We start from the raw sequence: 144,179 nt of genomic DNA, 5'->3' as shown, positions 1-144,179 counted from the left end.
TCAATTCCTTCTCCCCACGGTCCCATCTTCTAGGACGGCTCAGCTTGTTCCTACTCGCTGGAGTTCTCACAGCGCCTGGGTGGTGCCGTGCCGGCATGCTGGGCTGCTAACCTGCTAGCAGCAAGGTCACCAGCTGCACCTAGGGAGAAAGGCTTTCTGCCGCATCAAGAGTGACAGCCTGGGAAAGCACAGGGCCAGTTGTGCTCTGTCCTCTAGGTAAGCCCTAAGGCTGCGAGGAATCTGAGTCGGACCCGGACCGCAGGGCAGCCAGGGATAAAGCTCCGAAGGCAGACCCAGATAAGGAAGAGGAAAAGGGAAAGGGAAATTCAGCAAGGAAGCTGGAAGAGTGCTGTCACGTGTCCAAATGTGCATGACTTGTTGAATGGAAAACTCATCTGCTCTGTGACCTTCCCCTCGCATCACAATAAAACGTCAGTGGGGGAGGGGCTGCTTAAAAACACAACCCAAATGCAATCTGAAAAGAACTTGTCATGTAGTTGAAACAGCGCCAAGGTACGGAAGTGAATATTCTCTGGCGTTACGTTGGTACCATTTCCGGGGGCAGTTTTTATTGAAACCGTAAGGCATTGGTTGTGACCAGAGACTTGTTTGACAACGTTGGAGGGAAATGTGACCCCTCATCCTAGTAGTGAGCTCACAAATGGAGCTATACAGTGACGAGTTAGCATATTCAAACTATAATCTACTGTCTGGCAGTTAAGTGGATTTCTTAATCCATCTCACTCTGGACACATTTCTCAACGTTAAATTATCCTTGAAACTCTGTGACGTGTTAAGCAGCGGGAACTAGAACAGCACAACACTGACAGGAGACCTGGAGCCAAGCTGTGCCTCGGTCACAGCCTTCAGTCTCCTTCGACAAAGGCGGAGACACATCCCGTGCTCTTCAGGGCTGCTGTGAGAATTTGGAATCTAACTTACTCTGCAACCAAATATGATCTGTACTGAAGCAGCTGTTTTGAGTGTTGGAATGCACCATCATGACTCGGGTCGATATGCCCGTCTCTGGGAAATGGCTAATGACCCTCCTGCTACTAATTGGGTATTTACACTGTGATCCTGGGACAGCATAACCTCTCTGGGCCCATGTTTAACCTTCAAACAGTGAGCTGCCTAAAGGACACTTTAGTGGCCCTCCATTAATATTTCAGGATTCCACTTGTTTAGACAGAGCACCTAGGTATCTCTCCTCAATCATCGTAAGGCAATCTGCTGTTTGAAACACACACCAAAAACATAATGATGATAATAAAATGCAAAAATGGATCAATGTTACATATAATACATAGAGGGTGGCAATGCACAAAATGAGAGCGTAGTCCACTTACCAAACCCTCATTGCGCTTTGTACAGCAGAAAGGCCAGAAGCTGTACACTAATTGGTCAGGGAGATGGAACTGGCTGCTGCTGCTGTTGTTGTACTGTTTGGTAATATACTTTAGATTGGGCAATATCAAAATAAAGTCAATGCCATCCAGACTATAACAACAATGGCAAAACGGCCTCCAAAGCGCCGGTGTTTTGTGAATTAATGGCCTGTTTTTACCTAGGAGTATACAAGTGCGTGCTTGGGAGCAAGAGCCGCCTCTCTCCCTTCGCTACCAGCTGTAGTTCACTGAGAGACAAAAAGGGTATTTCTTACGTCATGCAAACACTGAGCAGACGATGTGTCTGCATATGTGCAGGTGCTAAAGACAAACATTTGTCCAAGGGCTACTAGAGCGCTCACACGTTATTTATAACCTGGCCATGACATAAATAATTTATGGACTCGGCAAACAGATATGAAATGATAAAGCTATATATTGTCTATTGTCTCTTAACAGGGATCCCCAACTCATCATGAGATGACTGATAATTTCATGTAGACAGGAAATTATACAGATTTCTCTTTCATACAATGGCTAGTCCCACCCCGATCCCAACAACTTACAAAAAGAAAAAGCCCCTAACACGGAAGGAGGAGCTTGAAAGAGAAGTACAACGCTGGTCACTGCATGTTCTTTCCCAGCTACCAGCACCAACGACCTTATTCACAAGATGAGATGATTGCCAAGCAGTGTCCCACTGGGAAAAGGTGGGGCCTCTGTCCCAGCAGGTGTGGCCTATACCTTTTCATCAGACTAAATGATCCCGGGGCTTTAAGTCTCTGATTGTACTTGTTGAGGTTGGCTGGCACTGAGTCGACAGCATGCGCCGTGGGGACCTGCTGTCCACTGGGTCTTCAGCTCGGGACCCTGCGGAAGCAGATGGCCAGTCTGAAGTGCCATCCTTTCAGTGCATGGCAGGGGCTTAAGCATCTGCATCACCTAGGAGCAATTCTGATTGCACTGGTCACAGCAGAAAGCAAAGCTAAAATGGCATTAAAACCTCCCAACCTCGTCAAATTTCTTTTGTAAAATCAACGAGAAAATGCTAATGAATGCTCAGAAGTATGCGAGTGTGTTTACAACTCTATTTTAAAGAAACATGTTAAAGACAAGGAAAAAGCCTTTTTAAAGCCCTGCCCTGGGCTGCTTGCAGGAAGGCTGAATCAAGGCTGTAGCTAAACTCAGATGCCAGCTACTGAATGAAGCTCAAAATGGGAAATCTCCGTTTGCTGTGCTTTGCTGTTTTCCCCTTGACCTCAAAAAAACCGAAGAACATGACCAACCTAAAAATGGCTTAAATTTAAGTATTCTCACTTGCGTCTTAAAATGAATGAGGAAGATATTGATACCGTGACAGTCCTGTGTATCTTAACCAATCCGACATTCTTGGGACAAATTAAAAGATCTCATAACACTATAAACCCACGTGCTGGACTTTCTACAGTGTATTGATCAGTCAAAACGAAAGTAGGAAAAGTTGACTTTACAAACAACCTTAATGACAAACTCTTAAAGAAAACAAAGCACACTGCTACAACTAGCAGCAACCACATCCAAACCCTGCACTGAAACCTTGGGAGTGGCTTGTAGCTCTGCTCCAGACACTAGGGAGAGATGCGGAAGCTTCAGTGTCAACCAAAAAACATTCCCAGTCTGCTCTGAAACTTATCATCAGCACTGCTCCAAGACCTGTTCCGGGAACATTCGTTAGCTCACACATGACTGGCATAACAGAGCTGGTATTGTTTCCAAAGGGACTGCTCATAAACTCAGGTCAGTGGGGATCGAATTATAACCTTCATGGGAAACAGGCCTCAGCTCGGATGCGGCACAAGCAGGAGTTCTTTTAGTACTATTTTAAGAAAACTAGAAGTTAGCATTTGCACTCAGGATCCCTCTCCAGAGAGTCACCCCTCCAGCTGAGCACCTCTCCCCGCCTGCGGCAGACAGGTGCCAGCATTTCTATAATACTTTGTGCCTTTTTTTAATGTCCCCTGGGGCGGCCTCCATTCACACTGAGCTAGCTGCTGCATTTCCAGGCCATCCAACTTCTTCCCCGAGATGACAATGTAGTTTTTAGTCAGTGCTTGCCTACCAAATGGCATCTTTTGAGTAGCCAACTGTGATTGGCAACTGCCTGAACCCCACCAGCTTCTCTCCTCAGGGGAAAAAACAGGGCTTTCTACTCTGTAAAGAGTGATAGCCTTGGAAACTCACCGGGGCAGTTGTACCCTGTCCCTGGGGGTCACTATGCGTCTGCATGGCAGTGAGTTTGGTTTTCTTGCCCTAATAACATTCTGCATTGTTATTTTGTAATTTTCAGGAAGGTATATAGCATGGGAAAGCCAACATTCCTGGACTTCAGGAAAACATCAGAAAAGGTGGTTTTAGTTTGTTGGAGCAGCTAAAGGTTTGCTTCTCATAGCCACTAATCACCGACACTGGTGCTCTTCCTGAATCCGCTTCTTAGACAATCCAGCTTTATGAACTCACACATACTCTATTGTTTAAAGTCTGGGACACATGGCATTGTTGAGGCAGCTAAGGCTTTGAGGCGGGGTTGCTTTTGAAATCTACACTGTCTTTGGTCTGAGGTCTTAGATAGAGGCATGAAGACCCTTGAAGTCGGAGGTCCTGTAACTTCTTAGAGTGAGGCGGCCATTGGTCTAACAGGCCGAGACAATGAAGGATTTCTACAAGTGATCCGTCCCCACTGCCCATTGGGTCTTTCCTGCCTTCCCTGACACAGACCACGAAACATGAATGGCTTTCTTCATCTTCCACCTCCCCGGAAACTCAGGACAGGTAGCCTAAGTAGTACAGGTAAGAGACAGTCTATCCCTCTCAGTGAAACAGCCAAATACCAAGAGAGTGAGAATAAGTTAGAGCAGTTGTTTCCAGGCTGAACACAAGACTCCTAGAGATGTGAAAAGACTTCCAGTCTATGCACGGAGGTATCAGATGACTCTGCGGGCAGGTCTACAGCTTCCACTGCATCCCTCAAACAGAGAGCTGTGCAAGTGAGCTACAATTCCCACCCCCCTCACACAACTTCACTCCCCCACTTCACTCCTTCCTTAAGCCTTACCAGTTGTTCATTCCGACTGGGTATAAAACAGCCTCAAGGACACAACACAAAGGGATAACTAACTACCTCAACTGTACTTTATTCCATTCAAGTAACAAGCTCATCCATCTATCTTGCATGTAATAATTGGAATTCTGGAGCAAGATGCAAAAGAAGGGGACTGTAGCCACATAACTATTAGAACAGAAAATCTACACCAAACATACACCAAAAAAATCCTACGTGCATTTTGTTCAAAACACATTTTGTAAGTGGCCATGGAAATGGGAGGGAGGAGATTTAGTAATACAATGCTGTGGTGAGAGACTAATATGAGGTTGTCTTTTTAATTAATAAAACAAAGCTAAAATAACTTTTAGGAATTAAAATATTTTAACACATTATTTTGAATTTTTACACCTCCCCTTAATACACTCACTAGTTACAATGTTATTCAATGAGGCCTTCCAGGGAGTGCCTGGGCTTTGCACTTCCCACTACCATTGATTGGCAAGAGTGGAAAGGGTTTTGAACACATTTGAATCCTCACCACTGTAGACAGAGATCGCTGGTCCTCAGCCTCCAGGGGGTCTTACACTGTCTCACAGGGGGTTTCAAAAAGCTCCTGTGGGGGGAAAATTCCTTTATCTTTCATCTCCAGGTTTCCACGAACTTTTTTGAAGGCCCTTGGTATTTCTTGTAATACAACTTAGGATAGACGGACTCTTTATTGCTACCTTCAGTTTCAACTCAAGTGTCACGTCCCCATGTCTTTATAAATGGAAACCATGTCTGTGCGTGAAAGCAGTTCACACGCTGGGTGGACACGTCAAAAGGTAATGCACCAGTTCACATATGGTACCAGAAAAACCGACAAGAGTAGAAATTCAGGATAGAGGCCCAACTGTGGAGAACGTACAGAACTAATTTACAAAGCTTCCTCTTTCAGGAATTAATTCACAATGTGTCTGACTTTTTAAAATAGATCCATTTCCTTAAGGACCTATGTGGGATTGGACCTTCACCTAATTTGTAGCTATTTGACTTAGGAAGAAACAGAGTAACAAATAATTGCTACATGAACATTCAGAGGATCCGATCGCCTAGAAGTGTGCACAATGGTTACAAAAAGGCCAGCTGAGCTGCAACTCTTATGCTCTCCCCGTCCAGAGCAAGGGAGAAAGGTGAGATTTTCTATTGAAATTAAAAAAAAAAATCTTAGAAACCCACAGGGCCAGTTCTACTGTCCTTTAGGGTATCTGTGAGTCAGAATCAACTCGATGGCAGGTAGTTTGGTTTGGTTTGAAGAGTAAAGAAACCTGAGGAAACAGTCTGTCTAAATGAAAGATGGATCACATAAACCCCGGCCTCCCAAACTCTAAGACCAGAAGAACTCCATGGTGCCCCGCTACACTGTCGGTTGCTCTGAAAGGCATCCCATTAGGCAGCCCTGGACTGAATGGGAGAATAATGTAAAACAAGACTCAAAATTCTAAAAAAGACAAGACTTACTGGTCAGAGAGAGGCTGGTGAACCCACAACTCTGGTCCTTTTTCACCTTTCAGCCCTAGAATTAAATTCACTCCCTGTGCTTAATTTTCAGCCAAGCAATAGACAAGTTTATAAGGGACTATGTACTCCTTAGGAACCCTATGGCATTATGGGTTACGTGCTGCGCTGCTAACCACAAGGTTATTGGCTTGAAACCACCAGCTGCTTCAAGAATGGTAAAGCTTTCTACTCTGGTTAGATGTACAGTCCTGGAAACCCACAGGGACAATTCTACTCCCTTATAAGGTCACTATGAGTCCGAATAGACTCTAGGGCAGGGACTTTAGAGTTTTGGTTTTTTAAGTACTCCTTAGAACAAGCAACCACAGAGACCCAAAACCCATCTGTAGACAACAGGACATTCCCTCACAGAAGGGTCACAAGGAAGGGATGAGTCGACCAGGGCCCAGAATAGCACTGATGAAACACATAATATTCCTCTGGTTCTTTGAGGCTTCCTCACCCCCATGATCATCACCCAGTTCTGCCTTTCAGCTCTGGCTAGAGATAAGGTACAGACAAGAGCTCACAACACAGGGAATACAGGTCAGATAAAGCCCTCAGGTGATCCCAGGAGGGTAAGGAGGAGGTGGGGGGCAAGGGGGAACCGATTGATCATCGCAATGATTGACACAACACCACCACCACCCCCAGGGGGATGAACAGAGACATGGGTGAAGGGGGATAGCAGTAGGTGTAAGATATGAATACGGTAATAATTTATAATTTATCAAGGGGTCACAAGGGTGGGAGCAAGGAGGGAGGGGAAAAAAGAGAAGCTGCTATCAAGGGCTCAAATAGAAAATAAATGTTTAGAAAATGACATGGCAACATACGTACAAATATGCTTGATACAATTGATGTTGGAATGTTATAAGAGCTGTAAGAGTCCCAATAGAATGATTTATTAAAATTTAAAATAAAAAGGTAGCATTTGCCCAAGGGCAAAATTTTTAAAGCAGAAAGGAATGAAAAAGGAATAAAAAATGAGAAACACAGAAGTACAATGAATGTTACCTTGTGGGGGTTACAACCAATGACATCAAACAAAATGCGTATGAAATCGTAAGTGGAAAACTGATTTGCTCCGTTCACAATGAAAAGATTTTTTTTAAACTATGAGTTTTCCATGAAACAGCAACTTTAAGTTATTAAAGGACTTAAGTGTATAAAAAGGATTTTTAAGAAATTAAAGGTTAACCCAGTTTTCCTCTGTCCTGGTGACTCATGAAAATTTCTCTTACACCGAATTTTAGGTCTCTAGAAAACTTAATTATTTTCTATTTGAATTTTAAGTTACAAAATTTATATCTCATTCCAAAACCATAGGACTGGTCACAAAAGTAGTTTTCATGTTTCCGGCTACTTCATAGTTATTTTGAATCCTGTTAAGTAAGGGAAAACAGTTCTCCTACCCAGTTCTTTCTCCCAAACTAGGACAAAGATTCAATCACAAACTGATATAAAGTCCACTAATCCACCAGATAATTACTTGCCTGGCTTTAAATATCTCTTAGGTTAGAAGTTGAGATGGAATAATATCAGTACAATATTTCACAGCTATTTACGGGTGGCTTATGTCAAAGGAAGGAGCCACAGTGGCTTAAGAATTGGACTAACTACGAGGCTGGTGGTGCAAACCCACTCAGCACTGTACAGGAGAAAGATGAGGTGCTCTGCTCTTAGGAACATTACGGTCTCAGAAACCCAGAGGAGAGTTGACTGCCTGGTTGGGTCACTGAGTTGGCAACAATTCAAAGGCACTGAGTTTGATTTGGTTTTAGGTCAAAGAAGGAAACAACTGGCACAATGGTTAACTTCTGGCTGCTAACCAAAAGAATCAGTGCTTAAAGCCCACCAGCTGCTTCACTGCAGGAGGTGGCAGTTAACCTATTATGTAAAGATTACTCCTAGAAACCTTAGGGGTCTGGCTGTTCTCTGCCTACAGGGCTGTTGGGAGTTAGTCAGCTTGAATGCAAGCTGGTTTGTGGGTTCATTACTGCACTGAGTTAATTCAATAATGGAAACTTTCTAGTAAGGTTACTTTTAAGATTTAGCTTTAAAAACCTTAGGATTTTACACTAGTAACAGGTGCCACTGGGTCAAATAACCCAATGAGAAGTCCAAAATAAAGAGCAAAAATCTACAAAGGTACTACATTTCAGCTCCTATGTTATTTCTATACCGCACCCCACCCCACCCCACCCCCAAAAGTCATAACCTAGTCATGTAGGTTATTATTCCAACATAAAACAGGGGGTTATTTATACATAAACCAACAAGAGCATTTAAATGTAAACTCTATATTGGACTCCAAGAATGGGTTCTACAGTCAATTTCTGACTTTCAATATAGTCCAATAGTGCTTAAATTCATTTTAAGACAATTTTGGGTGAGGTAATAGGTGTATGATTCTATTGAGAAATTGCAATTAAATATGTACATGATGTTGCGCAACAACAAAGCACTTTCTGGTGAGCGCTAATCCACAGAACTAAGAGCCAGACTGAACACAACTCCAGACAAATGGTGGGCCCCATACTGGAGCCCGGAGGAGGCCAGGCCCACAGGTACATTCAGAACTGCAAGCTAAAACATGCATTCTTGTTCTAAGAAATGTCTGTGTCAATAAAGAAATAAATTGCCTAATCAGCAGCCAACAGTCCTCATAAGTGTTAAAATAAAGATTCAGCTTGACGCATAACCTTAATGCTTTCACAGAACAGACTAGATAGGACTAGAGATAAAATTACCCCCATCCCTCCATTGAAATGCAACAAAGCATTTCCCAAACTCTTCTTAAGTAGGGTTACTCCCAACTGAAAAGACCCTGTCTGAAGTAAATACAATCTGAAATATCAGTTTCATATTGGTTTCTTTCTTTTTTTCTTTTAAGTTACAGCTCATCCTTATTCTTCAAGATTAATATCGTCAAAGGATGTCGATTTAGGCAGCTGAGACTCAAACCCTCAGACTTGAGGGAGCCGCTGGCCCAATCCAGCTACTCACTGGAGTTCTCGGCAAGGTTAGATAGCTTAAAATAAATGCCAAGTACTTAGCCCAGTTGCTCAGCTCACAGTAAGCACCCCGTAGTTACTAACAAGTACTTTTTAACTCATTAATCCACACCGCTGCAAATCCTAAACTACGACTAACCACAACTTCTTTTTCAGGAACGACTTGAATGGAGGATGCAAACAGGGAAATAACTTCATTTCACAAAACAGACTTTTCATGCTACCCACCCCTGACGACCAAAAGCCACAATAGCTTACCATTGCTTTCAAAAACTGTACTGGGGTTGCCGTGCCACAAATTTCCAACACAGTTTTAAAAGCTGGCCGACTGGTTCGAGTTTTCATTAGGGCCAAAAGCCAGCTAAACCAGGAAAGGTTAAATTCTCAAGCAGCCCAGCCGGGAGCCATCTGCCCGCGCGCGAGGCCTCCCACCGGCGCACCCGGGGCTGGGCGCTAACAAGGACGCGCCCGCCAGACCCCACCCCGGGAATTCCTCCAGATAAGAAGACGGCTGTCCCTGGGCCAAGTGACTCCATGCCACTCCGGAGCTCGAGTTTTACACACGCGCGCGCCTTGGCCGCGTGAGCACCCCCTCCCCACTTCCCCCCTTGCCATCTGGGGAGGGCGCGCGCCCGGGTCCCGGGGAACTTGCCCATGCCCCAGCCCCGGAGCCCGGAAGGCGGACGCCCAACCCGCCGCCACCGCCGCCCCCGCCCAACCGTGTGCGCGGCCCGGGCAGGATACTGAACAGAGTCCGCTCCCAGGGCTCCAGCATGTAGAGTGCCGTGACCAGCAGGTACTGGTAGTAGAACCAGGACATCTGTTTCCAGGCCCGCGCCAACGCCATCCCCGCCATGCGCCCGCCGCAGCCAGGCCCGCCGTCAGTCTGTCCGGCCGGCCGCCCGCCCGTCCGCGTCCTACAGCCCGGGCCTCCAGGCCCGCCTGCCCGCCCGCCGGCGCGCGCCCATTGGCCCGGTGCGCCCCGCGCGTCACCCGTGGGCACGCCCAGCCCCGCGCGCGCCCGGCAGCTGCTCGGCCCCGGGGTCCGCCCGGCCGGCGCTCATTGGCCAGGCGGTCCGCGCGCCCCTCGCGCTTCCTCCCAGCGCCCCCTCCCTCCGAGCCGCGCCCACGCGGGCCCGGGCGCGCGCGCCCCGAGAGCGCCCCCGCCGCGCGCGGCGGCCGCGCCCGGGCCGTTGGCAGGCCAGGCGTTCGTGCCCGCGGCGGAGGGCGCTCCAGAGGGTGGCCGGTCCTCGCCCAAGGACGCGGGAAGGCTTGCGGGAGAGAGCCGCGGAATTCCTGCTCTGCTTTAGGACCGGGCTTCCTGGGCGGAAGGGAAACCTACCGGCTCCTTGCTTCGTGCAGTTTACAATCAGCGGGGAGGCAGGCTTTTATCTGTCGCCGGAATGCAAGTAAAACTGTGATCAGAGCAACGGAGGGGCAGAAGGTGCTAAAAGAAGATGGGAGAAGCGAATGTAAGCGAGTGAAGGGGCCAGAAAAGGTGACCACGAAGGGATGGAGACATCAGGGATGGAGACATCGCCGCCTTCTTCCTTCCCCACTCCTATCCACACATCCGCAAACCTACCTCGGTGTCCTTTAAAGCCAACCAGAGAGACGTTTGGTTCGTCTCTCCCTGCCCTCCTCTCTCAGTGGTTGTATGTCGAGGCTCGAGGCTCGCTGCTCTGATGGGCTCTGCAGATGGCATGCTGCTCGGGGCTGGTGAGGACTCAGAAATGTGCCCCCAAATATCCAGCTCTTCCCACTGGAGAATGGGCCGGCAGCATCGTACTTGCCACTAGAAATGCCGCAAATGGGCTGTTTAAAAATTGGGAAGGAAGATTCGTTTCTAGGTTTACTGCCTAAACTTTCAAATTGTCATTGTTGGTAACTTTTCATGTATCAATTTAGACAGATCAAGTACTGTTTGTTTATGAATTAGACATTGTGGATAGACGCCAGAGACTCGAAACCGCCTTCCGAAAGCACTGAGTCCGCTGAGGGAGCTGAGCGTGATTGAAGCGCGGTGGAGGATATGCCTGAGCCGTGTGGAGAATGCCCACAGAGCCCAGGGGAAAGGCAGATTCGAGTGAGAAAGGGGCTTCTGGCAAACGATGCGTTAAGCTTGGTTTTGAAGGACAAGTAGAAATGGAAATGTGAATGGGTTGGATAGGAGAGGGCAGGACAAAGATTTCGAGCACAGGAATATGACACCCCTATTCAATACCCAACATTTTAAGGGCCCAACGCTTTTCTCCATGAGGTTCAAGGGAGAAAAAAATGTGTAGGCAATACTAAGACGTGGTTAGATAGCAAAAAACAACCATACCCCGAAGGACCTTTTTTGAGCTAAGCAAGCTTTGACTTGATGCCCAGAAAAGAGCTTCCTAGAAGACAAGGCAGTAACCTGCAGGCTCATGGGGGAAGAAGCGCAGGTTGGGAGTAGAGCGACAGACCGGCAAACGGAGTTTGCATAGCCCACAGTCACGTGGAGCCCCAATGCCTCCGAGTTACAAGAAACCTCGGCCTTCCCACATCCAAGCCTTATTATGTTGGACTGTTGCCTGTCCTTGTTCCTCCTGGGCCACATGTTTCTTTGGGGTGCCTACTGCTCGGCTCCTTTTTCCAAATCAAGATCTCTAATCACCCTCCATACTTAACCTCAAATAAGTATCCCCCACAACTATCCTTCCCTCAGGGGCTGCCTCCCTCGGCTCCATTCCTCCTGAATGGTCCTCCACATTCTCAGATAGCCCCCGAACTCACAGCTTCTCTTAGGAAGAGCCACCCTCACAAGCCAATCTGCAGTCCCTAACTTCCTTAGCACGGTAGTGGATAAAAATTTCCGCTAACTTGCTAGAGGTGATAACCAGCCAGACAGGGGGGGGGGGGGGGAAGAGGCTAGAAAAGAGGATCTTGGATGATGGCATGGCAATGTCCCTGGAGAAAGAATCCAGAAGAAAGAGTTCAGCTGAAAAGCTATGACTTCTGTTAGGATGAAACTGAGTCTGAGGCCGGTGAGGGACAGACATCAAAATGGAGAATCCAGGTGGCAGTGGAGCAGTTGAGGGTCTAGAACTCGGAAGAGTCCTGAACAGGAGCTTAAAGCATGTGAATTATTGGATAAACTCGTGGTAATTGAGGCCATGAGACTGGGTGAAGTCACCTAAGAAAGCACCAAATGTGCACACTAAAGCTCAGGGAGAGCAGGGCGAGAAACAAGAAAAGGAACAACACTGAGGAGCTGCCTGAGATGTGGGAAGAAAGGAAAGGACACAAGAGAAGCCGAGAGAGGGGAGGGGCAGGCAGAGAGTCAACTCCTCAAAGAAGAAAAGGAAACGGAGAAGCAAAGAAAGCAGCCAGGCACCTATTTGTTTGTCTGCATCCTGCTCAGTTAATCAGTCACAATGTCCCTGTGACGTGAGAGGGCAGAAGTCGGATCGTCGAGGGTTGAGGAGAGCATGGGAGGTTAGAAAATGAAGGAAACTGCCTCTATTTTTGCAGGAAGGAGGAGAGAGAGACTGAGACAATGGCAGCATGATTGGTATGATTTTCAGATGAGTTTGAGCAAGGTCATGAGCTTAGAGTAAATGATACAGGAAAAATTAGGAGAGAGTGAGGGTAGTGAATGAGATCATTTTTTATCTGTCTTTTTTAAAATTGGGATTCCATAACACATATCATTCCATATTTCATTCACATCGAGTACTACAATTGTTACCTCAATCTGTTTCCAACCATTCTTTTTCCACATGGACTCCTAGAGAGACCCATTTTTTTAACATTTTATTAGGGACTCATACAACTCTTATCACAACCCATACATATACATACATCAATTGTATAAAGCACATCTGTACATTCTTTGCCCTAATCATTTTCAAAGCATTTGCTCTCCACTTAAGCCCTTTGCATCCAGTCCTCTTTTTCCTGCTCCCCCCTCTCTCATGAGTCATTGATAATTTATAAATTATTATTTTGTCATATCTTGCCCTGTCCGGCATCTCCCTTCACCCCCTTTTCTGTTGTCCGTCCCCCAGGGAGGAAGTCACATGTAGATCCTTGTAATCGGTTCCCTCTTTCCAACCCACTCACCCTCTACTCTCCCAGTATCGCCCCTCACACCCCTGGTCCTGAAGGTATCATCCACCCTGGATTCCCTGTGCCTCCAGCTCCTATCTGCACCAGTGTACATCGAGAGACCCATTTTTAAGTGAAAAAGAAAACCTGCTTTCTAAAGTCAGGCTTTCCCTTGAAAGTGGGCCGGATTTTGAAAAAGAAAAGGGGGCATTGGAGAATCTTAGTAAAGATGCTTGGGGATTGTGAGGCAGGAGATAGGATTTCTGCCAGGCATGCAGAGGAGGAGGCCAGATGTAACTTCAAAACCAGAGTGAAGCTGAATGAAGAGGGTTTTGTTGGGTGAGCACAAGAAGAAACAACGAAGCAAGAAGGTTGATACAAGTGTATCCTTGCAACAAAGGCTGAAAGAAGTAGGTCAGAGAGGGAGGCAAAAAAATAAAAGAGAGAGAGGGAGGCAAATCCAGGGGAAAAGAAAGTGGGGGTAAAGATACAAGGTAACCAGACAGGCCTCTACAGGGAGCGCTCCTGCACACTAACAGGAAAAAGGTTGTCAGGGCTCCGCTGGGGAGGAGGACCAGGTGCAAGACCATCAGCTGGAGTTGCGGGTGGGGAGATGTTCACTCGTTGCGCAGGTTAAAGTCCAGAATGATAGCAAGAATACTTGTTGAGAAGAAAAGTCTGCGGACCAAATGTTGAAGTCTTTAAGAAAAATGCTCAAAGACAACATGGAAGGGAGAGTGGCCAATCTCCAGCCCCCAGATCCATGGTCTGCAGAGAGAGAGATCACATCCTCAGGGGATCGGGCTGGAACGTTCCACCCACAGGTTGTCAAGACTTTGCACACACTGAAAAGGGGGAGTCTGGTGGAAGCTGGAGAGGAGGAGGGGCGGGGAGGGCTCACCACAGGGACATTTCTGGAAGAAGGAAAGGCAAGAGCGGAATGGAAAAGTGCAACATTGCCGATAGGCCAGGTGGGCCGTGGAGGACTGCCTTGCCAGGAGCATCAGTACAGCCACTGGCAGACCCCAGGTGGGCTAAGGGGCAACCATCGACGGCAGTGCAGTCAGCAAGCTGGAGCCTTTGTTCATTCTCAACCCGTCTTTCAAAGACAGGGTTTATAAGAAGTGATCTTGGGGGCTTAGCAAAGCTCAGCATTCAGACAGCCAGTAATGTAGGTAATGGAAGCAACCAGAACCCAACCGGGTGCCTAACCTCGGGCCCCTTGGCCAAAGAGGGAGGATGTCAGAGTATGTCACCCCAGGGCTTCCAGCTTCTGGAAAATAGAGCCTAGGTCAAGGCTAATGACCTAATTAGGTCTGAGCCAGGGTAAAAGCGAAAAATTGCACACTGCAGCGCCTTTAAAAGAAAGCTACGTGTAGCTCATGAGACCGGTGCCTGGGGACACCTAGCATAAATAATTTATCCAGCCAGCAGGTATGAAGGCCCTCGCTCCTATACAGTTTCAGGTTTGGGCGAAAAGTTTAATAGTCCTGCGTTGAGTTGTGGCAATGAATGCTTTTATCTATAAATCTGTATGTACTTTTTGTATCACATGAATCATTACCTCAATAATAACCAAGCACTTTTTCCCAGGGTGTTCAGAACGCTTCTGAATTGCCCAGCTGCTACCCTCTGCTCGCCCCCTCTGTGCTCAGTGGATGGCCTCCTCCTGCCTCACTCCTCTCCTGCTCTGCCAGTGCCCCAGAGCCTCCGAGGGGAGCCTCTTCACAAGCCCTTCCTCGATTATTCTCACAACCATAAGGAGCTCTGGCAGGGCTGTGGGAGGGGCATTGGGCCGCTAACTGCAAGATCTGGGATCCAAACCTCCCAGCCCCGGGCAGGAGGATGCGGCTGGCTGCTCAGTAAAGATGACTGATCTCAGAACTGTAAGTCCGAATCGACCCAATCGCAGTGGATTTGGTTTAGGGTCACAGCCCTACAAGTATCCCCTTATAGCTCTTCCCTTGCCACGCCCACCAGCCAAGCTTCTTTGGTACCCTGCCTGCCACAGAGCCTTAAGAGTTTGGGTCCCCTCTTCTCTCTCCACTTCCCTTCCCCTGCCCTCTCCAAGCATTCTCAGCCAATCTCTGATGCTGTTGAACTGCACACACACCATTTTGCTACTCAGATTCTTTGTAAAAAAAAAAAAAACATCAAGCTTTCTTCGTTTTACTGTTAGGCACATAGCTGTGGAAACCCCAGAACTTCACTTCCTTGCTTCTAGTACCTTCTCACCTGGTCTCCACCGCCCTTCCAGAATGTAAGTCATCTGGGTTCTGCCTCTACCTCCTACGGAAACCGCTTGTTTGCCAAGATCTGCTTCCAATGCCATAGAGTTCAATCACTGCTCTTCTGACTCAGCCTCTCAGTATTTGACCCTGCTGAACATCTCCAGCTTCTGCACACTGTTTGCTGTCTTGGTCAAGTTCTGACAAAGATTATCACAGCACACTACAGTTTTCGAGTCCTCCCCAATTTACAAAGTGCGTTCACCTCTGTTGTCTCATTATTCTCGGAAAAAGCAAGTGCAAGTTCCCATTTCATAATTATGGAAGCTGGAGTTCAGAGGCATATCAAGTCCAAACTAATCTGGTACTCCAAACTCACTTTTTTTGTCCATTTTCTGTTCATGGCAAAAAGTGCTTCAATCTCCAGGCCAGGAACTTTGTACCAGTGTTCACTCCCTTCTCTCCTCCCACACCTGATTTCTGTCCTGAGTCATTCTTCCCAGTGCTTGAGGTTTGACTTCTTTGCTTAGGATCTGCAATTTTAAAATTTTTACCACATTTTCATTGGCATACAATTTACATATCATACAATTAAATAATCCAAGCATTAATACATATTAAGGGAAAATTGTACAATCAGAACCACATCTGTCTTAGAGCATTCTTCTCCCCCACCTCCCCTCCACACAGGGTTAAGTCGCCTTTAAAGTGAGTTGTGCAATCTCGATTCATTCATTCGAGTGCTCACTCTCCCCTCCCACCTTATTAGCATTATGCATGCACTCCCCTGTGCCGCACAGCTGGGAAACCCAACAGAAAACAAGGAAAAACAAATCGCACTAAGGTGGTCAGAATAAGATCATATTAGTATAAGGACAAAAATACAAATAATACATCGATGGGAGAAGATCCCCATCAACATTCAAGAAGCCAGGAATTTTTGTCATAGAACATCTAAGAGATATTTGCACCCAGAACACATTCAGGTCGTGTCAGATATGAGGTCAACTGGCCCAGTATCAAATTTGATCCAGCATCATCGATTACAATGGCCTCTCCTGTAAGCAAGGCTGTTGTCGGACTCTTGCCTTTGGCTAGAGAGGATCTGGCAGCAGCTCAGTCTGACCAGATATTCTGCAGATGGGTTTGGGACTCCCACTGTCCTCCAGAGCCTTCTACAAATTGTGTGTTCATAATGTATCTCTGAGACTTTTCACCATGTTCAAATTTTGTAATTGTCATCTTTGGATCACACAAGCTGGTGTTCTGTGTGGACTTAGTCAACTCCTTGCTTCAGTGGCTGCCTTTTGAATACAAGCTTTTAAGACCCCAGACACTATTCTGATTGATAGCCGGCCACCATCTACTTTCTTCACCACACTTTGCTGTAGCACCCTTAACTTCAGGGATCATTTCATGAAGGTCATTATTAAGCCAATCCTTGATGTAACAATTAATTGTTCTTAAGTTGGAGCTAGGATTCAGTGTGAACCCAGAACTCATTTCTGGATCTATGCCTTTTTTTTTTATTTGCTGGAACTTGGGAATTAATACATGTGACCTATCATTCCATAGCTCAGTTATGTCAAACATAATTGTACAATTGTTTCTGTATTCAATCTCCAAATATATGTTTCCTTCCTCAGTGGCTCTGCCATTTTATATACCCTCACACAACCTTGCTCTTACCCAGGCCATGACCTGGCTCTGGTCACCCAATTGTGCTCCCTTGCTAGTCCTATGTGCTAATTATGCGTCACCATCCACCATCAAGTCCAAGAAAACTTTCATCCTGGAAATACTTTCAGCCTAAGATAAAGGGATTACGGGTTTTCAGGAGCTATCCCCTTATGTCTCCTAAACGTTTTTATTTCCCCTTTCAGTCAACATAATCTGATAGTTTCACCAATCCATTTATTCCCTGTCCGCCAGTGTGTGCCCATAATATGCCAGCTGAGTTACAGAAAGAACCACGTCCTCAAGAAGTCTACTAAGAAGGAATGTTACACTTAAGTTTAAAACTGTATTATTAAGTCAACCTCATTGGTCAGTTAAAACTGTTTTTAAAGTTGCCATGGACTTGACTAAGACTCCTGAAGACTGCATGCATGTCAGAGTGGAATGATGCTCCAGAAGGCTTCCCAGGGCGGATTTTTCAGAAGTAGGTTGCCAGGCCTTTCATCCGAGGAACAACAGAATGGACCTGGTAGTGAGCAGCCCAGCCAGTTCACTATGTGCACCGCTCAGGGACTCCCCTTCCCATTAGGGAAATGCAACTCAAAACCACAATGCAATAGCATTTCACGTCCACTAAAATGGCTGTGATTTTTAAAAATAGAAAACAACAGATTTTGGTAAAGTTGTGGAGATATTACAACCTTCACCATGGGTGGAGAAAGAGGGAACCGATCATAATGATTGACATACAACCCCCGGGAGTGGGAGGAGACAAACAATAGAAACATGGGTGAAGGGAGACAGCGAATAGTGTAAAATATGAAAATAAAAATAATTTATAAATTATCAAGGGTTCATGAGGGAGGGAGGGTAGTAGGGGGGGGGGGAGAAAAGAGGAGCTGATACCCAGGGCTCAAGCAGAAAGAAAACGGTTTGAAAATGATGATGGCAACATATGTACAAATGTGCTTGACACAATGGATACATGTATGGATAAGAGCTGTAAGAGCCTCCAACAAAATTATTAAAATTTTAAGTTAAAAATTTGTTTTAAAAAAAGAACTTTCACCCATTGCTTGTGGGATTGAAAAGTGGTATAGCCACTAAGGAAAACAGTTTCGTGGTTTCTCGAAAAGCTAAACATAGAGTCACCATAGGATCCGGTAATGCTACTCCTAGGTATATGCCTAAAAGAACTGAAAGCAAAAAGACTACCTTCTACACAAATACTCATTGCAACCCCATACACAGTAGCCAGAAGATGGGACCCACCTGCAGGCCTAACGATCATTAAATGAATAAACACGCCTGAGTTATCGAGTCCTCTGTAACAGAAACATCACCAGTGGGTGCCTTTCACAAAGCAGAAAACTGCTTTATCACAGTTTAGGAACAAGAAGTCCCCAGTCAGGCTGCTGGCTCTAGAGGAAAGTCTTCCTTCGCTGCCAGCGCTCTAGGAAGGTGCTTGTTTCTGCAGCGTGGTTGGCTCCTTGATGATTTCGGGGGCACCACATCTCCCGTCCTCCAGCTCTGCTCGCCTCACTTGCTTGTTCAGCCTCTCTTATCTGGCAAAATAAACCCCATTCCCAAATGAGACCAGGCCTGTGGTGTCTGACAGCGCTTCAAAGCTGTGCATAAGGTTGTCAGCAGCTCATTCCTCTGAAGTGGCCAGCCAAGTCCTCCTTTGTAGTCTGTCCTTAGTCTGGAAACTCCTCTGAAACCTGTTCATTTCGGGGGACCCTGCTGGCATTTGACATGCCAATGACCTAGCATCCAGCATCAAGTCACACGCAAGCCGCCACAGTAAGACAAACTGACAAACAAGGCCAGAGCACTGCAACGATGTCAAGACTTCGTCTTGCAAGCTTCAGACACATGGTCGAGAGAGACCTGTCCCTGGAGGAGGACGTCAGACTTGGTAAAGCAGAGGGGCAGTGACAAAGAGAAAAGCCCTCCTAGAGACAGATGGACACAGCCATGGACACATGCCTCGGGAGACCTGTGAGGATGGTGCCGGACCAGGCCATGGTTGGTTCTGTTGTGCGTAAGTTCGCTATGGGTTGGAACCAACTTGGTGGTGCCTGACAATAACAAAATGAGGTGATCATCACAGGCACAGGGGTGAGGATTGACAACCTATTTGGGGGCAGCCAGTTCAGTCCATACACACAACGGGCGATTGCTCAGCCAGAAGAAGTGCAGTCTTGCTATTGGAGCAGGAACAAACCTCGAAAGCTTTACTCAAAGTGAGATCCATCAGTCACAGAAGAACCAATATTACTTGATCCCACGCACATGCTAAATATGGTGCGTCGTTTGATTCAAGATAAAGGCTCTGTAAGAAAGTTGATCTAATCACCATACTCTTACATGCATTGACCAAATCTATACTGACTTCTGACAGTTTGGAGGCCTAATTTCTAATCATCCCATTTTGTGTGGCACTGGTGATGTCTGAGAAATGCCAAAGTGTTGATGACCATGGACTAATAGGTCAGGAACCCAGATGGGGGCCGGCATGTAGTCCAGATGCCAGTCCTCTCTGAGTGTTCCTAGGGCAGGAACAGCTGGCCCAGAGGGACTCTTTCCCACCACACAGGTCTTTACTGTCCAGCGCCATCAGATCCTACACTGACCTCTTTGGGGAACTGAGCACCTGGAAGAACGTGTACACGACCTGCTTCCAGCACTCTCGACCACAGGCTTGGCACGCCAGCCCTAGCAAGAGGCATGCCTCCACAGTCCGAGATAAAAGAAGTGCCTCAAAACACAATCTTCCATAAGGACATTTCTCCACAGCACACCTGCCCGACCACCCCTGAAAAAATATTGCTTAGACAAAGTTGCTTGCTACAGACGCTTGACTTCTCTCATACACAGAGAAAGTGTGCTTATCTTAAAGCAGTGGTTCTCAACCTTCTTGATGCCACGACCCTTTCATACAGTTCCTCATGCAGTGGTGACCCCCCCGCCCAACCATAAAATTATTTTTGTCGCTACTTCATCATTGTATTTTGCTACTGTTATGAATGGGGCAACCCCTATGAAAGGGTCGTTCAACCCCCAAAGGGGTCGCGACCCACAGGTTGAGAACCATTGTCCTTTTTTTCCTGTGTATAGAAAATCCTTTTTATTCTGTGCATAGAAATTTTTCTCCAAAGGTGCTGTTTAATGCACATCAGATTTCTGTATTCCTTTTTTTCAATCATTTTATTAGGGACTCATACAACTCTTATCACAATCCATACATACATCAACTGTGTAAAGCACATTTGTACATTCATGACCCTCATCATTCTCAAAACATTTGCTCTCCACCTAAGCCCCTGGCATCAGCTCATTTTTTCCCTTCCCTCCCATTCCCCTCTAGAATCACTGGCTTAATGATTGTTTGCTCCTCTTGTCTCTTGTCTGCTCAGTACTCCCTTTGAAGACTTGTAATACTCAAGATTAACACCTGCCCACTTGTTTGATGCATCTGATTGACAGGCGCGATCTTCTCCCATTGCTGAACACACTCGCACCGGTCTTCCTCTTCTCGCTTTGCCCCTGTGCCCCCTTGTCTGTCTGCTTTGTCTTCTTTAATTGAGCAGGTCGCTCCTCGGGACCCCACGGAAAGACGCACTCCCCACACGCAGGTCCACAGACTGGCAGACTTAGAAGAGTGGCCTCGCCTGGCTCTGCTCCTGCCAGCAGTGTGAGTGATCCACCCGAGAAATCCACTCACCCAAGGGCAGAGCTGAGGGGAATTCAAGTGCTGAGGTGCGAAGGCTGAGCAGAGGCCAAGGAGCTGCAACCCTAAGCAGGCTTGAGGAGATGGGGAGCCTGGGTCTTGAAGGAATCCACGGCCGAGAAATGGAGGGAGTTAAGGAGGCAAGGAGACTGAAGAGGGTGGGAAACGTGAAGGCTGAGGAGGCTGGGAGGGAGCAGCTACTGAGGAAGGCAGGACTGAGAATGCGGTGACGCCAGGAGGCCATGAGAAGGTGATGAGGCGCTGAAGAGAAGATGGAGCCGAGGAGGCTAATGGGGAAGCAGAGAGGGCGGAGCAAAGACCACAAGTATCCATTCAAGCACCTCCAGTCCTGAACTTGCTCCATGGAAGCAGGCTTCAAGGAGCCCCAGTGACGTCGTAGTTGCCCATTGGGCTGCAATCCACAAGGTCCTCAGTTCAAACCCACCAGCCACTCTGAGGGAGACAGACCAGGCTTTCTACTCCCGCAAACAGTCAAGTCTCGGAAACTCACAGGGGCAGTTCTGCCCTGTCCCACAGGGTCGCGATGAGTCAGCATGGACTGGATGAGCAAGTACACGCACAGCAGTCACTCCATGTTCACCCTCCTTGAGGATGGTGCTCTGGATTAAGTGTGAAACTGCCACCAACAAGGACGGTGGTTCAAACCCACGAGCCACTCCACTGGAGAATGAGGCTAGATGCCGCCACACAGAATCTCTGCGCCGTCAGAACCAACTCAGTGGCAGGGGCTGTGGTTTTAGTTTTACATGGTCCAAATAAATCGAAGACCATGACCACCACCCTATTCCTTATAGTGTTTATTATAACCTCCAGAGATATAAATATGGAATAAAAACCAGTTTGCCTTGACTGTGAAAAGTGAATTCCTTTGACAAGTGGCTATCAGCTCTAGGGGATTGAATTTATGAAGCTTAAAATGCACATACAGTATGAGACCACTATTATTTTTTTTAATCAATCAAAGGTTTCCACACAAAATGAAATCGACTGTGCTGGTTACCAGGGGTGGAGACAAGGGAAAGTCAGCCGCTTAGAGGATAGACAGGTGTGAACTTGGATGAAGGGGAAGACAACATCCAACAAGAGGGAGATGGGCCAAAAAATGAAGAAAACAGGGCAAGCCAAAGGGAGGGTTGATACGTTGTTGAATTAAAAAAAAATGATGATCTGTTCTGTACCCCTCCCCTAATTCACAATAATTGTATTTTAATTTACATGCAGGAGATTTGTGTAAAGAGATGGTTGAACTGGTTTTGGAAGCTGATATCTTAGACCAAAACATCACTTGCCAATAGTCCACTTCACTACTAGTAATCTGATAAAGTAAAATTTCCCTATGATGACTCTGAAAATTACATCATTATTGGACAGTATGCTATTTGATCTGGGCACATGAATATCAACTTAAAGTCCCTGAAGAGCTTATCCAAAATTTAAGGTGGAGATGGTTTCCAACGACTTGCTGAAACTGCACATCTGTGCTCATAAATAGAATAAAGCACCTAGGGAGAACAGTGAGGTATACTTCGTACACATAACAAAAGTGCCTTGCAGGATTAGTCTCATCAGCTTGAAGGATTAGGACCATAGTCTCATGGGGCATAACAGTCAATTGGCCCAAAGTAGTTTATTGAGTTTATTCTCTACACCCAAATTTGGTGAATCATGTCTTAAAAGCATTCCGGAGGCCCTCTAAGATACAACTAGTGCTCTGTATCTAGACTCTAGAGACACAGAGAGAGGCTATCAGAGGCTTCACGAAGAAGCGAGTCGAACCTGAGACCTGAAGGACTAGCTGGTGCCCGGCTGCCACTGTAAACGGCTCTGACAAGGATCTGTGAGAAGGCCCTGGGTAGAGTGGGAGAAACTGGGCAACTGAATCTTAAATTCCTTTAGAAACCAAAACTCAGATTTACTCGACTGGCTGACACTGCAGGACTCCCAGAGACTGCTTCCCTGAGAAACTCTGAAAACACGGAACTAAAACTAGCCCCTAAGGTCATCTTTTTGCTAACTGCTATAACATCCTAGCTCACAAAAGCATGTCGCCAAGGAATATGGGCTCCTTTACACACTCATTTATAGGGGAGCCAGTGGCTAAAAATTACTTTAAAGCAAAAAGTCAAGTGGGCCGAGAAACTAGATGAATGGAAACAGCACCACTGGAAATAGGGAGAGCATTTATGCACCGTGAAGAATGCAGTCAATGTCCCTGAACAATTTACCGACATGTAGAAATTGTTGAACGGGAACCTAAACTTCTGTGTAAAACTGTACCAAAAATACAATAAAATGTATTTTTAATAGCATATCTGCTCATTAAAACTAATTCATGTTTTCTGTCCTAGATGCTAGATTGCTGAGTAACCTACTGGAATGTGCATTACATAAGCCAGGGACTTGGGAAGCACTGCTTCCACATCATTATGTTATAATGTATATCATTATAATGTTATAAATTACATACATCATAAAAACTGGGTTACCAGAAATTACCCTAACAAGTTCTAGCAATCTTTGCTGCTCTACCCCTAACACTGAAATTTAACCAGTATCAGCACATCTGGAAGTCATGTCAAACCTTTTTCAATATTTTTAGATAAGCAGAGGATGCCAACAACACAGGGCTTTTCTCCCAAACTTCAAACTCCAGAAAAGAATCACAAGAACTTCCTTTTTTTAAAATAGAAAATTTTATTTAGGCTACATCACTGTTGCATTTTATGCAAAGTATATGTTTCCTAAAGACTTCAAGTCATTTAAACATTAATTCAAGACTAAATCTGATGACAGATGGTGGCCTTCATGTTTGCTATATATCTGCTAATAAAGAATTACAATGAAGCAGTATTTAGATACAATTTACTAATCCAGCCAGTTTTAAATATGTGATTTCTTGCTAAATCTGCTGCACAAGACTTCTTTAAAGTGTTGAGAAACAAGGAGTTTACTTTAAAGCTAAGGTGTGCCTAACCAAATCCATGGTACTTTCAATGGCCTCATGTGCATGTGAAAGTTGGACACTGAATAAGGAAGACCAAAGAAGAATGGATGTGTTTGAATTATGGTGCTGACGTAGAATATTGAAATCACCATGGACTGCCAAAAGGACAAAGCAATCTGTCTGTCTTGGAAGGAATATGGCCAGAGTGCTCCTTAGAGACAAAGATGGTGAGACTGCCTCACATTACTTCGCACATGTTGTCCCTGGGGAAGAACATCAAGCCTGATGAAGTAGAAGAGGCATCAAAAAGGGGGGGGGCGGGGCGGTGATCTTCGATGAGATGAACTGACATGGTGTCTGCAACAACGGACTCAAACATAAGAACGATTCTGAGGAAGACCCAAATCCATGCTGTGTTTCTCTCTGTTGTGCAGAGCCAGAACCAGTGGAATGACAACTAACACCAGTGAGCACTTTCCATGTGTCAAACTTTAGAGAGCAAGGTGACTCAGGGAGACTACGGTCCGTATCAGATAAGAAAATAACAATCATTTATCCAAGGGCCACCAGGGGGTGGGGAAGAGGATCTGACACCAAGGGCTCAATAGAGAGTGGATGTCTAGAAAATGATGATGGCAACATATGTACAAATGTGCTTGATAGAATTGATGTGTGGATTGTTATAAGAGCTCTAAGAGCCCCCCAATAAAATGGTCTTTTAATAAAGAAAGGAAAAGGGAAGTTGACTTAACAATATCTTCATAATTCTCTATTTAAAATTTGAATAATCAAAAATACATTCGATATGATGATGCTATATAAGTAACTGGAGGAGATTACACAGAAAAGTTAAAGAAACTGGAGAATATTCATTAAAATAATCTGCCTCAATTATGAAGCATAGTTTTTCTTCTTCTTAAATGTCTGCAGCACATATGATAAAAAGAAAATACCCTGAGTGATACACAAAGAACTCTTACACATCAACAACCCTCAGAGGTACTCCATTAAAGATGAGCAAACGAACATGAAAGAAATGCAAAGTACAAACAAGGAAGAGATGCTTGCCATCAGCAATAATGAAAGTCGAGAGCAAGCAGAAGGAGAGTGTTTGGAGAAGGATGATGGCAACAAATGTACAAATGTGCTTGACACAATAGATGGATGTATGGATGGTGATAAGAGTTGTTTGAGCCCCCAATAAAATGATCTTTTTAAATAAAATTTAAAAGTCAAGACAAAGCAATTAGTTCCACTTTGTCAGATTTACAAAGGTGAAAACGTGCCATTGTCGTAGAGGTGAGGCAGCAAGGAAGCAGGACTGTGACCACTGTTCAAGTTTGGGCAGCACGCATAAGAACCAGAAATGTCACTCCCGGAGATTTGCCCTGGGGAAATGAATCCAGGTCAAACAGTCCAGGTGTACATACGCATTATTTATGGAACCCAGGAAGTGGCTGCCTATCTCCTCTACTCAGGTTCCGCCCTGTACCAACGCCCACATAGCCCTCCCACTCCTCGGTGGCTTCCACCCTCCCAGTCATTTCGCTGTTTACTTAGATGGGTAGGAATCCGGGCGGCTTAGCAATCTCTTAGGGGCAGTACACTGAAATGCCCTCCGCAGAGCTTTCCGCTTCACTTCTCACAGCCCTTGAGTCCATGCTGACTGAGGGCAGCCCCTGCAGGACAGGGTAGAACTGCCCCCGTGGGTGTCCGAGACTGGAGGTCCTGGACTGGAAAGTCTCATCTTTCTCCAATAGTCCCCTGCCTACCGCTGTAGCTCCTCCCATGCCCCATCCCTCAGTCCTCTTCAGGGAGCTGGGTGGCCGGACTTGGTAAAACCAGGCCCAGCAGCTGCAGTCTGTCCAACAGGGCACCTTCCCCACTTAGGAAGCAGGACTTCCCATACTAGCTGTCAAGAACTTAAAGTTTTCGATTTATGATGCGAAAAGCTGGCCTGTGTCAGGGTTTCAATAACCAAAGAACGGTGCAGGCACGCCATCAGCTAGACTTTGGAAAGAAGGAGCTGGATCCACTTCGACTGAAATGAGATGGTATCTAAGAAGTGCAATGAACAGGGGAAATGCTCAGAAAGGTAGGTCGGCCATGACCTTATTACGACGTAGGCACTCCAAGTGCCTAAAACAAAATAGATGCTCAATAAATATTGGTTGAGCAGATGTTTGTAAAGAGAAGGCCTAGAGCCTTCTGCACGCTCACAGGAACTGGGACGTCGTCTGCCCCTTTGCCCTGGTGGCTCTGTGGGCTAGGTGCTGGGCTGCTTACACCAAGGTGGGTGGCTCGAACCTTCAGCTGTAGCACAGGAGAAAGAAGAAGTTGCTCTCGGAAAGAAATCCTGTCAAAAACTGCTGTGGGTCGGAATCATCCCCGATGACCGTGGGGTTGGGGTTGGGAGTTTAACATATTCTTTAAATTAAAAAAAAATTTAAAACACCTCAACAGTGATCAACAACTCCAAGAGAAGTGACACTGAAGAAAGCAAAGAGCTCACTTTCCACGTTATGAAATTGTAATATTCTCTTACAAGCATATGACCCTGTGACTGCTGTGTGTGGGCTTGGACTCAGGAGCCATGTGTGGCTGAGTAGAATTGTGTTCCAGGCGGTTCAATGGCTGATTTTTCAGAAGTCGGAAGCCAGGACTTTCTTGCGAGGTGACTCCGAGTAGACTGGAACAGCTGTCATTTTTGGTTAGCAGACAAGTACTAAACAAACTTAAAAACAAACACTGCCAGTAAGTCTATTTCAACTGCGCCTACAACTGTCCTTACAGCGACTCCTACAGCCATCGTGGCAGAAAGCTTAAAGCTCTGCCCCGCATCGTCCCCACCCCATCCCCAGGGGGATGAACAAGAGAAACCTGGGTGAAGGGAGACGGCAGCCAGTGTAAGATATGAAGGCAATAATAATTTATAATTTATCTGGAGGAACCGATTACAAGGATCTACATATAACCTCCTCCCTGGGGGACGGACAACAGAAAAGTGGGTGAAGGGAGACATCAGACAGTGTAAGGTATGACAAAATAATAATTTATAAATTATCAAGAGTTCATGAGGGGGGAGTAGGGAGGGAGGGGGAAAAATAAGGAGCTGATATCAAGAGCTCAAGATGAAAGAAAATGTTTTGAGAATGATGGTGGCAACAAACATACAAATGTGCTTGACACAATGGATGTATGTGTGGATTTTAATAAGAATTGTACAATCCTTCAATAAAGTGATTAAAAAATAGTAATTTATAATTTATCAAGGCGTCACCAGGGTTGGGGGGAGGGAGGGAAAAAAGAAGAGCTGACACCAAGGGCTCAAATAGAAAGTAAATGTTTACAAAATGACGATGGCAACATATGTACAAATATGCTTGAGACAATTGATGTATGGATCGTTATATGATCTGTAAGAGCCCAAATTAAAAAATGATCTTTAAAAAAAAAGGGGGGGAACAAAATTCAAAATCAGAAAAAATGACCAGAAATGGCAACATATGGAGCCCCTGAGACTATGGCTCTGAGTCACTCGTCACACCTGGCACCAACCTCCACACCCACATGGTACAAGCTTCAGCCAAACAAGAGGTAGGTATCTAAGTGGGAGGTAGGCACAGGACATGGAAGAGGGTGTTAACAAACTCAGGGACAAGGGAACAACAAGTGATCCAAAATCAGTGGCAAAGAGGTGTAGTAGGTCTGGCAGGGCTATATCAAGGACAAGGTAACCGAGAGGAATTCCTGAAACCCAAATGACGGCTGAACATGATAGTGGGACAAGAGGGAAGAACAAAGAAATAGAGGCAAAGAGCATTTATAGACATCTAAATAGAGGCATATACAGATATAAATATATTTATATATGATGGGGGGAAATAGATCTATGTACAAATATTTATAGGCTTAGTATTAAGGAAAACAGATGGACAGTGGGCCCCTACTCAAGTACTCCCTCATCACAAGAACACTTTGTTCTAACAATTCGGCATTCTGAGATGCTCACCTTCCTGACACAATCGCTGAAGACAACTGGTGCATAAGTAAATGTGGTAAAGAAAGCTGATGATGCCTGGCTATCAAAAGATATAGAGTCTGGGGTCTTATCTGCTTGAAGATAACAAGCAGCCATCTAACTGAGAAACAACAAAGCCCACATGGAAGAAGGACACCAGCCTATGAGATCACAAGGCATCAAAGGGATCAGGTATCAGGCATCAAAGAACAAGAAAACAGAGCATTGTGAATGAGGGGGAGTGCAGAGTGGGGACCCATGGCCCATCTGTGGGCAATTGGACATCCCCTTGAAGAAGGGTCACAGGGAGGAGACGAGCCAGTCAGGGTGCAGTGCAGCAGTGATGAAACATACAACTTTCCTCTAGTTCTTGAATGCTTCCTTCCCCACTACATGATCCCAATTCTACCTTACAAATCCGGCTGGACGTGAGGATGTACACTGGTGCAGATAGGAACTGGAAACACAGGGAATCCAGGAAGATGAACCTCTCAGGACCAATGGTGAGAATGGCGATCCTGGAAGGGTGGAGGGAAGGTGGGGTAGAAAGGGGGAGCAGATTACAAGGATCTACATATGACCTCCTCTCTGGGGGACAGACAGCAGAGAAGTGGGTGAAGGCAGATGTCAGATGGTGTAAGATATGAAAAATAATAATTTATAAATTATCAAGGGTTCATGGGGGAGGGGGGACGGGGAAGGAGGGGAAAAATGAGGAGCTGCTACCAAGGGCTCAAGTAGAAAGCCAATGTTTTGAGAATGATGAGGGAAACAAATGTACAAAAGTGCTTGACACAATGGATGTATGTGTGGATTGTGCTAAGAGTTGTACAAGCCCCCAATAAAACAATTTAGCTATTGAAAAAAAGAAAGAAAGAAAACATCACCAGTCATTTGAGATCCCAAGCACATCATTTCCCCAGGACAGAGTTCAGAAAGGCTGGGCAGGCAGGACTGGAAGTGGAAACAGAGAGGGCAAAAGGCCGGTGGAAGGGGTGACGGTACATTGAGGGAGGGTGATGGTACATTGAGGGGATTGCCAACAATGAGCATGAACAAAATGTGTGCGTGTGGTTGAACATAAAACCAACCTGCTTTGGGTGCCGTTACTCAACCCACAATCAAAACCAAAACTTTGATATACAAGGTACTTAAAGCTTTTAATAAAGTGTAAATTAACATTTCGGATACTAAAATGACGCTGAGTGATATCCCGTATGGAGAGCTTACTTTTTTCCCCTTTAAATATAATACTGATCTCATGACAGCATGAAGAAGTTGGAACAGGAAAAATAATAAATTCTTGAGGGGGCTGGGGAAGGGAGTGGATAAAGGGGAGTTGATATCAAGGAGTTCAAGAAGAAAGAACACGTTTTAAAACTGATTGTAGTAGCAATTGTACAATACTGCTTGATGGGATTGCACTAAGGATTGTTAGGATATCTGTCAAGCTCCCAATAAAAGGATTAAGAATTAAAATTTTTTAAAGTTAGAACAAACTAAAGGGTCCATTCCAGTTCTTCTGCGCCAAACAGTGCCAACCCGCCCCACCAGCCTGCCCCCACCACTAGCTGTTACGACAAGTCTACAAGTTGAATTGTCCTTTTCTCTCATGGAGAACATATTAACCACAGCCCCCCCCCCTTTTTTTCCCTCAGCAGTTTTATTGGCACTTCATCCACATTTCATACAATCCAATAACACAGTCAAATCGAGAAGAGTTGTACAGTCATCACCACAAGCAATTCTAGATCATTTTCTTCTTTGTAGTCATGGTCATTCGTGTATTGTGTGTGTGTGCGTGTGTGTGTGACAAAACTATACACAACAAACATATCCAGTTCAACAACCTCTGCTCACTCTTGAATGCTGAGGTTTCCCTAAGAGGTTTTCCTTTGAGTCTCAGAGGTAATTATAGCTTAAAGCATCAGTTCTCAACCTGTGGGTCGCGGCCCCTTTGGGGGTCCAACGACCTTTTCACAGGGGTCACCTAAGACCTTCGGAAAACATATTTCTGATGGTCTTAGGAACCGAGACACCGCTCCTCTGTCTCCAGTAGAGTCTGCCCACATGCAGATACGCCCACAAACGAGTACCCTACATGAAGACTTACCCATACTACACTATGCTTCAAGAGAAAACTTTATTTGTAATTAGAAATAAATATTTCACAATATATAATTACATATTGTTTTGTGATTAATCACTATGCTTTAATTAATTTCAATTTGTAACAATGAAATACATCCTTCATATCAGATATTTACATTATGATTTATAACAGTAGCAAAATTATAGTTATGAAGTAGCAATGAAAATAATTTTGTGGTTGGGGGTCACCACAACATGATGAAGTGTATTAAAGGGTCGTGACATTAGGAAGGTTGAGAACCACTGGCTAAAAGGAAGGAACCGGGAAAACATCTGTTTTAAACTACATTCTACATTGTCATTCAGCTCCAGAAAATAGAGAGAGAGATGTATTTGTCCCAATGCACAAGTATTTTCCCCCTTGCAAGTTCCCAAGTGAATCCAGTGTCCAGGAAGATGGGAATTGTGTATCTGGGGTATCAAGTATCCCCAGTACATCTCTGAGGCTCTGTTTTCAGAATCAGGAGCACGGCCTCCCTCCTCCAGTTCACACATGATCATTGACATCTCCTGGCACTTCCAGAGCTCTAGGATGAGCCTGCAGTAACATATGCCCCGTCACAGATTGTCGTCTCTATGCTCAGGGTGTGAATGATGGCAACTCCAGCAGGGACATATGGAGCCTCTGTTTCCAGAGCTCATAGCCTCCTGAGGGACGGTCCGGAAGAGCCCAGGATTTTTTTTCCCCTGACTGGAGTGGAAGGGAATCTGGAAGGCCTGACAGGAAAGGTGACATTTGACCTGGGCCTTGAAGGATAGGTGTGTTAGTCTGGGTTGACTAGAGAAACAAATTCCTAGACACTCGTATGTATATAAGAACGAGCTTTATATATAAGAGCAATTGACTACTGAGAAAACATCCCAGTCTGGCCCAGATCAAGTCCATAAGTCAGATGTTAGCCCACATGTGCGATACGAATCTATGAATTCTTCAGACTCACGAAATACATGCAATGGAGCTGAATGCAGGAAGATCACAGGCCAGTGGGTTGGTAGTCTTGTGGATCCAGTGGCAATGTAAGCATCTCAGTGCTGGCAGGGTCTCCACGTGGCTTCTCCAGTTTCGGGGCTCTAGCATAGCTCCATGTGTCTTGACATCAGGAATAGGAAGAAGGTATATGTCTCCCTTTGAACGAGCTATTTATTTCCATAGCACCTCAAAATGAGGTCATCAAACAGTGACCTGATTGGCAAGCTAAACTCCACCCCTTCACTCTTTAATATTCTCAACTTGACACCAAATTATGTAACTACCACAATATGAGAACTCCCCGTTTGAATTTGGAATTTGTGGAGGAGATTTGTGGTGACATTTCAGACAAAGGAACAAACTGCATGAGCCAGAGCCACAACAAACACACACGACCCAGCCTCTTTGCAGTTGAACAGGAAGTTTTCAGTAAATTTTTCTAATTGTGAAATGCTTTCCCGGTTTCAGGTGAAAAAAGAAGGAAAAAATGGGAAGAAAGCAACATTTTGAAAATAAGACAGCGCTTGGGCATGTTCTTCTCCAAATCGTTTTTGGGAGCAAATCCTTTTCCTTGGAAAGCAGCTATTTGGGCGGTGGCAGCGGTAGGTAATTATCCCACAGTCAATGAGAACGTAATTGGATGATTCATGTGGGTTATCAAATGGCTCCTGCTCCATGGAGTGAGTTTTAAAAATGACAAGATAGTGAGACTGGTCTTCTTGGCTCATAAAGGAACTCTGAAAGCAATTTTTCAAGTTAGTGACCAAACCTGTAATATAGCAACTAGCCTAGATGACTCTCCCAATCCCTACCTTCACATTCAACTCCTCACCAAGATCTTTAATCATTGCTTTTACTGTGATCCTTATCATCTCACCCCTTTCTTTCATAATCTCTTTCTGGTACATCTTACCTAGATGAACCAAAGGTGAGGCTGCCGAACATGTCTTAGCTTGGGTAGCTGGTGGGGGAGAGCAGATAATCATTTCTGATTAAAAATATTTATGTTCTTAAAGAACAAATGGAAGTACAGCCTCACATTTCACAATGGACGGGTCCGATTTTGTATACTAGCTGGTTCTAGCACGCTTCTGAGAGCCACAAAAAGTTTGTAACTCCTTCTGGGAAATCTTTTGAAGGCATATCCTATGTGAGCCCCCCACCCCACCCCACCCCCCACTACAGCCCGTCACAACAAGCTACCTTACCCTCATCGCACATCTCTGTCTTCAGTCTCTTCCACTAGCCTGGTTCTTCCTCACTGCTTCCAGGGTCAGTCTACCAAACATTTCTCACTATCTTAGTAAGATCAAAGTTTCTTCAGCCCTGCCTCAACAACCAAGCTGGCACTCTGTGAGGCTCACCCTCCCAGCATGATCGCTGAAGACACAATGGGTGCATAAGCAAATGTGATGAAGTAAGCTGATGGCGCCTGGCTATCAAAAGATATAGCATCTGGGGTCTTATAGGTTTGAAGATAAACAAGCAGTCATCTAGCAGAGAAGCAAAAAGCCCACATGGAAGAAGCACATCACCCTGTGCGATCATGAGGTGTCGACAGGATCAGGTAACAGGCATCAGAAGACCCAAATCAAACAAACAAACAAAAACATATTATTAAGAATGAGGGAGTCTGAGCAGAGAGCCAAAACCCCTCTGTAGACAATGGGACATCCCCTCACAAAAAGGTCACAAGGAAGGCATATGTCAACCAGAGCACAGTATAGATCTGATGAAACACACAATATTCCTCTAGTCCATTAAGACTTCCTCACCCACCCCCACCCCCACCCCCACTATCATGACCCCAGTCCTGCCTTTCAGTTCTGGCTAGACCAGAGTATGGGCACAGGTACAGATAAGAGATAAGAGCTCATGACACACAGAAGCCAGGAACAGGAATGAGAACAGCGATACCAGGAGGGTAAGGGGAAGGTGAGGATAAGGCAGGAGGAAGGGGGAACCGATCGCAATGATCGACACATAACTACACACCCCCAGGGGGAGGAACAACAGAAACCGTGGGGGGGGGGGGGGAGAAAGGTCAGGGTAAGATATGAAAATAATAATATATAATTTTATGCTTGATACAATTGTTGTATGGATTATTATAAGAGCTGTAAGAGCCACCCCCAATAAAATGATCTTTTTTTAAATATTTTTATTGGGGCTCATAAAGCTCTTATCACACTCTGTACATACATCAATTGAGCAAAGCACCCCTATACATTCATTGCACTCGTCATTCTCATAATTCACCCTCCACTTGGGTTCCTGGAATCAGCTCGGTTTCCCTTTCCCCCCCCCTCCCTCCCTCCCCGCTCCGACTTTGGTCTCTTGATAGTTTATAAATAATTATTATATCTTATCTTACACTCCCCGGCATCTCCCCTCACCCACCCTCCCCATTGCCCATCTCCCAGAGAGGAGGTTACACATAGATCTCCGAGATCGGTTCTCGATCTTTTATTTTTTTAAGAAAACGTTTCTTCATACTTCTATTCTAGCCTCTCTTTCTTCATACAGTGAGCTGTATTCTCTGTGGGACACTCCTTCTCACCCCTCTGTTCCCACATAAAAGAATGATGACTCCCTCAGCCAAGTCTCTCCACTCCTGCTCCCCCTGGTGAACACTCTGGCTCAGCTTTCAAGGGTCAGCAATCCTGTCTCCTCCTTTATGTGGTCTTCACTATCTCCTTCAGACCTTCAGCAGACCTCCCTCTCACCACAAGGCCAGAGTGCCTACCAGCTGCCGCTGGTCACTCCCCCACCCCCACCCCCGGGCATGGCTGCCATCATTCATGAGCACCTGAGACCAAGTCTTGGGCTTTTCATTTTTAAATCCCAGTGCCTGGGGCAAAATGGGCACTCAAAACAAAGTTTGTTGGATGCACAAATAAAAGAATGAAGAGTTCTAAAAATGCTTCAGCCACAGTTTAAAAAAAAAGTCGATTCCATGAGTCACGGTAGAACTGGGCTTCAGAGGGTTTTCAAGAACGACTTTTTCAGAAGTAAATCACCAAGTCTTTTACTGAGAAGTTTCTGGAGTCCCTTAAACCACCAACTTTCATTAGCACCCATGTTTTTAACGACCTACGTCACCAAGGAGTCCCTCAGAGAGAATCCCCAAACAAACTTCAGTGCGTGGAGGCCATAACAACTCACATCACAGGTCAGGGTAGAACTGCCCCTGTGAGTTTCCATGACGGTAACAGCTGTATAAAAATAAACACACAGTTTCACTATGAAGTATAAAATTATTCTGATATATGTATTTTAAAATAGTGTCATAGTACACCTATAGCAGATGTTGCAGGGGGAGGAAAAAAACATTTCTTAAAAATATAAATGCTAGGGTGCATAAGCAAATGTGGTGAAGAAAGCTGATGGTGCCCAGCTATTAAAAGATACAGTGTCTGGGGTCTTAAAGGCTTGAAGCTAAAGAAGTGGTCATCTAGCAGAAAGCAACAAAGCCCACATGGAAGTACACTAGCCATGAGGAGCTGACGGGACAAGATATTAGGCATCAGAAGACCCAAACAAACAAATATATCAATGCATATGATGGGGGTCAGAGTGAGACGCAAAGCCCATCTGTAGATAATTGGACATCCCCTCCCAGAAGGCTCACAAGGAAAGACCAAGACAGTCAGGATACAGCGCAGCACCAGTGGAACACATAACATTCTTCTAGCTCTTTAATGCTTCCTCCACCCACTATCATGACCCCAGATCTACCTTACAAATCCGGCTAGACCAGAGCCGGCCCGGACACTGGCATAGATAAGGGCTCTAGATGCATGGAATCCAGGACACATAAACCCCTCAGGAACAGCAATCGGAGTAGGGATACCATAAGGGTAGGGAGAAGGTGGAGGAAGAAGGGGTAGAAACAGGAAACTGGCTACAACGATATACAATCCCCCCTCCTCCCCGGGGGGGATGAGCAACAATAACATGGATGAAAGGAGACAGTGGGCAGTGTAAGATATGAAAATCATAATTTATAATTTATCAGGGGTCCATGAGGGTAAGAGGGGAAAAATGAGCTGGTAGCAAGGGCTGAAACAAAAAGAAAATACTTTGAAAATTATGAATGCAACATATGTACAAAGGTGCTTGATACAATTGATGTATGGATTGTTATAAGAGCTGTAAAAGCCCCCAATAAAATGATTTATTTATAATTTTTAAAATAATAGTTATATATAAATATATATAGTACAGAAGATCTTGTAAGAAAATCTAGAGCAAAGTGTGCTTGTTTGTTTGGTTAGCACAACCGCACCTTGATCTCTATTCCTTTATGATGTCAGAGCCCTGTCCACAGCATTTTGCCCACTGCCTGACACATGTTAACTCTCAATTCAATTTTTAACAGGTTTATTGGCACACAATTTACATAGCATACAATTCAATAGCTTAATCATTCGATCATATCAAGGGGACTTGTATAATTACCACACCTTCAACCCTAGAACATTTCTCTCTCCCCTGCCCCATGGTTAAATCGCCTTTAAAATGAGTTGTGCAATTACAGTTAGGGCGCCGACAGCCTTCAGGGCTGTGTGGCCCACATGGGGCCACTGGCAGTAGACACAGAGTCTCCATGAAGTCCCCATGAGGTGGAAGGTGAAGTAGCAGAGAGAGAGGCAGTTTCCAGAATCCCTCGCTCTTATATAAAAAGTCACACCCCACCGAAAGAGGTGTTATCAAGCTACCATTTGATTGACAGGTTTGGCTCCACCCCTAGCCTGGAGTGTCCGGTTGACATAAAATCATCCAAATGCCACAACTATGTTCTGCCAGGAAAACAATGGCTCTATCTTAGAAGAAGTGTAGCCAGCATGCTCCTTAGAGGCTCGCTAGGATGGCTTCACCTTATGTACTTGGGACATTTCATCAGAGAGGCCAGGCCCTGGAGAAGGACAAGCGAAAGGCCAGTGAAAGGGGGCAAGCCTTCGATGAGATGGAGTGGCAGTGGCTGCAACAATGGGCTCAAACACAGCAAAGACTGTGAGGGCAATTGTGAGGACAGGACAGGGCCAGGCATTGTTTTGCTCTGTTTCACTCTCCATAGACCACGGACGTTGATGGTACCTTCATTTTCAAGCATCCAAAGTCAAGCTATTTTCGGAGCTACAATGTGGAAGTCAAGGCATGCCTCTTTCTCTGAAGGCAGAGTACACCCCCCACACGAATCTCCATCCCTCTGGGAAGTTCTAGTCATCATCCCTCTAAGAATATGCAGTTCAAATACTGAAACTGTGCAAGATCACTTTTTACCCTGACATGCTAATGAAGGTGTGCTGGTTACCTGCCCTAATGTGGAGTTTTCCAAAGCTTCCCTAGTGATCTGCTTTGCAAATGGGTCACCCAGAGGCCCAGAAATGACCTCCAGGTTCAAGGAGAGTTCCCTCGTCTCCCTAGTGTTTCATGTAAACACAGTCATTTTCTCTATGTCATGTTAAAGTCCCCAAGATGGCCCCTCATCATAAGGCTAAAAATGTTCGGCCAGGGGCTCAGCCCTTCTCTCTCTGTAGTCCCTTTGGGTGGTCCATCAGGCTATGGATCTACTGTCTACAGAGCAACAAACTTTTCTTGAAATTATTTGTATTTTTCTACCCAAACCAGCTCTATGGAACACCAAGTATATGTTGCCTACTCAATTGGATACCTTACTACCTTAAGATCAACTGAGCATGTCAGAAACAACATGCAATGGAACTGTAATGCTCGAAAAACTGAACTAACCTAACATGCACTAATAGAAAATGGTGGACTTAATGTGTACCATACACTCAGTGGGTCATTAGTTATCATGTTTTATTAAATCATTTTACTGGGGGCTCGTACAACTCTTATCACAATCCATTCATACATCCATTGTATGTCAAGCACATTTGTACATTTGTTGCCCTCATTATTCTCAAAACATTTGCTTTCTACTTGAGCCTTTGGTATCAGCTCCTCATTTTTCCCCTCCCTCACCACGCCCTACCCCCCTTTAGTTATCTTAAATGATGGCTAGAAAGAGTATTAGAAGCAAAGCCTTCCTAAGGAAATAAATACCAGTATATAAGAAAGTATTATTACGAATCTTATTTTTCAAAGGAGCCTATAAATAGGGAGGAAAGAAAAAAGAAACAAACAGGAAATAAGCCAGAATGCCACTAGAATATTTTAGATTTTTGTTTCCCTTTTCTCTGTTTTCTAAATGAGTTTAATGATTTTTATAATTTTTTTAATAATAAACTTTTACGATCAAAATACTCATGTAGTCATCCCTTCTCAGTCAGCCTGTCAAATTCCACAGCATCTACATCCCGCCTTCTCTGAGATCCCCTTCCCTCCACATCAGCTCTATCTGCCCCAGGCTCAAATGCCAGCAGCAGACCCCTGCCCCTCCCTCACCCTTCAATCACCTACCTGCCCCTGGCCGACACTTCCCATCTGGACTGCTGGGTCCCGGCTCCTCTCCTCTATCTAGCCCAGGAAAAGGTCCCTGCAGTCATCAGCGCCTGCTTAAATAAACAATACTTTCATTACATGGCCTTTCCCCAGCCCAAGGATTCATCGATTTCTAAATTTATGCATTCATATCTCATGTTTAAGACTCACCATCTTTGCTTTCCTTACCCAGCTTGACCAGCTTCATACCCCGGTGCTTTCTTCATATCCCGGTGCCATCTCCGAAGCCAGGCTTGCTTCGACTCATCTCAGCCCAGTGCCTCTACACATGCCCCCCCAAAGAGCTTTGCCTCCGGGCTTTTGCCCCAGAGAGTATGGGCACCACATACAGACTTTCTTGGCGGTTGCTACTGCCACCTGGTGGTGGTGGCTAGGGAGTGCTGCTCAAGGTCCTACAATCCACAGAACCCCCAGCACCGCCACAATAATCATCCTGTCCCAAAATGCCAATCACACATCCCCAGGTGGAGAAACGCTGCTTGAAGTTAACTCGGGCTTACCTGTTTGGGTTAGAAAATATTCTTGTCATAACCACACCCAGCTCTGGTCATGTCTTTGCTTGAGAAGTGTCCTCTCCATTCACGGGTATCTAAGATTCATAGGAAGTAAACAGCCATGCAGTCTAAGATTAGCTAGGAATTTTCTAGGAACCTTAAAGTACATTTATGTTACGGAGGGAAGAGCAACTCATAAATGGCTGTACAACTCAAAGAGTGAAATTAATGTGGCTAAATTTTCCACGTTAGACCAGGGATGGGGAAAGTCTGGCCCACGGACCATCTAAGGCCCATGAAGTCATCACTAGCAGCTAACGTCGCAGGCCTCACCAAAAGAAGTAGTTCATTACATTAGGGGTGAGTTCATGAAATGTGTGACCAAGCATTGTAGGCTAACTTTCAAGTTGATAATTCTATACAACACATGCATGATGTTTAAAATATCTAAATGGTCCTTGGCAGGAAAGATGGCTTCCCCTTCCCTGATAGAGACTGCTGAATTGGTGTTTATTTTGCTGTGTATAGCCTCAAAATAAAATTTAAACAAAACAAAAAAAAGTCAGGTAAAATAGGAAGTATTTTCGGGTCCAAGTGAGATGACAATGAGTAGCGCACACAGGAGGGAGGGGCTCTGCAGACACCAGGGCAAAGGGTCCATGGAGAGAGGTCACACACTTCCAGCCTAGAGTCACAGCACAAAGAGGAACAGATACAACTTTCTAAAATAAAAGAGCAGCGGTGTCTGCCAATAGACCCCCCTTTATCACTGGCCCTCAGAAACAATTGAAGGACATACTGCAAAGTAGCAAGATAGAAAATTAATAGCCAGAGATCAATCGGATTCCTGTATGCTGGCAAAGAGAGCTTTTTAAAAAAAAGAGAAGAAAACAACAACATTTATAATGAAGATAAACAATCAGCCATCTAGCTGAGAAACAACAAAACCCACATGGAAGAAGCACACGAACCTGTCCCAACTCGGTCGCTGAGGACAAATGGGTGCATAAGCAAAAGTGGTGAAGAAAGCTGAAGGTGCCCAGCTATCAAAAGATATAGCATCTGGAGTCTTAAAGGCTTCAAGATAAACAGGCAGCCATCTAGCTAAGAAACAACAAAGCCCACATGGAAGAAGCACACCAGCCTACCCTGACACAATCACTGAAGACAAAGTGGGTGCATAAACAAATGCAGTGAAGAAAGCTGATGGTGCCCAGCTGTCAAAAGATATAGAATCTGGGGTCCTATAGGCTAGAAGATATACAAGGAGCCATCTAACTGAGAAACAACAAGGCCCACATAGAAGAAGCACACCAGCCTGTGAGATCACAAGGCATTGAAGGGATCAGGTATCAGGCATCAAAGAAACCTCCCCCCCAAAAAAAAAAATCATAGCATTGTGAATTAGGAGGAGTGTGGAGTGGGGACCCAGGGTCCATCCGTGGGAACTTGGACATCTCCTTGCAGAAGGGCTGCGGGAAGGAGACGAGCCAGTCAAGTTGCAGTGTAGCAATGATGAAAATGCAATTTTCCTCTAGTTCTTGAATGCTTCCTCCCCTCCACTATCATGATCCCAATTCCACCTTACAAATCTGGCTAGACCAGAGAATGCACACTGGCACAGATATGAACTAGAAATACAGGGAATCCAGGACAGATGAACCCCTCAGAACCAGCGGGGAGAGTGGCAATACTGGGAGGGTGGAGGTAAGGTGAGGTAGAAAGAGGGAACAGATTACAAGGATCTACATATAACCTCCTCCCTGTGGGACAGACAGTAGAGAAGTGGGTGGAGGGAGATGTCGGATGGTGTAAGATACGACAAAATAATGATAATTTATAAATTATCAAGGGTTCATGAGGGAAGGGGTAGCAGGGAGGGAGGGGAATGAATGAGGAGCTGATATCAAGGGCTCAAGTAGAAAGCAAATGTCTTGAGAATGATGATGGCAACATATGTACAAAAGTGCTTGACACAATGGATGTATATACAGATTGTGATACGAGTTGTATATGCCCCCAATAAAATGATTTTTTTAAAATACCATCTAAAGTAACCACACAAAAGATGAAATACTTAGGAATAAACTTAACTAAAGAAACAAAAGACCTATATAGAGAAAACACTAGAACATTACTACAAGAAACCAAAAAAGACTTACATAAATGGAAGAATATCCCATGCTCATGGATAGGCAGACAGTACAGAAGAACCCCGTACCTTGATGCTAATCTGTTCTAGAAGGAGCATCCAGATGCAATGTAGTCGAGTTCCAAATCCATTTTTCCCATAAGAAATAACTGAAAATGGATTAATCTGTTCTTGACCACCAAGTTTTTACCTTAACCTTGCCTTTTTACACAAACATTATACAGAAATTTCAAAGTAAATAAGTTCAGAGTTAAATTATATAATTTAAATAAGAAACACAACATTTAACAACTTTTAACAACTACAGTATGACCCACACCTATTAGGCATATACCCTAAAGAAATAGGAGACAAGGTACAAGTAGATGTATGCTCTCCCATGTTCTTAGCAGCACAGTTCACAATAGCAAGACACTGGAAGCAACCCAAATGCCCAACAGTGAAAGAATGGATAAAGAAACCACAGTGGGGTAAGCCTTGAGCAGCCAGCGTTTTCGGAGCTTCTCCCTGGTTCTCTCTCTCCAGAAGGTTCTGCCGGTTCCCCTAGCTCAGGGTACCCGGCTCTGCATCGCGCCGCCATGATGGGCCATCGTCCCATGCTCGTGCTCAGCCAGAACACAAAGCGTGAATCTGGAAGGAAAGTTCAGTCTGGAAACATCAATGCCGCCAAGACGATTGCTGACATTATCCGGACATGTTTGGGACCCAAGTCCATGATGAAGATGCTTTTGGACCCAATGGGAGGCATTGTGATGACCAATGATGGCAATGCCATTCTCCGAGAGATTCAAGTTCAGCATCCAGCAGCCAAGTCTATGATTGAAATTAGCCGGACCCAGGATGAAGAGGTTGGAGATGGGACGACATCAGTCATCATTCTTGCAGGGGAGATGCTGTCTGTGGCTGAGCACTTCCTAGAGCAGCAGATGCACCCCACAGTGGTGATCAGTGCTTACCGAAGGGCCTTGGAGGACATGATCAGCACCCTTAAGAAAATCAGTACCCCTGTCGACATCAATGACCGTGACATGATGCTGAACATCATCAACAGCTCCATCACCACCAAAGCCATCAGTCGGTGGGCCAGCTTGGCTTGCAACATAGCCCTGGATGCGGTCAAAACTGTCCAGTGTGAGGAGAACGGTCGGAAGGAGATTGACATCAAGAAATACGCTAGGGTGGAAAAGATACCTGGGGGCATCATTGAAGATTCCTGTGTCTTACGCGGAGTCATGATTAACAAGGATGTGACACATCCTCGGATGCGGCGCTACATCAAGAACCCCCGCATCGTGCTGCTGGACTCCTCTCTGGAGTACAAGAAGGGAGAGAGCCAGACCGACATTGAGATCACGCGAGAGGAAGACTTCGCCCGGATCCTGCAAATGGAAGAGGAGTACATCCAGCAGCTCTGTGAGGACATCATCCAGCTGAAGCCCGACGTGGTCATCACGGAAAAGGGCATCTCGGATCTAGCTCAGCACTACCTCATGCGGGCCAATATCACAGCCATCGCAGGGTCCGGAAGACAGATAATAACCGCATTGCGAGAGCTTGTGGGGCCCGGATAGCCAGACCAGAGGAACTGAGAGATGACGTTGGGACAGGAGCAGGCCTCCTGGAAATCAAGAAAATTGGAGATGAGTACTTTACATTCATCACTGAGTGCAAAGACCCCAAGGCCTGCACCATTCTCCTCCGGGGAGTCAGCAAAGAGATTCTTTCGGAAGTAGAGCGAAACCTCCAGGATGCTATGCAAGTGTGTCGCAACGTCCTCTTGGACCCTCAGCTTGTTCCCGGAGGAGGGGCCTTGGAGATGGCGGTGGCCCATGCACTGACAGAAAAGTCCAAGGCTATGACTGGCGTGGAGCAGTGGCCCTACAGGGCCGTTGCCCAGGCCTTAGAGGTCATCCCTCGGACCCTCATCCAGAACTGTGGGGCCAGCACCATCCGTCTGCTCACCTCCCTTCGTGCCAAGCACACCCAGGAGAACTGTGAGACCTGGGGTGTGAATGGAGAGACCGGTACTTTGGTGGACATGAAAGAGCTGGGCATCTGGGAACCTCTGGCAGTGAAACTACAAACATACAAGACGGCAGTGGAGACGGCAGTCCTGCTGCTGCGGATTGATGACATCGTCTCAGGCCACAAGAAGAAGGGCGATGACCAGAACCGGCAAGGAGGGGCTCCTGATGCTGGCCAGGAGTGAGCGCTGGGCAAGCAGACTCAACACACAGCCTGCAGCGTCTCCTCCATCCCTGAGCCAGAGGCCAGGGCCACTGTGGACGTCTTTGTTTGGAAGGGGATCAGGTTGAGGGGCAGCCCCCAGTCCCATTCTGTCCCAGCTCAGTTTGCAAAAGGCACTGACAAGTAATTCTCCATTGTCAGCTTCCCATTTAGTTTGCTTCCGATGATTAAATCTAAGTCATTTGAAAAAAAAAAAAAAAGAAACCACAGTGCATACACACAGTGGAATACTATACATCCCTAAAAAAAACAAGAAACATGAGGAAACACCACATGGCCTGGAAGGACCTTGAAACCCTTATGGTGAGTGAAGCTCGTCAATCACAAAGGCAAACATTGAAGGAGTCCTCTACCACAAGGAGAAAGATCAATTAAACAAATCTTAGAGAGTATTCCCAAACAAAAGAAAGGTTACCTATTGGCCTTGTGCCCTAAGATTCACCTTGAAAGAGGAGACCTCACATTGGCTTGAGTCACTCCTTCATGAAGGGGCAAAGGGAGAAGACCGTCCACCTGATGCTGAGCAACACTGAGAAAGGCTGTGACAAACCCACAGGCCCTGCACAGGAATGAGAGGAGAGCCTTCCTGGAACATGAAGCTCGGAGCAGGGGCGAGGAGCATCCACACTTCCGAGGAGCCACTGGTATTTCTGTTGGTGCACACGGTGGCTACGTGGGGAGGAGGAACCTCACATCAGGAAGGGAGGCTAAGCAATAATTGTAGAAAACCTAAGGGAGGAACAAGCCAGATTTTATGTCCCTCCGTAGACACTATGAATAAATTTCTGCCCAACCCTCGGTGAGCCACACCAGGGACCAAGCACTATGATGACCTTAGATTCTGGCCTTACAGGCAACATAGATTGCCCAAGGGCCACACCAGAAGAACTCACTGTAGAAGCCTGATTGAATGAACTGAGCCTACCTCATAACTACCTTGGACTTAGGACAGAAATATTCTGATAGAAGAGGAAGCAAAGAGTGGCCACCCCAAGACTGCAGAAATGGTGGTCACTAGACCCCTGGCTTAGTAGGTGTCCAATGAAAAGGGACCCAGAACCCCCATATAGTTAATACCTCAATGCACCCGTTGCATTAATATGACAGGTTTTCATCTGTTAGGCAAGGATCTGCACCTGTAAGAATATATACAGGAAATTTTCCCTAGAACCAATCCCCATGCTGAGTGCAAACAGAGCTCAATCGATTAAGAAATCAATCTGGCCGTTGTGTCCCATCTCTTAGCGTTCTATCCTATTGTCTGCAATCCTCTTTTCCTCGGCCGCCCACCTCCTGGCACAACCACACGATGGGTTTCAGAGACTTGAAAAGCCCTGCTGGCCTCCAGGTGCTCAGTGATTACCTGGCTGACAAGAGCTCCCATGAGGGGTAAGCGCCGTCACAAGCAGATGTGGCAGTGTTTGATGCAATCTCCGGCCCTCCACCCGCTGACTTGTACACACCTGATGTTGGGATCATCACATCAAGTCGTCCGAAAAGGAAAAGGCCAGTTTGCCAGGAGTAAAGAGAGCTGGGGGCAAGTGCGGCCCTACTAAGGCGGCGCTGTAGACAGTAAGGATGACGATGACATCCGTTGACCTCGCTGGGTCTGAGGAGGAGGAGGAAAGTGAAGGAGCAAAGAGGCTAAGAGAAGAACGCCTTGCACAGGATGAGTCCAAGAAAACCCAAGCCTGCCTTGTTGCCAAGTCCTCCACCTTCCTAGAGTGAAACCGTGTGATGATGAGACGGATAGGGCAACACTGGAAGAGTGCGCCACAAGCCTTCAGCAGACGGCTTGGTCTGGGGCTCATCCAAGCTCGTTCCTGTGGGTATGGAGTCAGAAAACTTCAAACAGAGTGTGTAGTTGAAGATGGTACAGATAAACTGCAAGAACGGATAACTGCTTGTGAAGGCTCTGTGCAGTCCATGGATGTGTCTGCTTTCAACAAGATCTAAACTCCCTCCTGGACAGTTTCACTGACATAAATGACTAAAAGATAAAAAGAAAAAGAAGAAATAAATCTGTACAAAGCAACAACTCATGGACTGCAGCTCTCAGTTATAGTCACATAAACTCCTCATATCAATAGTGATCACTGATATCAATGGTCACTAAGGATGCTACAGCAAAGAGTGGTGAAGAAAGTAGATGGTGCCTGACTATCGATTGGAGTAGTCTGGAGTCTTAAAGGCATGAATTCAAATAAGCACCCATCAAGTGAAGCATCAGCTTCCACACAGAAGCATCAAGTCCACATGGAAGAAGCACACCAGCTTGCATGATCCAAAGATAATAACAAAATCCAAATATGATGAAGAGAGAAGTACCAGATCTTAAATTGTGAGCACTGAATTTGTAGGCTACAGAGGACAGTGGGAGCCCAAAATCCATCTGCAAACTATCTAGCAGATTAAGCCTCTGGCAGGCAGATCCCCTCTAACCGCAAAACAAAGGAAATGTTTTGAAAATGATGACAACATATGCACATATGTCCTTCATAAAATTGATGTGTGGGCTGTTATAAGAGCTGTACGAGCCCCCAGTAAAATGATTTATCCCAAAAAAGAAAATAATTTTACCAGATGAAATCTAGGATTGATAAATCTTCAGAGACAAGTAGAATAAGAGTCCCTGGGAGTTCCGGTGGGGGGAGTGTGGGGCAGAGCAGTAAAGGGGAGCTGATATCAAAGAGTTCAAGAAAGAAAGAAATGTGTTGAAACTGACTGTGGGAGCAATTGTACAATACTGCATGTGATGGAACTATGGAATGGCATGATATCTGTAAGAGCTCCCAGTGAAATGGTTTTTTGGGGGAAAAAATCCCAATTTTTTTTGTTTTGGTTTTTTTTTATCACAATCCATACATACATCAATTGTGTAAAGCACATCTGTACATTCAATGCCCTCATCATTCTCAAAACATTTGTTCTCCACTTAAGGCCCTGGCACCAGGTCCTCACTTTTTCCCCAAAATCCCAACTCTTAAAAAAAAAGAATTTACTGGAAGAATAGAAAAATTGGGGGTGGGAGGGATGGGAATGGGTAACATCTAACAAGGGACTAATTTCTAAAATACATATAAAACTTCAACACTTCAGCAACAAAGAGATAAACAATCCAATGTTTAAAAATGGACAAAGGACATGAGCAGATACTTCCCCACAAAGGACATTCAGGCAGCTGATAAACACATGCTGGCGATCAGTAGCCATGGGAAAGATTCAAGTCAAAACAGTATCATCTCAGCCCTGCAGAAAGAAACAGGCAAAGGTGCGGTGAGTGCTCACTACAGATTAGTAAATACGCACAACTAAATCCACCCCGGGCTTGCTAACTGGGGCACCAGTCAGGGCTTGTGAATTTGCAGAAGGCTGCTGTGGAATTGGGAAAGAGGTGCCAATCATACCTTTGAAGTAGAGAAAAACTGTGAAATTGTCCACTACAGATTAGCAAATGCAAGTAAGCCCAAACCCTGGTACTTGGACTCTGTCAGTTAGCAGAGCTACACTTCTCAGTGGTGGGTCGGTGAATGGCTAGTAATACTCAGTGAGAGTGGAATTGAGCGATTCTCCCTCAGGGTTACTTCTAATAACATTGTATCGAGGACTGAAAGGGACTGTGGTGATTATACAACTCTTTTGGTGGTATGTGAATTAAATGTCAAAACATTTTTAAGTGTATCTAGAGGAAAGGTGCCAGGAACAGATACATTGTGGTTACATAATGTGGATAATGTTAATAAGCAGGGGCCACTACATTTGATTCAACAGTTCTGAACCCTTCCTAAAGCAGCTTAGCACAGCAGCCGCTGCTTTGTTCCACCTAGAGCGTGTGCACGAGCATGCTGGGGACGCACAGCCTGACCCCATGGAAACCTGTAACCCGGGAGCTTCCCAAAGAGTGACCGCTTGATAGGCTCTCCAGTGATTCATTCTGCTACTGGATTACACCCCTATGGAAGCAGTTTAGGAGGCCGAGTTCATTTCATTACATTGCTCCTTTGAGATTCTATGAAGCTCAAGTTGAAAAATCTATCCCTTACCTGTTTGCATTTTGTTTGAACATGTTCCCATGGAGGATTATCACAGGTCATGCAAAGAGGAAGAATGGGTACCCCAGCCACGGCTAAAGAAATGAGGTCGTTTTCAAAAGTTAGGGAGATTCGACAATAAGCTCAGATGATGATTCATGGCCCCACAGGAAGGCCCATGACCTTGATGTTGATACATATGCAAATGACCTTCCATGCCACCCACTCTCGACTAACCAAATCATGGCAGGAGGCCAAGCTCTGTTTTAACCCTCTAGGATTCTGGGGACACCTGGCCAGGCAACAAGTGATACTCATGACTGTCAGCTTACATGAGTTGAAAAGTAAAAACTTAAGGGTGATCAAATGACTTTGTGTGTGTGTGTGTGTACACGCGCCAAGAACTGGCAATACAAAGGGCATCTTTCAAAACCCCAGCTCGCAAGTGGCCCACAGCCTAGATGTGTAAACAGATGATTATATACAATTAAGTCACCCCAATTGGGACAAGCAGCTGATGCCAGGAGCAGGGAGGCTGACCAAGGGCAGACTTCACAGAGGAGCCTGTGTACTTTATCTGACCACTCACCCTTTGTCTACAGACCCTGTATTGTACTATGCACATTGAAAACTAAAAATTAGGTGAGACTAAAATAATTTTATTTAATAAAAAATTAGGTGAGACAGAACACAAAAACCTGCCCCACCTAGATCAAGCGCACAGAAAAAAGGCACCTAGCTGAGGTTAACCAGGAGGTGGCTCTCCCAACATATTATGGCTGTAAGGCATCAAACCACCCCTCTTCTGAATGTCTGTGACGGTCTGACTCACTGAAAATCCTTGTTCTCTAAAACCATAGACTATCAGAAAACTTCCCTTTGAGATGATATCAAAACACTCCAGGCCTGCCCAGCAGACTAAAGTCATTCTGATATAAACAGTCTTAGCACCCAGGTATTCAAAAATCTCACTGCCTTCAAGGCAATTCTGACTCGAAGCGACCCTGTTGTCAGAGAAAAACTGCTCTTGTGAGTTCCCAAGGTTGTAAATCTTCACAGGAGCAGAAAGTCACATTCCCTGCAGAGTGACTAGTGGTTTTGAACTGTTGACCTTGTGGTTTGCAGCCCAACACATAACCCACCACAAATGCAAGGTCAAGGCTTCTGAAAAAGGGTGTGGACCCAGCACGCCTAGTCTAAAGTTCAGTTTCCAAGGAAACAGGATGTCACAGTCCCAACCTCAATTAGCCCACTTTATACAAGCCCTGTTTTGAACCTATAAAAAACCCTGGTTCACGTGTATTGTATGTACTAGCACCTATCCCCGGAGCCCTATCGCAACCCTATCCTTTGGTCTTCTGCTGTGTAAACTCCCTCAGTGCACACACAGATTGTCGGCCCTGGAGGGCTTAGCCTGACGAGGCTGCAACAGCTTCATGAGAACCTTGAGATCCACTATGAAAAATAAGATTGGTGGAAATGTGGAGTCTGTGGGGAAAAAACAAAACATTTCAACAGGAGTATAAAGTGCAGACTTCTTTTCAACACCTCCTGAGCAGTTCATCTCTCCAGTCTACTGCGTGCCACAGAAGAAAATGACCTCCCTCCCTTGGTTCCCATGCAATGTTGGTGTTTGGTGTACAGCCACAAACCCCACTAACACCGATGGGGCCCATGCCCAGTGCCACGCGTGAAGCTACACGTGCTCCCAGAGAGCAGGGAAAAGTTGAACTGCTTGGTTTTTGCTGTAGATCAGTTCTCAACCTTCCTAAAGCCGAGACCCTTTAATACAGTTCATGTTGTGGTGACCCCCCCAACCATAAAATTATTTTCATTGGTACTTCTTAACCGTAATTTTGCTACTATTATGAATCGAGCAACCCCTGTGAAAGGGTCATTTGACCCCCAGAGGGGTTGAGACACGCAGGTTGAGAACCACTGCCGTAGATTGAGGTCTGCAGCTGCACTTGCTCCCCATTTCAAGATAAATGAATCCTGAGTAAGGGCCGTTGTAAAAAAAAAAAAAAGCTTTTTGTAATACACAGTTTATCTTGCATTGAAAGGGCAGCTTCTGAGTGGGTGCAGCATATAACATATATGTAAAATAACTGTTAACTGTTTGTTATTGCAAAGCTTCCAATTAATAGTAGGCTATTAGTCGTTTCAACCCCGCCCCACTGCGGACTCCTAGCAAACCTACAGAACCTGCTGGAGCGGCCCTGTGGGTTTCTGAGCTTGAAACTCTTGATGGGAGTAGAACCCCGCCTCTTTCTCCTGCAGAGCAGCGGGTGGTTTCAAACTGAAGAACGCTCAGTTAGCAGCCCAATGCGTAAACACTACACCACCGGGGCTCTGTAGAATTGGGGAGAGTCCAAAGTTATAGTTGGATTAGACTGTGTAGGGACCCAATGCCTCAAGTTGTTCAAAGATCAAGTGCAGTGTTCTCAAATACAGTTACCAGCCTATTTGTTAAATGACTTCATTTGCTAGTTATTACGACCCTGGGAAGCCCCTCGCACACAGCCCTCTCTATTCTGCCTCCCCTAGTTTATATAGGACCATACCACCGCTTGTGCCCTGTAATGGGGCTTTCAGATAGCACAGAGGCAAGGTGGGGGGAGGGGCGTCAGGCCCCTGAAGTAGCCTTCATCTCTGTGGGAACCCATTGTTGTCATTTTTTTTATTTTACAGATGAGAAAATGGGCTCAAAGGTACACACTTACCCCAGGAAAGCATGGACGAGCCGGAATTAAAACCCATTTCCTGATTTCTTACTATTCTACTCTGTCATCACTATTTAAACAACAAAAGGACCTTAAGTTTTCTAATGCTAGTTTTAGAAATAGTCCAATCACACAACCTTCCTTAAAATCTTTTAAATGTCCAGATTTCTACAAAGCAATTTCCCCAAACTGTAACTAGTGATTATTTGTATTATTAATACACACACATACACCCCTCCCACACAAAAAATAATCATAGCTTTGTGGTTGGCAACTTAAACTCACTACCATCGGGTTGATGCTGCCACACAGTGACTGCAGAGCAAGGTCGGATTGCCCCTGTGGGTTTCCGAGCCTGGAACTGTTCACAGAAGTACAAAATCCCGTCCGTCCTCCTCGGGCGGCAAGTGGTTTCCAACAGCCCAACGTGTACCCACACCACCACCAAGGACCCCGCTGCTGGCAAAAGATTTGGGGGGGGTCTAAGGTATTCTTCACGACAAATTTACAACTTATTATGTTAATTGATTAAGTGTAGAAAACTGAGAGACCTGTATAATTTAAGGCACCTGACATATTCACTCCATGTAATTTTCAGTTATGAAATACTTTAGTAGAGATACTGCCACCAAAAAAACAGTTTCTAGTTTAATCACACCAAGGACAATGTAAACCCAAAAGACCTTTTAAAATAACACTCTGAAGCAATGATTACTTGTAATTCTAGAACATTTCAATTCTAAGAGTTTTAATAAATAAAAGTCTACATTTTCCAAATGACCATCAAAAAGGGAATAAACAATCTGTTCCATCAGTATTGGAGGAAAAAAAAAATTTTTTTCAGGGGTTGGGGTAAAGGTGACTAACCATTATCTTCCATAAAGATGAAACACTGCTTCTTCCACAATCTGAAATGTCACTTAATCACATGAATATGCAGGGAAAAAATAGCTGTCCATATTCGCCTTATATACAATGCTGGGCAATTAGAGGCCAACTGCACTGCTTAGGAATGGCTTGCTAAAACATTGAAAAAATGAAAGACTTCCTCCTTGTCATAAACTGCCACTTCCGTGGAACATTCAGTGCACATGACTGGGTGATATATCTCTTCCACTTCCGTCTCTGGCTGCTCTGTAGCATCTTCAGGGTTGGGCTTCATCTTCTTATGGCCCCGTCTCTTCTTCCTGATCTCTGGAGTTTTATATCTTAGAATCTCCTCTTTGTTGACTGAACAATTCATCACAAACATTGCTCTATATTGCGTTTTGTATGATTCATGTCTACAAGGAAAATGAAATGGAGAAATTGAATAGTATATTCCATTTTAATATCTATCCAATCAGATAAAATTTAAGAACACCAAACTTACTAAAACAACAACCAAGTAAAGCTATAGGACCAACAGAGCAAGCTTCAAGAAATATTTTTTAAATTGTTATAAGAACAGGATTTTACACACAAAGAAGACTGAATTAGTGCTTAAAGTTAACTTTTATCTCAGAAGAAAATTTGATCTTCAAACAAATCAAAGGTTACTGGGAACTTGGCTGATGATGCTTATGTAATCTTGGAGTATTTTAATTATGGCCCGAGGCTCTCCCTCCTCTCCTTAGAGGTGGTGTAATTCCAGCCATCATGGAGGTTTTTAAAATTTCAAGAGCTTTAAAAAATTTATAGGCCCACTCTAGGCTTTAATCTGCCAATCCAACAGATAGCTCATTAATATCTTCTACTTCTTTTCCCACTTAGCAAGCTGTGTCTTTTTGTATTTTCATCCCCTTAAATCTCATGCAAGGAATCCTGGTGGTGCAGTGGTTTACACGTCAGCAACTTGACCTCAGCAGCCACTCCGCAAGGGAAAAGGGAAGTGCTCTATTCCTATCATGACTGACAACCTCAGAAACCGCAGGGGCCGTTCCACCCTGTCCTATAGAGGGTCTCTCCAAGGCAGAAGCTGTCTTGATGGCAGTGAGTTTTGTTTCTTGAAAGCCTCGTGCAACAGATATGTCGATTTAGCTAAGAAAGAGTGAACTGGGCTGTGCGCCCATTAGTCCCAAATGTCGACTTCCATCATTTGTTGACCACAACAACTATCAGGAATTTAGAATGGGCAAACTGGTTAATAAGACAATCCAACCTTTCATAAATATATTCACCTAGTTTGCTGTGTATATAATGGTAAGACAAAAATTATTGCTACAAAAACCATAGAAAGCTTTTTTAACCAAAACTCTCAAAACAAGAAGTCATTGTTTCTCGCATTCTTCCATCAATGGGTCTATCTGTCCACTGTGGAGGCGGTGTTTCCGTCTCTCTAACCTTCCTGAAGAATCCTGTGCTTGCTCTTCAGTTGACGCCACATCAAAATGGTAGGTGGGCATGCTTCAGGAACTCAAATCATGTGCCTTTTCAATGCTCACTGAGTTCTGGGGCCTAAAGACGTCTGAAAGGGCGAGAACAGGGCTGTAGGGTGAATGGGGTAAGGTTTCCCAAAAGTCTTAAAGGATAGCATTGCTGCCCTTGAAGAGGTGGGAAGTCTGTTGTTATGATGGAATTTTTTTAATGCCTTGGTGCAACGTTCCTGGCATTTTTCTCACCAATGCAAGTTTCCATTTTCTGAACGCTTACCCACAATAGCCTCATAATTGTCCTATGACCTTTGAGAAATGTCTATCAAGATGTCCCCTTTGATGACCCAACAGGTATGCCATAACCTTCTAAGCTGACCTTGAAGGGACCCCTGGACTAAAGCAAATGTCTCATTGAGAGAACTTGTCCGCAGCCGTCGATGGTCAGAAACGCATGTTTATAAACGCTTTGCTTGGAATAACCTCACGTCCATAGAACCAGAAGCGGTATAGCAACACCTCTTGGCGTGCCCTTGCATGTGTGTGTGATCTGTAGGAAGCTCTAGCTCCTTCCATTGCTGGGCCTCCTATCACCTTCCTGAGCTATTAAAGAACACGAAACTTTCCACAATCTGTTTTTTTTCCCCTCTAAAGTCTGAAATCATGATTTCCCAAAGCTTTACATTTTCCATTAATTTTTTAAACTTCTACTCCATATTATTGAACCATACACTAATATGGAACATAATTTTCACCAATTTCCAATGACAGATAATCACCCTGTGATGCGCTTCTGTTTGGAAGTACCAAACTCTCAAACTAATGGCCTTCGAGTCGACACTGACTCATAATGATCCTTCCTATAGGACACAGTAGAACTGCCCCCTGTGGGTTTCTGAGACTGCACCTCTTTATGGGATTAAAAAGCTTCATCTTTCACCTATAGAGACTGGTGGTTTTGAACTGCTGACTCTTGGTTAGCACCCAAAGTGTAAAACCCACTATTACCACCAGGGCTCTTTCATTGGAAGTACAATTAATCATCTTACTTTTTCTTACGTATTCTAAATATCATGTTATATGCAAACAGATTAAGAGTTCATAGAGATATTAAAAAATTAAGTATTGCAGGGGGTTGGATTAGTAGCTTAAACTGTAGAATACAAAGTTGATTATCTGAAATGTAAAACCACAACTAATTTTCAACAAACAGCGGTTTAAAAAAGAAATGCAGCAATTGCAGATGATAAGAAATCTCAGGTTAGTTACTAAGAATAGACTAGAACTAGGTACTCATTTGTTTCTAGAACAGATCCACTACCTGTAGTCATAACTTAGTTACAGTCAATGTGGTTCAGAATATGGTCTAAGCGAGTCACTTATAAAATTACAAAACAAGAGAGAAAGGGCCAAGAGTATATTTGAGAGATTATTCCAAAAAGACATACGCTGTTCCAGAGTCCTTGTGCTGTATCAGAAAAGCTATACAAAAGTAATTTTAAAAATTGTGAGAAAATGGAATTAAAAGATAGTGAAATTCTTCCCTGAACTTCTTGAAGTCCCCTGTACAACCAAAATTATTTACATATATATTAGCCATGTAGCAACAAGAACAGAAACTTAACAGGATCTCTGAGCACCTCAAGATTCCATTGTTGATTTAAACAGAGAACCACAAAGTTGCATTTTTGGTTATTGTTAACCTTCATTAATTACCTTTGGCAATCAAGGCACAGAGTGGTCATACACGCTGGGCAGTTCAAGACAGCATCACTATTAGGAACAGGCTGTTGATGACGTGGCCGTTGTATTCCAAAACCATGGTAACTACAACAGAAAAAGAAAGAAGAGATAAAACCACATTAAAGCCAGATCTTGGTTTCTACTACCATTGTTCAGTAAGAGGAACCCAATCTCCCCTTGGACAAAAGGCCGATTCTAGGAATAGAGCAGGAAACTCCAACACCCCCCCCCCCCACTGTGCAGCCCGCTTCAATGCCTGACGCCCATGGGGTAAAGCCAGGCAATGGTTCAGGGTTACAGCTTGCTTTGGCATGGGACACTGTGAAAGGCCCATGGGACCTGCCGTAAACCCAAACCCATGCACAGGAAACTTATCAGATGGACCCAGTGCTCTTGGCAAGGCCAAAAAGTAAGAAAGTGCTCAAAAAGAAAGAAGAAGAAAAAAAATCCACACTGGTCCCGATAGAGGATATCAAGGGATATAACAGCATTCCTACTGGGAAAGATGGAATAAACTAAGCAATAAAATAAAGCTTTATTGGATTAGAACCTAAAAGTATAAAAAATATCCATGAGTCCACTATGTAAATTGATGAGGGGGAAGAGATGCATTTCCCTTATAGAAGAACTGGAAGTAATTAATGTATATACTCTCTTCTCGTAGGAGCATAGCTCCCTACTCTGTAAGTGCTGGCTATCCAGTGACTTACAGAGTTTTCTGTATTGACTCAGCAGCTAGACTGTAACCTCCCTGACCATGTCTTTCTCACTCATTGCAACTTAAAATTGATAATTGATGATTCATTTCACACAGTGAGTGATCAAAAATTGTTTGTGATAGTTTTTTTGTGCCAACATGGCTCCCATAAGGACATGTGGGCAGAATTAAGGCTGTCAATCAGGTTGCAGACTGACTGGAGGGCAATCAAGATAAATGACGCTCCAAGGCCGAAGTTGGCCTCTTCCTTTTTCTCCCTGGTGATGGACCAGCAGGCTGCTGCCTGAGTTAGCTGCTCTGCCTCAACCATGTGCTGCACTACCTGTGGGCCAAGCCTGTGGATCTTGTCACTGTGCCACGCACCGCTGTCTTGAAGCTCCATCGCACCTGTTTCGCTATACTGCTGCTGCTGCACTACTGGCCTCTGCTATACCACCATACCTCATTTTCCTACTGTTGCCGCCCACCTTGCTGTGTCTGCTACATGCAGGCCAACTCTGCTCATCTGGTCTCCCGCCAGCCACTTTGCTGTCTGCTTCCTTGACCCTGGACCAGCAGTCAGTTTGAGTAGGAAGGACCTTCGGTATATTAACTGTCCTATGAAAGTGAGGTGGACTGAGCCCTTCTGTACTGCTCTGGACTAATTAGTTGTGGTATTCCTTCTCGCTATATAAACCTATCCTTTTATATATATAATCTTAAGTGTCCTGGTTTGCTTTCTCTAAAGAACCCTGCCTCACACAATGTTCTAAGTGAGAGATACCTGGAAGAAGTGATGTACGTGAGAAATGGGGAAAGAAAGATATAGTCCAAAGTGGAAGAGTGTAAGCTAAAAGGTGATATAAAAACTCCACAAAATCCCTCCAGATTTAAGGAAAAATACAAATACCTAGAGCCCACTGTAGCTGAATCAAAAGCTCCCAAGATAGGGCTCAAGCTTCTGTATTTCAAACTCTCCCAAACTGATCCTAAGGCAAAGTCAAGAATTTTAAAATCCATTATCTAATTGAAAGATGCTGCTTACTTTCAAAATAAATGTCCCAGTTTTTCTCGAACGTCTCTCTTTATATGCACATATCATATACACGTACACACACCCTAAATGTGAATGCAGTGGAAACCATCTTTCAGTTATTTGCTATCTGAAGAGTCTTAGTATTCGTTACGTCTTACCCCCGTCTCTGTGCATCAACCCATGCCTGATCTCTATTATCCTTCTCGGGGTCATAGAGCAACTCATCATTGGTTGGAATCCGATGTCGTCTCTTCTTCTTTTTCTTGGTCACCTGTGCTAATTTTGAAACAGAAGGGCAAGGCTAGGCATCAGATCTACTGTGTTAATGTGTAACTGCCCCACAAGGTTTCTTAGGCTGCAATCTTTAGACTGCTTTCTCCCTCAGAGCAGCCGGTGGGTTCAAACTGCTGACCTTTCAATTAGCAGCCAAGTGCTGAATCACCAGAATTATTCAAAGCACACAAAATTAGAAACTATTCTTGACATCTAAATTCTCCACAAGTTCCCATAGAGAAAGAATACTTAAATTAGAATAAAAATACTTCAAAATGAACGGGAACAAATAACTATTGCCACTCACATAGAGTACTTTTTTTGTTGCTGTTCATATGTTGCAATCATCATTTTCTTTCTTTTTAAAATCATTTTATGGGGGCTCATACAACTCTTATCACAATCCACACATACATCCATTGTGTCAAGCACAATTGTACATTTGTTGCCATTATCACTCTCAAAACATTTGCTTTCTACTTGAGCCCTTAATATCAGCTTCTCATATACTACTTTATTGTATCTTAAAATAAAAACTCACTGCCCAAGAGTTGATTCCAACTCACAGTGAGTTTCCAAGACTAAATCTTTATGGGAGCAGACAGTCTCATCTTACTTCCACAGAGCAGCTGATAGGTTTGAACTTCCAACATTGCAGTCAGGAAAACAAGGCTTACCCCACGGGACATTCAGGACTCCTTACAGGGAAACATTTAAGTAATAATATTTAAAATGGCTACTTTACCATGTAAGCTTACCTGTGAATTCCATTGGAATTACTAATCTAACAAAATTAGTTTTATTTTCTGTCAATACACTCAACGTTGTTCAAATTTTATAAAAATATTATTTCAAAGAAAAGAAAAGTTGATGTAAAAGCAACAAGTTAGGAAAATTCTGCAGAAAAGTAAAATATAGAAACTGTCATCAAATATAAAAATCAATGTTGCTGCTCAGGGAACCTGATAGGTTGAGTCAGTGGCCACTCTCCTCTCAACGGCTGTGCCCAGGCAACGACATTCTTGGGGCCAAGTCTTCACACGCTCATCTCCAACTACTCTTATTAACGTTTTCACATCAATGGCCTGTAATTTCTTAAAAGAGAAAACTCAGAGGGTGATACTAACTTCAAACAATTGTTAGACAAACCTTTCCCCTAAAGTATAACTGATTTATTCAAGTCCACAACAAGCAGGGAGTAGTTCAGTGTGACATTGACATGTTCAAACAAGGTTTGTGTGGCTTCCGAGTAGAACTTTGTTTTCTAAAGAGTCTTAAGTATTCATTAAGGTCACCGAATGAGCTAAAGAGGGCAGGCTAACTGATCCTCTCCCCTCCTGGATTCCAGAAAAGACCTAGAATATGGCAGTCGTGCTCAAACAAGCTGATTTTATTGGAAATAACACACACACGCGCGCGCGCGTGCCAAACTTGGTAAACAAAATTTACTCACCTGCTTTGTCTTCATCCTCAGAATCAGAATCAAAATAAATATCATCATAGTACTTTGTCGGAGCTGTTCCAAATTTCCCAGTTCCTGACGAAGAACCTTTAGAAACCAGAAAGGAAATTTATAGATTAAAACATACATAATTCTAAGTGGAGAGCAAATGTGATTAGGGCAAAGAATGTACAGGTGTGCTTTATACAATTGATGTATGTATATGCATGGATTGTGATAAGAGTTGTATAAGCACCTAATAAAATGTTTTAAATATATATATATATACATAATTCAGAAGGAAACATCCTAAGTACTTTGATCACCTCAAATATCAACTTTATTCCCAATCTCATTGGGTTAGAGAAATATTTTCACATAAATTATCGGCTGAGTTTCTGTGCCCTCTACAACTATAGCTGTAATAGTATATCAACAGTGAACTTCACAGTACATCAACCAGCCAGAAATTCAAGTCAGACTCAGACGGGGCGTGAAATGAGAGCTATCACTGCTGATGTCAGATGGGTCTTGGCTAAAAGCAGAAATTAACAGAAGATGTTTAGTTGTGTTTTATTAATGATGCAAAGGCACTGAATAAACTGTGTGAATCACAACAAATTATGGATAACACTGTGAAGCACAGGAACTATAGAAAATTTGATTTTGCTCATGTGGAACCTGTATATACACCAATAATTCAACCAGATCCTAGAGAACTTTTCTTCTTTCCTCTAACCTTGTCTTATGGTCTATTAGTCTATTTTCTTGGATTTGGGATCTTTCTCTGGCAGGCCTCTGGAAGGTCTGGTTAAAAATAAATAAATAAATAACTGTCATTAAGTCGATGCTGATTCACAGAGACCCTATAGGACAGGGTAGAACTGCCCTTCAGAGTTTCTCAGACTATAACCCTTTATAGTGGCTGGTGGTTTTGAACTGCTGACCTTAGGGTTAGCAGCCCAGCTTGTAACCACTACACCATTTCACTCATGAGGAACTATTACGCCACCAGGACTCCTCTCTAGGTCTGGTTAGGATGAAACTTTTTTTTGTCTCTGTGAGACTGGTTTTCTTCAGTGTTTCCCTATCTTGACCTTGAAAATTAAGTAAGTGGTTGTTTCCTTGAGTTTGTTCTCTAAAGGGCTCCCTTCCCTTGAATTGAGAATGTTGTGTTTGAAGTGCAGAAGAGAACATTGGATTTGAGTGTTTTAAAAGGGATTTAGCCAACTGTATCCTTAGGTACAGGGAAGAGCAGGTAGTGTGAGTGTAGTCCGTTTAATTTCTGAAAAACATGGGCTTGTCCCTTTACCCAACATGGTGACAGCCATCTATATGGCGCCTCCGTACATATGAGCCCTGGTGGTGTTGTCGTTAAGGGTTGGGCTGCTAACTGCAAGGTCAGCCATTCAAAACCATCAACCAGCTCCACAGGAGAAAAATAAGGCTTTCTTTCTACTCCAGCAATGTTAGCTAAAAGCTAAGAAGACTTGAAACACTGACTAATGAACATCAAAGACTCTTTCAGTATGGATTACATCTCAACCTCAGGAAAGCAAAATCCTCATCAGGGTCAATTAGAAACATGATCAACAGAGAAAAGACAGTTGTTAAGGATTTCATTTTGCTTGGATCCACAACCAATGCCCAAGAAGTAACAGTCAAGAAATCAAGTAATGTACACCACTGGGCAGCTCTCTTTTGAAGTATTAAAAAGCAAAGCTGTCACCTGAGGACTAAGGTATGACCAACTCAAGCCAGGATACTTTCAATCACCCATATGCACCTGAAAGCTGAATAATGAATAGGGAAGACCCAGAAAAAGAACGGAAGCACCTGAATTATAGTGCTAGCAAAAGAATATTGAATACATAAAGAATGCCAGAAGAATGAACAAATTTGTCTTGGAAGAAGTTCAAACAAATGCTCCTTAGAAGCATGGTAAGACTTCCTCTCACAAACTCTGGGCATGTTATCAGGAAGTACCGCTCACTGGGAGAGTACATTATGCACAGCAAAGTAGAATCAGTGAAAAAGAGGAAGGTCCTCAACAAGATACACTGACACAGTGTCTACAACTAGCTTAAACAGAGCAACAATTGTGAGTATAGAACATGACAGGGCAGTGCTTCATTTTCTAGTACACAGAGCAGCTATGTATTAGAACTGACACAATGACACCAAATAACAACAACAATGTACAATTACAGAGAAATGCCCCTTGATTAGGTATTCAATATCATAAAACTATTCATCTCTCTTTTCCCCACAAAACTAATATAATCAAATCACTACCTTTTCAGGTAGCCAGCATATCTATCTCTACATTTCAGCTATGTTCTGAACAGGGAGTAACCATCTTGTTTTTTTTTGTTTTTTGTTTTTTTAATTTTTTTTTTATTTTAACAATTTATTGGGGCTGATACAATTCTTTTCACAGTTCATACATATACATACATCAATTGTATAAAGCACATCTGTACAGTCTTTGCCCTAATCATTTTTTTCTCTTTTCTTCTTTTACATTTTATTAGGGACTCAAACAACTCTTACCACAATCCATACATATACATACATCAATTGTATAAAGCACATCCATACATTCCCTGCCCCAATCATTCTCAAGGCATTTGCTCTCCACTTAAGCCCCTTGCATCAGGTCCTCTTTTTTTCCCCCCCTCCCACCATCTTGTTTTAAAGGACCTTCAGGAAGAGAGAACAGCTCTACACAGAGAAGGAAGGAGTATAAATCGAGGACATCTTTCTGCTCCTCCCAGCTGTGCCGCGTGCCCTAACATTGTTTACATGTGTCATCACACATTTGCATGCCTAATCACGCTCCTACCTAGCATGTTTTTGGTTTTCAGTCTGCTGTTAATTGGTACTATATTACTGTTGCTTCTATTATCTTTTCTTTCAGCTCTTAATAATTAAAAGCACATAGCTACTAATGTGGAAACCAACACTGAAGAGTCTTTATTTCCTACAAACCAGTCTTAGGATCAAACACATTTTAAAGGCCAAATATCAAAATGAATCTTTCTTAAGTTAATCCACTAGATCACTCTGTAAGGACATGTTGCTACTGCCTCAAGATGCAGATGACAAGAAAAACAATACTTAAGTTCCCCTTGACCATGTAAGTTTGTAAAGAAGCAAAATGCTCACATTAGCATTTGTGGGACAGTTTCAGAGAGAACTGTACTGGCCCTGGATTCCTGAAGCTTTAAACTACTTAGCCATTATGCTAACTAAAATGAGACAGGGATTTGTGGTAATGCACCATTAACTCTGCCCTATCAGTGCCAGAAAACACTTGTACATCTTGTGAGGAATAAAAAGCATAAAGTAAAACTGCAACTCTGCCAGCAACATAGGAAGCTACTTCACTAATCGCCCAAGACAACCCCAGGTCTGGTTTCTGAGCGTACTGGTTCGCTCCCTCAGAAAAGACCTGTGGACCACGTACGGAAAAGCTGGGGGTGCAGTAGAGCACCGTGGCAAAGGGCTCCTTAGCAAGGTTCCTTCATTGCCCTTAGGAAGCTTACAAAAACATATGCAATTAACTGGAAAGTCTACCTGTTTCCAGAGAAGCTAACTTATTCTCCATTGTTTTTATGGTGGAATTTAATTCTGCTTCCATTTCTTTTTCAAATTCATCTTCACTTGATTCGCTTTCCCCGGTCAGGCATTCTCTGATGAGTTTTCGTTTTTGGTCCGGAGTCCCATGGAGCAGCACATCCACTTCATCTTCAGAGCTGGCATGTCAGGAGGGACATGGACGTTAAAGAATTATAATTAAACTTCAACTCCCACAATCTCTCCACCCAAGAATCAACTTGAATTTTACAGGGTTGTATTTTATATACCTGTCATATGATATTCAACTTTTCTCACTTACTAGAACCACTTCTACGTAGTTGCACACATTTTTTAACAACTGCCTAACATTTCCTCTGGAAGTTGTTTCACTTTCATTGCTGCACAGTCATTCCCAACTTTTATTAAGTGCTATAATACACATCTCTGCAAATGTAGCTTTACTTCTACTGGTTGCCTGAGGATAAATGTCTACAAATGTCTTTCTAACTTGTTGTATTGTTACAATACTTTCCATAGCATTACTTTAATCAGCAATGGAAAGTTTACCTCACTTGAAAGGGGTGTTTTTAAAACTCTGGATACTTAAAATAATATATATATAATTAACATATGCACATAGAATATAAGTTATAAAATAGTAACTAAGTATTATAGTTTAAAAGTCACAGTGCTGTAGAGAATTTAGAGAGAAGAGAAGCTAAATTACATTCCAAATTCTCCTGAACAATTTCTGCCATTTTGCTTTGTGTGTCTATCAGTAGCAATCTGACTAAATTAAAGCAAACATCTGGAAAAACAAGGTATCATCAAAACACATAAAACATTTAATAAAATGTTTCTAATAGAACCAATAATACATCAATTACCGTATATATTTTAGTAGCCGAATATAAGTTGCAGCACCTAATTTTACCACAAAAACCTGGGAAAACATATTGACTCAAGTATAAGCCTACGGTGGAAATGCAGCAGCTACTGGTAAATTTCAAAATAAAAACAGATACCAATAAAGTTGCACTAATTGAGACATCAGTAGGTTAAATATTTTTTAATATTTATTTCGAAGACAGTAAACTATCTCTGTAGGCGGAAAAAAGGGTCAACAAAAATATGGTATCAACAATAACTATACACGCTCTGTTACTGCACGTGCAAGCATAGTCAATGCTGGGTCCAGATAGGGGTTAATAAGAAAATTAAAAATAAAATATAGCAGACTAAGTAGTGTAAATAAACGTACTGCATATCATCCAAGACCAGAGATATACCAGTACTTGTATTCAGCAATGCTTGGGCAGAGCAAGGGGGCGTGACCAAGCACGGGTAAGACTGTAAGGGCTATGTCATTGGTCAAGCCCTGGAGAAGAGCGGGAGAAGAAAAGCTGCCGCATCTGACATTCATCTGACAAGGATGTGGTGCGCCCCAGGTACCAGCACACAGAAGGAGGCAGGTTCTTGCCCAGTACAGCATGGACAACAGAGGCTGCCGGTAGCATGCAGGTACAGGAAAAAAGGAGAGCGTTGATATGAGCAGTCATCAGACCACCCACAGAGGCTACAGGCACCCAGAGAAACTGGAGAACACCCCCACTGCACCAGAGAACAGGTAAGTGGGACCTCACTCAAGTATAAACTGAGGGGGGTTTTTTCAGCATAAAAAATGTGCTGAAAAACTCAGCTTATACACAAGTATGTACGGTACTCCTGAACTGATGAACAGTTAGAAATTTCCCCTGGTTCTTGCCTCCCTCGTTTTCTCTTGCAGAGCAATGCTTTTGGGCTTCAACAGAAAGGTTTGAAAAGACAGCTGGACCCAGTCAGTTCGCTCATCATACAGGCTTCAACCAGATTCTACTCCCAAGAGAATTCCCCACTTGAGTGTCCTCTTTCTGAGCTGCACACACCCTTCTCCTTTCCCACTATCTCCCCTCAAGTCCTCATCAGCCTGCTCGCACCACTGTAGCCTAGATCATATCCTAAGAATCTCGAGACCTCTAAATGTTCTTCTGTGTTATTTCACCCTTCACCCTGCCACCAGAAGGTTCTTCTTAAAGATCTCTGATCACATCACTACCCAATTCAGAACCCTCCCCTAGCCAAACTTCCCAACATAGCACTCAAAACAGCCTTCTACCATCTGTATCCAACTTACTTCTTCAACCTTACTTCTCATTAGGACCCCTTAAGCTAGCTCATCACAGGGTTCTAAACCGCAGGCTGTTGCCACTCCCACCCCAGGAACTTTGGAAAGTCTGTCTACAGGCTTTTGGGGTAGTTATAACTGGGGAGAAGTCCTACCAGCATCTAGTGGGCAGAGGCCAGGGATGCTGCTAACCATCCTACAGTGCGAAGGGCAGCCCCTCACAACAAGGAATCATCTGGACCAAAATATTAGTGTTGCCAAGATTGAGAAATTGTGCTTGAGTGCTGCTGCAACATAGGCCAGGGCTTCGTAAGTGTGGAATGCAGGTCATTATTTAAGTTGTGAAATGGGCAGTCCTCTACCCAGCCCTGGATCCACTGCTGGTTGGAATGTAAAATGGTACCCAGGGAACAGGTGGGTGTTTCTCCAAAATCTGCACACGCAACACCCTCATGACCGCCAGCTGCACTCGTGGAACTTAAAATTCACCCCCAAAGAAATTAAAGCTACGTGCAAGTAAAAACCTACATTAATGTTTATTAATGCTTTATTCAAAAAAAAATCAAAACTACGAACAATCCAGGTGTCTTTCACTGGATGACTGGTTTAACGAACTGTGGAATACGGCTCATTGATAAAAAGGAATGCATTATATAGATACACGCAAATGGCCTAACAAATCTCCACAGAATTATGCCAGTGAAAACAGCCTAAAACAAAGCATAACGTGTTACATAACATCCTAAAAGTAGTAAAATCTTGAAAGAATGGAGATCAGAGTAGTTGCCAGGATTAAGGAGAAGGGTAGTGGGTGGACGGGAAATGTGCACGGGTATGAAAGAGAACACGATGCATCCTGTGGTGTGATAAGAAAGTTAAAATTAAAATAAAGTTAAAATTGTTCTGGGTTTGCAAGAAGAACAGTAGACAACAGGATGTGCCCAAGTTTGCACACATGTTAGACTAATTGCAAAATATTCTACTTCTGTACTCTGCAGCTTTTTAGAAAAATCACATGCTGGTATAAGCAGCTTTTTTGAAAAACTGCAAGCTAAAGATAATGCAAAGTTCTGCCTTTTTAAAAATGACACCTGTGTGTTATGGTTATCAAAGCTGGTCCCAGCTCAGGGGCCACACTCAGTACTCGACAGAGTCTGGTGTGGTCCCCTCAGTGCTGAGTCTGGGTTTGAACCCAATAAACCTCTTTAAGCTGTGCTCAGTCTCTGCTCATTTTGTTTACTCAACTACTGGCTTACAACAGTGGTCATGGAAATGTTGTGCACATTGATTATACTAAGATCAGTACCCTAATATCTGATATTGAACTACAGAGTTGCAATATGTTAGCATTGGGAAAACTGCCTAGAGGACACAGGATCACTACTATTTCTTACAACATGTAATCTGTAACTAACTCACAAATTAAGTGACAATGTAAAAAAGTTATTCTTTGCAAACATTCCAGAGGGCTTTCAGTCTAATGGCCAGCTGGGACAGGCAATCCACTCTGGGCCCTGCATTCTTGGGAGTGTGCCAGGAATGACCACAGGCCATTTCTCAGGATGGTGGCTGTAGCAAACCACCTTAAATGGGGTAAAATTTCCTTCCAGCACAATAACCAGGCTTGCTACTGCAAACCCAGGCCACTACACAAACCCCCGCCTATGCAGCAGCCACCAGGGCCTCTCTCTATAGAGCTCCTTGGGGGCTGGGAAGCAAGAGTAGCTAACGCAAGCTTGCTGTGTGTACTATGAGTAATACAGTCCTTTGTCTCATCCAGGAGTCACAAGTCTTTTGCCTTTGCCAGTTTTCATAAAGCAGTAGCAAGCTAATATGCTGGCTTATTTAATCAGCAATCAATCTCACTGCCAGTGAGTCCCTGCCAACTCACAGCAACCCTACTGGCTTGTTAAAGAGGGCAAAATCAAATCCTAGTTCCTGAAAAACACTTCTCTCACATTTCAAAATGGAAAGTGGGCCTTGGGTTTAGAGCTACCACTGGCAATATGGCTAATACCACGGTTTTGTTTGCACAGTACTTTTCCAGTTACCTTACCAGTGGTACGATGTGCCTGTGGCACAGTGATTTAAGCACTGGGCTCCTAATCAGGAAGTTGGAAGTTCAAAGCCACCACTTGCTCCTTGGTTGAAATATGAGGCTGTCTCAAAAACTATACATCAGCGGTTGTACAGTCTCAAAAACTCTACAATGATTTACTGTCTCAAAAAGTACATCAGCGGTTCTCAACCTGCTGGACGTGACCCCATTGAGGGTCGAACAACCATTTCAGAGGTCACCGGATTCCTAACAGTAGCAAAATGACAGAGATGAAGTAGCAACGAAAATAATTTTATGGTTGGGGGGTCACCACCGCATGAGGAACTGTATTAAGGGTCGCGGCACTAGGAAGGTTGAGAAGCGCTGCTCTACGTGGTTCTACTCTTTCCTGTAGGATGGTGGGTTTACCAGTGGTAACTGCCACAGGATTATGAAGCTTCCTTTAAAAACAGAACGTAGGGCGGCGGGGTAAAAAAAAACAAAGTATAAGAATTTGACTTAGCTAACAGCGTTAAATAATAACCCAGGTGTATAAGGAAACAATATGGCAGACTGTCTCAAATCTTGGAAACACTGTTATATTACAACCAAATGGAACGAAGATCCACTAACTGGATTTTTTTTAATAGATCATCACTTTCCGCAACAGAAATCACAGCAATCTCATCTGCTGTGCCTACACCACCTCCGGCCGCCCCCCAGCCCTTCTCCACGCTCATTCATCTGAGGAAATGCTGTGAGTGCAGGAGGTATACATTCACAGAAAGCTTCGTGGAACCATTTTTTAAAGTTTTTATTAATCGAATCTGCCTTCAGTTTAAGAAATGGTTGGATGTGCTTTAAAATCTGGTAACCTAGCTGTGAATCTTCCCGAATAAGTGCCCAGGGAACTTCACCTGTGTCCAAGGCGGTCGCTGCCTGCAAGGCTCCTGCGCGACAGCTCGAGCGCGGCTTCACCTCCGCTCCCACCCCTGCCGCCTGGACCCGAGGACACAACCCCGGGAGTCCCTCCTGCGTGCACGGCGCGGGGACCGTGCGCTCGCACCGGGCTGCAGCCGAGAAGCGGGCCCTCACGGGGCGCCGAGCCGGACAACACACGTCTCCCTCACCGACTCGGCCCAGCCCATTCTTCCGAGACCGCCAGCACACTCCTCCAGGGGACCGGCGGGACGGGGCGACTCGCCCAGCCCGGAGGCCCCGCGAGCTCGGCAGGGCCCTCCCCCAGCCTCCGCCCGGCGGCCGCGAGGGGCGGCGGAACCGACGGGCCCGGCCGGCGGAGGCCGACGGCAGCGAGGCGGGGGCGGCGGCCCGCCGCAGGGTCCGGAGCGGCGCAGGGCCCACCTGCTCAGGGCCGGCTCCTCGTCGCTGGGCTCTTCAACCGCGTACGCGTCGTAGTCGTCCGAGAGCCGGTTCATGGTGGCCGACACCCACTCACAGGCCTCGAGCGGGCGGCTGTGTGTTTCCGCCTCCGCGCCCGGCCTAGAGAGGCCGCTGACCTCACTTCCGCCCGCACTTCCGGTCCGCGCGCGCTGCCCCCTGTGGCGCAGAAACACGTCCCCAGCGCCGACCTCGTTCCGGTACCTCAGCCGCGATCGCTACGTTTGACTCCTGATTTCTGTTGGCACGTTTTCCATCCTCACAACGGCTATAAACCGGGCCGACTTGGGATCAGAGTTGATTCCTGCCTCTGTCCTTCCATGAGCCATCAGTTCCCAAGTCCTGTAGGTCTCTTTCTTATCAGGGGTGTCTCTCTCAGCTGCACCCCGCCTCTCAACTTCAGTCCTGATGTAGCCTCTTAATGGACAGCCTTGCTTTGCTCTTTTTCCTGTTACAATTCATATCTCTCTGTACTCGCAGAGGAGTCTACTTGCTCCATAAGTAATCAAGCCCTTTATCTGATCCAGGAATTTCACGTCTTTTGCCAGTTTTCATAAAACAGTAGTGAGCAAATGTAGTGACTTATTAAACTGGAATCTAACTCCAGCACAGTTCTTCTTTGGATTGGTTAAGAAAACATAACACATTCTGGAATGAACAAACCATACTGCATATGTGAAGCACTGTATTGAGAAAAGACGTTGGTGTGATGGAATCGAACCTACAACAAAGGGCCAATAATATCCCAGCCTGACATGAAGAGACCAGTAGATAAAAGTACCATGTTAAGAATTATTGTTTTTCTACTGTGAAAAGTTTCCATAAAAAGTGCTAACAGAACAAGGGAAGACTGTATGTATGGATAATAATAAATTATGGGTAACCGTGAGAAGAATGGGAATGCCCAAACACTGCATTGTGCTCATGTGGAACTTGTGCATGCATCAACAGGCAGTTATGAGAACAGTACACGGGAATGCGGCTTGGTACAAAATCAGAAAAGGTGTGTGTCTGGGTTGTACCTGCTCACTATACATATTCAATCGGGATGCTCAGCAATCATCAGAGAGATGGGGTTATGTGAAGAAGATTATGTCAACAGCCTCCCATGTGCAGCTGTGTGCAACCTGGCTGGCTGGAAGTGAGGACTTGAAGCACTTGCTGATGAAGAGCAAGGAATGCAGCCTTCAATATATATCTACTTCATGTGTTTACAATCAAAAGTGTATTGTTAATTTTATTTTTAGTTGTTCTAAAATAGATTTACAGCATACATTTCACAATTCAATGGTTTTTACACATACAATTCAATGACGCCAATATTATTAATGATGTGTAACTATCACCAGTATCCATTGCTGTTTTCCATCACCAAAAATGGATAATCTTAGTGCTTCCTAAGCAATAACTCGCCCTTTCTCTCTCCTTCCTGCTCCTGATAATGACAAGTAAACTTTGGTCTCCATACAATTGCCTATTCTACCTTCTTCTTTGTTTTCATTTCACTGCCATCAACTCAATTCCAGTTCATGGCAACCTCATAGGTAGCCCCATTTCATATCAGTGGCATTATATAGTACTTGTCGGTTTTGTGATTGATTTACTTTACTAATCATGTTTTCAAGTTTTATCAGTGTGGTAAGCACGTATCAGGACATTGTTTCTCTTTATGGCTGTGTAATATTCCATTGCATATGTTTTCTTTTTAGTCAACTCAAATTTCCCTTTGTCTGTCTTTACCCAAGACTTAAACACTTAAAAATACAGTTTTAGGTATGTTTTGTTTTTTAATATGGAATGATTCATGAATTTGCGTGTCATCTTTGCGCAGGGGCCGTGGTAATCTCTGCCTCGTTCCACTTCTAGTACATGTGCGGCCAAAGCAAGCACACAGTTGTTTGTGTAACAGAAAAGCACACAAGTTGTATGTGTAACAAAACACCTTGTAAACACTGAAAACTTGGTAACTCGGCTATTCAGAATTCATTGTGTGTGAATTGATAGTTCCCATAATGATGCTTTGCTTAGAGTTTTTATTCCTTCTCAAATTGTGAAGAATTCTTTCTACTTTGCATACTTAGGTACTTATAATATTCATAATGGGTCATAGACAAATACACAGACCGGGACTGTAGGTAGGTAAGGAGAGGTAAGACACCAAATACAGGAAACTAAAGAAAAGACAATAAAATGGACTTCATCAAGATTGAGAATGTTTCTGTGTCGAAAGACACCATCAGTGTGGAAAGGTGACCGGCGGGATGGGAGAAAACTCCGTTTGCAAATCACAAATCTGATAAGGAACCAATGTCCAGAATGTATAAAAACTGCTTAAAACTCAATAAAAAGATACTTAACCTCAGAGAAATACAGATCAAAAATACAATGGTACATCATTTCAGAGCCAATTATCAAAACTTACTATAGTAACAATAACTGATAAGACCAAAAATTATAAAAATAGCAACTATAGAGTTATAATTACTATAAACGTATGAAAGTAGGTCAAAATGTATTCATTTTCTTGGGTTCCAGTATGTGCATAAACAGGTTTGTTCCCCCCCCCAAAAAAAACATGTAACCATGTCGCTGTGATCAGTGGATGGCTGCAGACAAAGTCTCTCAGTGACTCACTTGTCAGTCTGATAAGCATCCTTCCCCAAAAGGTGTTAATTAAAACAGAGGCTCCTGAGGCCAAGTCAAGTCGAGCAGAAAACTCAACTCAGCAGATTGTGGTAACTGTTGGGGTGATCTTGATAGATTTCCTTGAGAAGACCGGAGGATCCCAGGGGCTAGAATGAAGAAATTATAAGAAAATTGAAAGCTACATTGGCTAAAAACAAACCCAAATTAGGAGAGTTGCTTAAAGGAATTGTTTACCCCCAGGACAGTGAACCTGCTCAGGCATGGACGTTGCCCTATGAGAATTTCATTGAGAAACTTGCTCTATCCACCCCGTAGCCTTGACCTTCCCCTTCAGACTTGTTTTTGTTCCCCAAACTCAAAGAACATTTTAAAGAAACAGGATTTAAGTCCTCAAGGATGTCAAACTGTTTGGTGTACAAATCAGTAAGCACCGATTTCTTCAAAGGAGAATTCTGGACATAGAAATAGCTCCTTCAGAAGTGTATGGGCCCAGAGGAAAACAATAGTTTCACATTTTTATACTTTTATTTAATAAGGTTTCTATGATTTTGTAGCAAGGCTTGGAAAGTTTTTGTTTGTTTGGCTTTTTGCTACAAAATGTTGTCAGGGCTGGGAAAGATTTAGCGGAATTTTATAGGAATATGAAATTGTCCAGCCGTTTGGAAAACAGTCTAGCAATTCCTCAAAACTTTTATTACCTAAACAAGCATTCCGCCCAAGAGAAATGCAAACATACATCCCCACAAAAATTTGCAAATGAATGTGCATAGCACCATTATGCACAGTATCTTACATTTAAAAACTACTCAAATGACCATCGGCTGGTGAATGGATAAATAAAATGAGGTCTGTTCACACAATGAAATTCAACAATGAAAAGAATAAAGTACTGGTTAATACTACAACATGGATAAACTTGAAAACATGCTGAATGGTTTATTAAATAGGAAGCTAATTTGTTTTTCTGAGCTCTCATAAACATCTATGTTTTTTAGTTGTTTTATTAGGGGCTCATAAAACTCTTAGCACAATCCATACATACATCAATTGTGTAAAGCACATTTATACATTCATTGCTCTCATCATTCTCAAAACATTTGCTCTCCACTTAAGCCCCTGGCATCAGCTCATTTTCTGCCTCCCTCCCCACTCCCTCATGAACTCTTGATAATTTATAAATTATTTTGTAATATCTTTCACAGTCCAACGTCTCCCTTCACCCACTTTTCTGTTGTCCATCCCCCAGGGAGGAGGTCACATGTGATCCTAGTAATCCGTTGCCCCTTTCACCCCACCCTCCCTGCACCTCCCAGTATCGCCACTCACACCACTGATCCTGAAGGGATCATCTACGCTGAATTCCCTGCGTTTCCCGTTCCTATCTGTACCAGTGTCCATCCTCTGGTCTAGTCAGACTTGCAAGGTAGAATTGGGATCATGATAGTGGGGTGGGGGTGAAGGAAGCATTTAGGAACTAGAGCAAAGTTGTATGTTTCATCATTGCTACATCGCACACTGGCTCATCTCCCTGAGAACCTTCTGTGAGGGGATCTCCAGTGGCGTACAGCTGGGCTTTGGGTCTCCACTCTGCACTCCACCCCTCATTCACTATATGATTTTTTGTTCTGTTGATGCCTGATACCGATGCCTTGGACACCTCATGATTGCACAGGCTGGTGTGCTTCTTCCATGTGGGCTTTGTTGCTTCTGAGCTAGATGGCCGCTTGTTTACCTTCTAGCCTTTAAGGACCCCAGACGCTATATCTTTTGATGAGGGAGGGGGGAGCGGGGAGCGAGGGGAAAACTGAGAAGCTGATGCTAGAGGCTTAGGTGGAGAGCAAATGTTTTGAGAATGATAAAGGAAATGAATGCACAAATGTGTTTTACACAATTGATAAATATATGGATTATAAGAGTTGTATGAGCCCCTAATAAAACAATTAAAAATGACTACAGTAAAAAATTTGCCATTTCAACCTGTGTATATTCATATTGTGCCATCATCACGACCATGTACACATGCCCATTAACCTCCTAATCTAGCACTCACCCTTTCTTCCCCCTCCTCTGTGTGGTGTCAGTGGGATTGTTCAGCAGTAGTCCTCCTGCCTCAAATTTGTATGACACACCGCTTGGCTTCCCGAGGCAGCCACGTTGTGGCAATGTGAACAAAATGAACTGTGGAAAAGAGGTACTAGTTGAAAACAAGTTTTAAATTACTTGCAAGAAAACCGCTGAGAATAAACAGTGGTGAAAAAGTACTAGTTGGAAAGAAAGAGGCTAAAGTCTGTTGTAACTAAAGGACGGGTTGTAAAAAGACAAATAAAAACACAAACAAAGGCAACTATACACTGTTTTTGGAAACCGACGAAGCCAGGGGAGAGCGCGAACGCAGTCCCCCACTACCATAAATTTTGCAGTCGAGTTTCCCGCATTTGGGGAAATCGCAGGGGTCAGCACACCCCAAGTGCAATGGGTGAGCCTCGCCCTGGGAAAACCACCTTCATGATCATGGTGTCTCCCCTGCCAGGTAAGTATGAGTCCACACCCGCCCCATGCTCACACACCCCAGCCCGCCACGCTCCTTACACACGCCGCCTTGCGCAGCGCGCCCCCCGCACCTGCGCCACCGCAGCAGCCGCTCCGCCCACGTCGCCCCGCACAGAGCAAACCCCACTGGCGCTCCTGCCGGTAGCAGGACGTGGGGGCGCGGCCCGAGCCCCCGACCGACAGGCGCTGCGCGGCCAGCTCATCTGCATATGCTCCGCCCCTGCGGTGACGTCCCTGCAAATGCCTGGTCCGTCATCTTTTTTTTTTTTTTTTACTGTCATGCTTTTTAACTCTGCATTGATTTATCCACATTCCTAAAGTAGTCATGATGAAACCGACTATAGCCGCCTTCCACCCGTACTCACTTGGTCCCCTAGCCCTGAAGGGGACACTGCAGCGTCTCTGACACTGTACTGGACGGGGCACCACTTTCCCTTGCCTCTTCCAGAGAAGAGGATTCCTTCTCAAGGCCCAACAGGGGCTAAGGGTGTCCACAGTGTCTCCTCCAGAGACGTTTGCGATTCAACTATTACACGTGTTTGGCGGTGGTCAGTGCTACGGAGCAAGCAAGATAGGAGAGAGTCCTCCGACGGTCTTTCTGCCCCAAGACGCCGCAAAGGGGCCACAGCATCCTCAGAAGATGGTTGGTTGCTTCAACTAAAGTTTCTCGTCAGCATGCAGCATTTCTTTCTGCAGACATTCGCTGGCACACTTCCAGGACAGTGCTCAACTTCGAGAAGATGACACTGATTCAATAGTACTGCTCTACCACAGTTTTCCGTTCTTCACCACTTGCCTCAATAATGTCCCGCAGAGCCAAAGAAAATTCAGATTGCAGAGTGGGATTGTGTTGCCGTGACTCTTGTCCACCTTCCCTGGAAACAGTCCCTGAGTTGTTCACTGCCTTTCAGACTGTACGTAGCTTTTGAAGACTCTGACCTCCTATTTTTACTTCTTTGATATGGATAAGAATGCAGTGTCCCTCTGCTCACTGGGAGGTGGGGTGTGGGTGGGGGCGCTACAGTCTCCTCACGATTGCACTTGTGATGTGTGTATTTCACACAGACACCGCATCACTGATCAGCATCCCATAAGGCACGTCTCAGGGCACCTGAAAGGACCCCAATCTCAAATGAAATTGAAATCCATTAAGTCTTAAAAGGGACAAAGACAGAGACTCATCATCCTGATGAGGGGGGCCATTAGCAGGAGGTCATATTGGTGTCCAGGAGTTTGCTGAGCTACACAGGGCTTTCAAAAGGACACGGAGGGCAGCGGAGGCTGTCACAAGGTCATCACCTTTGCAGGTGGGATTACAGGAGTGGGAACAGGACCATCACCCGGACACATACATTCTCTTACGCAGAAGAGCTTACAAGAGGGGTGCAGGGCCTTCCTGACCAAGGCAATGGGGCTGGGGCAGACACGCATGACTCCCCAGGGTGGGAGGTCCTCCACCGCTGGTCAGACTCATAGCCTTCATTGGGACTAGCCCTAGCCCGGGCTGCCCCTGGACAACGAGGGAGAGCCCACCCTAAGCACCAGTGCCTTTCCAGCTTCTGCCTCCAGCACACGTGCCCCTGTCCCAGTAGCCAACGCCAGTTGTCTTGGGTCCTAGCTGTATCAGAAATGCCACAAGTGCATGGCTTTCATGACCAGAGAGGTGTTTCCTGGAAAGCTCAGGAGGCCACAGGTCCCAAGTCAGGGCCCAGCTCCAGGAGAAGGTGTCCTCTGGAGTCCTCTCTGCTAAGCGGGAGATCCGGGGTTCAGCTTCTCTGGGCCCGGTTCCTTGGCTCTCTACAGGGCATTCCACCCCCAGATGGCAGGGGCAGGGTTGCAGCGCTTACTCTTTTGTGGACGCAGTGCCCCCCACAAGAGGCGCCTCTGTGGCCAAATGCAGAGTCCCTACTGCAGGAGCGCCGGAGAGCTGGCCCAGAAGACTGGCGACCATCTATCACTGCAGGCACCGCACCTGTCCTGTTGCCCAGACTCGACGCCTCCGCACGGTGCGCAGCTTGTGACAGGGCAGAACTGCACCGAGCCCCATGGGGTCTTCTGGGAAGTAGACGGGCGGCCTTCTTGCCAGCCTGTGCAGGTCGTGGCCGGAGCCCTTTGTAGTCATCTGCGTGGACTCACCTCGGGGACTGAGCACGCATCCTGTTCCTCGTCAGTGATGCCGACGCGGAGGGCGTCAGGTTGACGTTCCGACTTGATCATGCGTCAGACAAGGAGCGGTGCCCATTCCGTGTTAAGGAGGAACGTCCGTCCCCTCTCGCTGATGTCATGCATTAGGTAGTGTCCCCGCGGACTGTCAGTTCTCACGTCATCAGCCGTTATCTTCTAACGCTGTACACTTTCGCCCCATTCGGATGTTCCACTTTTCCCAGACTGGCCCCAGGAAAGCCCCTTCCTCGGGCTCTTGCTCAACTTTGACATGCCCGTCAGATTTGGGGGACAGTTCTTTACTTGCTGACACAAGCAGGAGGTCCCAGGCATACCTCACACCGTCCCTGCCGCCTCCCTCCCCGCCCAGCATGCTCACTGCCCCCAGCATGTCTTTACTCGGGACCGTTTCAGCAGACACCTGTCTGGTGTTGCTGCCAGGTGTCACCCAGCTGGTGCACACCCACGAGACCCTGTGCGCAACAGAAGGAAACACTGCCCGGTCCTGTGCCATCCTCATCACTGCTCCTAGGCTTGAGCCCATGGTTGCAGCGACTGTGTCCATCCTGGCTCTTCCACTGCCTCTACTTCCTCCACCAAGCCAGTGTTCGCCTGTTTTCTCCCCAGACAGCGTGTCCGAAGTAGGTGAGAGGAAGTCCCCCCTGGCCTCACCCAAAGGAGTGCTCTAGCTAGCCGCAATCCTTCCCAGACAGGTCGCTCTGTCCATTGGGCAGTCCCTGGTACTTTCAACATTCTTAGGCAGCTCCGCCATTCCATTGTCTCCCTTCTCCCCCGTCTTCCCTAATCAACGCCTAAGGCACATGCCTATGGGACAGGGAGAGTGCCCTGGTTTGGGTCAGGAGCACCTTAGTCCTCCAAGTGAACACCTTGCTCTTCAATACAGTACAGTGGGTTTTTCTAATGCCATCTATCTTTTGATCTCTCCACTGTTGCTTCCTTGAGCATCGATTGTCGATCCAAGCCACACAACCTCCGCGACAACGTCAACCTTTTCTGCATCTGTCATGATGTAACCAGTTGGTCCGGGTGTCGAGATTTGGGTGTTCATGACATTGAGCTGCAGTCCGTACTTGAAGATGGTTCATCTTCAACAGCAAGTGCTCCAGGTCCCCCCATTTGCAGCCAGGAAGGCTGTACAGTTGCATACGGAAGTGGTGAAGAAGGCCTCCTCTGCTCCTGCGGACACGTGACGAGCTGCACAGCCTACTGACTGATAGGCATGGTGCGAGCACACAGCCCAGACACACGCCTTTTCTGATTGTGAGCCAGGCTCGGTTCCCTTTTGTCGGCCGCACAGCTGCCTCTTGAAGTTCTGCATGAACACAATGAAGTGGTCCGGAATTCCCGTTCTTCTCAAGGCCCTCCATAGCGTGTTATGCTCCACAAGGTCAAATGCCTTGGCATGATCAACAAAACACAAGTAAACATCTTTCTGGTATTTTCTGCTTTGAGCCAAGACCCATCTGACATCAGCAGCGATATCCCTTGTTCCACATCTTCTGAATCCCGCCTGAACCTCTGGCAGCTCCCTGTCAATGGCGTGTTGTAATCATTCTTGGATGATCAATGATATTGTTCTATAATCGGAGCGTTCTGTTGGGTCACCTTTCTTAGGAGCGGGTACAGAGAAGGATCTCTTCCAGTCAGCTGGCCAAGGAGCAGTCTTCCAGAGTTCACAGCATACACACCCGAGTGTGGGCTTCCAGCGCATCCTCAGCTTGTCGCAGCATTTCAAAGGCTATGCCGTGAACAACCAGAGCTCGGCTCGGCTTCCTTTAATCCTTTCAGTGCAGCTTGGACTTCCGTGCGCAGCACCATCGGTTCTGGAGGATTGGCTACATCCTCACGTGGTGGGATGCCGACTAATTCCTTGTGGTGCAGTGATTGCGCTTTCTCTCCCCTTCTTTTGGTACTTCCTCCACCATTCAATATTTCACCCTAGGATCTTTCTCTGTTTTTTTAGGTTTTTTTGATCTTTCAAAATTGTAACTGAAGGCTTGAGGGTTGTTTTTTTTTTTAGTTCTTACAATTTCAGATATGCTGATCATGTTCTTCTCTTTATTTGGTTTTCTAAGTTTTTGTACATTTCATTGTGATATTTTACTTCATCTTCTCAAGCTGCCCTTTGGAATTTTCGGTTCAGCTCTGTGACGTCATCCTTTCATTCGTTTTAGCTACTCTATAATTAAGAGCAAATTGCAGAGTCTTCTGACATCCACCCTGATCTTTTCTTTCTTTCCGGTCTTTTTGCTTTTTCTCGTGAATTACGTACTTGATGTCCTTCCTCCCAGTACTTGTCAGGTCATTAATGTTCTATGCAGTTAATATGTTCTTGACGTGTTCTCAAAATTCAGGTGAGAGAAACTCACCGTTGGATTTTGCCTCTCGTGGACTTGTTTCCATTTTCTTTGACTTCAATTCCAACGTACATAAGCACATTTGAAGGTCATTTCCACGGCTGGCCCCAGGCCTGGGTTAGGTGTTGATATAGATACAGATAGAGCTTCTCCAGCGTCTCTTCCCACAGGTGTAGTCAATTTGATTTCTGTGGATTCCATCCGGAGTAGCCCCTGTTCAGTTGTCTTTGCATTGTGGGGAGAGGTATTTGCTCTGAACAGTCGTTGGTCTGGCAAAAATCTCTCAGGACCTTTCTGTCACCAGAAGACTATAATTTCCATCTAGTGCTCCTCCTTCTTTGTGCCTTTGGCATTCCAGTCGACAGTCATTCTCAGTGCATCTTGACTGCATATTTGACCTATTTCAGATTGAAGATCTTGGTAGAATTCTTCAATTTCTGCATCACTAGCTTTGGGTGTTGGTGCATAAATTTGAATCATTATTTTATCATTGGGCGTCCTTGGACGTGGATAGATATAATCCTGTCTCAGACAGCATTGTACTTCAAGATCGACCTTGAAATGTCTTTTTTTATTGGGGGCTCTTACAGCTCTAATAACAACCCACACATCAATTGTATCAAACATATTTGTACATACATTACCATTATTATATTCTAAACATTTACTTTTCTTTTGAGCCCTGTGTATTACTCTTTTTTCTTTCCCTCCCCCCTCCCTTCCTTGTGAAACCTTGATAAGTGATAAATTATTTTTATTATTATCATGTCTTACACCAACCGCAGTCTCCCTTCCCCCAAGGTTTTTGTTGTTCATGACCTGGAGAGGGGTGGTGGAGGTGTTATGTGTGGATCATCATTATCAGTTCCCCCTCCCTACCCTCCTCACCCCAACTTCCCCCTACCCTCCTGGTATCGCTACTCCCATTCCTGCTCCTGGATTGCGTGTGTCATAGGTTGTACCTGTGCACATGCTCCAGTCTAGCCCGCAGTGAAAAGCAAGGACCGGGACAAAGTTTGCGCCCTTCCGGAACCAGGTTCAAAATATTTCTTCCAAGACAGATTTGTTCTTTCGTCGGGCAGCTCGTAGTATATTTCCTATTCTGTCGTCTACGCGGTACAAAAAACTGCACAAGCCTTGCCGGGCAAATGAAGGCGCCTTGGGACGTCACCGCAGAGGCGGAGCATATGCAGATGAGCTGGCCGCGCAGCGCCTGTCGGTCGGGGGCTCGGGCCGCGCCCCCACGTCCTGCTACCGGCAGGAGCGCCAGTGGGGTTTGCTCTGTGCGGGGCGACGTGGGCGGAGCGGCTGCTGCGGTGGCGCAGGTGCGGGGGGCGCGCTGCGCAAGGCGGCGTGTGTAAGGAGCGTGGCGGGCTGGGGTGTGTGAGCATGGGGCGGGTGTGAACTCATACTTACCTGGCAGGGGAGACACCATGATCATGAAGGTGGTTTTCCCAGGGCGAGGCTCACCCATTGCACTTGGGGTGTGCTGACCCCTGCGATTTCCCCAAATGTGGGAAACTCGACTGCAAAATTTATGGTAGTGGGGGACTGCGTTCGCGCTCTCCCCTGGTTTTGCTGGTTTCCAAAAGTAGTTCTGTCATTTGCTTTTTTTTTTCTTCTCAATACTTTTAAAGTCATCCTACCTTTTGTGTGTCACCAGGTGACAACTGTTGTAAATGCCTTTTTGTTTTCAATCAGTGCTCTCCAGTTATACTCAGTGCGTGTAAGGTGGTTGTTGTAAGCTTTTTTGCACGTTTGAGTAGTCTTGGTTTTTTTAAACGTGCTCCTTTTGTCTAGCACTGGTGTCGACCAGGTTCTTGGAGGCAGGAGTTTATTTGGGCTGTGTAATTTCAAGGGTTATCCTGAGGATAAACCAGAGCTTTTCTGTTACTTAGGAGAGGGAGAAAGGGGAACTGGTCACTATGATCCACCTGCAGCACACCCTCTCACTCCATCCTGGGAACAAAAAGGAACATCAGTGAAGAGTGTAAAATGTGTTCAGCAGGGTGGGGGAAGGAGAAGAGCTGATACAAAGGGCTCAAGTAGATAGAAAATGTTTTGGAAAGATGATGGCAATATATATACAGTTGTGTTTGATACAATTGATGTATGTAGTAAGAGCCCAATAAGATGATTTAAAACTTTTGAGGGGCTAATACCAAGGACTCACATAGAAAGTATATGTTTCCCCCCCAACTACCATGATCCGAATTCTACCTTGCAAGTCTGGATAGAGCAGAGGTTGTACACTGGTGCAGATAGGAGCTGGAGGCACAGGGAATCCAGGGTGGATGATACCTTCAGGACCAGGGGTGTGAGGGCGATATGGGCGGGTAGAGGGTGAGTGGGTTGGAAAGGGGGAACCAATTACAAGGATCTACATGTGACCTTCTCACTGGGTGACGGACAACAGAAGGGGGTGAAGGGAGACGCCGGATAGGGCAAGATATGATAAAATAATACTCTATAAATTATCAAGGGCTAATGAGGGAGGGGGACTGGGGAGGGGGGGGGAAAGAGGACCTGAGGCAAAGGGCTTAAGTGGAGAGCAAATGCTTTGAAAATGATTAGGGCAAAGAATGTACTGATGTGCTTTATACAATTGATGTATGTATATGTATGGATTGTGGTAAGAGTTGTATGAGCCCCTAATAAAATGTTTTTTTTTAAAGAAAGTATATGTTTACAAAATGATGATGGCAACATATGTACAAATATGGTTGATACAATTGATGTATGGAATGTTATAAAGAGCTGTAAGATCTCCCAATAAAAGGATTAAAAAAAAGTCAATCTGACAAAAAATGATTTAAAACTTTTTAAATTAAGAGAGATAAAAAAGAGAATCATTTAGATGCCTGCAAGAGTGTCACTCTATGAGTCGGAACCAACATGATGGCAGTGAGTCCTTTTATAGAGGGATTAATTTTATATATGGCAGGGGGTCCCTTCAGTCAGTGAGAGGCTTTTTAAGCCTGCTGGGGTAGCACTTCTGTCTTGTTTGTCTAGACATGTCTTGCTTACGTGGTCCTGAAGGATCCAAAGGGATGTAGACTTGAGCACCACTCCAGTGAGCCCTGGTGGGGAAGTGATTACAGGTTGTGGGATGTTCGTCAACAAGGAGCTGCAGTTTGAAACCACCAGCTGCACCTTGACAGAGGCCAGGGCTTTCTATTCCCGAAGAGTCACAGAATCAGACTCCCAGAGGCAGTTCTACCTGACCTATAAGGTCTCTGAGTTGGCATCCTTGACTCGATGGGAGTGTTTGCTTTCTAGAACTTCCTGCCAATGAGACAAAGTTGGACATGGAATAAGGAAGACCGAAGAAGGATGGGAGCATGTGAGTTGTGCTGCAGAAGAACACTGAAAGCACCATGAGCTGCTGAGAGGAAAAGCCAGCCTGGCTTGGAAGCCGCATAGCAAGGCCAAGAGTCCTCCTTAGGGGCAAGGATGGTGTGACTTCATCATACCTACCCCTTTGTCATGTTGTCAGGAGAGACTAGTCCCAGCAGAGGGACATCCCGCGTGGTGCAGTAGAGGGGCAGTGACAAAGAGGAAGGCTTCAAAGGGATGGGTGGAATCAGTGGCTGCAACACAGGCTCAGCATGGGAGCAGTGTGAAGATGACGCAGGACGGGCAGGGATTGTTTCATTCTTTTGTGTGGAGGGTCGTTCGCCATGGATCCAAACTGACTGGATGGTACCTAAGAACAGCCAGTGAGCCACCTGATAAAGTGACCTGTGTCCCCTCCCCTGCTCCTCCATCTGTCTTTGGGGAGGATCACTCTCGTCAGCCACAATTGTGACGTTGTCTCTGATAGGCTTCTTTTCTGAACATGTGAAACAATGTTGCTCTGGTCAACTTGTACCACCTGGCTCCCTCCTGCAGTGTCACACAGGGTGCGTGGCAGGTGCCCGTGTTGCTCTGCGGATCTTGGCACCAGCACAATGCTGTAGGCTAGTCATTCCCTCCCCAAATGTCCACTTACCATCCTTTCCTTACTGACATACCCTGGTTTTTCCACAGCACCAACATGCCAGCTACAAACACTTCCTTCCTTGGCCACCCAGCCATGCAGCAGAGATGGGCAGTTCTGACCATAGATACTACGGCGTCCAGGGAGGGCAGCTCTTGGCAAATGAAAACGTTCCTCCCCCACCCCCCAGCCTGAAAGTCAGATCTGAGACCTGGAGAACCTGGTACCTGAGGCATCCAGTGCCAGGAGAGCTTACAGCCACCCCCCAGAACCCTGCATTAGCCCCAAGTGTTCCCTATGAAATTCTGGGCAGGCGGTAAAGTCAGTCCTTCCTAGCTGCTAAAGCTGCCTACTGCTTTAGATAATTGGAGCTAAGGTAACATCCTGTCTAATATAGTCAGGCCTACTTCCATTCTTAAAATGAGTGCATTTATTTCTTTATTTTTAATTTTTTTATTATTTAAAAAATAATTTTATCGGGGGCTCATACAACTCATCACAATCCATCCATCCATCCATTGTGTCAAGCACATTGGTACATTTGTTGATATCATCATTCTCAAAACAAAATGAGTGTCATTTAAACGACAATGATAAACAGTAATAAAAGCCAGCAATGTCCCACTCTGTCTATCCAGGAAATCTGAACTCTAACATCCAAATGGAAGTTTACTGCGTTTTAAGGTACCTTCTTCCTCCACGGCAGGGTCTCCTTTGAGTTCACCACCCATGGCCATCTTCCCATCTTTCTACTTTCTGCAAAGGACCTCCTCTCAAAAAGATCCGCTTGCATCGTGACTGTGAAAGATCCCGGGCATATTGTACAGGCTTTCCAGAGTAGGCACAGGCGTCTCACCCAGCCTGAGATGCTTACGCTGGTCTTCAGTCGCTGGGCCACGATGACTTTGGAAGTTAGGATGGAGTTCTCCTCTGAAGAGATGAGCTGTGAGCAGCCAGCTAATCCACTGCAGGGCCTTTCCTCAGGGATGTGACCTGTTCCACCACGTGTGGACTCTGTGGCAAAGCGTGCTTGCTTTCTAATGGATCTGCCTGGGCATCTAATCTCTGGGCTTTTGGACTGTTGGTGGTGGGAGAAGCCTCCCACCTGACATGGGCCCGTGCCTGGAGCTTGTCAGACTCTACAACACCATGGCCCATTTCCGGGAGGTACACCTAAGGTGTACGCAAAAAGCTTCACTGGCTATGAGCTCTCAGAAACCAGCCTAAGGCATAGCCTTTGGCCTCGCAAGCCTAGTGCTCCTCCTCCTGCTCCACCCTCACTGCACTGACTCCTCAGGTGCCTGGCCTCTTGTCTGGGACAGTCCTCTCCCTCTCGGCCCTCAGGAGAGACCAGATGCGAGGGAGTGCTGGACCGCTGACATCCAGAAATTACTGTATCTCGTTAAAGCTAGGCCCAGGTGCTTCCACCTGAAATGCTTTACTGAACTGGTACTTTCTAAACCCACACTCTCCTGACATCCTAAAAAAGCCAAGCACTCTGGCACCTATTACAAAGGAAAGAAAGCACGGCTGAGCCCATAAAGCATGTGCCCCTTCTTAGAAAGGACCCTCCTTTACCTAAGTGCCAACTCTTCAGAATATTACTCCCCATTTCTATCCACCAAGTGAAGTTCCTTAAAGACCACCAAGCCACCTCTCCCCACAAACTCACCCGCACTGAGTCAATGTAGAACAGCGTAGAGATGGCTCGGTGTTGATGAGAGCCCCGGTCTTTCTTACGAGGAGTGGTTGGTGGTTGGTGATTTCAAACTCTAGACCTTGAGGATCACAGCCCAACGCGTAACCACTGCCCCACCAGGGCTCCCACCGAAGACTGCAGTCTCTCCCAAATCCTGATTACCACCCCTTACACGCCACATTTGGGTAACTCTGAAACAAAATCTTAATATTTTTGCAACTCCTCTTGATAATGTCATGTCACAACTTCCACAAGGAAGGGCCTTCCTGTCTTTTGCTGCACGACGTCCTTGTCCGGGGACCCCGGGCTCTCCTGAGCGCACGAAGCGGCCCTCCCCAGGAAAGGCGGACTCAGCGCTGCCGCCTGAGCTCTGGTGAGGATGGGGCTGGCCCACGCTGTGCTTCCGGATGTGCAGAGGTGACCGCGTGGGACCCCACAGCACCCAGCCCCGACCAGAAAATGGACAAAACAAGTCCCTAAATGACGAAAGCATTCCCCCTTCGGACGTCCGGTTTGTATGGAAGCGGGACACTGGGCTCGGTCAGTCAGACACCAGTCTGCGCGCTGCGAACATCACCAGATGTAAGGATGCTGGGCACTTCCAGACTGTCTCACACATCTTCGCGCAGTGACAGTGGTAAGGATGTTTGGATCAGGGTCGCGACCTGTGCTCCTCACTTGTTAGCACGAACCATGGCCCTTACCTCAACGTTGTTCTTTTGTAGTTTCCGTGGAGTTTTTTTTTATTTAATTTTTTTTATTTTAACAATTTATTGGGGCTCATACAATTCTTTTCACAGTTCATACATATACATACATCAATTGTATAAAGCACATCTGTACAGTCTTTGCCCTAATCATTTTTTTCTCTTTTCTTCTTTTACATTTTATTAGGGACTCAAACAACTCTTACCACAATCCATACATATACATACATCAATTGTATAAAGCACATCCATACATTCCCTGCCCCAATCATTCTCAAGGCATTTGCTCTCCACTTAAGCCCCTTGCATCAGGTCCTCTTTTTTTTCCCCCCCTCCCTCCCCTTTCCCCCCTCCCTCATATGCCCTTGGTAATTTATACATCGTTGTTTTGTCATATCTTGCCCTATCCGGAGTCTCCTTTCCCCCCTTCTCTGCTGTCCCTCTCCCAGGGAAGAGGTCACATGTGGATCCTTGTAATCAGTTCCCCCTTTCCAACCCACTCACCCTCCACTCTCCCAGCATCGTCCCTCACACCCTTGGTCCTGAAGGTATCATCCACCCTGGATTCCCTGTACCTCCAACCCTCATATGTACCAGTGTACAGCCTCTGTCCTATCCAGCCCTGCAAGGTAGAATTCGGATCATGGTAGTTGGGGGGAGGAAGCATCCAGGATCTGGGGGAAAGCTGTGTTCTTCATCGATACTACCTCACACCCTAATTAACCCATCTCCTCTCCTAGGCCCCTCTATGAGGGGATCTCCATTGGCCGACACTTGGGCCTTGGGTCTCCACTCTGCACTTCCCCCTTCATTTAATATGATATATATATATACATATATACACCTACATATATAGATATACACATATATACACATACATACACACACTTATATCTTTTTTTTTTTGCATGATGCCTTATACCTGGTCCCTTGGGCACCTCGTGATCGCACTGGCCGGTGTGCTTCTTCCATGTGGGCTTATTTGCTTCTGAGCTAGATGGCCGCTTGTTCACCTTCAAGCCTTTAAGACCCCAGACACTATCTCTTGATAGCCGGGCACCATCAGCTTTCTTCACCACATTTGCTTATGCACCCATTTGTCTTCAGTGATCCCATCATGGAGGTGTGCAGTCAATGATATGATTTTTTGTTCTTTGATGCCTGGTAACTGATCCCTTTGGGACCACTCGATCACACAGGCTGGTGTGTTCTTCCATGTGGACTTTGTTGCTTCTGAGCTAGATGGCCGCTTGTTTATCTTCAAGCCTTTAAGACCCCAGTCACTATCTCTTTTGATAGCCAGGCACCATCAGCTTTCTTCACCACATTTACTTGTTCACCCACTTTGGCTCCAGCCGTTGTGTCGGGAGAGTGAGCATCATAGAGTTCCAATTTAATAAAAGAAGGTATTCATGCATTGAGGGAGTGTTTGAGTAGAGGCCCAAGGTCCTTCTGCCACCTTAATACTTGACCTATAAATATAGACACATAGATCTATTTCCCCATCCTCCTATATATATTTGCATGTACATGTCTTTGTCTAGACCTCCATGAATGCCCTTTGACTCCTAGCTCTTTCCTCCATCTCCCTTGACCTTCCTCCTGCCCTACTACCATGCTTCATCGCCACCTGGGCTAGAGTATACCTCTTCTCTAAGCAACCTTACCCTTGATCATTTCCCACCATGCCTGCCACTTCCCCTTCTCTACCATTTGGGGTCCCATGTTTTTCCCTTGTCCCTGGGTTTGTTAACACCACTTCCTTACCCCCCTACCCCCCCACCCCAAGTCCCCCCGGAACTGTCGGTCCCGTTGTTTTTCATCCAGATAGTTCATCCAGCCTGTCCTATTCAGACAGACCTGTGGAGTCACTAACATGCACGAAAACTAGACAGAGGAACACAAAGCAACAGTATACAACCAGACAACAATACAACCAAAACAAACCACTGAAAAAGAACAGAACAAAACAGTTCACAAGAGAAAAGCTTGTAGTTAGTTCAGGGATCTTTGCTGGCCCTTAGGAGCGTTTTCCAGTCCAGTCTGTTGGGGCACCACGCCCTGGCCCCAAAGTCCACTTTCAGCATTCCCTGGGGACCTTGCCACTCCATTCCCTTGCTGTTCCGCTGCACTCCCCCAGTGATTTGCCTCGGTGTGGTGGGATCAGGTCAGGTGCAATTCCCACACTGTGTCTCCGGTGCTGTCCCCTGTATCGCCCTTAGTCACTGAGGGGCATCATGTCTCATAGTAGGGCCAGCCATGTTGTTCTCTCTGTGGACTGGCTGCTCTACTCAGGAACATCATCCTCACGGCCTGGTGGGCCAGGCTGTGCTCCACTCTCTCCTCCTGCCCCTTCATCTGTTCCCGTGTGCTCTGATCAAATATGTCCATCTCCCATAGCTGCAGAGTCAATGTCGTCCTTTGGAACAAATTCTTTTCGGGGGAGGTTTCCGTGGAGTTTTGTGGACCACATTGGCTTCTCATTCAACAACTTGGCTCCATGATATGGGCTGCAGTTTCTTAAGTGTATCAACATTCTTCCTTCTTGACTCACTTCCTTGTTTTTCTCAGTCAGTTATTAAACATTTGCCAGTACACTACTGCACAGGGGACACATGCAAGGTAAGAATTCTGAGTTCCATTTTACAGAATAGGAAGCAGTTTCAAAGAAAAGTAGCAATTGTCATCTTCCACCTGCATGGTAGAGCTTCGCCCAGAGCTAGGTGGAGTTGACAAGGAAAAATTCCTGGTTTTCCCCATTCCCAAAGTAGGGAGGACTAAAAGGTTGCTGATATAAAACAAAATCAAAACCCACTACCATCAAATGAACCTCAGATGAGGGTAGAACTGTGCCTGTGGGTTTCCAAGACTTGAGTTTGCTTTTTAAATTTGATCAAACACAAAGTGTAACTGAAGGGGGATCAGATGACAAAGTTATAATCATTGATGTGAGATTTAGCATTGTAATCTATTACATTCGTCTCTGCGATATTCTGTGTGGTCACCAGGTTGTTCCATAATTCCTCAATTATGGTAAACGGGAAATCACCGGAGGCTTATTCCCAGTGTAGCTCCTGCAAATGTATTTTGGACTTCCTCTCATCCAGAGCCGTCTGCTCACCATGTCAGATTTGGATTCTATAATTTACATTCCTTGGATCACAGATGTTGGTGTGCTTCTTCCCTGTGGACTTAGCTGACCCCTCACCTAGATGGCCACTAGTTTGAAGACAAGCTTTTAGCACCCATACTCTTCCAATAGGTGGGCACCATCTAATTTCTTCACCCCACTTTGCTAGAGCACCAGATCATCTAGGTGTCCGTCACGAGGGCAAGCACTGTGGCTCCCCATTTCTGTTCATCCTTTCCTGCCCCCTTGGTGAGCGTGGACCATGGACTTGCAGTTCCACTGATCTCGAACCGACCAGTCACTCTGGGCTTTGGTTTGTCCTGTATTCATTTCTTCTCCCTCCGTCCTGGATTTAGCATGGTCTCCCTAAGGAGAGGGATTGTTAGTGGGAGCTGGGAATCATGTAGTTTAGGTCCCCAGCTGGCGGATGCTGTGGTTCCCATGGTCCATTCTGAGTCTTTTAAAATTGTAAACTTTGTGAAGCTTAGAGAGCAAATCAGTTTCCAAGTGAACAATCCGTACATTTGTTTCACATCGAGTGCAGTCCTCACGATGTGTCAGCACTGATCTCACGTGCTATTGGTTTCCCTTCCTCCGAACTCTCTTGCCTTCTGAACCATGTCTGTGAGCAAATCAAGCTGTCCTGACGGCCCATGGCTGACTGTCCTAAGGGGCAGTCCCTCACTAGTTTCACTGTCCGCCCACTACAGACCCGCCCTGGTGGACAGGCTGCCACCCACAAGGTCAGCACTTTGGACCCAGAGCTCCTTTGCTGCAGAAAGCTGAAGTCTTCTGTTCCCACAAAGATTTAGTGTCTCAGAAGCCCACAAGCTCAGTCCTACAGGCTTGCTATGAGTCAGACTCAACTCGGTGGCAGCTGAGTTTGGAGTTGTCTGTCTGGGCTGAATCGCAGTGAAATCAGTCCAGGCCTGAAGGGTGGCGCAGGGCTATAGGCTCAGAGGTTCTAACAGGCTCTACCAACTGGAATGTCTAGCCGGACCTCCACGGTAGGCCTTCTGACAGTTTGTGTGGGGCACGCAAGCCAATTTCAATCATTCTGTAGACACAGGATAGAACCTTCCTAAGTATGTTCTTGGGGAAGTGACACACACTCTTTTCCTCATCTGTAGGCTTTGTGAAATGCAGTCGTTAACTGTGAAGTATATTTCTTAAGTAGCCTACCAACAAGCAGCAGCCCCTGCTCCCAGGCCACTTCCGCCCCTGTGATATGTGTACCAGGGGCCGAGGGAACCGCAAGCCCGTCTCCCACTCCAGCCTCCCGGGACAGGGCCACCTTGCCAGGAAGAGCTGGTGGATGTGTGGGACCCTGGAAGGATTTTTTGCTTTGTGCTTGTGACATTGTGACTTTCACAGCATCTTCACATTTTATAGCACTGTACTAACATTTATTAATCCTCACAACAGCCCCGTGAGGTCGGTCAGTATGTCCAGCACAGGAGACAAACTGCAGAGGCCAAGCCACCCTGTTGGAGGCCATAAGTTGGGCAGGCAGGGCGGGGGCTCTGGTTTCATTCACCTGCTCGGGGGTGGGGTAGCACAGAGGCATAGTTTTAGCAGGGGACAGTTACACGCAGGGCAGAGTGCACTGGTCTCTCAGCCAAGGACAGAGCAGCAGTGGCTTCGGGGACCACGTGCATTCGGGAGGCCATGTTCACCAGCGTCAGCCAGGCTGCGAGGGGACAGTGAGCAGGCGTTCCTCAGGATGGTCTGAGAATATGTACCCCAACTGGGAACCCACCTCAGGGCTGCTCCACGCCAATGTCTGTGCATTCCTACTAGCAGAAAATGAGGAAAAGGTAGTGAGGAAAAAGCTAACCACCCCATCTGACTTTCCGCTGGGAAGGATTTAACGACAGTCACTCACAGTCAAGGCCAAGAGCATTTGTACCACCAAGGTCACCTGTGTATGACACTTGTATCCCCAAAGCCCCGACAACTGCTGTCCCTCACAGCTGACCCATTTCCCTCTCCGTACCCACTGGCACAGACAGGGCAACAGCCAGGCGGCTTGGTGGCACTGTGGCGTGGTAAGTGACGGGACTAGGGATGGAATCCAGGAGGCCACCTCAGACTGTACGTCTGCTCCCCTATTTCAGAAGCAGTGACTCGACCCAGAGCCACGAGCTGTGAAGGGCTAAAAGCACAGGTCGGAGCAGGCCTTCAGTTCTTTTTACAAAGGGACTGGCGAACTCTGTTCAGTAGGCTCCTCTAAAAGAACCATGGAAACCACCCAGACCTACGTTGTAAAGCACAACACAGGAGCAGATTTATCAGAGCTACTCCACACTCGGAAGTGAGACAATGGCCACCGAGTTAGAAACCATCACTGTGACCGCTGTTTATTTTACAATAATGGTTTTTGTCTAACGTTTAAGGCGAACATACTAATGCATTTGCTTTTCTTCAGAAACCATAAGTATAAAGATTACGCTTCTCAGAAATGCTGATTAATGAAAAGGAAGTGACTGAGAGGCTCCCAGGATACATGGATGAATCAAGATGGTACACGTCGTTTGTCAATAACAAGACTAAAAAAAAAAAAAAATCAATGGCAATCATCAACTCTTTTGAATGAGGTCTTCTGAAAGGGTCAAATTCAGAAAAGAGTTAAAGGCAGATAAGATTGGCAGCCAGAAGGAATACTATGTATAAAGTAAACACGGACAGCGAGGCTCCTTAACAAAGACTGCACTTTGGGCTTTGGAGATGAAGCGCACGTGGTGGACAAGGTCTGGGAGCAGGCGTGCGGGGCCCTGTCACGGACTGGGCTAACCCGCGGGGGGCTGCTCCATTGTTGACCAGGAACAAAGGGCGTCCGTGTGCTCTGCCAGCCGGGTCTCTCTGGTTTCCAGGGAGCAGGAGATGCCTGTCGTCATGAAGAAAAGGAGGAAACGTGAAGGAAGGCAGCCCTTGTGACCGGAAGGTGGGGTGTGGCTTATGTGTCTCCATTTAAGACCGCCAGGCAGTTCTGCAGCAGCTGGAGGTTCCCCTGGAAAGGAAGGGGACAGCGCTGTTAATTGGTGCAGACCCGGTAGATGGGAAGGTTTCCCTGAGAACATACAACATTTGAAATCATGGGACTCTGTGTGTTACAGCAACATAATTTTGGAAACAGGCTCCTACATAATTCTCCCTGATATCAGAGAGCCCTTTACTCCTGTCACGGAGCGGGCTGCATGCTGGCTCAGCAGTTGGTTCCCCACGGCCGGCGCGCAGTGGGAGAAAGATGAGGCTCTGCAGCCTCAGGAACCCACAGGGGGCAGCTCCCCTCGGCCCTGCCGGGTCTCTAGGAGCTGGGGTCGGCCTGGTGGCAGTGAGCGCGCGGGAAGTTATGACTTTCAGCCTGAAAATATTCCCTGGCAGCAAAAGCGTGCCTTGCGGAGAGAGCGGCTAGAGGCCCCAGCAGTCACCGCGGCAGCAGACTCCGAAGGGAAAGCCGGTGCAACCAGAGCTGCTTGGCAGTGTTTACTGAAGGCCTGTCCACGGCAGCCCAAGTGGACGCAACCTCAATGCCCATCCACAGGCGAACGAACAAACAGAATGTTGCACCTACGCTGGAGGGAAACCCCCTGGGCCGTGAAGAGAAAGGGAGCGCTGCTCACATGTGACAACGTGGCTGCCTAGGGAAGCCGAGCGGTGTCACACAAGTTTGTCACAGAGCGACTACTGCTGTACGATCCCACTGACACCACACAGACGGGGGGGAGGGGGGGGGAGCGCTAGATTAGGAGTAATGGGCTTATGTAACTGGTCGTGATGATGGCACACTATGAATATAACTGAACTGTACCTATAGAAGAGGTTGAAATGGCAAATGTTTTATTATAGTCATTTGCATGATAACAAAAACAATAATAAGCTCATCTGAACGTTTTCCATGAAGCCCATACCTGCGCACCTGTTTGCAAGGCAAGCGAACTTGCATTCAAGTGTGAGAGACATATGTGGAAACAGATAGATATTACGTAAGCGAGGGAGAAAGAGAAGCTATTCTGTAAGGCAGAGGCATGCTGGGATTAGAACCGCCCTCCAGGGGCCACCATCGCAGGACCTGACCGGGTAAGCACCATCACTGGGGTGGGGCTCCGCTGTGAGGGCTGCAGCTACTGGCTCCCCGAGCGCTCTAAATGTAAACTCCCCCCAAGGGAAATGACAGCAAATCAAAGCCCCACCCTCTCAGGTGGCTAGTGTCCTCTGTACAGGGCTGTGCTGACTCCAGACATTTCCATCGTTTCACTGGACAGAGTTCAAGTTGGGCTTTTTCAGTAACGGGATATTACGGTCTCAAAGCATTTCCTCACAGAGTACTTCTTACAGCCAAAGTGCGGAATGAGAGCCCGGAGGACATTCCCTTATCCAAAAGGCCACAGTTCATCTGCTGGCCGGGCAAAGGATGGACAAGGTGTGTCTCCTGAGATGCACTGACAAGGCCACTCTTGCCAAAGCACAGCCTGGGGCCCGTCGGGGATCACGAGACAAACCCGAATCGAGGGACTTCTATTAGCAGATTCGTGCACCCCAAAATGCCACTGTTGTGAGATACAAAGACTCAAGAACTTTCCCCAGGAAAAGCAGAAGAGGCACATGCACAGAAGTGCTTCAATGGTAGCGCCATGATTTTTAGAATTATGCTGTAGTTCAGAAGTTAACTAAGGTACTGTTTGTTTTTGGAACTGCTCAGTGAAGGGTCTTATGGGTAAAAAGACATCGTGATCGCAGCACACTCTTAAATTGTTTAAAATAAGTGTGTGTGTGTGTGTGTGTGTGTGAGAGAGAGAGAGGGGGGGGAAGGGGGAAGCAGGGACCGACAGAAGGAAAAGGAGGTAACAGACATTTGGGCAGTAAGGCTACACACTATGCAGGAACTTGAGTGCCTGGCATTATTCATGATGTGTCTGAAATGTTACAAATACCTTAGTCAGCTATCAAAGTTTTGACAGTGTAACAAAAGCTGTGACCAATGAGTCTAGGTCTGTTGGTATTTGTGACATCAGGTTATTAAAGGGAAAGGTACATCCCTCAACAGGGGCCGCCGTGTCACAGGGCGCCTGCTTTTTACTCTGACGCCTGACCTTGTTGCCTTCCACAAGAGTGGACAGGACCCCACACCTGCTACCTGGGCATGAGAGCACTGAACAGGGCGTCAGCCTCGCCCCTTTCCTTTCACGGCCCTTGCCATCCAGTTTAGACCCCATGAATAAGAATCGGACGCTAATGTAAAGGACACACGAGTGACCTGATGGTGTTCTGTTACAATTACATGGCAACTGTGTGGCAAGACATATTTCAATATGATCAATGAAAGCCAACGTACTTTTAAAGGTTTCTGTATAATGATCTATTCTTTCTGAAACATTTTTGTGTAGACTCTGGAAGCAAAAGAGACTTTGGGAAAGTTGAAGAAGCCTTAGAATGGAAACAGGGTTTCTCAGCCTGGGATCCAGGGATGACTGTGTGCGGTGGGGCCTATCGTGTGCCCTGCCGGGTTATAAGCCGCATGCCTGTCCTTTACCCACTACATTACTGGGACCAGCCCTGCGTCTAGTAGTGACAACCACCACAGGTGTCTTCAGATAGCACCCCCTGGGGAGGCTGGGGAGGCTGAAAAAGAGAGTCCAGTGGAGAACAAGTGCCCCCACAGAGACACCAGGAGGCTGGACAGTGAGAACGCATGCTGGAGGGTCTGAGAAAGTGCAGAGGCCGGAGGCCGAGCTCAAGCTATACTAGGTGCCAACAAGCGTTTTCTATCAAGGTTAAACTAAAGAGAGTCGGCTTGGTGAGACTTATGGTCTGGTCCCAACTCCTCCCTTTGGCTGCAGGAGTGTGAAGGCCACCGTAGACACAACCAAACACATGAGCGCGGCTGTGTTCCTGCAACATTTTGTTAACAGACGTACATTGGAAGGCCATTTAACTGCCCCAATGTGCAGGCTTCTTTCCTCGACTCAGAGTGTGGGCCCCATTCCCGGCTCACGGGCTGTTTAAAAACAGATGGACCATATAGTCTGCCAAGCCCTGAAGTTTGCCAAGCAGACCGTGGGTGGTGTGCCTGGTCGCTGTGCCTGGCTCCTCACGGACAGCCTGCCAGTCAGGCCGACCCAGGGGAGGGAAGGGTCTAATGCTGAAGAGCCAGCTATCCCACACTCTGCAGAGGACCGTGTACTCCAACGCACAGGCCACCGAGAGGCCGAGGCTTCTTGAGAGCAACTGTGAAGTCTTGACTAGAGACCAGAGACTCCGAACGCGGGCCTCAGACCAAGCACAGGAAATCACTTTCTTTGGATCAGGGTCAGCAGGCACAGCACCAGGTTAAATTCAGGCGTGAAGAAGTTGGTGGAAAAACAGAATCAATGGGAAGGCCATTTTGCGACGAATTTTCTGAAGCTTGCTCATCTATCTTTTAATGAAGAATTTGATACTTAATATCCTTCATGGGTAAATAAAAGTCTGTGGGTCAATGACAGTGTGCTTATATGAATTCTAGCCATCTTAGTAACTATTACCCAAGGGTACTGATAGGGAAGAGAATGCTTTGAAAATGAAGACAGCCGCGTATGTGCAAATGTGCTTGCCACCCTGGATGAAGGTATGGATTGTGATAAGAGATGTAAGAGCCCCCAATAAAAGGAAAAAAAGAGAGTACTAATTAGTAGATACCAATTAATATAAAAGGAAAGGGAAGTAAACAGAAAATAAACTTATTTGGGGTGTGCAGACATACATGTTTTTATGCATTTTCAAGTGTATTAGCAATGTGCTAGTTCCTGTGGTTTTGTTTAATGATGCTGTTTTAATGAAAACCTACATGATGATGCTAAAGTTCATACAAATCCCAAATGTCTGTCTCTTGAAGGCCTAAGTAGCATAATAATCAAAGATCACACAATCCAATTATATCGTGTCAAAGAGACCTAAACATAATGGTAAAAAATTAGCAAGCTAAAATTTAAGAGACAAAAATCAAAGTCGGCAAGTACATTTCTAAAAATGAACTGATTTCTACGAAAAAGGCATTGAAGTCTTAAATATGACACTACCTTTGCATGCTTCAGTTCTAACTCTGCCAGTTCCACTAAATTTTTCCTGAATGCAGCAACTCTTCGTGTCTTAAAATCTATAAGTTCTGAGAACAAAACAGATTAGGATCAATACTTTATAGAATCATCTGAACCACACTCTGAGAATAATGCTCAATGGGAGAGTACCTTGTTTTGCAGACTCGGATATTTTTTCAAATTTCTGACAACATAATTGTTGGGAAGTCTCAGCCTGTAGAACATCTTTATTTTTTGCTCTTGCTTTATCCAGTGCTTTATTAGCGTTTTCATAATCCACTAGAGACCGAGATCGTCTATACAGCAGATCCTACAAAACATGATACAGGCTGCACAGTTCTCGGAGTTATACTCAACTACCACCCCCACCATCACTGTCACTCTCAAACTCACTGCCGGTGCGCCATCGCGGACTCAGGGCAGCGCCCGTGAGTTTCTGAGACTGTTGACAGGAGTAGAGAGCCCAGTCCTTCTCCCGCAGAGCTGCTGGTGGTTTTGAACTGACCATGAGGACGGCAGCCCAAATGCAGAACCACTACATTACTGGGGCTCCACACAGGGTAAACACTATGTGCAAGTCACTGTTCCAAGTTTGAGATTTAGCTCACCCACTTAAAATATACAACTCAGTGATTTTCAATGTATATGCAAAGTTGTAACCCTGGCCACAACCAATTTTCAAACCGTTTCACTCCCTCCAGAAGAAATTCCACACTCATTCCATTAGCAGTCGCTCTCCCTCTTTCCCTGCCACCGACTGCCCCCCAACTCCTCTCACTCATTCTTGCGATGAGTCGGAGAACTGCCCTGTGGGTCCCCGAGACTGTACTTTTTACGGGAGTACAAAGCCTCGTCTTTCTCCACGTCAAAGCCAGTGGTTTTGAACTGGGGCTAGCAGCCCAGTGTGTAGACGCTGTCCCACCAGGTCTCCTTGCTACCAGTGGTTAGTTTTCTGTCTCTACACTTTCCTATTTTGGGATATTTCATAAACACGGAACCATAGTGTGTGGCTTCTTTCATTCAGCTTTTTTGGGAGGAGAGTAGCATTTAGAAATGGGTTTATTGGGCCAATTTCAAACATGTCTTCTTGGTCAGGCAGGCAGAGTTGAAGAAACTTCCTTTCAGTGGTTGATGTAAGCTGGTGGGTGCCCAGTGAGGGTAGGGATCCACTCTGTGCAAGGAACCGCGTGTTGTGCTGGATCTGTATTTACAAAACCATCCCTACGATGTTGGATTACAACACACTTGGTTTTGGTTGTTGAAACACACATGATTCTATCAAAAGATTACTGACCAGTAGGTCTTGTAGAATTACAGCAGTCTTGTTAAGTAGAGAGGGATATTATAGACAGGGATACAGTGAAACAGCAGGACCTGGCTTATCACACTGGGTGTGATTTGAACTAGGATTGATACCACCGTAATGGGTAGAAGGTTTCCAACATAAAAAAAAAAAACCTGATGATTTTATTCTTTTAATTAAAGTACCAATACATATTGAACAACTGACTCTGTTCAGCACAAATAAGAATTTTGTCCAGTGGCATTGGGCCTCCACTCAACTGCTCCCTCAGTGCAAGAATACTTTGTTCTACCCTTTAAAAAAATATGGAACGCTTCACGAATTTGCGTGTCATCCTTGCGCAGGGGCCATGCTAATCTTCTCTGTATCGTTCCAATTTTAGTATATGTGCCACCGAAGCGAGCACAATATTTTCTTCTATTAAACTGGCATTCCACGATGCTCACCTTCCTGACACGACCACCGAAGACAAAGCGGGTGCATAAGCAAATGTGGTGAAGAAAGTTAATGGAGCCCGGCTATCAAAAGATATAGCGTCCGGGGTCTTAAAGGCTTGAAGGCAAACAAGCGGCCATCTAGCTCAGAAGCAACAAAGCCCACATGGAAGAGGCACACCAGCCTGCGTGATCACGAGGTGTTGAAGGGATCAGTTGTCAGGCATCAAAGAACAAAAAAAATCATACCATTGTGTGCTCACCTTTTCGATATAATCGCTGAAGACAAATGGGTGCATAAGCAAATGTGGTGAAGAAAGCTAATGGAGCCCAGCTATCAAAAGATCTAGTGTCTGGGGTCTTAAAGGCTTGAAGGTAATTAAGCGGCCATCTAGCTCGGAAGCAACAAAGTCCACATGGAAGAAGCACACCGGTCTGTGTGATCATGAGGTGCCAAAGGGATCAGTTATGAGGCATCAAAGAACAAAAACTCATATAATTGTGAATGTGGGAGAGTGTGGAGTAGGGATCCAAAGTCCATCTGTAGGCAACCAGACATCTCCTTATGAAAGGGTTGCGGGGAGGAGACAAGCCAGTCAGGGTGCAGCGTAGCAACGATGAAACATACAACTTTCCTCTAGTTACTAAATGCTTCCTCCCCCACGCCTCATCATGATCTCAATTCTATCTTACAAAATTGGCTAGACCAGAGGATGTACACTGGTACAGATAGGAACTGGAAACACAGGGATCCCTTCAAGACCAGTGGTGAGAGTGGTGATACTGGGAAGGTGGAGGGAAGATGGGGTGGAAAGGGGGAACCGATTACAGGGAATTACATATAACCATCTCCCTGGGGGACAACAGAAAAGGTGAAGGGAGACGTCAGACAGTGTAAGACATGACAAAATAATAATTTATAAAGTATCAAGGATTCATGAGGGAGTGGAGCGGGGAAGAAAGGGGAAAATTGAGGAACTGATGCCAAAGGCTTAAGTGCAGAGCAAATGTTTTGAAAATGATGAGGGCAATGAATGTACAAATGCGCTTTAAACAATTGATGTATGTGTGGATTGTCATAAGAGTTGTGTGAGCCCCTAATAAAAATGACTAAATAAATAAATAAAAAGGAGTCTAGGAAGAAAAAAATGTTTAGGAAATGATTGTGGTAGCAATTGTACAATTCTTCTTGACAAGTTATGATACATCCATATTTGGTGGTGGAAAACTTAGCAATGGATACTGGTGATAGTTAGACAACATCATTACTATTGGTGTGACTGAATTGTTTGTGTAAAAAACATTGAACTGTGAAATACTGTATAGTCTAAGTCTATTTTAGAGCTAAAAAACAAAATTAAATGAATACACTTCTGATTCTAAATAAGATGAAATAGATACATTTCTCTCCATTCCACCCCAAAACTCTAGACACTGTATGAATTATATAAACACACCCTTTGTCACATGAACTACTCCTACATATTTATCTAAGAAAAATGAAATCATGTGTTCACAAAAGGGCTTAAAACAATTTCTGTTAGCAGTTTTAGTCATAATAGCCTAAAACTTCAAACTGGCCATGTGTCCATCAATAGAAAAGCAAACTGATATATTCATAATGGAATAATATACATCAACATAAACTTTTCATACATCATGCAATCACATGGGTGAATCTCTAAGACTATGTTGAGTGAACAAAACTTGATATGAGCAGTACACATTCTATGATCTGATGAGATACAAACCCAACACCAGAATCCCTGCTGCCTCTAGGGATGTGAAGAGGGCTTCAATGAGGATGAGCATCACAGTACATTTTGTTAAAGCCCAAAAGCTCTAGGAGAGGGAGTGTCACACGGGTGTACAGAGTTCATTCTCCTAAGTGTATGCCCCAAATAAAAGATCTCAGAAGAATGCTTCAACTTCCGTTAACTTCAATCCAGAGACCTGTCCCAGGAAAAGGACTTCACACTTGATAAAGTAGAGGGACAGCGGCAAAGCGGAAGACTCGACCGGAAGACTGACACAGCAGCTGCAATGACAGGCCTGAACAGAACAGCTGTGAGGCTGGTGGAGGACTGGGCCGCGTGTTGTTCCGCTGTCCATCTAGGCCTCACTGTGAGCTGGGGTTGACTTAAAGGCACCCAGCAACAACCAGAGTGGTGCTGTGGGCTAACAGCAGGGCCAGCGATTCAAGCCACCAGCTGTCCCACAGCAGAAGATGAAGCCTTCCGCTCCCACAGAGGCTGAGAACCCCGGGAAGGGTGGCTGTAACTCGGAACTGACTCGAGGACAGTGGGTTAGGTTTTGGAAATTATCCATCATTTACTTTGAGAATTAGCAAATTTAAAAAAAATTGAATAAATGGACGCATAACTATGCAATAAACAAGAATCATAAAATGATCTACTGTATAGGTATTCACTGTAAACTTCTTTTAGTTTTGCTTTTTTGTTTGAAACTTTTCATATTAAAATATTGGGTGGAAGTGGAAAAGTAACTCAAAATGTTATGCTCGGTTGTGAAATGTTCTGATATATATTTTAACACACACACACACACACACACACACACACACACACACACACACAAATCAGGCGATATATCATTTTAACAACCTTAAGTCTATCCATGTCTAAAGAGATGGTTTTCTGTAAAAATGCCCATTTAAAAAGACAATGAATAAAATTACCTTAGCAGCTTGAGATTCTCTTAAGTAATATTTTAAAAGGTCAGAAAGTTTGAGATCTTCATCAGCAGACACTCGGGCTTCTATCTTCTGAAAAAAGAAAACAATTCATTAATGAGTAATTATACTTTCTGAGCTTTCTCTTTAAAAATACTGTAAAAAATACACATAACTATAATGTTCTTTCAAATTGTATCTGTTTCTTTTTCTTACTAGCCCACGATCTTTCTTTGCAACGCTGACAAAAATGAAACAAAACCGATGGAGACTTCTTTTTTTTTTTTTTTTGGAGACTTCTTAAGTAATGAACAGATGTGGTAACTTTGAGCTAAGAGGCAATGGGAAGCAGGGAGAAAAGATTGAAAATATGAGAACTCTTCAGTTTGGAGAGAGAGTAGAAAGACAGAAGCATCACACTAGACCATAGGTGTGAACTTGGATATGACAGAAGATAACACTTCTGGGTGGAGGATGAAATATTAGGAGGATCGATTAACAGTTTAAAAATTAACGATCTGAGAAAAAATGATTAGGGCAAAGAATGTACAGATGTGCTTTATACAATTGGTGTATGTATATGTATGGACTGTGATAAGAGTTGTATGAGCCCCTAATAAATTGTTAAAAAAAACAGCCCACCTACTAATGGGGAACTAACAGTAAGCACAAGAAAGAGGAATACATTCTAAAATTTATTGTGATACCAACTGTACAGCTTTTTTAATATGATCGAACTGTTGAATTAATACATGAATCATTACCAATAAAAAAAAATTAACGATCTGAAATCTAACCCCCCACCTAATTTACAATAAAAAGTTGAAAAGAAAAATAAACAGGTGAAAATTTTTTGGATCCTGACTTAGGAAAAACAACTGAAGACAGTTACGGAATGCTACTGTGTATTGGATACTTTATGACACGAGGGGAATCACTGTTAGCCTTCCGAGGTGTGATAAAGTAGTGGCTATTTTCAAAATAATTCTTATCTTAAAACGGAGAGAGAATGAACAGAACCGCACAAAACAAAGTGAACATAGGCTTTTTGAAGAAATTTAAGGTAAAAGAGGCTCAAGCAACCTGGGCAATGTTAGCACGCAGGAAATCTGGGTGAAGTGTCTACACAAATTCTTTACAGGAATTTTTTATAATATTCTCTTGAGATCAGAGGAGATGGGCAGTATTCAGAGCAGTATGACTGTAGACTTTGTTGTAAGTCTGAAACTACTGTCAAAATAAAAAGTTAAAATTGAAAAAAAAAATAACATCACCTAAGTGGTGAAAATTAAAAAGATGGAGGGAGAACACAAAGTAAACGCAAGCGTGTGGGGACAAAAAAAAAAAAGCAAGCGCGTGGAGCAAACCTAATTACTTGGGGAAACAGTTTGGAAAGATGTACTTTAGTTTTTCATCTGAATACCCCAAGACCACCTAACTCTCAATTTTAATTGCTTGATATATTCCTCTAGGCCTATGCACTTCTGAAAGGATGCTACCAAGAATCCTGGGTTCTTCAATGTACATGTCAAAATGGCAGTTTCCACATCCTTGAGGGCCTCAAATTATGTTCATTTGAGACATTCCTTGAATTTGGGGAACACAGTAAATCTGAAGGGGCAAGATCAGGGACATAAGGATAGATGGGGTAATGAAATTCTCATAGGCCAGCCCTTGTGCTACCTACCTTCTAATAAGGAGCAGATGCATTCTTGTGAAAGAAAAAAAATTCCTCGACCAAACTCACTAAAGCAAATTTAAATATTCTCAAAACTTCTTCATATAAAGCTCCCATAATCATCTTGTGACCTTCAATAAAATCTATCAAGATTACCCTTTGGGAACCTCAAAATCCAGGCAGCCTTCTTAGCTGACATTTCTTACCTTGAATTGAACTTGAGCTCTGCTACTTTATATGTCACTGTATTGATTGGACCTTTCCTCCCCTTTCTGAGTATTGTATTTAAAAAATTTAAAAATATATGAACATATATTTATCTATACACTATTTACAGATGCACATATACTTATATATAATACATATACTTATATTTACATATAAATAGTATACATATATCTTCTTCAGTGAAATTTTACAAATCATAAAATAGCTTTAGGAGCATGCAATTTTCTAACATTAATAATAGTCACATTGTAAGTATTTTAGATGTATTTTTAAAAATCATTTTTTTAGGGGCTCGTACAACTCTTATCACAATCCATACATACATCCATTGTGTCAAGCACATTTGTACATTATGGTACACTGTTGCCATCATCATTCTCAAATGAGCATTGTATTTTTTAAAACATTTTTTATTGTGAATTGGGTAAAGGTTTATAGAGATCATCAGTTTTAAAAAGTCATTAACTTGTATCTATTTTGTTTCCTCTCATCCATGCAGTCCCCTCAATGTACTTTCACGTCAGACAATGTAAGATATGTCAAAATAATAATTTATAAATTATCACGGGTTCATGAGGGAGGGGAGAGCAGGGTGGTAGGGGGGAAAATGAGGAGCTGATGCCAGGGGCTTAAGTGGAGAGCACATGTTTTGAGAACAATGAAGGTGACGAATGTACAAATGTGCTTGACACAATGGATGTATGTATGGATTGTGATAAGAGTTGTATGAGCCCCTAATAAAATGATTAAAAAAAACAAACTTGGAAGTACCTTAAAAATAATACTTTGTCGAGAAATAAATTCATGAACCCTTATTGAATAAATGTGAGAATAGACGTGTGTTCAAATTAATTTGGGTGAATCCATCGATAAGCTAGCAAGGTGAGGCTGTTTCAAAGTCAGGCCCCTCTCTGCATTGATACATCAAGTCTGCAGCCCCTCCCCTTGGAGCTAGGCTCTAAGATCACTTGACTAATAATACAGTAGAGGGGATCTGGGCCAGCTGCCATCCCTGGTCTCCGCCCCCACCACACACCTCGCAAGTTTCATTGGCACATCATTTACATATCATACAATGGAAAAGTTCAATCCTTCAATCATCTGAAGGGGAGTTGTACAATCACCACCACACCTATCTTAGAGCTTTCCCTTTCCCTGCCCCAGGGATAAATCGCCTTTAAATGGGCTGGGCAATCAACATCAGTTCTAATGCTCCCTTCTCCTCCTGCCTTCATTAATTACTCCCAAATCCCCTTTCCCCTTCTGTCACCCCCCCACCCTGCATTCCCTATAACACCTTGTATCGGTTATCATTTTACATCCACTCCCCTGTGCTGCACAGCTGGGAAACCCAACAGAAAACAATGAGAAACAAATTGAACTACGGTGGTCAGGATAGGACAGGCCCTCAGCATCCACTTGCTGTGTCTTGGGTAGCGCACTCTTGGAACCTCGTCACCACGTGAAGGAACTGAAGCACCTCTACAGAGACGACACGAAAGTCTCCAGCCCGCAGCCCCAGGAGAGGTCCTGGGGGTTGCCAGGATCAATCCACAAACAGGAGGTAAAGGAGTTTACAGCAATTCCAGGCCTTGTTCTTAAGATCTGCCCAGCTGAGGCCCAAGGCAAGAAATGTCTGCTGTGTTCATTAGCATATTGTTTGGTGCTATTGTTGTTAGGGTGGTTTGTTGTGTGGGAACGATATCCAGACAAATGGTAAAGGAAATAAGGATGATGGTAGTCATGGAAATGTGTTACCAGTTCTCTGTCAAGATCAATTGCTGTAAGGAGCATGGTTGGTCGACATCCCAAACACAATTCCTCGGATTCACATTGTGTCTGTGTAACTTTCCGTTGCCCCCACCTCCTTATTCCTTGCCTCAGGCTGCACCCAGCCAATGACAGCTCAGGACAGAACTATGTGCCAGCCTATTCTTAATGAGCAACTCTGGCTAGGGAACCCCCCCCCAATGACCTGGTTGAAATTTTCTTGTAACTACTACAGTCTAAACCACAAGTTCCTCCTGAGGAAACAAAACCAAACAAAATCCAGTGCCCGTGGCAATTACAAACTTCTGTACAGGATAAGCGTAGGTTACACGCTTTTGCAGCGCCCCCGGATTGTTATAGCACCTACCCTGGATGTCATCATCCACTTTGGGAAACACTAGTCTGAACTTCTCCTACCATTCCTCCCTGCTCCCCATGCTTCCCAGTTACCAAGCTAGCATCAAGGTCGAAGGGCTCTCCCTGCCTCTGAGCTCGGGTGTACCTAATCCACTTTGATATCGACTGCTCAGAGGAACCACAACTTTTTTTTTAAGATTATGGTAAATTTTATATAAAATATAAAAACCGACAAAATAATACAACTTTCATCTGGGAATACATATATATTTAGTCATAGTCTAAAAAGGGATTTTGTTAAGTCAGAGTCATAACAAGAATGGACATACACACCCATGTTCATCGCTGCACTGTTTACAAATAACAAGTTGGAAATAGCCTATGTATATCAGTAGAAGAATGGCTAAAGAAACTCTGCTACTATGAATTACTAAAAAACAAAAACAGACAACAACAACAACAAAACCAATGAGGAAACAACAAAACTCCTCGTGACATGGACAGACCTGGAGAACATTATGTTGAGTGAAATTAGCTAACCACAAAGGACAATTATTTCTATGAAACCATTGATAAAAAGGGTGGGGGAAAAGGCAAGATAAAGACACTCGTACAATAGGGAATAGACTTTGGAGGTTGCCAAGGGAGGCGTGGGGGGCAGAAGAGAAGAACGGGGCAAGGGCTGGATGGATGCTGACAGAAGAGAGGGTGGTGACCCATGGGGAGATGGGATGGGGAGGTGGACTACCGAAGGACATAATTAGTGGTCTAGACCGTTAAATAAAAAGTTGATCTTAAATGTAAACCTTCACCTAATTTACAATAAAACATTGTTTAAAGTAAATACTTAGATAAACATTAAATTCCAGACAGTGGCCACCTCTGGAGAGGAAGGAAATGAGCAGGGAAAGGCATACACAGGAAAACAATTTCTCTCTCTCCAGAAAATGCTGACTGGTATCAAAGGCAGAATGGTGGACTACAAGGTCTATACTATTACATTTACGGTTTTAAGGACGTCCTCCTTTTACTACCCTGCACCTCACTCAATTGGCAACGTCATGATGAATTTAAATTTCTTTTTTTCCCCTGCAGAGTAACCTGTATTCTGATTTATTATTTATCACACTGAATTTAAATTTCTAAACAGGACTAGACACTACCACTTTTAACTAGGTACCATTACACATCTTCATTACTCTATCAACTGATGAAAATGTTGAACACTACTGATAGAGGGCTGATCCCTGAAAATCAAGACTATATTAAAATTAAATACTGACCACTAGGAGTGTAACAAGTTTTTTGTGGGTGTACGCTTGACTTATATGATTACTTTAAAAAGGCGAGTCCTGGGGGAAATCAAAAGGATCAGTCCTGGTATAGTTGTATCAAATCTATGACTTTCTACCAATTTCCAAAGCCCTAGGGAAAAAAAACAGTTGTCATAAAAGTAAATCTGGAAAAAAAAATAGTAAATCTGGTCTCCAAAAACTTGATGATCAGGAATATACACTTTTACACAAATACCAAGAGGTCATAATACAATGGAATTTCCTGAAAAACTCTCAAGGGAATCCAAACCTGTCTCTTCCTACTGAGTTTCACACATTGTTCTGGAATAAACTGTTGGCTGGGCTATGGTTCTCAGTGGTTAGGCAGGTGTATAAAGACCTATTCATCCATGTTGTGATCATCTTATCAATTATATCAGAGTCCTGATCATCTTTAAGGAGAATTTCCCACGGCTGAGGCTTGAGGAGAGGCATTGCACGTTGCCCTAATCCCTGTGTGACTGATGATACGATCACATACAAGAGACACCGAGAGAGGAAAGCAACAGAGGAGGAGGAACCTGATTACCATCAGGAAAGAAGAGCTGGTTGTGGAGCAAGTCCTTTGAACCCATGTATTTGCTTTGAGAATCTCGACTAGACCCAGGGGAAGGCTGATGCTATGACACAAAGCGATCTCCAATGGGCACTGCGCTCAGATTTGATTGGAGACCAGGCCTGTCCCCCAAAGCTGAGAAGGGGATCACCTAGACTGGTGCTCCGTATTTGGGCTTCTAGCTTATTAAATGCTAAGAGAAGACATTTCTGTTTGGTACAGTCATCCATTTGTGATATTTCTGCAATAACAGTACCAGATCTTTAAGATACCACCTTCCTCAAATAAAGTGAGATGTAATCACACAATGTTACAAATTACTTCATTCAGAGACACCGAGGGTTATCTACTGGTACTTACTCTTGTTTTATCAAACAGTTCTGAAACTTTGATAAAAAATCTGAAAGGGAAAAACAAGTTTCATTAGAAACTACCTTTGAGATAATCTTTCATTGAAAACATTCAGAAAATATTACCAAATCACAATAATGAAGATCATCTCATTGTTAATATCCACCAGTTTTATTACCTGCAAACTTCTATTTCATAAAATCTCTCAGAACTTCCACCCATATAACTGTTGCTGCTATAAAGTTGGCTCAACTCAGAGCACCGTGCGTACAGTGACAGCAGGCACGGGTCCGGCGCCACCCTCCTGACTGTTCCCATGTTCGAGCCTATGGCTGCAGCCGCTTTGTCCATGCAGCTTAGTGAGGGCCTGCCTCGTGGCCAGTGATCCCTGACTTTACAGAGCACGGTCCCTCCTCCTGGACTGGTTTCTCCTGTAACCTATCCAAAGCATGTGAGAGAAAGTCTACCCATCTTCACCTCTGAGGACCAATGTCGCTGTACTTCTTCTCACACAGATTTGGTCATTGTTCTCAAAGTCCACGATATACTTAATATAAACTGCCAACACCGTAATTCAAGTGGGTCAATTCTTCAGTCTTCCAACTTTTCCAGGAATATGAGGTGGCTGAAATGCCACGGCTTAAGTCACGTGGACGCTAGTCTTCAAAGCACTGTCTGCTCTTTTATAACACGACAAAGACAGCTTCAGCAGCAAACCAGCCCGATGCAACAAAGCATCGTGTTCCTGACTTCTGCTCCCATGGGGTGTTGGCTGTGCACCAAAGTAAAACGAAATCTTTGACAACCTCACTCTTTTGGCCATTTCTCACAATGGTGTTTATTGGTTTAATTGTGAAGAGTCTTGTTTTATGTTGAGATATAATCAATAAGGCTGCAATTTTTGATTTTCATTATCAAGTGCTTTAAGGTCTTTGACTTTCAGCAAGCTAGGTTGTGTCTCCTGCAGATCACAGGTTGTTAACAAGCCTTCACAGGACAAGACCCTGACACACATCTCTCCTGACCTTGAACAGCCCCTAGCTCTGTTCAAAAGACGGCCTCTAGATCTCTGCAGATTCCACGGAAGTGCAATTAACTGACAGGGAATTCTCAATCTTTTCAATGTTATTCATAATTTGTTATGACTCTCCTACAGTTGAATGCCTTTACACAGTCAATGAAACTCAGGTAAACATCTTTCTGGTATTCTCTACTTTTAGCCAAAATCCACATGAATCAGCAATGACAGACCTTGCTCCACATCCTCTCTAGAAGCTACCTTGCATTTCTGGAAGTTCCTTTTGCTGCACCGCTGCAAGCATTTTAAAGATTAACTTCTGCAAAATTTACTTGCATGTGCTATTGTTTGATAATATCCACACTGCTGGGTCACTTTTCTTTGGAATGGGCACAAATACAGCTCTCTTCTACTCTACCGGCCAGTCAGCTGTCTTCGGAATTTGCTGGCCTAGCCCAGTGAGTGCCTCCCACACCGCATCTGTTTGGTGAAATGTTTTAATTTGCATCCCGTCCACTCCTGGAGCCTTCTTTTTCTCTAATGAACTCAGTGCAGCTTGGACTTCTTCCTTCAATGCTGTCAATAAATGGTTGCATATCAATTTATTTGGTACAGGATTGTATATTTCATCTTTTAATTTTTATTGTATAAACATAGCCATAAATAACAAATAAAAATAGAGAAAAAGAAAGTAATTGCTCACACTTTCCACGGGGGTCTGAATAGACTCGATGGCAAGAGAGAGAGACATAGGGAGACTCACTGCTTAGGAGGCTTCTGTCGAACAAACAAAGAGACCCAGATTCACTGTCACCGAGCCCATGGCGACTCATAGTGACCCTAGCGGACAGCGTAGCACTGTCTCTGTAGGTTTCCAAGGCTGTAACTCTTTATGGAAATAGAAAGCCCCATCTTGTCTTTCTCCCTTGGAGTGGCTGGTAGTTTCAAGCTGCTGACCTTGCCGTTAGCAGCTCAACTTGTAACCATTATGCCACCAAGGCTCCCGAGCTTCTATTAAGAGTACTGGGAAAAAACTGGAAAAGGAAAGTGATGTGATGAGGAGTGCCTATGATGGATGCAAACAATGTCATTGTACATGTAACACGGCTGAAACGGCAAATGCTTAATGGTATATATATTTGGTACTATTGACAAAAAAAGTCAATGACCACATAAGTGGGAGTGGGGTTGGGGAGGAGAGGGAAAAAGTACGAAAATTCCAGATGATAGTTAGCAATTATTCTCTCCCACCTTTGTTCAGGAAGCTTTCTGCAGGGTTCAATATTTTGCCCATAGGATCCTTCAATGTTTTAACTTGAGGCTTGATATTCTCCCTCCTCTCGGTTCTTTCAGTTTAAGAAATATCAAAAGTGTTCTTTCCTCTTGGTTTTCTGACTCCAGCTCTTTGCACATATGATTGCAATACGTTACCATTTGTCTTTCAAGTTACTCCTTGAACGATGTTTTTTATCATTTAAGTTAACTATTCTGTGTTTAAGAATAAGTTTTAGAATCTTTTCTGACATTGTGTAATAGACTACTTGAAATCTGTCACTAGAGAAAAACCTGTCCATTTTGTTTCGGATGGGATTTTAAGTCCTTCATTAAACTTTAAAAATATTACATAAAGTCTGTACCTTCAAAATAATAACAGAAGCACAGAGCAATCGCGTCCAGAGAGAAAAGGTTGATCTAAAACTCCTGAAGCTGGGCAGTTGTTGACACTAACTGATACTTATGTTTAAAACCTTTCCAAAGATGGCTGATTTGCTTTGGAAAATGGCAAATCATTTTGAAAAATAAAAAGAATAACCAATATTTGTCTTAAAATCCACTTGAATTGTAACTAGCCTATATGGAAAATGCTGACACAAAATTTATAATTCCAGTGCTGAACTATTAAAATATATTCTGTAAGATATGTTATTATAGAAGACATTATAATTGGGTTTAGGAAATACTAATGAAAATTAAAACACAAGTTCATGAATTTGGCTTTATTGAAAAGAACTTGACAGGTTAAGAGAGAACACCTAACCAGGATGAGATTTGGCGTGTTATCGAAGACTGAAGGGAGCCGTGGAGGCACTGTGGGGTAAGCACTGGCCCACTGAGCTCAAGGCCAGCCGTGCAAGCCCATGAGGGCAGACGAGGCTATCTGCTCCCGCAGAGTTTTACAGCCTTCGAAACCCGATATATGATTGCTAGGAGTGGGAGTCTATTCAAGGGCAGACGATTTGGGCTTATCAAAGAAGAACAAACTCTTTGGAAGGTAGTATGTTGGTATAAGCCATGATACCCTGGATTTGTTGAGAAACACAGATCTTAAATTTCTACTGAAAAGCTAGACCAGAGCAAAGTCCAAGGATGTGGCTTGGAGAAAGGCATGCCTGTGAAAAGGACACCCCACCTCACATGGCAGCAGCACAAGTTCATGACCAAGCTGCTTACACGAATACAGCAAAATGTCTCACTGCGTTCCAAGGTGTTATTTGAGCCCAGACTGGCAGCAGATTTTTAATTTTCTTTAATATTTTAAATGAAATTTCTTACTTGCACATAGCAGAAGAATCCTGAGTTCCTAAAGCATATAACGAAGAACCAATTCTATTGTAATCATCTGCAGCACCTATGGACAAAGTTTTAGAGATTTAATATATTTAATCATGGAATAAAAAACACTTAATGTGCACCTGCCTGCAAAACAATGTGCAATATGAAAAACTAAGGTCTAGTGAAGGAGAACCACACAACTAAAATTAAACATGGTAAATACTTTATTAGAGTAAAGGCTGTGTCGGGCCCCAGGAGAAGGAATTATCTATCTGGAAAAGTCAGGAAAGGATTTATACAAGTTACAGAGTGAGCTGGGCTTGTAGGCCTAGCAAACTCTTTACCAGAAGCAGACGCAGAGCAATCTGGACACAGTAATCCAGTCTGTTCTGAGAGCCTGATGGGTCTGTGGTACACACAGCAGTAGATGAAGTTAGATGGAAAATAAGTTGGAACCATCTTGGGAAAGAAGGGTATTATAAGAGGATAATTTGGATGAGAACTTGTGAGAATGGACATTCTTAAATATTTCCTAATAATAGTATCATTATAATCAACATGAAAACATTTTAGATTAAAAACAAACAAAGCAAAATCAAGCCAAAATACCTCAAGGAAAGACTGGAAGAGACACAGGTGTGGTGACTAATCTGACCATAAAAACTGAAGGTCAGAATCAATACAGTGGAAACGGAGGGAAGATGACCAAAGTACAAGGACGCTTCAACAAGTTCATGGAAAAACAGAACCAAAAGACACATGCAATTTTTCCGTGAAATAGTTGAGGCCTCTCATCTAATAGTACTTAGAAACACTAGACCTGAAGCCGCAGGAGCTTGGGAAGCTTTAGATAAATAGTGACACCATTCCTTGTGGATTCCAAGAAACAAAGCGCTCACGTTCAGCACAACGTCTTAGTGCAGAGTTCACATCATAAGTCAACACAGCTGTTGAGTGGAGGCTATAATGAATGCTTCTAGTAGTTTCACACAGAAAGAACAGTACGAGGGTCAGAGCATCGAGCGGGGAAAGAATGCCTCCGGTCCGATCCTGGCTCCACACTGAACCAGCTCTAAGATGGACGTGAGGTGTATTATTTAACTTTGATATGCCTCAGTTTTCTTCCTCTGGAAATAGAGTAATGGTCCCACCTCATATAATTATTCAGAGAGTTAAATAAGTTTTCTTTATTAAGTGCTAGCACATAAGTATACAATGCTATATGTTTGCTATTGAGATCAAAGACCCATTTACTTTGTATGCAAATCACCACTTTATATTTTTAATATTTTTTGCAATGCTTTAATGTATTTACTCCCTAACAAGATAGTAATTCTTATATTATACTTAAGTTGCACATTTGATGACTCCTTATTTATTTTTAATCAAAGCAGATGCATTCTGATATACACAGAAATCTGGAGCACAAACTGAACTTCTTTATGTGAGCCTTTTCACTATCCTCTTAGCCTAAAAATTTAATTAAAACAAAAACAAAAAAACCAGCCAAAAACAAAACACAGAGCATGAAACAAAACAGTGGACTACCCAAGAGCAAGTGAAACTGAGCGACCCAAGCAGGAGTCTGGCTGTGGAAAGGGGTGCCTCCAGGTAGTAACTGGTGGCCTTCAGGCTGAGGCTGTGGTAGAGCGACTTGCCCTTTGCGTCCTCCTTAGCAGCCCGCAGAGACCTGTGCAACATTGCACAAGCAGGGCAAAGGAAAGTGCGCTGTGTGGCTGAGAAGCCAAAGACCAGAGAGAGACCTGTCTATGGACATGACTGAGAACAGGCGGTCCTATTTAAATAACTGTATACCGAGTATTTGCAAATGATTAACTTCCTTAATAAACGCCATAATGGGGGGGGCAAAAACTTTAAAATCCCCTGAAGGTTGTAATAAATTAAAATAAATCAGGAACCAAAATTATTTTTGTGTTTAAGATCCACACCAATATTTTATGTTAAAACTGAATCTGGGGGCCTGTGAACACATGAGAAGAGATGTGCAAATGGCAAAGCTGTAAGAAATATTTTAAAGTTCTTAACACTCCCCAAAGATGATAGAAAGAACAAAGTTACCTGGGTCAAAGACTTTTTAAATCTTCCTTTCTATTACAGCTACACTTATTTCTATACCTCACGTGGTTATTTAATATTTCTAGTATCTACTAATCTGTCTCAATACCAAAGATTCTCAAACTTTTTGGTCTTGTAACCTCTTTATATTAAACTAGATACGATTTATATGAGAGCTATAGAAAATTCATGGAAAATGGAATATAATTTCCCAATGAACTTTTAAAGCCTCCATAAACAATGATTATCCAGACAATGGAATACCACTCAGCAATAAACAGGAATGAACTTTGGATACACACAACAATGGATGAAGTGCAAAATAATTTTGCTGCATAAAAAAGCCAGACCAAGAATGCACACTGCATGGTTCATTTATCTAAGTTTCTAGAAAATATAATTTATAGAGACAGAGAGCAGATCAGTGGTTATTTAGGGACGGGGCAGGAGAGGAAGATACAGGGGCCACAGAGAAACCTTTAGGGGTGATGAATATGGACATGATCTTGACTACGGTGATCCTTTCTGGGGTGTAGACATTTGGAGAGGGAGTGCTGCTGGTGCAGGGGGTTAAGCACTCAGCTGCTCTTTGAAAGGCCCACAGAACTGTGACTCCTTGGGAGAAATATGGGGCACTTTGCTTCCATAAAGACTACAGTCTCGCACACCCTAGGGGGCAGAATGAGTTGTAATGGATTCAATAGTAATGGATTTTGGATACACATTTGTAAAAACTTATAAGTACAGCTTATTAATATCAATTATTCTACCATAAAGCTGTTAAAATTGAAGAGATCATTCACAGACTTATTTTTTATAACATCATACACAGGTAATTTATGAAACATTGATTCAATAAATGATGCAAATGTTAAAACATTCAGTACACAATTAAAAAGATCAAACTTATTAATATTATCACCAATTTTACCAGAAAAAATTTTAATTATTGGGAATGGACAGGACGATGAAGATAAGTTTTTCAAAACTAATGATGGCTTAAAAGCTTGAATTCTTCACCGCCATCAAGTCGATTCCAACTCACAGTGACCCTGTAGGACAGAGTGGAACCGCCCCTGTGGGTTTCTCAGATTATAAATCTTTACAGGACTAGGAAGCCTCGCCTTTCTCAAATCAAACTGCCAGTTGCCACAAAAGATCAAGGGCAGGATCCATGCCTCCTCCACCCCACCCATTCTTCCACCTTAGTGCTTATGAATGTGCCCAGGACGGAGCTAATGTCCTTTTAAAGGAACATTTATTAAGAACGAGTGTTCTCAAGAAAATGATAAATAATTTTTTTTACAAAAGCTAGAATTCAATCACTGACAACAAATACTGCCCGTTGCTTTCCTCAATATGACAAGCTCATTTGATTCACTTTTGAGAAGATGTCTGCCACACATTTAAGTCTGAACAATCACCTTTTATTTGTCAGTCATTCCTTCAGGTGTATACATTGGTCAATGTAAAAAACAGCTCGTTCAGGAGTAACAATCACTAAAATGTTTTCCTAGAGAGCAGCATGATTCTTCCATGTGCAACAAAGTTCTTTACACAGACCTCCCACCACTCTGAGCAGAAAAAGGGGCTTACTCTTCAAGCAAGGGTGAATACTAATTACAATTAATATTTTTTACTGTTTCCTCCAGTACATCCTCAAGTGAAATTCACTTTTCCTAAACCACAAGTGTGTGCTGGTTAGGGAGTACGTCAACTAGGGCTTATGTCCTGGCAAGGGGTGGAGTCAAACTGTCAATCAAGTCACAGCCTGATGTCATAAGCCTTTTATATAAGGGCAAGATGAACAGTGATACTCTCTCTCTGCCTGCCTGCTGGAATTCCGCCTCTCTCGATGAGCGGCCACACATGGGCTGTGTAGACTTGAGAGCTGTGGGTGTCCTGCCATGTCTCTCCCGACGTTGCACCATCTGTTTCCTGCTCCATCTTTCGGGGTCTGCAGCTACGTGAGTCGAAAGAGGGACTTTTGGACTAGTATTGGACTTGGTGGCTTGAGTTGGACTGGCTGGAGGGCTTCTTGATATATAATTACTTCTTGATATAGAGTTCTTTCTGACATATATGAGTGTCACTGGATTTCTCTAGACGACCTGGCCTAAAACCAAATGCCTAACAGGAAAGAATACAATGACTACTAGCCACTCTCCTGATGTATAACTAAAGGCCAGCAGCTTTATCTACCCTTGCTTGCGCACCACTGGTGCAGGCGTCGGCATGGTGAAAAAGGGCGGAAGTCATCACAGCAGTGTTGTGAAGATAGTTTTAGCCTGGAAGACTCCTTAAAAGGAGTTGGGGTGGTCTTCACGGACCTCTGTTTTGAGGACCACTTCTCTACACCAAGGCTCTTCAAATGGTAAATAAAAGATCAACTTTATAATTATTCCATTAAAATGTTTAATTTAAGCCACATTAAAAAAAAATCTTACTTTTGTGCGATCTGGTCATCCGATCAGATTTAGCAGATGCATCCTTTACACGGTTATGATATTCTAAAAGGAATGTTCGCTCGTGCTCAAAGAAATCATCTACATCCTACAGGGTCACGAGAAAATATACACTTTAAAAATCTATTTGCTTTAGTGAAATATGTAAAATTACGTATTAGCACTATAAATATAAAAGAGCAACAGTACGATAACAAAGTATTTTCTAAATTTCAGAGATTACATTTATTTCTCCACGTAGACTTTAGTAGACATGCACTGCCATCTAGTAAGTCTCCTATGGCTCTGTAGTGGAAGGTTCCACTCCCCAGATGGCTCGCGTTTATGTTAGACTCTGAAATATGCTCCTAATCGTGCTCAGCCTCTTTGAGCAGGCACGAAATAAAATTCTGGTAGAAAGAAGGAAAATAGTAAATTATATTTCTCTTTCTCTAGGCTACTGCCGAAAGCGACCTGACCTGAGTCACTGGGGCCCTCCCTCTGTTTGACTGGTGTAGGCAATTAGCCGGACTGGTTGTTATCTAGGAGCAATTACATGATGAACCACTGCTTTCAATCCTCTTTGAAACAAGGCTTGCTGTTGGGTACCATCAAGTCCACATGACTACTAATGGTCCCACTGGAAAGATTAGAACTGCCTCACAGGGCTTCTGAGTTTGCCATCTTTGTGGGAGCGCATCTCCAAGTCTTTCCTCCCACAGAGCCACCGGTAGGCTCAAGTCGCCATCCTTTGGTTTGCAGCCAAGCACTGAATCAGTGTATCACGAGGGCTTCTTGAAACAAAGCTAGGCCTATGTTAAAAATAAAAACTAACAGGACTTCTCTTTCCCCTCTTCTAAGCTAGCAACTATGGAAAAGCGCTGAACATGGTTAAATCTGTACATCCTTGGAGAACGAGGCCTTCTCCAGTGCAGGGGCCCTGGATTCCCAGCTGTAAGGCTTGCACTGTCCAAAGCCCCCTTTCCTCCAAGCTAATCTTTGGCATACTTGGACTCCCAATCTCTCCCCTTCTAAAAGTAAGTGCATTCTCAAACAAACCCTATAAATTCCTACCTTTACTCCTGAAACAATTACTCCATCTGCTGATTTAACCATATTTTTAAAGAAATCTTCAAGTTTCTCTTTTTTGTTTTTTCCTCTCACACTCAACTGAAAAAGAGGTAGTTTGAGTTAGACATTATTTTTAGTTACAAGGGAAAAGCAGTGTCAGCTCCGTTTCTGGCATCCAAATGGCAATCTGAAAAATAAACTACTGAACGTAGTAAAGTGCCAATTTCATCATGCATTCGGTGATTCTAAAGAATTATTTTTTCGTTGTTGATAATATAGATGACAGTATACCAACTCAACAGTTTGTACATGTACAATTTAGCAACTGATTCTATTCGAGCGGTGCATTCACTCTCACCTACTTCTCTCAGTTGTCCCTCTCCATTAACATGAGCTCACTGCCCCTACAGTTTCTACCTGATCTTCCCAGATGTTCCTCAGCTTGATGTCACACAGACAGTCCTTAAAAAGGCATAGTGTTCAAGGCAGACGTTCTTTACTAGTTAAAACAAACTATTACTTGATTTTAGGAAGATGTTGGGATATTTTTTGTTTAACATTTAACATTTATCTGAGAGCAACAATCTTGGGTTTATTCACCTTTCTCGGTTCTCATGAAATCTAGATTTCATAAGAATTTTAAGTCCTGTTCTGAATTTACCTTTAGATCAGAATTCTTTTTTTAAAAATCATTTTATTGGGGGTTCATACAATTCTTATCACAATCCATCCATCCATCATGTCAAACACATTTGTACATTTGTTGCCATCATCATTCTCAAAACATTTGCTTTCTGCTTGAGCCCTTGGTATTGACTCCTCATCTTTTCCTCCCTGCTCCCCTCCCCTCCCCCATGAACCCTTGATAATTTACAAATTATCATTATTGTGTCATATCTTAAATTGTGTGCCGTCTCCCTTGATCAAAATGTTTAAGGGTACCATTAAAGCTGCACAGCAGCTCAAATCCTACCAGGAACTATCTGCCATCTGTCCTTTTGCATTCCCACTATCCAAGTTAAAGCCCTAAGCATCTTCTTGTCTAGACTACAGCACAGTATCTCTCATTTCCCCATTCCAATACATTCTGCTGCCTGAAATAGGTTTCCGAAATAAAAACGGAAGCATCTATTTCTTATTATGATTCAACCTTCCTACCCACCGTTCTCCCCCACAGCACTCTCCGTTTCCTGGAGTTCTCTAAAGCTCTGAAAGGTTAGTGTCCGCTGTCCCTCAAATGCTATCTCCCTCCCCAGCATCGTTTTTCGGCCTTTCGGCTAAGATCAAGTGTAGTACCTTCCTCAGGAAAAATTCTACTCAAGCTTATACATTCAAACGCTTAGAATTCATCTCTCTTATCTTTAGGTGTTCTAACATACCAACATATCCTTTTTCTTGGTAAACTACAGCCTTAATAAATCAATGAGTTAATGAGTGGTTTCTAGTACTTTACTCACTCAATAAACCATTGTTAAACAGTTGCCTGTCATCCAGTCATCCATCTACCTCATTGTCCGTGTCTGAACACTGCCTGCTCCTGCCCACACGTACTTTTGGGATCCACAGGGTCTTCACTGGCGGACCATATTTTATTTAGCTAGAATAAACTAATTTCTACTAATACCTGAGAGTTTTACAACTATTCAATTTATATAAACAGTTAGTCTTAAAACAAGCAGAGTAAGTTCACTGAAGAAATATCCTAGTAACAACCTCTGGAGATAGAAAGATATTTTCATCCTAAACTGGGACTTGAGTGAAAATTTAAAGAGAAAATGAGTTTTCATTCAATAATTTATACATATTTTGTTTGGCAACATTCATTGCGATCCCCTCAATGAAAGAATCATCTTTCCATTTGTCTCTGGGGCCCCTGGCTCCACGTGTCCTTCTTTGCTGCCCTTCATGCCTTCTGAGCTGTTTCTTGGCAACTGCTTCCCTTTGGGTCTCGTAGGGGTGATTGTTCTGTGGAGTACACTCCTCGATGCTTATATCATAAGCTGTCTATTGTTTGGCTGAAAGAAAGTCCCCAGGGATGCGTTCAGTTCCAGGCTTGAAGGGTCAATGGGTTTCAGCCAGTTGTCAATTTGTTGTGCTGTGGTGTCTTGTGTGTTACTGGAAACTATACCTCTACTATGTCAAACACCAGTGGAACCATTCCTGGTGAACAAGTTTCACTGGAGTTTCCAGACTAAGAACAGGTCACAAAGAATGAATAGGCTGTCCATTTCTGAAGGGCTAGCCAGCGAAAACCTCATGAATACCAGGGGAACACTGTGAGACATGGGTCCGCTGGAAGGTGAACACGCCTCAAGTTAGCAGGCACTCCAGTTCGCAAGGGCAGAGCTGCCTCCCCAAAGTAAAGTTGACCGTAATGATATGGATGGAGTAAATGTCTCTAAACCTGCATCTGCTGATGAGAAGTAAGAAGAGCTGCAAACATCTATCAATAACTGGAATATATGAAATACGATTCTAGAAAAATTAGAAGTCATAAAAATGAAATGAAACTCCTAAAGATCATTATCCCAGGTATTACTGAGATGATATGGGCTGGTATCGGCCATTTTCAGCTGAACAATCATATGGTTCAGTCTGCCAGGAATGACAAATCCGTGCGGAATGGGGTCTAATTTGTTGAAGAACATTTCAACATCTATCTTGAATACAATGCTATTTTGATAGGATAATATCTAAACACCTACAAGAAGTCCAGTCAAAACAACTACTTTTCAAATTTAAGAACCAACCACCAAAGCTAGTGATGAAAAACTGAGAACTCTACCAACTTCTTCAGTCTGAAATTGATCAACATGCAATCAAGATACACTGATAATTGCCATGCAAAAAGTGGAAAAAAAGAAGAGGAAAGATCAGCAGGTAGAAAATATGGCATTAGTGATCAAAATGATGATGGAAATTGCATGACAGAATTTTACAAGACCAATAACTTCTTCATTACAAATTCCCCTTTTAACAACATGAACAGTGAGTTAGCTGACATTTAACATTTTTTGATAAGTTTGTAATTCAGGATGAAAAACAATTTCCCATATAGTAACATGATCCAACATCATTTATTTAATTAATCAACTCAACTATTTTATCGACATTGAAAAATGCCATTTATATGGCCTAGAAAAATAATAGAGCATTCTAAGAAAGACTTTAAACCTTTCCAACACTCCCTGACTTTCCTAACAAGTCTCCCAAAATATACACTGATTATGTCTTTTTTTTTTTTTTTTGGACACACTGATTATGTCTTAATGGATTTAATTTAATACTCACATCTTGATTATACTCCAAGAAGACATGGAAATTTAAATCTTTTCTCAAAATAGGATGTGCTGCCACGCGACATAAGAACACCTCATGCATTGCAACCGTCTTCTTAAATATTGCCAAATACTCACTGGAGATAATACACAAAATCGAAGGTTAAAGAAAACAGCATCAACTAGAAAAACATCTGCAAAACATTCTCAGCAAATACTCTCAATATTATCCCAAACGCACAGTCAGAAACACCACGCTACAAGTCAAAGAAACAAAGATTTTAGTTGAATTGTTAATGAAATATAGAAATCCCAGATCTGAGAAGACTTCATGCTAGTTAATAGTATTTACTACATTTAAATGTTAATATTTTAAATTTTACCAAGCTTTCTTACTATGCAAGTGGATGTTAAAAGTATCTATAGGGATGTTTGGTTTTAGCTCCAGAGAAAGAACATTACAAACTATTCGATAACAACCTTGATGACTTAATTTCTAGATAATTGCTACTTTAAAATACTTTAGCGTGTGCATGTCACGTGCACACACAAAGCAACCTCAGCAATATTTCCATAATTGACTATTATTTTCATTTAGTGACCCAAACCCACAAGAAGGAAACATACCATGGAGAGTTTGACTTTTGCCATTACATTGAAGAACTTTTAAAACTCTTTTAGTAACATTAGTGCATCAGTGACTACAATACATGTCAGTTATAAAAACCACCAAACACACACTCAAGGAAAAGGCCCAGTATTCTTGCTTCAACTATGTGCAAGGAGGATAAGTTTTACATACCAGGAAACCAGCAGGACCAATGTTGGGAGAAGTTTGATCTCTGTGAGAGTAGTCATTCAGTGAAGACAAAAAAGAAGGACGCAGAGGATGGAGGTAGCAGAGGAATAAACCCAAGGTTCTCTGTTATCCAACCCCTAACCAGACCACAGAAGAGTCATGATCAGGGCCACTGGAGAATCACAGACACCTCAATATTAATGTGCTCTGCGAAGTCCCAGTTTCAGTCTTAAGCCTATATGCACATATCTGTCTGCCATCAGACTACTGCTAGTACCTGAAATGACAGAGCATCTGTCATCTCAAGGCTTTCCCAAAGATCTCCTGTGCTTTCTAAAGGCAGCTTTGCATTCTGAGGGGTCACTGGTAGTAATGTTAACATAAACTTGAAAACTGAAACTAAGTGGGAGCGGAGGAGAGGAGATGCATGCGTGAAGGGGAAAACTGACTAGAGGAAGAGCCGTGGAGATGCTGCTAATGAAGGGAGGTTATTTCCTTGTACAACTTTCAAAATACAGAAAAACAACATACTGTGAATCTGTATTTTAAGCAAATACTCTAAAATTAAAATGACCTCATTTTAAAAGGGTTTAGGACACCTCTAGTATATATGAAACTAATAAGCATGTCATGAAAAAATGTGTCTATCTATTCTCTAGTGAGTTTGCTTCTATTTTTTTCCCATATGGTGGAAGCCAGAGGCAAAGAGAAAAGGGGAGGAAATTTACATACACACCACACAGCCATATGCACACACATTTTTTTTTAAAGAAAACTATATATGCAACAAGTTGCTCAAGACACACTTGTATAAGAAACAGAAGTTTAAGGAGCCCTGGTGACATAGTGGTTATGAATTGGGCTGCTAAGCACAAGAAACAGAAGTTTAAAGTAGTGTGTGCATACCGAACAAAGAGAACTACGCTGGTAATGACTAGACCTTGCAAATAAGACACAGGCAAACAAACTTTACATTCTGCTTCAACGTCGTGTTCCTCTTTCTACAACTTTTTTTTGCCAACTTTTGAATCTTGTTTTCAAATTTCAGATCTCTTTAAGGATTTTTATAATACAGACAAGTATCTTATAATTTTCCCGTAGGCCCTGATCATGATCATTAACATGGTTGTGTGGCTTAAACCTGTACCTCCCCAGAAGGATCACTATGATGAAATGATAGGATAGGATAGCAGAGTACAGGCACCTACACACCCACACACGCACATTACACACTAAGCAAGCTCCGTTAACCTCAGCGACATTAACAAATGACATACGCTTCTAGTTCCTGTTTCATCTTTGTGAATTCTTCCTTTGTCATTGATCCTTCTCCTTCTCCAAGCTTCTGGAGTTTTTCCCGTGAAGCATCAAAGTCAGGTCTTGGTGGTGCCGGTGGGATCTGTCACAGAACCAAACAATTACTACTTCCCTTCGTGTAAAATTTTACTGCTGCCATCATCAAAGGTTATGTCTGGGAGAACTAAGTGCATCTGGATTAACTGGGCACCAGAAATATCCAAAATCAATCAGAGACTTATTAAGATCTTTGAGCTCTTTTACACTAACGAAGAAATATAGCATACCACTTTAAAGTAGTGACTTTAGAGTATAATGACAGAAACTCCCAAACTTAAATCTGTGTGGCAATCTAGAGTCCTGAAATGCACTCAGACACTGGTTATAGGCTAAGTGTATTTGCTAAACAGGTGTATTAAAGATTTTTATAATACAATTATCTTGTAATTTTCCCATAGGCCCTGATCATTAATGTGATCATACTTTTTTTAAAGTATATAAATTGTGTCAGATGCATTTTTAAATTTAACTTGTAGTAGCTTTGTGCTAGTGTCTTTGAAAATTAATAAACACCAAGACTACAATCCAGCAAGTTGTGTTGAAAAGGGTCTTGAAATATAGAAGTGTATAACAAGAAAATGAATGCTTTAAAAAGAAGACATAAATTAATAACTAACCTCACTAACCCCTGTATGGGACTAAGCACTTAAATAAAAATATAAGTTCTAAGAGAGTTACATAATAACTCTCAAGAGGAAGGGCTTATAAATAACCATTATTAAGGGAGAAATGATATAAAAAGATAAGAGGGACTGGTTTAATAAAAATATCCTGTAGAGGTCTTAAAGGCCTGTCTTAAAACAAGCAATAATCTGAGCAGGGAAGAAGCACACCAGCCTGTTGATCCAAGGACTGCAAATACTAAAATCCAAATCTGGAGAAAGCAACGGTCCCAGAGCTTCAGCTGTGAACAGCTGATTCTCAAAAGGCTTTGGATGACAGCGGGAGCTCAAAACCCACATGCAGGTGTCCCGCATGGATCAAGTCCCCAGTGTCCCCTCCTGGCCACAGCAGGACGGCAACCCCCAGACCCAGAGCACTGGGAAGTTGGTTATGGCCGATGCACTTAGGTTACAATGTAAGACCCGATCACTTATCTCCCCTTTGACCCCTCCTACTGTTGCAGTTTTTAGTATTTTGGCTTTGTTTGGTCTAGTCATGGTTGTTGGTTTTTGTCTGTTTGCTTCCTGTGTTTTATAAGATTTTTTGTATATAAAATCTAGGACAGGTAGGTCATACTATCGACAGTAACTGGATTGATAATTGATAAGGGGAGGATGGGGGTGGGGAGCTAACGAGTTCGAGAAGAAAGTGTTTTGAAATTAACTACACAAATCTTAATATGATTCAATGATTAAATTGTGTGGTATGTGAAGTATATAGCCATAAAACTATGTTTTAAAAAAAATCCTGCAGCCAGGTAAAACACCAAAAACATTTTCTGTAAGCCCAACTTCAGTTACCAAAATATTTACAAGACTAAAACTATGCTGATTGACTTTCTGAGCCTGCTAATGGGCTCTCTTCAGAGCTGTCATTAATCACTCCGTTACAGGGTCCTGAATCGCAGAGTTCTGCTGGCACAGACTAGAAGCACACACAGGTTTTGTGGCTTTTTATACGAGTTTTTATACGAGCCAGTTTTGTCAATCTTTTGATGTTTTAGCTACAGTTTTATGGTAATCAGTATTCGTGAACCTATGAGTTGTTTTTTTAGAATGTAGTATTTAGAGGAAAAGGAGAAGAAAAACTTTAAAGGCTCCCGATGAGTGATGAGTAATATTCTGACTAATAATGATATTGTGATGCGTTGATTTTACTGGATGTGGCTAGGGCAGGTACTAGTCTTTCTAACTACCACCAAATGGCTGCGCAGGGCCAAGCTAATAAGGTGTAAGGAGGAGCAATGTGAGGACTGGTCAGTTTTGCTACTTTAGTGGGTTTTGAGTAAGCCAGCTCAAAAGGAGAAACGGGATCTCCCTACTATCAAGAAAGAAGAGACCCTTGCGTGTTGAAGCTACAGCCAGGAAACAGGGGCTGTGACACCACACGAGCCGCAGAAGAACAGACAGAGGTGAAAGGCTGGCTCACAGATGGAGGACAGTGAGTGGTTTTCAGCGGGAAACGGGCTGGCTTTGAACCAGGGAGGCTAGGTTTGCAGACTTGGGGAACAAGAACTACGGGACGTCCTTTTAGGCTGAGGCTTATGGTGGAGTGGAGCGCCCTTTGGGCATTTATTAGCAATACTGAAGTAACTAATACAGCCTGAAAAAGGCAGAGATAAAGTCTTGCCATTCTTGCTTCGGAGGCACATTCTGGCTGTACCTCTGTACTAAGTGCGGTGAAGTCAATAAAATTGGCTGGTACAGATACTCAGTCTTTATAACTGACACCAAACGACTGAGTTGGAGGACTGTTCCTCTTGGAGACTGGTCGGTTTTGTCACTCCAAAGGGTGTAAAGTGAGCTATCTTAGAAGTGTTTTCAGCATGGAGACCAGGAGATGGAACTGGAGGCTTCCCAGCCCTCGGACTGAGTACAGCTGAGTATCTTCAGCAAGTGACTAGCTTGCTCTGTGGGGTGGCCTTTGGGTGTTTATCGGCATTAAAGGAGCGGTGTAGAGCCTACCCAAGAAGGGCAAAGGTCAAGGGCTTGCAGAGCTGCGAGGCTGAGGACTCCAAGGAAACACGCCTGCTGGCAAGGAAAAGAAGAGGCGCTCCGGACAACAGGGCTGGGTCCTCTTTCACGCTTCTGTCAGCCTTTTCAGGCTGGCTTGACCTATAGATTTCCCTAATAAGCCCCGTAATCTTAAATGCTGTCTGAATTCTGTGTGGCCATAGCAAAATGTTATTGAACCAAGCAGAGAAGTAGGATACCGTGAGAGGGATGACTGGTGTCAGAATAGGGCAGAGAAAGATGGAGACTGGAGGCATGTCTGACTTCTGCCTTGTGGCAGTTGGCGTTGGACTGGTATGAAGTTGAACTCTCCCCCTCCCTATTGAAGCTAACAGAGGTCAGATGTGGCTCCCACACCCTTTCCTCAGCAAGGACTCCACATGGTCGTGTCTGGAAGGCAGTCCATGAAGGGCAGTGATGACATCATCTGTTACCTCACGGGATGACACCAGCCGTAATGGGGCCACTGTGTCTACTGAGCATCTGTTACGTGCCAGGCATGACTTAGAGCACATGCAAAGACATACAAGCCTTGGTCTTCCTTTGGGGAGAAAGAAGGCAGTAAGACAGCACCATTAGAAAGGAAAGTGAAAAAGCAAATGGAAAGAGAACAATGCACTGCCTGTGGTTCACCACAATCTGAGTTGTAGAAAGAAAGAAACAAACACCTGAAAAAGAGTAACCACAAAGATGGAGATTAAAGCAAGGGCAGGAAGATTTCGAAGAAATCAAATTGGACCGTGTTCCAGAAATTCAGGTGTGGTCAACAGCAGAAGCTGGGCAACTATTTATTCTGTTGATAACAGTACCTAGTGCTTGTTTAGATAGATCATTTCTAAGGAGCCTTCTAATTCTAAAATGTCTGCCTACATAAGGGTAGAACTTAAGGGTTCAAAATGGGTAAGCTTCTAACAATTTAAGTTTAAATGAGGGGGGAAACTCCCCCTCCCCTCCCCCCAAAATTCCCACATTCCCAAACAAAAACAAAAACACGAAAACTGGATAAAAGGAGGTAGCTAACAAATGTTTTATACTTAGTCATTAAAAAAATTACATCAGTTCACTAAAAATACTAAACAAGATTTCAATATATAATACAGTATCTTAAAAGCTCCTGGAAAGTAGAATTAAGTGGACTTCAATACTTACAATGTAACCTGCATAGTCTTCATTTTCAACAAAAGAATCATGAAGCCAGATAAATTCCTCATGTTGTCGAACAACAGAAAATTCGTTTTGTTTAAAATTTGGCAATGAACTCTACAAAGAAGAGATTTTCTTGAATTAAAATCAAAATTACACTAAAGCTATTTTTATATTTAAAAACTAGTCTGTATATGAAAGGAAATTTGTGCTTTTCAATTGTATTCCGAGGACCCTGACACAATCAGACAAAATTATCTTGGAATCTTTGGAAAAATAAGTTGATACATTCTTATTATGCTGCTACCATTATTTTAAATTATCTTATTAATGCCAAACTATTGCTTTGCTATTTAAGCAGAGGAAAATCAGTTTACAATCTGAAAATGTTCCTGAGAACTGAAATCTAACAATAATAATAATCTGTAAGCATAACTTGATTAACTAAAACTATTGAAATCGAAAAATAAGAGAATGGTAAAAGATACTAATGCAAATATAGAGAAAATAACATTTTAATTTTGTCTCAGTTCAATACTAATTCTTAAAATGCTCAAAACTAAAGTTCAATAAGACACAATGTATGTTAGCACAATAAATAGCTAAAATTATCCAAAGTACAAAATCACCTTTACCTTCGTGTGAACAGTGAATTTTACTTTATCCCTTTCACTAAGAGCATCAGAAATGTCCACTTGCAGGGCAGCATCACTTTGAAGATCTACATTTATTGCTTTAAGCTAGAAAAGGAAAATCAATAATATCTTAATGAAAATTTTTGTGCTTTTATGTAATTTCATTCTTTTCCCAAATGAAAAAATATAAAAACAAAACAAAAGTAACAAAAGAATCTTAAGCTTTATGTTTATTTAAATCTCCACTGTGTATATATATTTGGAAACGGGTGCTTTGGCTAAGACCGCATCTTAACCAATTTGCATTTTATGTCAGTCAATTATCCCTCCTTTGTAGGAGTCACTGGACTAACAATGAATCACTATCGTTTCAAACAAAAGTTAAACTATTTTATAAGAAGATCCAAAAATGCCCAAACGCACTGCCCTTGGGTTGATTTCAGTCACAGTGAGCCCATGTAGAGCTCCAGAGACGTTACATCTTTGCAGAATCAGAGAGCCTCATCTTTCTCCCTCGGAAGGGCTGGTAATTTTTAATTGCCCATCTCTCAAAACGCAGCTCAGTCTTTTTACCCCCCAGCGACACCAGAGAAGTCCTTTCCAAGAAGGTAGGTGATCTACTATGCAAGGGTCTGAACTAAGGAGCATGACTACTTTTTTTTTTAATCCTTTTATTGGGGGCTCATACAACTCTTATCACAAGCCATCCATCCATACACTGTGTCAAGCACATTTGTACATTTGTTGCCATCATCATTCTCAAAACATTTGCTTTCTACTTGAGCCCTTGGTGCATGACTACTTTTAAAAACAAAGAAATAAAAAATAATTTTAGCATACAAAATAATTTTAATGCTAGTTTATTTTAATTTAGAAATATATTTAATAACAGTGAACATGTTAATTGCAAGAAAATACCCTGTGTGATAAGAATTCAACTTCATATTTTATTCTATCATCTATAACATATTTGAAAAATTGAAGATGTATTCTATTTGGTCATTCCATTTATTTGTCTTTAAGATGTGTCCACTTATACTTACCATAATTCTATTTATAATTCTTAAATCTCATCCATTCTTTTAAATTCTCTTGTAACATGTTTGGGTACTTTGGAGACTTAAAAAAGGTACCATATATTCTCGTGCATAAGCCGAGTTTTTTAACAATTGACAGTAAATCATTTTATTTAGTCTTCTGATTTCCAAAGCACCTGGATTTCTTAAAAAAAACTCAAACTCATTGCCATTATGTAGATACCAACTCACAGCAACCCTGTAGGACAGAGTAAAACTGCCCCTATGGGTTTACAAGACGGTAACTGTTTACAAGAGTAGAGAGCCTCATCTTTCTCTGCCAGAGCTGTTGGTGGTTTTGAACTGCTGACCTGGTGGTTATTAGCCCGATACATAACCAATACCCTTACCGGGGCTCTTTCTGGAATTTCTCCCCGCCCCCCTTCCTGAAATTTCTATAACCTTGCTCTGTAGATATTGTAGAGCAAGGCCTCAAACCACTTCAAAGCTGCTCTTGCAAGCACTGAAGGAGCGCACAGGGATAAGCCGAGTGTTTCAGCGCATTTCAAATGCAGTTTCTGTGGTAAAACTAGGTGCCTTGGCTGATATTCAGGTCGGCTTATACTCGAGTAAAATTGTAGGGTAATACAATTTTTCCAAACTTTTTTGAAGCACCCTAATAATCTAGTTATAAAACCCAGGATTTGGGAATCTTACACAATCATTAGTACTGTGTTAGACTATCATGTCTCAATTACAATATAAGCAAAAACAAGGCAAGATGAAAAACTGGCTAGGCTGTGCGACCTAGTTCCTTGGTCAGACGATAGTGTTGTTGCTGATATAAAGTAATTATATGTGAGTAAACCAGTTAGTCTCAAGTCGAGCAGACTGATTACATTCCATGCTGTGGGTGTTTTCTCAATCAATTAGCTGAAGAACTGGAGAACAAATAGGAAGTTTTCTAGGAGTTTCTACTTGACACTCAAATCTGAAGATGGGCTCCCTTGCCCCCAATCACGAGACAAGTTTTAAAGTAAACTAATTAATGAGCACTGATTTTTATATATCTATCTATTATACACCACTTGAACTGTCACACTGTGGTGGATTAGATGTTGTGATACTGAAAGCGAGGTCACAGATATTAAAAATACCATCCGAGAGAGGTGTCTGGCAAGAAAGACCTGGCGATGGGCTTCAGAAAAACAGCCGTTGAGAATCCTGATGGAGCAGAGTTCTCTTCTGGCTCAGAAGAAAGAAGAGTGGTGAACATGGAAGACACATGGAGGCCCAATGGACTGATGGATGGACCATGCAAACATCAGTGTCTAGGACCCTGAGACCAGAAGTCTACATGATGCCCTGCTGCCACTACCACATGTACTAAAAGAGATCACATTCAAAAGTCCTGGGCAGACAGTGAAAAAGATGTAGAACAAAACTCAAAATCACAAAAAAGCCCAGACTTACTGCTCAGATAAAGAGTGGTGGAGCCCTTGAGACTCTGGCCCCTATTCATCCTTGAGGTCTGTAACTGAATGCATGCCTCTCTCCTCCCTACCCCCGTCTCCTGCCAGCAACCCTGGTTCAATTTCAATTTTCCATAAAGGGAACAATAATACTAGTGAGGCATGGACATCTAGAATAAGCAACCATCTGAAATCAAATGGGAGCATTCACCCAAGGACAAAGTTCAGAAAGATTGCAAAAGGAGAAATGGATACAGAAAACCCAGGAAGGAGATGGGCTAAGTGATACTACACTGTGGGGACTGTACATACAATGCGTATGAGTTGTTGAATGGAAAACTGATGATGTGCTCTGTAAGCCTTCACCCAATAACAACAAAAATTAAAGCAACTCTCTAAACAAAGTAACACAAATAAACACCCTCCCCCGAATAAATAAAAATACCATCAGAACATGATACTTGGTCAGCTGACATCCCTGCAGACCCAACCTGAATTTTCTCAAGGCTTAACTGTTTCTTCCCTGTTCCACAACAGAAATCTCTTCTTTACCTTTTAATTTCCCTTTAATAGTTGGAATCTAATACATAAAACATATCATTCCTATTTAAATCATGTCAAGTAGAGTTGTACAATTGCTACTGCAATCAGTTTCCAGTCAGTTTTTTCTTTTTTAGCTTTTTAATATTGCTGGTGGTCTTTTCTTTTTCTTTATTTTATTTATATTATTTTTAAATTGTTTCCATTAGGTTTCTCAGTTTATGAAGCACAGCACAGAAGGAGTGGACACACAGAGAAAGTAACTGATGTGTGTGATGTTTTACTGGGACGAGGTGGGGAGAATGAGGGCAACTGGGGAGCAAATAATGAATGCAGGCGGGTGTACTAGAACTGTACACATACAACTCTTGAAAAGCGACTTAGCTATGGTAATATGATGTATGAATTTTATATCCATAAACTGTTTTTAAAAACACTATCAGAGTCGCCAGAGCAGACAGGTTTCGGAAGAGCTTCCAGATGAAGACAGTGCAGGAGGCAGGATCTGGTGATCCTCCTCCTGAAAAAGCTGGCCAGTGAACCCTATGTGTAGCAATGGCACACTGTTTGATAAGACCAGTGCCAAGGAATTGTTTGTGCTCAGAGCCATCTTATCACGGTTATTGTTACATATGCAAGCTATGTGCCCTTGCCTCACTAATGTATAAAGCTGTACTTTGGAAATAAAACGTGCCTTTGGATCATCCGTCCACTGGCCACTCTTTTTCTCGGGTCGTCACTCCCTGCAGGTCCACACTGCGGGGAGTTAACAATACGGTGCCTGGAACAGGGACCTGACGGGCTACCAGCGTCTGGAGCTGTAGTAAGGAGTGTCACACTTCCCTAAGGTGAGGGGGTGTGGAGCAGTGACTCCATGCAGAATTCCCATGGAAAGTTCGGGGCTTTTCCTGGACTTATCTACCACATGTTAAAAAAAAACCTGGGAAGTTCTGTTTCTAGAAATAAGATTATTGATTGTCTGGAACTAACCCCAGAGTTAATACCAGGTTTTCAGATGAAGGCACTCTTGATGATGAGACTTGGGTCCAAGTTATGGGAAATTTTGGAAAAGGCTTGTGCTTCTCTACATGAACATGAAATAGATGATGTAAATTTGAAAATAGATGATGTAAATTTGAAAAAGGAAGGGCCTAAGAATGAGATTATTCCCTCTGCGCCTTTGCCACCTGTCCCCGGTAGTCGTTTCAAATAGTAATCCTTTTGCTTAAATATTGTGTCTGATTCTCTGTATACTGTTAATGCTGTACCTCAACTTAGTCCTACTGTATTGAAAGGGTCCCCAAATAAATCTACTTTCCATTTGTTATCATATCTTCTATGCTTATTGCGCCTCCCAAGACCTTTGGCCACAGGCCACGCTGCAGCAGATGCTACAACTAAGCCTTTAATATGCTTCTACTAGGCAGAAGGAGAGCATAAAGCTGTTCACGCTACCGCTGGAGTCTACACATGAACTGGAAGATTCCGCGGAAAGCAGCTAAAGACACTCTGAGGTGCCTGTGCTGTTTGTCCGTACACTACTTGTTCTGTGTTTTAGTGTCTGTCTTGTGGCCATCGCTTTCCCTCTTACAGGTATGGGAGTGACCCAAGGAAAACATCAGTCCACCAGTTCAATCTCATGTTGGTCCACTGGTCTCTTTTAAAAAAAGGGGGGCCTCATCTTGTAGAGAAAAAGTTCATCGCAGTACCCCATTATGATTAGCCACTCTTTGACCTGGGATGGCCTTCTGAAGGAACTTTTAATCTCTTTGTTATCCGGCTCAAGCTTTCATTTTAGGTCAAATAGGTGGAAAAGCCGAACATCCAGACCAACTCCTCTACGTCACCCAGTGCATTGTCATTGTGGAGTCAAATCCCCCAGCCAACATGGGACAACTGTCAACAACTACTCCAGCCTCTCTTCACAGCCGAGGAGCACAATCACACTCACAGTGATCACCACTGGGTCAGACAATGGTCCTGGATTTGTTGCTAAAGCTATACAAACACTAGGAAAATTCTAGGCACAAATTGGAAATTACACAGTGCCTTCAGAGCTCAGAGCAAGATGAAAGGATGAACTGGACCCTCAAAGAGACTCTAGCTAAATCAACTCCAGAGACCAGCGCTGGGTGAGTGGCTCCCCTGCCTTTAACATTGTTACGTGTCTGTTGTACCCCATTTGAAGACCCACTACCACCTGGTTTGCTTGTACCTCTTGACCCTTTCACAGGGGTGGCCTAAGACCATATTTCCAGTGGTCTTAGGAACCGAGACACCGCTCCTCTATCCATCTCCAGGCGGGTCCACTCACATGCAGATATGCCCACATATCGGTAGCCAGCATGAAGACTGTTACCCATGCTATACCATGCTTCAAGACAAATTTAATTTACTTGTAATTAGAAATAAGAATTTAACAATATATAATTACATATTGTTTTAGTGACTCATCACTATGCTTTATGTTCAATTTGTAACAATGAAAATACATCCTGCATATCAGATATTTATAATTCATAACAGTAGCAAAATTAGTTATGAAGTAGCAAAGAAAATAATTTTATGGTTGGGGGGTCACAACATGAGGGTTGTGGGACTAGGAAGGCTGAGAATCACTGTTCTAGGTGATAAAGAAGTTGGAATTGTTCTGGGTGAAATTGTTCTAGATTTGCAATAAGAACATAAGAAGGCAGGATGATCCCAAGCTTGTGTAAAGTTCTGCTTTAACCAAATGTTCTGTTTCTGTACCCTGTAGCATTTTAGAAAAAAACACAGCTTCAGCAGATCGCTGCTCTTTTAGTTCTTAAGCCTTAGCTATAAAATAAAAAGGGGGGAATTAAAGAGAGTCACTGAGTTTCAACTGAAGTGTACTGGTGACTCTCTGGGGTGCTTGAAGAAACTATATCCTTATGATGTTTTCCCAAATTGTGAGATGCGATGAGTAAACTGAGAACACAGCTGCATTTGTTAAGATTAGTCCCAAGGAATTGTTTGTGCTTAGAGCAATCTTATCACAGTTATTGTTACACTATGCAAGCTATGTACCCTTGCCTCATTAATACATAAAGTTGTACTTTGGAAATTAAATTTGTCTTTGGATCATCAGTCCATTGGCCACTTTCTTTCTTCAGGTCGTCATTCACTGCTGGTCCATACAGCTGGACGGTAACAGACACAAGCCAAAATGACAAGTAACAGCTACAAATACCCACGAATAACTGAGACAGAGGACATATGAAATTTAGATCAACAAAAATTGAATGGGACATGTAAAGATGGGTATCGTAGGCATTAGTGATGCTGGTCATTTTAAATCAACACTCATATAGTTTACTGTGCTGGGAATGACAAGTTGAAGAGGAATGGCATCATATTTCATCGTCAAAAAGAGCATTTCAATATTTGTTCTGAAATACAAGACTTTCAGTGACAGGATTCTATAGCTATCATTCAAATGCATATCAACCACTAATGATAGAGAAAGCACAGCTTTTTACCAACTTCTACCAGTGAAAATCAACAAACATTAATCACGTTGCACTGATAATTACGGGTAATTGGAATTTGAAAGTTGGAAACAAAGAAAGATAAATAGTTGAAAAATACAGCCTTGGTGCCAGATATTACATAAAAGAATTTTGCAAGGCCAATGCCCTGCCCCTGTTCCCTAGACAGACTTTTCTTTATTTGACAGCACAGACTACGGACATGCGTCTTGCCAGATGGGGTATGCAGGAATCAAACTGCTCTGTGGAGAGAGAGGAGACACTCCGTCTCATCATTCAGAACAAGGCTGGGGCCAGCTGCGGAACATGCCTTAAGTTACATGCAAGTCCAAGTGAAAACTGAAGGAAATGAAAACAAGTCCACTAGAGCCAACGTTTGACTTGGAACATATCCCATCTGAATTTAGAGACCACTTCAAGCATAAATGTAACGCACCGAACACTAATGACAAAAGACCGATGAACCACTGGATTGGCTTCAAATTGCAATATTGCAGGGTTCTGCGGGGGAAACGCTGAATGTAAAGAAGGTAGTAGGAACACAGGAATGACCCCCACTGCCTGCACTAGCCACCACCACGGCTGCTCTTACTATGGCCCCAATTAAGGTCCTGGACAGAGGGGACGGACAGGGGAGAACAAAGTCCAGGACCATTACAAAGACCAGACTTACCAGGTGACAGAAACTGGTTGACCTTGACGACTCTGGTTCTTACATACCCTTCCGACTTTTAAAACTGGCCCCACTCCTGGAGATTACCATTCAGCCAAACAACAGACAGGCTTTAAGTGAACAATAATATCCATAGGTACATATTTCTTTGAAGAAAAAAAGAAAAACAAGCAACCATGTGTGATCAAAAGGGCAGCGTTTGCTCAGCAGACAAGAAGGGGCGGGAAAAGAAGAGGAAATGGAAACAGGGAACCCAAGGAGGGAGTGAGCAAAGTGTGATCACGTTGAAGAAACTGTACCTACTATGTCATGAAACAAAATGTGCACAAATTGCTGAATTGGGGGGGAGGGGAGTAAGAATACAGTCACTGTTCCAAAATTAACTGGTCAACGTCAACCACTTTAGGAGGCAGCACATGATTAAGAACCAAGGGGTGAAAAACAAAGCTCCAAGAATTGATGGAACAGCAATTGGCATGTTTCAAACAAATGCGAGAACGGAGTGCTCGTTCCTAAGCTAGAACAATAAGAAGGCAGCTATCAGGCCAACAACTGAGACAGATCCATATCTGTGCCCATTCTAAAGAAAAATGATCCAATGGAATGAGGTAATTATAGAACACACAAACAAAACTTTGCTGACGATTAAAAAAAAAAAAGCAGTACATGGACAGGGAACTGCCAAAAATTCAAGCTGGACTCATAACAGGACTTGAAACAAGAGATGTAATTGCTGACATCTGACAAATCTTGGCTAAAAAAATGTTTACCCATGTTTTATTGACTATAAAAGGCATTTAAATGTGCGCATCAAAAGAAATGATGGATAACATTGTGAAAAATAGGAATTTCAGAACATTTAATTGTGCTTATATGGAACCTGCACAAAGATCAAAAAGTTGTTTGAGCAAAACTAGGGGATATTGTGTGGTTTAAAATCAGGAAAGTTCTGTGCAGGGTTATAGCCTTTCATAAATTCTTTCAATCTATATACCAAGCAAATAATCTGAGAAACTGGACTATACAAAGAAAAACGAGGCATTCGGATTGGTGGAAGATTCATCAATAACCTGTGATTATGCAGATGACACGCTCTGAAAGCAAAGAGGACTGAGGCACTTGATGAAGATCAAAGATTACAGCTCAGTTTTCAGTAGAGAGAGCTATTTCAAATCATTATACTGGGGGCTCATACAACTCTTATCACAATCCATACATCCATCATGTCAAGCCCATTTGTACATTTGTTGTCATCATCATTCTCAAGACATTTTATTTCTACTTGAGCCCTTGGTATCAGCTCATTTCCCCCCCTCCCTCCCTTATAAACACTTTATTATTTATAATTATTATTACTTCATGTCTTACACTGTCGACTGTCTCCCTTCACCCACTTTTCTGTTGTCTGTTCCCTAGGAAGGGGCTTATATGTCGATCATTGTGATAAGTTCCCCTTTTTCCCTCCACCTTCCCCTTACCCACCTGGTATTGCTACTCATTATTGGTCCTGCAGGGTTTATCTGTCCTGGATGTCTTGTGTTTCCAGCTCTTATCTGTACCAGTGTACATCCTCTGGTCTAGCTGGATTTTTAAGGTAGAATTGGGATCATGAGAGTGGGGGGGGGGGGAGGAAGCATTAAAGAACCAGAGGAAAGTTGTCTGTTTCATCGGTGCTATACTGCACCCTGAGTGGCTAGTCACCTCCCTGCAACCCTTCTGTAAGGGGATGTCCAGTTGCCTACAGATGGGCTTTGGGTCTCCACTCTGCACTCCTCCTCATTCACAATGATATATTTTTTTTTGTTCTTTGATGCCTGATAACTGATCCCTTCGACACTTCATCATCACACAGGCTGGTATGCTTCTTCCATGTAAGCTTTGTTGCTTCTCAGCTAGATGGCTGCTTGTTTATCTTTCAGTATGTATTATACCTCAATATAAACAAAAATCTTCACAACACGACCAATAAGCAATGCTTGGTTTGGGCACAATGTAATTAAATTATTCTTAAGGATTACATATATGCAGTCAGAAACTCCAAAGGTCAGAATAAATATTATTTTAAGGGAAATCCTATTAATTACTCAAAGAAATACTGCATGTCTATGAGCCACTCCATAACACTACTTTGATCCTATTTCCATGGCAATGTATAAGCAAAAGTATAGGAATCCGTGAAACATTTTTTTTGTAATATTTTTAACTCTAGTTAGAAGTGTTGCCACAGTTTTCAAATTGTGTATTAAATAAACTTCAATCAATTCATATTACTTACTGGCTTTGTACCATTTTTGCATGAAAATTACTTAACACTTTCAGTCTTAAGATTCTATTTGAAGTACGATTTACATACTGAAAAAGGCATTTTGAAGAGTTTTGACAAAGCATACACCTCTACTAGGAGCTTTAGTGGAGCAGTGGGTAAGTGCTACTTTCACAGAAAGGTTAGCAGTTCACACGGACTGCTCACGCCTGCTAATCACAGCCGTGAAAACTCTATGGAGCACCTGTACGCTACTGTACTAGGCTGTTTCTATGTGTCAGAATCGACTCGACAGCAATGGGTTTGGCTTTGCTGTTTCCTAACTACCACTATGATCAAGATATGGAATATTGCCCCCTCTTTTAACATGTGCTTTTAACATGCCTCTATTTCTTAACTTTGTATCCATTCACTTACTACCTATTACTATTATTTTTCACTGTTATCACCTTAACAGCTATTGAGTCATTCTTTCTATTGAGTCATTCTTTCTGAAATACATGCATTAATTATAAATGTGTTCACAACAAAATGGTGATGGTATGGTTGATTCAATTTAAATAGGGGTAAATCAAAAAGCATTGCTACAAAAATCATTAAAGCCTTTATTAAAGGTTTCCCAACAAAATTCCCACTGGAGAGCCCTCGCTACCCTCAGAAAACAGGCAGTGGATGGTTTTGATGGGAAACAATTCCTTGGCACAAGCTCCCTGGCACCTTCTCACCAACGCAGCTTTCCGTTTCCTTAAACCTGTGATAGTCCTGTGCCCTTTGCGAAAGTTTGTCAACATCACCCCTTTCAAATTAAAACAACAAAAGGAACCCTAACCCTCTGAGCTGACACCTCTCTGCCTTGACCGCATCCTTGAGGTCTTCTCAGCTCTCCTCACCATGCTAGAGCCATCTAGAAACTGTTGCTCCAAGGGGGGAGGGAGCATTGCTATGAATTTGTTGTAGTTTCAGTGATTTGGAAAGAGGCCCTCTGAAATTCTGTTAAAAAATTTGTTGTTAAAAAGATTTATTAATTTAAGAAATGCGTTGTTAGCGTTGACCTCAAAATAGTGTTTTCCATAGCACGAAAGTTTCTTTTATTTCTTAAGGCAGCCGAATGAAAGTAAGACAAGCATATAGCCCAGAGAACTCGTCTGTAGCCATCCAGTCATCACAGGGACAGGAACACCTTTCATGAAGGACTCAAACGTAACAATTCTGGGGAGGGTGCAAGACCTCGCAGGGTTCTGGTCTACACCACATGGAGTTGCTGTGAATTAGAGCAAACTCAACAGAACCTGACAACATGATCTATGAACTGAAGTCCTTGTGGCAACACTTTTTGACTCAACCACGTATGTCACAATAAGGTCAAAAATTCTGATACTGCATTTTCCTATACTTTGCTCTACATACACGTCACACGCCATATAATTCTTTCCTATTTCTGGAGTCTATGGGGAAATTGGGCATAAAGGATTACTACTGTTTGACAGTAAGATAATTTAGGCTTCCTTTCCAGTATTTGAAAACATATAGTGGAAAAAGTAGCCTCTGAAATGAAATTAGCCCCTACAGAAATATGGGATTTTTACTGAAAACTAATGTACTATATCACAGTTTACCAAATTTAGAAACACACTTTTCCTAGTTGACATCTCTGAAAATAAGGATTGTCTTTCAGGTGATAGCAAATTTAGTATAGCTGACATTTTTCTTTTTAAAAAACCCATTGCCAACGTGTCAATTCCAACTCATAGCAACCCTCTAGGGTTTCTGTAGCTGTACATCTTTATGGAAGTCTAAGGCCCCATCTTTCTCCCCAAGATCAGCTGATAGGCTTACCCTCTGACCTTGGGTTTGCAGTCCAATGCACCAGGACTCCTTTTTCTTTCTTAGTGTGTTTAAAAAAAAAATAGGTAGAGCTTTCAGAAAAGGTCAACAGAGAGACACTTCCAGGCTATTCTCAGGAAAACGAGAGTAGTTCATGTTAGAGACGGCAGGGAAGGCGGAATCCTCAAGCACTACTGGTAGGAATAGAAGTCTCACAAAAGCCTTCACGTAACAATGGCTTTCCAAAGTCCCGCAGACTTCCCAGGTTTTACTTGCTGTGGTATTTTACCTTGACGAGCTGAACACTCCCTCCCTCTGGTAATTCTCTTCTTTCAATTTCGGGGAGGGGCTGAGAGGCATCTCTTCTCTCATTCCCTTATTATCTCTATTAGTTTTAGGAAATAATCTTCTCCTCCATGCGGAACCTTAAATGTTTATTTTCCCTGGGTGTTAACTAGCCTTGGTGAGCTCAGCCACTCTTAGTAATTCCTAAATTTATAATTCCAACTCAGAACTTTTACTCTAAGTTGACAAACAAGAGTTTCAGGCTACCAACTCGGCATATATACCTAGATTTATTCACTTAGTAAACAATTAATGCAAAGGCTTCGATATGCTATACGGTGTCCTAGCAGCTAGAGATCAGCAAGAGAGAGATCCTCCTCCCCCTTATAGATCTTACATTGTTTCCAATGTTGGGTTAGAAACCAAACTTGTGTACATCTCTAAAATCTGTTTTCCCTCCTATCTTCCTCATTTTTCTCCTCTCCAGTCCATACATCACACACAGTGAAACCTCTGAAAGCCAGAACTCGATAGGAGCATCTTATTTTTCCAGGTCTTGCAAGTTTTCTGGTGGCAGAGTGGGTTACGTGTTGGGCTGCTAACCGCCAGGTCGGCAGCTCAAAATCGCCAGCCCTTTCTCAAAGAAGACCAGGTTTCTGCTCCCAGACGCAGAGCCTCACCAGCTTACAGGAGCAGTCCTACTCTAAAGCATCGCAAGGAAGAAGCAACCGATGGCAGTGAGTCTGGGTCTTTTGGTACATGTACTGCCACAGGGTCCATTTTGACTCACAGTAGAACTGCCCTCACAGGGTTTCCAAGGCTGTGATCTTGAAGCAGATTGGTATATCGTTTCCTCAGTGACTGAGAGGTTCAAACCACTTTTAGGCTAACAAGTGAGACCTTAACCACTGTGCCACCTTATTCGGTCACTAAGCCCTGTCAACACTATCTCCAAACTATCTATTTGCTGTGCCCTTTCCTTCATCCCAGCTCCTTAAACTGCTTTTTCTGCTTCCTGATATGCTATTTTCCTTTCCCAGCTTTCCCGAGGGGCTTCCCACTGCCTGCTCTTTTTGTCATTACACAGTTCACACTCGATCTGCACTACTCCTATCTAACCTCTGCAACCCCAATTCCTCAGTAAGAACAGGTGACAACAGGCCAATTACCTACACACTATCCTCTCTACAGGCAAACTCCTAAGCCTGCAGTGTTTAAGGCCCAGTTAATTTAGGTGCTAGCACAGTGGTTAAACACCCAGGTCCTAAAGCTAGCTTGTCTGGGTTTAAATCTAGCTGGTACTGGCCCTGGAGGTGTAGTGGCTACACGTTGGGCTGCAGGCTTCACAGAAACCAGCAGCTGTTCTGTGGAAGATGGGGCTTTCTACTCCCTTACGGAGTCCGTTTGGGAAAGGCACGCGGGCAGTGCAACCATGTCCTGCAGGGTCTCTAAAAGTCAACATCAACTCTTCGATGGAACTGCGTTTTTGTTTGTTTGTTTGTTTGTTTGTTTAAGTCCTGGCTGTACGACCTTGGGCAAATTATTAAATCTCTTTGAACTGGTGTTCCTTTCCAAAGTAATAGCAGAAACTACCTCATAGGGTTTTGAAAACGGAGTATGTGGAAAGTCCCTGGAACAAAAAGTTCACTGCTGTTGCGTCGATTCCAGCTCACAGTGACCCTGGAGGGCAGAGTGGAAGTACCTCACAGGGTTCCAAGGCTGGACACTTCCTTTACAGAAGCAGACTGCCCTGTCTTTCTCTCATCGTGTGGCTGGTGGGTTTGAATCACCCAGCTTTTCATGAACAGTTCAGTGACTTACGCTACAAAAGTGTGTAGCTATATTATGTCTTCGTAATTCCTCTTTCTCCCCAAAGTTAAACACTCCTTCCTTCGTACTCCCACGACATTTATTTAAATCAAAGGACTGTAAAACTCTTCCTCACTAACAATGAACATATCAGGGCAGGGACTTTGTCTTATTCAGATCCAGCAAAACGTATATCTCCCGTTTATCTGAAACAGCTATCAATAAATGTGGAATATGTTTAAGCTAATCATTCGGTAGCAGAGGGTATATAAATACACACTAAGAAAAATGCAAATCTGGGCCAAGTCTTACAAGGTTAAGTCACATTTGAGAAAAAGCCATCCCACAATGTTGAAACAGCATGCACAAGCAGGCATTAAAGAGGAGGGGTGTTTGGGAAATGACAAGTAGAAGGGTTATGCCTAGGGCTATGAGGGAGGATATATAGAGAAATGAAGCCAGGTGGAAAGGCTATTATATATTGAACCCCGGCTTAAGGAGTTTGGACCTTATTCAGAAATGAATTGGTGAGTGTGTGTGTGTGTGAGTGAGTGAGTGTGTGTGTAAGTCCTTTTGACTACTGGTGCTATTCGATTTGATCATCTTAGTTAGGTAAGTAGATGTAATGTGCAGCTTGATTGGAAAGTAGGACTGAAGATACAGAGATCAATGACTAGAACTGCTAAAATCCAGGCAAGAAGTATCAGGGCCTTAACTGGAGCTATGCAAATAAAAAATAAGGTAAATAACAGACAATATTTCAGAAGTGAAATCAACTGTCCTCAGTGACTTTTTTGATGTGGGGGGAGTATAGGATCTGATTCAGAGCTCTCTCTCCTTGTGCTCCTGGGAAATGACGTCATTAATTAAGATAAGGAATACACAGGGCAGAGCAAGGCAGGCGCCCAGGAGAGGTAACTAGAACCTAAGTAATTTTTTAAAACAATAAACATATCATCATGTCCGATCAATAAACAAAAGGTAAAATAGAATTATGCCAACACTCTGGCATGTGCTGTTTTTGCTCAACAAACACATCAGACAAAACGGATCCAGTTCAAGGGCTCATCTGTTTGTTAAAAGGTGTTACTGTCCTTCATTTGTGGTGGGGGTGGGGGCACACAATCCTATTATGCAGAGTATGGTGGAAGAGATAAAGAAGAGGGCAATGATTTTCAGCATTGTGCATTATTAAATCAATTTTTTTTGTTTTCCTCAAAATGATATTTTAGGGTTTTAAGTAAAACCAATTCAGACTCTGTTCTAATCCAAGTATCAGAACGTAAATTTAAGGCTATTAAAACTTTTATTTAAAGTCATTGACTCTTAACTCTCTGCGAGGATCTGGCTCCTGAAGTCACGATGGTCCCGGAATTTTGGGCCCAACAAAGCGGCAGGAACTCCTAACTTGGACTGCAGCCCCTCCAACAAGATAGTGCCTCCTTCTGAAGTCTTATGTAGGCCCTCTGGGTCAGCCTCATGGTTACTCCGCACAGTTCAAATGAAGCTTCCTATCTGCAACCTCTGAACAAGGATTGGAAGGACAAGTTATTCCTGACTTTGTGAACAAGAGGAACGCCTGGCCAAAAGGATTCAATGGCCCGGGCATGCATCTGGCATGCTGAGGGCCCTGCCACTATCTTGCTTCGACTCTGCCATCTGTTCTGCCTGGAGACCGTGGATGGAGCTGGGGGAACTGCAGACCCAAACTCTCTCCGGTGCTGGGGGGGTTGGTGGCTCAGCTGAATGTAGAGCGAGGGGTACGGAGAAGACGTCCCCAGAGCATCAGGAGCGTGAGGCAGCCATTTGACCCGGGACAGATTAACCTTCAACAAGATCCAACCGGGAGAAATCCTCTTCCATTTGTGCTCCAGCAAGAGGACATCCTGGTGATGATCAATGTCAGTCCCTTGGAGTAGGGCCACGTGCTGCTGATGCCTGAGTCTGCCCAGGTGCTGCTACAGCCCCTGCTGCCAGGTGCACTGTGGGCCGGGGTCGAGGTCGTGCTGCTGAGCCTACACCCAGGCTTCCATGTTGGCTTCAACAACCTGGGTGGCTTGGCCTCAGGGAATCACCTGCATTTGCATGGCTAGTACCTAGCCCACAGACTGCCCGTAGGAGTGCCCCTGGTGGCCTTTTGCACCTGCTCCAGGCCCTCCCAGCCCCTGGCTTCCTCTATCATGCTAGCGGCCCAGGACCTGACTCAGAGCCTTGGTAAGCAGGGTATGCCGAGCCACTGACTCTGTGACTGTCCATGAGATTGCACATAACTTGTTTGTGACCCGGGGAGCCCCACCTGGGAAGACCTCACCTTCCTCAGCCATCATGGGGGTTCAAGTCATTCTCTGTACCCGGAAGTCCAACTTTGGGATAAAGGATAGTGGACCTTTCAATGTTGCCCTCTGTGAGTTGACTGGGCGCCTCCCTGTCAAAACTTCCCAGGACTTCACCAGTCTGACGAAGGTAGCTGCTCTGAGCCTTATCCAAGACTGTCTTCTGCCTCCAGCCCAGGCAGAGGAGGTCCGCGTGGCCCTGGTGGCCCAAGAGGAGCAGTAATCCTTCCCAAGGTATTTATTCTTTCACTGATCTCAGTCCTTCTCCAGAGTCCTACCCATAAGGCTTGTGATATGACTGCTTACTCAACATGTCTCAGCTGAAGGAAGAGATAAAGAACTGATAAGGGGTCTTTAAAAATAGCAAAACCATGCTCGCTTCAGTAGCATATACACCGAAGTTGGAACAATACAGAGAAGATTAGCATAACCTCTGCACAAGGACACGCAAATTCACGAAGCGTTCCGTATTTTTCCAATAAATCTATTTAATAAACCAAAGAGCAAAACCTTGAAATAAACAAATTACCCTTAAAAAAACTTTTGATTCTAATTTTGCTTACTTGCTGCTTTGAATGAAACACTTGTATTAATTTTTTAACTTGAATTATTTTTAAATCTGTGATGTCCCCTGTATCACTACCCCTGCAGTGAATGTCCTTGCACTTTATATCAAACATGCTTTTTTTTCTATCAAAACTTTAAGACTGAACAAGATGATCTAAATCAAAAGTATAGTGCCTCAAAGTTCTACTTATGACTATTTCTCTCAGGACAAACACAATGTAAGGAAATTTAAACAGTCCTGAAATGAGAAGATAGCAGGAAAATGCTGCATAGTTATCAAACTTCATCAGAGTTTAAAACATGGCGAATGATGTGAACCAGAAACAAACTACCAACACAGTACAGGAACCTCTGGATAACATTAGGTTCAGTCTGGATGTGAAAAAGCAAAATCTTTAAGGAAGACTGCATGCTTATGATTATCATTTAAATATGATATTGGGAGATGTAAAAGAAACCATGACTACTATAGAATTTGATGAAGTGAGAAACGAAGAAACGTAAATCAAAGAAACAGAATGTTACATCGCTCTTTGTTTGGTGTGATGATAGTGTTCTAGTTCCTCCCTTCTGCCCCCCACTGAGAGTTGGCTGACACCAAGAATTCATCCAGTGTGGAAAACAAGAGACTATCTAATGTAGGATATGTTCAGAAGAGAAGCCTTCGTAAATTGATATTCACAAGTGACCAAGGATTCGTCTTCCCCTGAGATGAGTTGGTTTGCAGGTAACTAGCAAGTTCTTAAAACTAAATGACATTTAACTTTTTCTCCCTCTCTGCCAATCAATGTGATCACAAAAATGCAGTTCTTTTTGCAAAACAACAACTAAAAAAAACACCACCACAATCATCTCATGCTTGTTTATAGAGCAGATCTGTCCTCCCTGTCCCTAGACCCTGATTCAGTAGGGCGTGGGCCCAAAAAACATGCATTTTTTTGCATGTTTTGTTTCATTTTATAAACATCCAACATTCATTGGCTCTGCTGTCTGAAAAACATCGTTTTCTTGTTCGGCTCTCCCCCTTACTGGCTATGTGACCTCCCACTACTTACTTAGCTTTCTGATTTCAGATCTCTTATCAAGAACTCTAAAAGCTTCACTGGGATGAGAATATAATGCAACAATGCTCACACAATGGAGTGCTTAGCCTGGGTATAATTATTATCATTCACCCTGCCACTGGACCAAAACTAGGAAGAACTGGACATATGTGCATATCTATCAAAACAGTCTCAACGTTTTTTCAGTCATGGTAATGTTTTTTCCCATTTTCAAATTAAAATTTTCACCTAGGAGAACCTCCATGCTGTTATTCTGCCTCTCCCTTTAATTCCGTCACATATGAAAAAGGCTTCTGGGACACACTACTTAAATGCTTCTGATCCCAACCAACTAAACCTTGCCAAAGGCACAAACACAGAACACAAATCTTCATCAGAAGACATTTGCTCTACTTTTCACTTCATCAACATGGCCAAAAAACAAGCATTAGTCAGATTCGACAAGAAAGCAAATCTGCCAGCCTTGCCTGGCAGACTACACACTCTGACCGAAAGTTATTTAAGCAAAAGTGTCCAAATGTCTTATCTTTAGAGAAACCACTCTGTTAATTGTGAAGACCCTCTGCTTCTTTGACTCAAAGGTCATCAGTTAATACTAACAACCTCAGCTTTGATCATCTCTCTCCTGCTGAAAACAACAAAATAAAGTGCTCAAGAGTATTTTATGGGGCTTCCTCCTCCTGTCAAGATTTACTGTCTGGAAACCCTATGGAGCAAGTAAGTCTACTTGTCCTAAAGGGTTGGTCTGAATCGGAAAGGGCAAGTGGAGGGCAGTGGGTTACCCAGAAAATCCACTCACAGAAATGATCGTCCAAGATAGGCTGGTGAAAGCAAGGCGGAAAACTCAAGTGCAGGCTGTCCAATGTGAGTGGACGAGGGTACCTTAGTGCGCTGCAATGACCGCTTCTCAATAGCTGTCAAGTGCACACCGGCACAAGGCTCCACACAGCAAGGCCATGGGAGGGAGACAATAGAGGGGAAGCCCTGAGCTCCTTTCGGACGCAGAATGCAACTGGTCTCCAAACGCCAAGGGAATCCTGCGAGAGATTTGTTTTTCCGGCTCCTAGGTGAAGTACAAGAAACCGTGCGCTTCCAGCAGGGTGCAAAATCGCGTTCAGATTTAAGAGTTAAGATTTGGCGAATACAGCAAGCTTTGCAAAAGGGTCACCCAGAGCGTGCCTGCACAAAATCGTGCCTTACAGCGAGAGGAGGGTGGGCGAAGGTTGGAGAGGTCCACTGGGGCAAACGGAGGGGCTGAGCTGAGTTTTCAAGGTCCCAAAGGGAACGGGTAGGGGCGTTCGAGCCCGGCCCCCACTTGCACTTCCGCACCCCCGCCCGGGCGGGGAGTGAAGGGGAGGCCCGTCTGGGGGTGGGCGTGCGCTGGGCCAGGGGCCGGCGAAGAGGCCGCGGGTCCCCGAGAAATCGGGACGGAGCGTCCCCAGGGAGGAAGGGCTGTAGGAGGGCGGGGCGCGGCGCGGCGGGGAAAGCGAAAGGGCCGCCGAGAAGGGGAGCCCCGCGTCGCGGACCCCCTCCCGGGCCACGCCCCGGAGCCCAGGAGGAACGAGCCCACAGCCCAAGGAGGCGAAACTTACTCCGCGGTCCTCCTCCGAGAGGAAGTCGGGGCCGTCGTCCAGGCCTTCCTGCGGGGCCGACGGTGGCCGGCGCGCCCGGGGAGAAGCCCAAGCGGGGGGAGACACAAAGGGGAGACGTTAGTGCCAGGCCATCGCGGGCCCCGCGGCCGCCCCGCACCCGCCGCCCCCACCGCGCGCCCTGGGCTCAGCGCCGAGGAGAACACCCACCATCATGGCTGCTCCGAAGCGAAGGCCGGCGCAGGCGCGCGCCGCACCCCGGGCCGCAGGGAGCCGGCGGCCGCGGGCGGGGCGGGGGCGGGGGCGGGGCCGGGGGCGGGGCATGAGGGGCGGGTCCAAATGGGGCGGGGCCTCGGGGCAGCCTCGCCCCGCCCCGTTGCAGGGGGGCCGGGGGCCGGGAGGCAGGTTGTCTCGAGTCGTCTGGACCCTCGACCCGGGCCTCCGGACCCGGAAGCCCTCTAGCCTGTCGGGGACAGCGCCCTGGCCGGGACCCAGGAAGGGCTCCGGGCTACCCCGGGCGCTGTCCAGTTTCCTTAGCCGGAGGGCTCCAGCGAGAAACTCAGCAGGTGGCCTGCAGGAGCCACAGTGAGATCATCTAGTCTTTGACTGGGACACGAGCAATTAATCACGCTTAATAGCACTTCACCCGCCGACGGTGCGGGAACCGTGGGCTTTCACACAGCAGCCAGGGGCTGTAATCAAGGTTTTACTGCTGGTGAAGTCATAACTACCTGAGGTGAGGTCACTGATGGTGGGGCACTATACAAGTGAGCTCTTCCCATCACGGGCTTCTGCTTTTGCTTGATTTGTATTTGTTGATTTCATCAGGTGGGAGCGATTTACATTTCAGACCACCCACTCTTCATTAACAGTTCAAACCACTCCTCAGCCCACCCGCTATTCGATTCCACACCTTCTCCGTGATTTCCCTCCTCCCTCTTACGGGTCTCCATTCTTTTCACCCAAGTCAGTGCCATTCCCACCATTCCCACCATTCCCTTTGGTATGGCTTTTATGTGGTGGCTTTTATCCTTAGAGTAGTGATCTCATGCAATATTTGTCCTTTTGTGATGGACTAACTTCACACTCAGCATAATGTTCTCCAGGTTCATCCATGTCCTGAGGTGTGTGGCAGTTATACAATCTGCTGTTCACTTGAGCAAATGGGCGGAGTCTACATGTCAATCAGGTCATAGCCAATCATGCCTCTGTGTGGGCATGGCGTTCTCCTGAGGATTCTGGGGACTCCTGCCTTCCTCCCTGGAGGCGGGACATACCCTCTCTCTGTGTGACATTCTTGTTGACATGCACATGGAGCCATGCTGGAGGAGTCACATGGAGACCCACGCCAGTGCTGAGATGCTTCTACTGCCACTGGATCCACAAAATTTTCTACCCATGGCCTGTGATCTTGCGTTAGTCATCATTGCATGTGTTGTGTGAGTCTGAAGAGGAATTTATAGACTGGTATCAGACATATGGGCTAATATCAGGCGCATGGCCTTGATCTGCACTGGGCTGGTATGTTTTCTTAATGTACAATTACTCTTTGATACGAAGCTCTTTCTTACATATAAGAATGTCTCTGGATTTGTTTCTCTAATCCATCCAGACTAACAAGGTGCCTGATTGTTTCTGGTTTTTTTGTTTTGTTCTGTTTGCAATGCATAGTAAGTACTCCACTGTGTGTACCAGAGTTTCTTTATCCATTCATTGACTGGTGAGAATTTTGGGTTGTTTCAAACTTCTAGCTATTGTGAACAGTGCTGTGATGAACATGGATGTGCATATGTCTGTTCAGGCTGTGGCTCTTCTTTAGGGTATACCCCATAGAGGTACTGCTGGGTCAGACGGAATTTCTAGTCCCAGATGTTTGAGGGTAGAGCGATTTCAAGGTTTGTTTCTTGGGCACTGTAGCAGTGCCAGATCACTCTCTACAATGGCCATACGCAATTGCAGAACCACCAGCAGTGTATGCAAGGTCCCATCTCTGCACCCTCTCCAGCATTTGTTGTTTTCTGTTTTGTCATTTTTGGAGGGAGGGAACTTTATTGTCAGTGTTAGGTGATATCTCATTGTTTTGTTCCTCTCCTTATACAGAGAATTTCCCAAACCTGCTCTAACTTTCTCATTGGAGTCCACACGGGTGTCCACAGGCACTACAGAAAACAAGATTAAGTTACTCCCTAATCTCTATCCTAACTGCCTCCTACACACAGAGACACACACGCACAAACTCACACGCATACATACATGTGTGTTAGGTTGACTAGAGAAACAAATCCAGCACTCATGTGTTTAAGAAGGAGCTTTATCTCAAGCAGTGGTTGTGTATCAGAAAAACATCCCAGCCCAGTCCAACTCAAGTCCTTATGTCTTATACTAGTCCATCAGTCCCTCTTCAGACTCACTCAGTCACAAGCAATGATGCAGAATGCAGGAGTATCGCTGGCTGGTGGGTGCAAAGTCTTGTGGATCTAACAGCAGTGGACGCATCTCCAGGGCTCTGGTAGGTCTCACTCGTCAACCAGAAGGCAGAGAGAGAAAGTGGCCCACCTCCACAGAGCCATTTATTTTGGTGGCACCTACAAATGAGGTCATCAAGCTGCAACACGATTAACAGGCTAAATCTGACCCATATTTTTTTACAGGTGCCATGTTGGCACACACACACACCACCTGACTCTCACACACACACTCCTGAGCTCCCGCTCCGTTAATGGCATCAACATCTTCCAATACCCAAGGCGGAAAGCCCGGGCTCCTATTCAGGTCTTTCCTTTCCCCCATCATCACATCTAACCATTCAGCGACCAAATCCTATTGCTTCCACAATCGGCATTCCCTCTTGAATTGCTCCCATCCTTCTCACTTCTACAAGGAACCCAGGTGGTGTAGTGTCACGGGTTGGGCGGTGATTTGTGTGGTTGGCAGTTCAAAACCACTTGCAGCTCTGTGGGAGAAAGACTGGGCTTTCAACCCCTGTGAGCAGTTCCAGTCTTGGAAACCCACAGTGGGTGTCTGTGAGTCAGCATTGGCTCAGTGGCAGTGAGTTTGTTTGTCTCCCTACTTCCACAGCATCTCTTGCCTAGACCCTTGTGATCCTCTCACAACTGGCTGTGTGATTTCCCATATCCCTTTACTCCATTCCGCGTAACGACTGGCAGCATGTTGATGGTTATGTCACTCCCTGTTCAGTAATCTTTAAGTACAGATCTACTTCCTCAGCCTCATTCCACACCCTCTACACGGAATCCTTACCTACTTTGCCAGGCCCTCCATCCCATCTTAGGTGCTCTGGCATCCCAGTGGTTATTCATTGGGTTGCTAAGTGCATGGTCAGCAGTTCAAAATCAACAGCTGCTCCTCCGGAGGACAGGGAAGGAGTTAATCTCAGAAACGCACGGGGCAGTTCTATCCTGTTCTAGAAGGCCGTTGTGAGTCCAAACCAACTCAATGGCAGTGAG

General features: G+C 44.1%; 3 protein-coding genes, 6 non-coding genes and 3 pseudogenes across 9 annotated transcripts in view; 5 read left to right on the top strand and 7 right to left on the bottom strand.

Moving 5' to 3' along the window:
- SPTSSA (serine palmitoyltransferase small subunit A) overlaps positions 1-9,971 on the bottom strand; it is a 16,496-nt gene extending 6,525 nt beyond the window's left edge. Inside the window, exon 1 of the mRNA XM_075530785.1 lies at positions 9,771-9,971. Within this exon, the coding sequence (XP_075386900.1) occupies positions 9,771-9,882 (112 nt within the window). The 5' untranslated portion in view covers positions 9,883-9,971. The remainder of the gene's footprint in view (positions 1-9,770) is intronic.
- Positions 9,972-40,438: 30,467 nt separating this feature from the next.
- Positions 40,439-42,416, top strand: LOC142425555 (T-complex protein 1 subunit gamma pseudogene; annotated as a pseudogene).
- A 1,105-nt stretch (positions 42,417-43,521) lies between these two features.
- On the top strand, positions 43,522-44,168 carry LOC142425556 (elongation factor 1-beta pseudogene; annotated as a pseudogene).
- Positions 44,169-49,697: 5,529 nt separating this feature from the next.
- Positions 49,698-65,812, bottom strand: EAPP (E2F associated phosphoprotein). The gene is made up of 6 exons (XM_075530960.1): positions 65,654-65,812; positions 60,087-60,265; positions 56,520-56,615; positions 54,952-55,069; positions 53,034-53,144; positions 49,698-50,249 (listed from the first exon to the last, which is right to left on the bottom strand). The coding sequence occupies exons 1-6, from the start codon at positions 65,725-65,727 to the stop codon at positions 49,973-49,975; spliced, it is 855 nt and encodes a 284-aa protein (XP_075387075.1). The 5' UTR covers positions 65,728-65,812; the 3' UTR covers positions 49,698-49,972.
- On the bottom strand, positions 53,294-53,422 carry LOC142427123 (small nucleolar RNA SNORA42/SNORA80 family). The gene has a single exon (XR_012779943.1). It is a non-coding gene; the product is annotated as a small nucleolar RNA SNORA42/SNORA80 family (small nucleolar RNA).
- A 1,663-nt stretch (positions 65,813-67,475) lies between the features above and the next one.
- On the bottom strand, positions 67,476-67,581 carry LOC142427027 (U6 spliceosomal RNA). Its single transcript, XR_012779869.1, has one exon. It is a non-coding gene; the product is annotated as a U6 spliceosomal RNA (small nuclear RNA).
- Positions 67,582-70,709: 3,128 nt separating this feature from the next.
- On the bottom strand, positions 70,710-70,873 carry LOC142426963 (U1 spliceosomal RNA). Its single transcript, XR_012779816.1, has one exon. It is a non-coding gene; the product is annotated as a U1 spliceosomal RNA (small nuclear RNA).
- A 5,961-nt stretch (positions 70,874-76,834) lies between these two features.
- LOC142426952 (U1 spliceosomal RNA) lies at positions 76,835-76,998 on the top strand. The gene has a single exon (XR_012779810.1). It is a non-coding gene; the product is annotated as a U1 spliceosomal RNA (small nuclear RNA).
- Positions 76,999-86,314: 9,316 nt separating this feature from the next.
- Positions 86,315-141,003, bottom strand: SNX6 (sorting nexin 6). Its single transcript, XM_075530523.1, has 14 exons — positions 140,923-141,003; positions 140,716-140,763; positions 121,769-121,873; positions 121,140-121,250; positions 117,237-117,358; positions 115,174-115,297; positions 111,886-111,981; positions 110,815-110,920; positions 106,292-106,367; positions 102,730-102,769; positions 96,453-96,539; positions 92,168-92,327; positions 92,000-92,085; positions 86,315-87,951 (listed from the first exon to the last, which is right to left on the bottom strand). Exons 1-14 carry the CDS (start codon positions 140,926-140,928, stop codon positions 87,898-87,900), a joined length of 1,221 nt encoding a protein of 406 aa, XP_075386638.1. The 5' UTR covers positions 140,929-141,003; the 3' UTR covers positions 86,315-87,897.
- LOC142426976 (U6 spliceosomal RNA) lies at positions 93,620-93,726 on the bottom strand. The gene has a single exon (XR_012779826.1). It is a non-coding gene; the product is annotated as a U6 spliceosomal RNA (small nuclear RNA).
- On the top strand, positions 136,639-137,715 carry LOC142426838 (GDP-D-glucose phosphorylase 1-like; annotated as a pseudogene).
- LOC142427015 (U6 spliceosomal RNA) lies at positions 137,864-137,967 on the top strand. Its single transcript, XR_012779860.1, has one exon. It is a non-coding gene; the product is annotated as a U6 spliceosomal RNA (small nuclear RNA).
- Positions 141,004-144,179: the final 3,176 nt, after the last annotated feature.

This window comes from Tenrec ecaudatus, chromosome 14, assembly GCF_050624435.1.
Source record: "Tenrec ecaudatus isolate mTenEca1 chromosome 14, mTenEca1.hap1, whole genome shotgun sequence".
Taxonomy (NCBI): Eukaryota; Metazoa; Chordata; class Mammalia; order Afrosoricida; family Tenrecidae; genus Tenrec; species Tenrec ecaudatus.
Note: the sequence above shows the minus strand (reverse complement) of the source record. Positions and strands in the feature narration are given on the sequence as shown.

Excerpts from the sequence above, each read along its gene's own strand:
- EAPP (XM_075530960.1), bottom strand. The coding sequence starts at position 65,727 with ATGAACCGGCTCTCGGACGACTACGACGCGTACGCGGTTGAAGAGCCC. Across the intron at positions 60,266-65,653 it reads GAGGAGCCGGCCCTGAGCAG|CTCTGAAGATGAAGTGGATG; the intron begins GTGGGCCCTGCG and ends CTGACATGCCAG. Across the intron at positions 56,616-60,086 it reads GTTAGCTTCTCTGGAAACAG|GTTCTTCGTCAGGAACTGGG; the intron begins GTAGACTTTCCA and ends TGGTTTCTAAAG.
- SNX6 (XM_075530523.1), bottom strand. Across the intron at positions 115,298-117,236 it reads ATGAAACAGGAACTAGAAGC|TGAGTATTTGGCAATATTTA; the intron begins GTATGTCATTTG and ends TATTATCTCCAG. Across the intron at positions 102,770-106,291 it reads GATTCTTCTGCTATGTGCAA|ATTTTTTATCAAAGTTTCAG; the intron begins GTAAGAAATTTC and ends TTTCCCTTTCAG.